At 45.0% G+C, this 128,284-nt stretch overlaps 30 protein-coding genes, 1 long non-coding RNA gene and 2 other non-coding genes across 47 annotated transcripts in view; 16 read left to right on the forward strand and 17 right to left on the reverse strand.

The window, feature by feature from the left end:
- Nucleotides 1-4,429: 4,429 nt before the first annotated feature.
- Nucleotides 4,430-7,678, reverse strand: LOC135340361 (uncharacterized). Of its 8 annotated transcripts, XR_010396329.1 has the most exons (6): nucleotides 7,539-7,678; nucleotides 7,274-7,436; nucleotides 6,989-7,078; nucleotides 5,757-6,873; nucleotides 5,615-5,658; nucleotides 4,430-5,279 (listed from the first exon to the last, which is right to left on the reverse strand). It is a non-coding gene; the product is annotated as an uncharacterized LOC135340361 (long non-coding RNA). The 8 variants fall into 8 exon arrangements; XR_010396327.1 differs by having other exon boundaries at nucleotides 4,430-5,658; XR_010396326.1 differs by having other exon boundaries at nucleotides 5,615-6,873.
- A 274-nt stretch (nucleotides 7,679-7,952) lies between these two features.
- LOC135340167 (uncharacterized) lies at nucleotides 7,953-15,391 on the forward strand. Its single transcript, XM_064536491.1, has 39 exons — nucleotides 7,953-8,097; nucleotides 8,159-8,208; nucleotides 8,262-8,310; nucleotides 8,362-8,476; nucleotides 8,531-8,582; nucleotides 8,636-8,727; nucleotides 8,789-8,951; nucleotides 8,998-9,089; nucleotides 9,202-9,255; nucleotides 9,306-9,381; nucleotides 9,436-9,603; nucleotides 9,657-9,685; nucleotides 9,736-9,832; nucleotides 9,884-9,938; nucleotides 9,992-10,048; nucleotides 10,097-10,166; nucleotides 10,210-10,272; nucleotides 10,329-10,376; nucleotides 10,430-10,575; nucleotides 11,505-11,526; nucleotides 11,604-11,752; nucleotides 11,866-11,995; nucleotides 12,053-12,298; nucleotides 12,346-12,478; nucleotides 12,530-12,601; nucleotides 12,692-12,850; nucleotides 12,903-13,012; nucleotides 13,063-13,127; nucleotides 13,632-13,730; nucleotides 13,778-13,904; nucleotides 13,969-14,024; nucleotides 14,102-14,174; nucleotides 14,232-14,348; nucleotides 14,393-14,525; nucleotides 14,577-14,728; nucleotides 14,779-14,857; nucleotides 14,915-15,024; nucleotides 15,074-15,140; nucleotides 15,190-15,391. The coding sequence occupies exons 1-39, from the start codon at nucleotides 8,066-8,068 to the stop codon at nucleotides 15,243-15,245; spliced, it is 3,663 nt and encodes a 1,220-aa protein (XP_064392561.1). The 5' UTR covers nucleotides 7,953-8,065; the 3' UTR covers nucleotides 15,246-15,391.
- On the reverse strand, nucleotides 10,592-11,427 carry LOC135339518 (protein yippee-like 3). The gene is made up of 4 exons (XM_064535648.1): nucleotides 11,201-11,427; nucleotides 11,101-11,144; nucleotides 10,935-11,043; nucleotides 10,592-10,858 (listed from the first exon to the last, which is right to left on the reverse strand). The coding sequence occupies exons 1-4, from the start codon at nucleotides 11,306-11,308 to the stop codon at nucleotides 10,769-10,771; spliced, it is 351 nt and encodes a 116-aa protein (XP_064391718.1). The 5' UTR covers nucleotides 11,309-11,427; the 3' UTR covers nucleotides 10,592-10,768.
- Nucleotides 15,392-15,466: 75 nt separating the features above from the next.
- Nucleotides 15,467-18,829, forward strand: LOC135339509 (serine/threonine-protein kinase 36-like). Its single transcript, XM_064535639.1, has 9 exons — nucleotides 15,467-15,666; nucleotides 15,747-15,887; nucleotides 15,939-16,147; nucleotides 16,614-16,814; nucleotides 16,872-17,099; nucleotides 17,171-17,328; nucleotides 17,391-17,485; nucleotides 17,543-17,681; nucleotides 18,626-18,829. The coding sequence occupies exons 1-9, from the start codon at nucleotides 15,583-15,585 to the stop codon at nucleotides 18,673-18,675; spliced, it is 1,305 nt and encodes a 434-aa protein (XP_064391709.1). The 5' UTR covers nucleotides 15,467-15,582; the 3' UTR covers nucleotides 18,676-18,829.
- Nucleotides 18,830-18,902: 73 nt separating this feature from the next.
- On the forward strand, nucleotides 18,903-23,056 carry LOC135339503 (E3 ubiquitin-protein ligase TRIM37-like). Its single transcript, XM_064535632.1, has 13 exons — nucleotides 18,903-19,089; nucleotides 19,469-19,570; nucleotides 19,672-19,712; nucleotides 19,781-19,838; nucleotides 19,887-20,201; nucleotides 20,252-20,336; nucleotides 20,386-20,587; nucleotides 20,640-20,772; nucleotides 20,913-21,063; nucleotides 21,119-21,272; nucleotides 21,479-21,588; nucleotides 21,751-22,747; nucleotides 22,800-23,056. Exons 1-13 carry the CDS (start codon nucleotides 19,027-19,029, stop codon nucleotides 22,894-22,896), a joined length of 2,508 nt encoding a protein of 835 aa, XP_064391702.1. The 5' UTR covers nucleotides 18,903-19,026; the 3' UTR covers nucleotides 22,897-23,056.
- Nucleotides 23,057-23,154: 98 nt separating this feature from the next.
- Nucleotides 23,155-24,886, forward strand: LOC135339516 (uncharacterized). The gene is made up of 5 exons (XM_064535646.1): nucleotides 23,155-23,325; nucleotides 23,403-23,488; nucleotides 24,094-24,277; nucleotides 24,340-24,534; nucleotides 24,601-24,886. Exons 1-5 carry the CDS (start codon nucleotides 23,296-23,298, stop codon nucleotides 24,757-24,759), a joined length of 654 nt encoding a protein of 217 aa, XP_064391716.1. The 5' UTR covers nucleotides 23,155-23,295; the 3' UTR covers nucleotides 24,760-24,886.
- LOC135339507 (mucin-2-like) lies at nucleotides 24,601-27,055 on the reverse strand. Its single transcript, XM_064535636.1, has 6 exons — nucleotides 26,976-27,055; nucleotides 26,519-26,925; nucleotides 26,237-26,470; nucleotides 25,395-26,115; nucleotides 25,107-25,224; nucleotides 24,601-25,053 (listed from the first exon to the last, which is right to left on the reverse strand). Exons 1-6 carry the CDS (start codon nucleotides 26,983-26,985, stop codon nucleotides 24,936-24,938), a joined length of 1,608 nt encoding a protein of 535 aa, XP_064391706.1. The 5' UTR covers nucleotides 26,986-27,055; the 3' UTR covers nucleotides 24,601-24,935.
- A 6-nt stretch (nucleotides 27,056-27,061) lies between these two features.
- On the forward strand, nucleotides 27,062-29,056 carry LOC135339514 (uncharacterized). Its single transcript, XM_064535645.1, has 6 exons — nucleotides 27,062-27,326; nucleotides 28,033-28,089; nucleotides 28,139-28,250; nucleotides 28,296-28,526; nucleotides 28,578-28,616; nucleotides 28,844-29,056. The coding sequence occupies exons 1-6, from the start codon at nucleotides 27,062-27,064 to the stop codon at nucleotides 28,977-28,979; spliced, it is 840 nt and encodes a 279-aa protein (XP_064391715.1). The 3' UTR covers nucleotides 28,980-29,056.
- LOC135339506 (soluble guanylate cyclase 88E-like) lies at nucleotides 28,985-31,966 on the reverse strand. Its single transcript, XM_064535635.1, has 8 exons — nucleotides 31,047-31,966; nucleotides 30,831-31,003; nucleotides 30,633-30,762; nucleotides 30,305-30,577; nucleotides 30,069-30,225; nucleotides 29,809-29,918; nucleotides 29,660-29,749; nucleotides 28,985-29,609 (listed from the first exon to the last, which is right to left on the reverse strand). The coding sequence occupies exons 1-8, from the start codon at nucleotides 31,824-31,826 to the stop codon at nucleotides 29,079-29,081; spliced, it is 2,244 nt and encodes a 747-aa protein (XP_064391705.1). The 5' UTR covers nucleotides 31,827-31,966; the 3' UTR covers nucleotides 28,985-29,078.
- A 62-nt stretch (nucleotides 31,967-32,028) lies between these two features.
- LOC135339508 (folliculin-like) lies at nucleotides 32,029-36,579 on the forward strand. The gene is made up of 11 exons (XM_064535637.1): nucleotides 32,029-32,195; nucleotides 33,142-33,258; nucleotides 33,320-33,576; nucleotides 33,628-33,815; nucleotides 35,051-35,208; nucleotides 35,400-35,499; nucleotides 35,564-35,607; nucleotides 35,664-35,777; nucleotides 35,830-36,079; nucleotides 36,132-36,234; nucleotides 36,315-36,579. Exons 1-11 carry the CDS (start codon nucleotides 32,127-32,129, stop codon nucleotides 36,499-36,501), a joined length of 1,587 nt encoding a protein of 528 aa, XP_064391707.1. The 5' UTR covers nucleotides 32,029-32,126; the 3' UTR covers nucleotides 36,502-36,579.
- Nucleotides 36,499-37,050, reverse strand: LOC135339519 (cyclin-dependent kinase 2-associated protein 1-like). Its single transcript, XM_064535650.1, has 3 exons — nucleotides 36,906-37,050; nucleotides 36,731-36,850; nucleotides 36,499-36,671 (listed from the first exon to the last, which is right to left on the reverse strand). The coding sequence occupies exons 1-3, from the start codon at nucleotides 36,973-36,975 to the stop codon at nucleotides 36,604-36,606; spliced, it is 258 nt and encodes an 85-aa protein (XP_064391720.1). The 5' UTR covers nucleotides 36,976-37,050; the 3' UTR covers nucleotides 36,499-36,603.
- Nucleotides 37,051-37,098: 48 nt separating this feature from the next.
- LOC135339511 (protein phosphatase 1E-like) lies at nucleotides 37,099-39,561 on the reverse strand. The gene is made up of 6 exons (XM_064535642.1): nucleotides 39,296-39,561; nucleotides 38,758-38,864; nucleotides 38,511-38,710; nucleotides 38,277-38,453; nucleotides 38,084-38,230; nucleotides 37,099-37,714 (listed from the first exon to the last, which is right to left on the reverse strand). The coding sequence occupies exons 1-6, from the start codon at nucleotides 39,451-39,453 to the stop codon at nucleotides 37,229-37,231; spliced, it is 1,275 nt and encodes a 424-aa protein (XP_064391712.1). The 5' UTR covers nucleotides 39,454-39,561; the 3' UTR covers nucleotides 37,099-37,228.
- Trnat-agu (transfer RNA threonine (anticodon AGU)) lies at nucleotides 38,943-39,015 on the reverse strand. Its single transcript has one exon. It is a non-coding gene; the product is annotated as a tRNA-Thr (tRNA).
- A 25-nt stretch (nucleotides 39,562-39,586) lies between the features above and the next one.
- LOC135339517 (V-type proton ATPase 21 kDa proteolipid subunit c''-like) lies at nucleotides 39,587-40,482 on the forward strand. Its single transcript, XM_064535647.1, has one exon. It carries the CDS (start codon nucleotides 39,697-39,699, stop codon nucleotides 40,321-40,323), a length of 627 nt encoding a protein of 208 aa, XP_064391717.1. The 5' UTR covers nucleotides 39,587-39,696; the 3' UTR covers nucleotides 40,324-40,482.
- Nucleotides 40,483-40,531: 49 nt separating this feature from the next.
- LOC135340168 (protein UXT-like) lies at nucleotides 40,532-40,990 on the reverse strand. The gene has a single exon (XM_064536492.1). The coding sequence runs from the start codon at nucleotides 40,988-40,990 to the stop codon at nucleotides 40,532-40,534; it is 459 nt and encodes a 152-aa protein (XP_064392562.1).
- Nucleotides 40,991-41,221: 231 nt separating this feature from the next.
- Nucleotides 41,222-42,781, forward strand: LOC135339512 (transforming growth factor beta-1 proprotein-like). The gene is made up of 2 exons (XM_064535643.1): nucleotides 41,222-41,639; nucleotides 41,752-42,781. The coding sequence occupies exons 1-2, from the start codon at nucleotides 41,300-41,302 to the stop codon at nucleotides 42,636-42,638; spliced, it is 1,227 nt and encodes a 408-aa protein (XP_064391713.1). The 5' UTR covers nucleotides 41,222-41,299; the 3' UTR covers nucleotides 42,639-42,781.
- Nucleotides 42,782-42,827: 46 nt separating this feature from the next.
- Nucleotides 42,828-47,319, reverse strand: LOC135339504 (proline-rich protein 36-like). Its single transcript, XM_064535633.1, has 16 exons — nucleotides 47,177-47,319; nucleotides 46,852-47,041; nucleotides 45,329-46,497; nucleotides 44,727-45,028; nucleotides 44,572-44,612; nucleotides 44,462-44,512; nucleotides 44,202-44,400; nucleotides 44,106-44,153; nucleotides 44,003-44,059; nucleotides 43,875-43,954; nucleotides 43,765-43,816; nucleotides 43,644-43,702; nucleotides 43,527-43,587; nucleotides 43,339-43,466; nucleotides 43,129-43,229; nucleotides 42,828-43,007 (listed from the first exon to the last, which is right to left on the reverse strand). Exons 2-16 carry the CDS (start codon nucleotides 46,932-46,934, stop codon nucleotides 42,958-42,960), a joined length of 2,481 nt encoding a protein of 826 aa, XP_064391703.1. The 5' UTR covers nucleotides 46,935-47,041; nucleotides 47,177-47,319; the 3' UTR covers nucleotides 42,828-42,957.
- LOC135339502 (armadillo repeat-containing protein 5-like) lies at nucleotides 47,214-51,386 on the forward strand. The gene is made up of 6 exons (XM_064535631.1): nucleotides 47,214-47,504; nucleotides 47,561-47,585; nucleotides 47,741-48,511; nucleotides 49,025-49,383; nucleotides 49,517-49,902; nucleotides 50,566-51,386. The coding sequence occupies exons 1-6, from the start codon at nucleotides 47,214-47,216 to the stop codon at nucleotides 51,371-51,373; spliced, it is 2,640 nt and encodes an 879-aa protein (XP_064391701.1). The 3' UTR covers nucleotides 51,374-51,386.
- A 137-nt stretch (nucleotides 51,387-51,523) lies between these two features.
- LOC135339510 (luc7-like protein 3) lies at nucleotides 51,524-54,863 on the reverse strand. 2 transcript variants are annotated; one of them, XM_064535641.1, is made up of 11 exons: nucleotides 54,695-54,863; nucleotides 54,596-54,635; nucleotides 54,328-54,538; nucleotides 54,148-54,267; nucleotides 53,826-53,999; nucleotides 53,547-53,605; nucleotides 52,789-53,479; nucleotides 52,591-52,733; nucleotides 52,122-52,365; nucleotides 51,986-52,070; nucleotides 51,524-51,779 (listed from the first exon to the last, which is right to left on the reverse strand). In XM_064535641.1, exons 1-7 carry the CDS (start codon nucleotides 54,861-54,863, stop codon nucleotides 53,035-53,037), a joined length of 1,218 nt encoding a protein of 405 aa, XP_064391711.1. In that variant the 3' UTR covers nucleotides 51,524-51,779; nucleotides 51,986-52,070; nucleotides 52,122-52,365; nucleotides 52,591-52,733; nucleotides 52,789-53,034. The 2 variants fall into 2 exon arrangements, with proteins under 2 accessions (XP_064391711.1, XP_064391710.1); XM_064535640.1 differs by having other exon boundaries at nucleotides 54,148-54,538.
- A 57-nt stretch (nucleotides 54,864-54,920) lies between these two features.
- Nucleotides 54,921-59,852, forward strand: LOC135339505 (speckle targeted PIP5K1A-regulated poly(A) polymerase-like). The gene is made up of 6 exons (XM_064535634.1): nucleotides 54,921-55,050; nucleotides 55,105-55,280; nucleotides 55,473-55,691; nucleotides 55,855-56,342; nucleotides 58,163-58,488; nucleotides 58,634-59,852. The coding sequence occupies exons 1-6, from the start codon at nucleotides 54,993-54,995 to the stop codon at nucleotides 59,653-59,655; spliced, it is 2,289 nt and encodes a 762-aa protein (XP_064391704.1). The 5' UTR covers nucleotides 54,921-54,992; the 3' UTR covers nucleotides 59,656-59,852.
- Nucleotides 59,769-62,327, reverse strand: LOC135339513 (isobutyryl-CoA dehydrogenase, mitochondrial-like). The gene is made up of 11 exons (XM_064535644.1): nucleotides 62,188-62,327; nucleotides 62,031-62,131; nucleotides 61,689-61,858; nucleotides 61,365-61,551; nucleotides 61,256-61,319; nucleotides 60,944-61,017; nucleotides 60,808-60,894; nucleotides 60,710-60,758; nucleotides 60,383-60,480; nucleotides 60,014-60,269; nucleotides 59,769-59,947 (listed from the first exon to the last, which is right to left on the reverse strand). Exons 1-11 carry the CDS (start codon nucleotides 62,258-62,260, stop codon nucleotides 59,898-59,900), a joined length of 1,209 nt encoding a protein of 402 aa, XP_064391714.1. The 5' UTR covers nucleotides 62,261-62,327; the 3' UTR covers nucleotides 59,769-59,897.
- A 5,265-nt stretch (nucleotides 62,328-67,592) lies between these two features.
- LOC135339279 (rabankyrin-5-like) lies at nucleotides 67,593-75,059 on the forward strand. The gene is made up of 21 exons (XM_064535348.1): nucleotides 67,593-67,643; nucleotides 67,769-67,958; nucleotides 68,011-68,268; nucleotides 68,328-68,451; nucleotides 68,508-68,657; nucleotides 68,999-69,277; nucleotides 69,354-69,547; nucleotides 69,604-70,063; nucleotides 70,122-70,281; nucleotides 70,331-70,483; nucleotides 70,538-70,717; nucleotides 70,850-71,096; nucleotides 71,837-72,005; nucleotides 72,408-72,671; nucleotides 72,726-72,926; nucleotides 73,031-73,207; nucleotides 73,257-73,404; nucleotides 73,467-73,557; nucleotides 73,614-73,738; nucleotides 74,503-74,740; nucleotides 74,795-75,059. The coding sequence occupies exons 1-21, from the start codon at nucleotides 67,628-67,630 to the stop codon at nucleotides 74,925-74,927; spliced, it is 3,957 nt and encodes a 1,318-aa protein (XP_064391418.1). The 5' UTR covers nucleotides 67,593-67,627; the 3' UTR covers nucleotides 74,928-75,059.
- A 38-nt stretch (nucleotides 75,060-75,097) lies between these two features.
- On the forward strand, nucleotides 75,098-76,284 carry LOC135339309 (growth arrest-specific protein 2-like). Of its 2 annotated transcripts, none has more exons than XM_064535388.1 (4): nucleotides 75,098-75,724; nucleotides 75,810-75,935; nucleotides 75,989-76,091; nucleotides 76,149-76,284. In XM_064535388.1, coding segments are annotated over exons 1-4 (780 nt in total). In that variant the 5' UTR covers nucleotides 75,098-75,175; the 3' UTR covers nucleotides 76,151-76,284. The 2 variants fall into 2 exon arrangements, with proteins under 2 accessions (XP_064391458.1, XP_064391457.1); XM_064535387.1 differs by having other exon boundaries at nucleotides 76,140-76,282.
- Nucleotides 76,239-81,299, reverse strand: LOC135339287 (S-adenosyl-L-methionine-dependent tRNA 4-demethylwyosine synthase TYW1-like). Its single transcript, XM_064535356.1, has 14 exons — nucleotides 81,159-81,299; nucleotides 80,652-80,879; nucleotides 80,059-80,356; nucleotides 79,678-79,850; nucleotides 79,304-79,456; nucleotides 79,014-79,095; nucleotides 78,654-78,825; nucleotides 78,343-78,452; nucleotides 78,044-78,221; nucleotides 77,367-77,502; nucleotides 77,164-77,274; nucleotides 76,870-77,037; nucleotides 76,708-76,764; nucleotides 76,239-76,568 (listed from the first exon to the last, which is right to left on the reverse strand). The coding sequence occupies exons 1-14, from the start codon at nucleotides 81,297-81,299 to the stop codon at nucleotides 76,404-76,406; spliced, it is 2,172 nt and encodes a 723-aa protein (XP_064391426.1). The 3' UTR covers nucleotides 76,239-76,403.
- LOC135339288 (NADPH--cytochrome P450 reductase-like) lies at nucleotides 81,275-86,664 on the forward strand. 2 transcript variants are annotated; one of them, XM_064535358.1, is made up of 14 exons: nucleotides 81,275-81,413; nucleotides 81,510-81,695; nucleotides 81,831-81,903; nucleotides 81,955-82,235; nucleotides 82,448-82,579; nucleotides 82,845-83,033; nucleotides 83,148-83,251; nucleotides 83,382-83,513; nucleotides 83,672-83,853; nucleotides 83,987-84,136; nucleotides 85,112-85,232; nucleotides 85,447-85,602; nucleotides 85,785-86,013; nucleotides 86,325-86,664. In XM_064535358.1, the coding sequence occupies exons 2-14, from the start codon at nucleotides 81,535-81,537 to the stop codon at nucleotides 86,467-86,469; spliced, it is 2,055 nt and encodes a 684-aa protein (XP_064391428.1). In that variant the 5' UTR covers nucleotides 81,275-81,413; nucleotides 81,510-81,534; the 3' UTR covers nucleotides 86,470-86,664. The 2 variants fall into 2 exon arrangements, with proteins under 2 accessions (XP_064391428.1, XP_064391427.1); XM_064535357.1 differs by lacking the exon at nucleotides 81,275-81,413 and having other exon boundaries at nucleotides 81,423-81,695.
- A 52-nt stretch (nucleotides 86,665-86,716) lies between these two features.
- On the reverse strand, nucleotides 86,717-88,019 carry LOC135339304 (adiponectin receptor protein 2-like). Its single transcript, XM_064535380.1, has one exon. It carries the CDS (start codon nucleotides 87,877-87,879, stop codon nucleotides 86,788-86,790), a length of 1,092 nt encoding a protein of 363 aa, XP_064391450.1. The 5' UTR covers nucleotides 87,880-88,019; the 3' UTR covers nucleotides 86,717-86,787.
- A 53-nt stretch (nucleotides 88,020-88,072) lies between these two features.
- LOC135339311 (actin-related protein 2/3 complex subunit 3-A-like) lies at nucleotides 88,073-90,156 on the forward strand. The gene is made up of 7 exons (XM_064535389.1): nucleotides 88,073-88,230; nucleotides 88,380-88,479; nucleotides 88,700-88,776; nucleotides 88,833-88,901; nucleotides 88,990-89,116; nucleotides 89,342-89,436; nucleotides 89,932-90,156. Exons 1-7 carry the CDS (start codon nucleotides 88,225-88,227, stop codon nucleotides 89,992-89,994), a joined length of 537 nt encoding a protein of 178 aa, XP_064391459.1. The 5' UTR covers nucleotides 88,073-88,224; the 3' UTR covers nucleotides 89,995-90,156.
- Nucleotides 90,157-90,234: 78 nt separating this feature from the next.
- LOC135339300 (uncharacterized) lies at nucleotides 90,235-99,848 on the forward strand. Of its 2 annotated transcripts, XM_064535377.1 has the most exons (9): nucleotides 90,370-90,385; nucleotides 93,780-93,855; nucleotides 94,221-94,432; nucleotides 95,556-95,704; nucleotides 97,042-97,209; nucleotides 97,995-98,197; nucleotides 98,429-98,517; nucleotides 98,807-98,899; nucleotides 99,115-99,848. In XM_064535377.1, exons 4-9 carry the CDS (start codon nucleotides 95,634-95,636, stop codon nucleotides 99,577-99,579), a joined length of 1,089 nt encoding a protein of 362 aa, XP_064391447.1. In that variant the 5' UTR covers nucleotides 90,370-90,385; nucleotides 93,780-93,855; nucleotides 94,221-94,432; nucleotides 95,556-95,633; the 3' UTR covers nucleotides 99,580-99,848. The 2 variants fall into 2 exon arrangements, with proteins under 2 accessions (XP_064391446.1, XP_064391447.1); XM_064535376.1 differs by lacking the exon at nucleotides 94,221-94,432 and having other exon boundaries at nucleotides 90,235-90,385.
- Nucleotides 99,849-100,014: 166 nt separating this feature from the next.
- On the reverse strand, nucleotides 100,015-117,044 carry LOC135339277 (unconventional myosin-XVIIIa-like). The gene is given in 31 exon segments (XM_064535345.1): nucleotides 100,015-101,083; nucleotides 101,337-101,573; nucleotides 101,673-101,750; nucleotides 102,018-102,218; nucleotides 102,332-102,628; nucleotides 102,770-102,959; nucleotides 103,237-103,415; nucleotides 103,558-103,681; nucleotides 103,869-104,023; nucleotides 104,428-104,505; nucleotides 104,507-104,668; nucleotides 105,154-105,273; nucleotides 105,505-105,594; nucleotides 105,765-105,818; nucleotides 105,994-106,131; nucleotides 106,379-106,620; nucleotides 107,009-107,219; nucleotides 107,417-107,612; nucleotides 107,825-108,129; nucleotides 108,309-108,502; nucleotides 108,954-109,029; nucleotides 109,223-109,524; nucleotides 109,753-109,897; nucleotides 109,999-110,172; nucleotides 110,522-110,664; nucleotides 110,878-111,088; nucleotides 111,663-111,839; nucleotides 111,993-112,067; nucleotides 112,845-113,003; nucleotides 115,611-115,645; nucleotides 115,984-117,044. Coding segments are annotated over 31 exon segments (6,666 nt in total). The 5' UTR covers nucleotides 116,960-117,044; the 3' UTR covers nucleotides 100,015-100,141.
- Trnaf-gaa (transfer RNA phenylalanine (anticodon GAA)) lies at nucleotides 101,856-101,928 on the reverse strand. The gene has a single exon. It is a non-coding gene; the product is annotated as a tRNA-Phe (tRNA).
- Nucleotides 117,045-117,781: 737 nt separating the features above from the next.
- Nucleotides 117,782-120,694, reverse strand: LOC135339286 (N-alpha-acetyltransferase 35, NatC auxiliary subunit-like). The gene is made up of 2 exons (XM_064535355.1): nucleotides 120,488-120,694; nucleotides 117,782-120,061 (listed from the first exon to the last, which is right to left on the reverse strand). The coding sequence occupies exons 1-2, from the start codon at nucleotides 120,609-120,611 to the stop codon at nucleotides 117,900-117,902; spliced, it is 2,286 nt and encodes a 761-aa protein (XP_064391425.1). The 5' UTR covers nucleotides 120,612-120,694; the 3' UTR covers nucleotides 117,782-117,899.
- Nucleotides 120,695-121,524: 830 nt separating this feature from the next.
- LOC135339301 (tRNA-splicing endonuclease subunit Sen2-like) lies at nucleotides 121,525-122,871 on the reverse strand. Its single transcript, XM_064535378.1, has one exon. It carries the CDS (start codon nucleotides 122,836-122,838, stop codon nucleotides 121,621-121,623), a length of 1,218 nt encoding a protein of 405 aa, XP_064391448.1. The 5' UTR covers nucleotides 122,839-122,871; the 3' UTR covers nucleotides 121,525-121,620.
- An 18-nt stretch (nucleotides 122,872-122,889) lies between these two features.
- LOC135339292 (anaphase-promoting complex subunit 7-like) overlaps nucleotides 122,890-128,284 on the forward strand; it is a 5,617-nt gene continuing 222 nt past the window's right edge. The window contains exons 1-20 of one of the 4 annotated variants that reach the window (XM_064535364.1): nucleotides 122,890-123,050; nucleotides 123,116-123,238; nucleotides 123,289-123,345; nucleotides 123,472-123,558; nucleotides 123,727-123,809; nucleotides 124,010-124,045; nucleotides 124,111-124,239; nucleotides 124,323-124,375; nucleotides 124,540-124,637; nucleotides 125,043-125,135; nucleotides 125,209-125,403; nucleotides 125,539-125,584; nucleotides 125,818-125,910; nucleotides 126,074-126,171; nucleotides 126,226-126,264; nucleotides 126,382-126,494; nucleotides 126,938-127,054; nucleotides 127,112-127,214; nucleotides 127,845-127,901; nucleotides 128,113-128,169. In XM_064535364.1, coding sequence (XP_064391434.1) covers nucleotides 122,919-123,050; nucleotides 123,116-123,238; nucleotides 123,289-123,345; nucleotides 123,472-123,558; nucleotides 123,727-123,809; nucleotides 124,010-124,045; nucleotides 124,111-124,239; nucleotides 124,323-124,375; nucleotides 124,540-124,637; nucleotides 125,043-125,135; nucleotides 125,209-125,403; nucleotides 125,539-125,584; nucleotides 125,818-125,910; nucleotides 126,074-126,171; nucleotides 126,226-126,264; nucleotides 126,382-126,494; nucleotides 126,938-127,054; nucleotides 127,112-127,214; nucleotides 127,845-127,901; nucleotides 128,113-128,127 — 1,767 coding nt within the window. In that variant the 5' untranslated portion in view covers nucleotides 122,890-122,918 and the 3' untranslated portion in view covers nucleotides 128,128-128,169. The remainder of the gene's footprint in view (nucleotides 123,051-123,115; nucleotides 123,239-123,288; nucleotides 123,346-123,471; nucleotides 123,559-123,726; nucleotides 123,810-124,009; nucleotides 124,046-124,110; nucleotides 124,240-124,322; nucleotides 124,376-124,539; nucleotides 124,638-125,042; nucleotides 125,136-125,208; nucleotides 125,404-125,538; nucleotides 125,585-125,817; nucleotides 125,911-126,073; nucleotides 126,172-126,225; nucleotides 126,265-126,381; nucleotides 126,495-126,937; nucleotides 127,055-127,111; nucleotides 127,215-127,844; nucleotides 127,902-128,112; nucleotides 128,170-128,284) is intronic. The other 3 variants (XM_064535366.1, XM_064535365.1, XM_064535367.1) reach the window with 3 other exon arrangements.

Consider the following 128,284-nt stretch of genomic DNA (forward strand, 5'->3'; position numbering starts at 1 on the left):
ACCAGCAAATACTGCACTAATAAAGCTAAGGGTTTTAAGTTTCATCATTAAGCACTACTTAAAGCTTATAAGCAAAACCACTTTTTTCTTTTCTTTTCATGTTTTACTGCACTAATTAAGCAATATCTTTTTTTTTTACTAAAACAAACATTGCACTAAGCAAAACCACAAATTTTTTTTCAATCAGGGCAGAAGCTGGTTAAACCAGCAAATGAAATATTGCACACTATTTGCTTAGATTAGGGCTCCCCGTCAGAAGCCGGCTAAACCAGCAAATGAAATATTGCACACTAGTTTCTCTCCCTTTTTGCCTAATTTTTTTTAGATTAGGGCGTGCAAGGCTCTCCGTCAGAAGCTGGCTAAACCAGCAAATGAATTATTGCACACTAGTTTCTCTCCCTTTTTGCCTAATTTTTTTTAGATTAGGGCGTGCAAGGCTCCCCGTCAGAAGCTGGCTAAACCAGCAAATGAATTATTGCACACTAGTTTCTCTCCCTTTTTGCCTAATTTTTTTTAGATTAGGGCGTGCAAGGCTCCCCGTCAGAAGCTGGCTAAACCAGCAAATGAATTATTGCACACTAGTTTCTCTCCCTTTTTGCCTAATTTTTTTTAGATTAGGGCGTGCAAGGCTCCCCGTCAGAAGCTGGCTAAACCAGCAAATGAATTATTGCACACTAGTTTCTCTCCCTTTTTGCCTAATTTTTTTTAGATTAGGGCGTGCAAGGCTCCCCGTCAGAAGCTGGCTAAACCAGCAAATGAATTATTGCACACTAGTTTCTCTCCCTTTTTGCCTAATTTTTTTTAGATTAGGGCGTGCAAGGCTCCCCGTCAGAAGCTGGCTAAACCAGCAAATGAATTATTGCACACTAGTTTCTCTCCCTTTTTGCCTAATTTTTTTTAGATTAGGGCGTGCAAGGCTCCCCGTCAGAAGCTGGCTAAACCAGCAAATGAATTATTGCACACTAGTTTCTCTCCCTTTTTGCCTAATTTTTTTTAGATTAGGGCGTGCAAGGCTCCCCGTCAGAAGCTGGCTAAACCAGCAAATGAAATATTGCACACTATTTGCTCTTCCTATTTGCCTAATTTTTTTTAGATTAGGGCGTGCATGGCTCCCTGTCAGAAGCTGGCTAAACCAGCAAATGAATATTGCACACTATTTAAACACGGGCTCTCCCTTTTTGCCTAATTTTTTTAGATAGCAGGCAAAACAGCAAATGAATTATTGCACACCTTAATTGTATGTACAGCATGATATGTTTTACCTCCTTCTTTTTTAATTGTCTCGAACGAGCAAAAACATAATCACACTATTTACGACTAACGTTTGGCCTGGAGTCTCCTTCTTGATACTTGGCCTTTCTTGATACTTGGCGTCTTTGATGTCTCTTGATATTCTGATGCTGTTGTCTGTAAGAAAAAAAAATACTGATTTAACTTAAGAATTTTATTTACCTAAAAAAAAGTGTTTAACTTTTTTTTGAGCTTAATACACGCGCCAGGAGAAGAATCGAGGCTAATTACTACCAGTTCAGGCCGCAAAATAAAAGCTGCTTACAGCCATAGCAGGTGGCTTACATACACACAAGCTACAAGCTAAAGCCAGCGCTCAGCTGCTAGACATTGGTAGGATTGAAGCTGGTAGGCAGCTATACCAACACTGACCTGACACAAGCTACTTCGATCAGGCAATTAAGCTAACACAAAGCCAGCTAGACATTGGTAGGTAGCTAACACAAAGCTCTACAAACCTTATAGCTTGGAGCAGTACTGGGTTAGGTAGAGGAGATCTGATGGACATAGAGGCTGCTGGGTTCGTCAGTAGAGTATTGAGAAGGTAGAAGAGAACTTGAGGTAGAGCAGAGGCTGAATAATGAGCTAGACTGCTGGGTTGCTAGTTAAACTAAAAGCGTTCTCACTAAGGTTTCTCCAGCATTACCTTACTTGGTAGTACATCACATTCCATATTACAGAGTCTTGGCAAGGTTTCTCCAGCATTACCTTATTTGGTAGTACATTACATTCCATATTACAAGAGTTTAAAGGTTCATAACTGTCAACACATTCAGATGACTAATAACGATTAATGTACTAAATTGCTGTATAAATCATTGAAATTGCGGCACAAGTTCATAATGAATTAGCATACACTCGCTTTGGTTGTACCACCCTAATTACTGTACACCCCTAGAGAGTACAGAACAAGGTAAACAGTGAACAGTAAGGTATCATGTCTCAGAACTAGAATCATAGAACCTGTGCCAGGACATGTGGCATGCTCGGTACAATCGGGTCATGACAATGTAGCTATTCTGCATCATTCCTGTCCAATCATCAGTAAGTGTCATTGCGCCCCCACTGGGCATCTGTTCCGATTTATAAATCCCATGCCTTCAGGGCTACCGATACCGCAACGCGATGGCAGGATCCCAAAAACAAGGAATCTAGAAATTGAACAGAGGCTATACTGTCAAGTTTTCCCAAAGGTAAGGATCGCTCAAGACGCTCGACTTGCTGATCGTCAACAGGGTCACAGCTAGTCCCTAAGGCAGGGCCTAGCACAGGCTCTACATCACCCTGAGGCATGATCCCAACTGTACAAAGCTCTAATCAGTACTAACCTAGATACAAAGATAATGGGTCACCTGCCATGCACACAAGCTCAAAGTTATTTTATAATTAACACACAGTAACTTACCCACTGGAATAGGTAGCACTCAATGGAGGTCTCCTCCTGTTCAAGATGATGGAGTGGTTGGTTGGTCCATTCTATGGTGGTACTCCCTCTGTTGCACATGAAGGAGAGGGATAGAATAGTCACCCATACACCACACAGCTACAACAGCATACACTCGTACCACCCTAATTACTGTACACCCCTAGAGAGTACAGAACAAGGTAAACAGTGAACAGTTAGGTATCATGTCTCAGAACAACATAGAACCTGTGCCAGGACCTGTGGCATGCTCGGTACGATCGGGTCATGACAACGTAGCTATTCTGCATCATTCCTGTCCAATCACCAGTAAGTGTCATTGCGCCCCCACTGGGCAGTATTGCTCTGTTTCGATTTATAAATCCCATGCCTTCAGGGCCGCAACGCGATGGCAGGACCCCAAATGCAAGGAATCTAGAAATCGAACAGAGGCTATACTGTCAAGTTTTCCCAAATGTAAGGATCGCTCAAGATGCTCGACTTGCTGATCATACAAAAGGTCAACAGGATCACAGCTAGTCCCTAAGGCAGGGCCTAGCACAGGCTCTACATCACCCTGAGGCATGATCCCAACTGTACAAAGCTCTAATCAGTACTAACCTAGATACAAAGATAATGGGCCACCTGCCATGCACACAAGCTCAAAGTTATTTTATAATTAACACACAGTAACTTACCCACTGGAATAGGTAGCACTCAATGGAGCCTGTTCAAGTGGCAGGAGGTTGGTTGGTCCATTGTATGGTGGTACTCCCTCCGTTGCACATGAAGAGAGAGAGAGGGATAAAATAGTCACCCATGCACCACACAGCTACAAGCATAAGCACAGCATACACTCGCCTTGGTTGTACCACCCTAATTACTGTACACCCCTAGAGAGTACAGAACAAGGTAAACAGTAAACAGTAAGGTATCATGTCTCAGAACAACATAGAACCTGTGCCAGGACATGTGGCATGCTCGGTACGATCGGGTCATGACAACGTAGCTATTCTGCATCATTCCTGTCCAATCACCAGTAAGTGTCATTGCGCCCCCACTGGGCAGTATTGCTCTGTTCCGATTTCTAAATCCCATGCCTTCAGGGCTACCGATACCGCAACGCGATGGCAGGATCCCAAAAGCAAGGAATTTAGAAATCGAACAGAGGCTATACTGTCAAGTTTTCCCAAAGGTAAGGATCGCTCAAGACGCTCGACTTGCTGATCATACAACAGGTCAACAGGGTCACAGCTAGTCCCTAAGGCAGGGCCTAGCACAGGCTCTACATCACCCTGAGGCATGATCCCAACTGTACAAAGCTCTAATCAGTACTAACTTAGATACAAAGATAATGGGCCACCTGCCATGCACACAAGCTCAAAGTTATTTTATAATTAACACACAGTAACTTACCCACTGGAATAGGTAGCACTCAATGGAGGTCTCCTCCTGTTCAAGTGGCAGAATGATGGAGTGGTTGGTTGGTCCATTGTATGGTGGTACTCCCTCGGTTGCACATGAAGAGAGAGAGAGGGATAGAATAGTCACAGAGTAGCCATACACGTACACAGCTACAAGCATATTTAAAGCCCAGCACTCATAGTAAGTGGGCGGGGCTATTCTTTGGGACAAAGGGCGACTCATTCATGAGACTACTATCGTGCTCATTCATGAGACTACTATCATGCAGGCATGCATGATTCCGCTATAATTAATGATTAATTTTAGATAAAATTAATGGCAAAAAATTAATACATTATTTTTATTATAATAATGGCAAAAATACAGTTAGGTGTCTATTATTGTGTGTCAGTCTCTTAGTTGTACTGCGAGTGTCCATAATTATTCAATCCATGGGCGAGGGAGGGCAGCAAATTGTATCATGATCGTAACACAAAGGCGTATTACATGGTATAGTAGAGTCTGTCCCGGGTGGTGTGCTGTCCTAGCTGGTAGTAGGTAGGTCTTGTAGTGTGTTGGTTAGTTGGTGATGCTGGCTCTTAGTAGAACTTGCTGCTCCCTCCGACTAGGTGTGGGGATAAAGACACGGATGATGTGTGCACTAGTACACACAAAAACACAGCATGTACGACACAATGCATGGGTTGGGGTGTGGTCAAGAGGGTTACCATGTATGGGGGTGTGACCACATATCAGTACAGTGAGTGGGGGTGTGGCCCCATATATACAGGATGTGCAGGTACAATGTGTGGATAGAGGTGGGGGTGTGGCCCCATATATACAGGATGTGCAGGTACAATGTGTGGATAGAGGTGTGGTCTGCACTGTATAAAAATTAATGAAGTGATTCCGTATGACCAGGTGAAAAACATAAAACAACCAAACCGACAATAATACTAGACTATAGAATGAACTAAGAATGAACTAATTAAGAATAAGCTTAGCCTGCGTAAGCAAGTTGGAGGAAGAAGCTGAGCAGAACAGAAACCGATCCAAACAGTGGCATACATTAATTTAGTGTAATAATTATACAGAATAACTTCTCCTGCATTGGTCCATCAGAGCAGTAGAGCCATATCATCAGATCATTGCCATACATTCATTGCCACCATGGGAGTCCTCTCTGTACAAACTTACAATACACTTCACACTTCATGTAATATAAATGGAAGACACTCCCATGCACCATGCAAAGCTATGGTTTCCTGGCATTGAAATGTGAACTACTATACAATATTTCTCGAGGGATCAAATAATGAACTTTCCCGCTACACGGTAGTAGAGGTCAATGCAAGTGGAGTTAACTACCTAATGCTGGTACAATACAATTTCTTAAGGCAAGAGTAGAAGAAATGTTTTAAACTGGCTAGTGATTCAAGGCAATTGTATCTGACCCAAAACAGAGAAGATCATCTAAGTACCGTACCATAATTATTAGACATAATTATTAGACTATACCTTGTGTGGCCGACTCCCTCCTGTCAGAAAATCACATACACTGCCTGCAGATTGAATGATGAAGAAAGGGGAGCTCAAGATGCTACTCTATAGTCAATTACTGATAATGTTACGAAATGTACAAGCAACAGAATATTCGTACATGATACAGTAACTGGCCCTTTGGTGTCTATTATTGTGTGTCAGTCTCTTAGTTGTCCTGCGAGTGTCCATAATCATTCAATCCATGGGCGAGGGAGGGCAGCAAATTGTATCATGATCGTAATACAAAGGCGTATTACATGGTATAGTAGAGTCTGTCCCGGGTGGTGTGCTGTCCTAGCTGGTAGTAGGTAGGTCTTGTAGTGTGTTGGTTAGTTGGTGATGCTGGCTCTTAGTAGAACTTGCTGTCCCTCCGACTAGGTGTGGGGATAAAGACACGGATGATGTGTGTACTGTACACAAAAACACAGCATGTACGACACAATGCATGGGATGGGGGTGTGGTCAAGAGGGTTACCATGTATGGGGGTGTGACCACATATGAGTACAGTGAGTGGGGGTGTGGCCCCATATATACAGGATGTGCAGATACAATGTGTGGATAGAGGTGCGGTCTGCACTGTATAAAAATTAATGAAGTGATTCCGTATGACCAGGTGAAAAACATAAAACAACCAAACCGACAATAATACTAGACTATAGAATGAACTAAGAATGAACTAATTAAGAATAAGCTTAGCCTGCGTAAGCAAGTTGGAGGAAGAAGCTGAGCAGAACAGAAACCGATCCAAACAGTGGCATACATTAATTTAGTGTGATAATTATACAGAATAACTTCTCCTGCATTGGTCCACCAGAGCAGTGGAGCCATCATCAGATCATTGCCACCATGGGAGTCCTCTCTGTACAAACTTACAACACACTTCACACTTCATGTAATATAAATGGAAGACACTCCCACGCACCATGCAAAGCTATTGGTTTCCTGGCATTGAAATGTGAACAACTATACAACATTTTTCGAGGGCTCAAATAACAAAATTTCCCACTACACGGTAGTAGAGGTCAATGCATAAGTGGAGTAAACTACCTAATGCTGGTACAATAATAAAATACAATTTCTTAAGCCAAGAGTAGAAGAAATGTTCTAGTGATTCAAGGCAATTGCATCTGACCCAAAACAGAGAAGATCATCTAGTACTGTACAATAATTATTAGACTATACCTTGTGTGGCCGACTCCCTCTGTTTAGAGTGTCAGAAAATCACATACACTGCCTGCAGATTGAGTGATGAAGAAAGGGGAGCTCAAGATGCTACTCTAGAGTCAATTACTGATAATGCTACAAAATGTACAAGCAACAGAATATTCATACATGATACAGTAACTGGCCTCAGAGGTAGATCCACTCCATCCCCGGCCAATAACAGATCATCTCCTCCTCGATCAGAAAGCCAGCATTCTATGTTGCGGCCTGGAAGGCTAAGAATCATAGCACCATCCATACATCCATATAAAGTCAGTACCCAATGAATTACAATATGAAATACAGCAGATAATTGCATAATTATAGTGATGTAACTAATGGCTTGGAGATCTATATAATCCTGTGCTCATTAAAGGGGCTGAATACCAGAAGATAGTACACTACATCACTTACATAATTATTATACTGACCCTTTCCTGTCGTATCTTGTAGTGCTCTTATATATACGTACGTCAGCAGCCATTCAGTGATAAAAATTAAGAGTGGGGCGTCCCCCATAAAAGATGAAATGACAATAAAATTATGAGAGTGATTGAATGCTGAATCCTGTGCTGTGCAGCGTTGAGTAGTTATCTGTGAGTAAGACATGAGAACTAAGGATATAATTATACACAGAGCTACCAAGGCTGTCAAAATAATGTCCAACTATACCACCTTGCTAGCTATAGCGCTCACCAAAAGGTGACTGACGTACGGTGACTGACGTACAAGGAGACAGCCGGCAGGGTAAACCTCGTCTTGCTCTCTCTTTGTCTAGTGGCTGCAAATGACATGTGCTCTATCATGACATGTGCTCTACCATGACATGCGTGACATGACAACTAAGTATACCTTACTGCAGGAGCAGCCCCACCCATCTTTAGAGACTGAGTGGGTGTTGAGACCTCCAGCTATACAATGTAGATGTGCAGTACTTGACCATGGTAGGCTGGCCAAGATTGTAAGGATATTGTATGGACATTATTATGAGTGAGTTCTGTATAATAATATATTCATAGAGTGTGAAGAATTATTCTCAAAATCTGCAAATATTAAAGGCGTGGCTTCCGGTAAGCAGTGATTGTGCGCGAACATTGTGCTACGAAATGCGAATAAGTGCCTCAAAAATTTCGCGCTTGGTACATGGGGCTGGTACAATTTGGGAAGTCGAAGGGCATCTTATAGAATCTAGGCTAGAGCTAGAGATCGACGTCGACTGAGACATGGGGAAAAAACAACATCAAAAGGACAAGATGTGAGTGCTAGTGTGGATCCGGAGTGTCTGGCTAGTACTAGTATGCAACTTAACTCCATAGGTATATTACAGCCTCGGAGTGGACTCAACTGTATGGGGGCAAGAAAGCAGGTACATATTCACGTTATAATAATACCATGATATCAGTACAAACACTCTTATAGAGTCTGGCAAAGCCTCATCCTTCAGAAAACTGCCATTCTACTGTTGCAGGTAAGCTTATGTGTATACATAAGGCATCTATAATATATAACACTACCTCAGTTTGTCTCTGCAACCATTTGAACATCCCCTGTGTACATTTGAGGGGGTAACCTTTGACCTTGTACACATCGTACCCTACCTTAAGAAGTACGGGACTAGCCCTGTCACCGGAGAGGTAAGTAATGATATCGTGTGTATCACGCCCACTCCACACGCCCACACTACACAGCCACTGTTGGCCAAGGACCTTGTCAGACTGCACTATCACAAGAATGCTGATGGTGTGTTCTATCACTACCGTTATTATCGATTAAAACACATGTGTTCCCTACAGGAAAATACCACTGTCCAGTCACATTCAGAATATTCAATGACAACACTTACATAGTGGCCATTCGTACTACTGGAAATGTCTTCTCTTATGAGGTACCACACACACACACACACACACACACACACACACTGTATAAGCCCCCCACACACATAGGCAGTTGAAAGACTTAATCTACGTACTAAGAACCTTCGCGAGCTCCTCACAGACGAACCGTTTACTAAAGCAGACATTATTACACTCCAAGATCCCGCTCATCCAGAGAGATACGACCTTTCAACCTTTCACTATGTCAAGAACAAGCTTGCTGCTGATGAGGGTAAGCTGCTTATTATTGACCTTGCACTAGCAACATGCAACCACAGATGATACTGAACCTACACAATACTTGCGAGGAATGAACCCAGAGACTAAAGCCACTCTCGAGGCCCTTGCCACGGAATACAAGGAACCGAAGGTAACAAGGCATAATGATTATAGCCTAGCATCTTTGAGAGCATAATCAAATTGTTCAATTTCTAACTAATCAATAGCTCTCAGAATCCTTTCCAATAGAATACTCCCTGCAGAGGTCAGAGTCCAAAGGTGAACCTTCAGAGGTCAAACTAACGACCAGGAATGTGGTGAGTGAGTCATTGTGTCGTTATTGCTTACCTCCTCTCTTCTTTGTCAGGCGCATTATTCGACTGGAGCAGTTGCTCATTCTTTCACCTCAACTGTGATCCAACCTGTCACTGAACACAAGGCTGGTATGTCAACACATTATGTGATATAGTTACATAGTAACATGATCTCCCTCCTAGCTGTAATTGAGAGGGACACACTACTCTACACTATGGTCAAGAAGAAAGGCTATGTCAGAATGCACACTAACTTCGGGGACCTGAACTTTGAACTCCACTGTGACCTAGCCCCTAAGACTTGTTGTAACTTTATAACACATTGCCGCAATGGCTACTACACTGACACAGGTGAGGGTTCAAGGTTCAAGGTTCATACTGCTAGTACTTATTGTTTGTTGCAGTGTTTCATCGCTCCATCAAAAACTTCATGGTATGTGTGTAGGGTGTGTGTGTGTGTGTGTGTGTGTGAGTGTCTCTCAGATACAGGGGGGTGATCCTACTGGCACTGGAACTGGTGGAAAGTCCATTTGGAAGAAGCCATTTCAAGATGAGATACGACTCAATCTCAAGCATGAAGGTTAGTGAGTGTGTGCAGTTGGTGTGTGTGTGTGACTCTGTACTCATGCAGGTCGTGGTGTGTTGAGCATGGCTAATAGTGGACCTAATACTAACACATCACAGTTGTAAGTGCTGTGTGGTGCTTGTGATTGTATAACACTGGAGTACACACATACAGCTTCATCACATATCGATCATGCCGTCATCTGGATGGGAAACATTCAGTGTTTGGCAGGTAGGTATCTGTTTGTGTGTGTGTGGGGTGTTATAGAGTTGCTCTCAGGCTGGTGGGAGGACTGGAAGTGTTGGCTGCTATGGAGGCAGTGGCTACTGACTCTCAGGATAGACCCAAGGTGAGACTAGAGTATGGTGGCTTTATAGTCACCACATATACAGGAGGAGGTGAAGCTATGTGGGTGTGATGTGTTTGTTGATCCTTATCAAGAAGCTGAAGCTCAGGTACTGTACACACCCCACACACATGTACACCTCTAGTCTCTGCCCCCTCTATATAGCTGTCATCAGAAGAGCGCCCTCATGACGAGGCCATTGCTACCAGCAAGGTGAGGGCTACCTGTATACACTATCACCATACATATAATTATAATTATTATAGACAGTTGCCGAGCAACCAGTCAAGGTATTTCGTGAGGGGGTCGGCAAGTACATCCCTAAGGCAGGGGTCAAACGGTCGCACTCTGATGATAGCACTCGTCAGGATACAAAGCTGGCAAAAACACAACTCTCTGATTTCAGTGCTTGGTAGTCTTAATATCAATTGAAATGTCATTGTAATTATTATGTTAATTATTATGTGAACACAATTATTGGAAGCATTGATGATGAATGGAACACAAATTGAAACTGATAAAACAAGTAATTATATTATAGTGAATGAAGACCATTACTGTGAGGGGCATGGTGATGAGTGGAGTGTATTATATACAAACAGTTTTTAGTTCCATCCATTTTCCTTGACCATGTGTGCCAGTTCGATAATGAACTTTCCTTCTTTGTACTTTTGACTAGCTTCAAACGCAACCTCCTACACACACACGAGAAGTAATAGAGTGAGAACAAGGAATAAACACAGTGTTTGGCTAATTGCCCATTTGGCTCACATATTTCCACCCCAGAGTTGTCTTGCAAGAGCTGCAGTAGATGTCTGCCACAGCATGAAGTCCAGTCAAGAGAAACCTTTCCTCTGGTCTACCACAGGCAATGTTCACACTAGTGTCAAGGGGAGGAAGTACATTAGCTGCTGCATTGAACATAATTATAGCTTACACTTTATTGAAGAGATAAGCCTTTCCCTGGCTGCCTTGAAAGGACTGCAAACAGAGGCTAATATTAGCAGACACAGTACAGACAACACGGCCTAGCCTACCTTAGATATAAGCTCGTCATGGCTGGCGAGGTGGGCCCGGCAGTGAACACAACTATAGCGACGGTGGCACTCGTCAGATATAAAGTCTTGAAACTTTCTCTTTCCCATAGCGCGCGTGTGTATCGGACAGCCGGCCAGTCGTGTACGTCGCGTCAGAGACAAGAGCTTTCTTGTTTACTTGATCAGCCGTCTCTAGCTCTTTGTTTACGTGCTAAGTAGTGACGTCATCATGCATTCCATCCATTATAAAAAACCACTTCCGGTCACTGATAAAACCCAATTACAGCCACGCCCCCTTCAATAGTGGGGAAATAGGTGTGAGATCAGTACTTCCTGTACTGTCTCGATCTCACAGAATATTAACAGGATATATCTAGGAGAAGACGCCTCTCGATCTCGCTAGCTAGCTATCCATAGAGCTATAGAGTCAGTGTACAGTATGTCAGTAGTTACAAGGCCATCTCCTGAGATGGTGAGGGGACAACCTTTCGATGTGGGCCCGCGCTATGTGAACCTCAACTACATTGGCGAGGGGGCCTATGGGATGGTGTGGTAAGTCTGTAGCTAGTTCCCTCCCACACGATACTCTCCCTCACTATGTGGGGTAAGAGATGCAATTTTAATCACCACACTGAATGTTAATGTTGGTATCGTCCTCCATGCAGCTCTGCTTGTGATAGTGCTAATTCAAACAAGAAGATTGCTATCAAGAAGATACGACCGTTTGAGCATCAGACATATTGCCAACGCACACTACGAGAGATCAAGATACTTGCACGATTCCGTCATGAGAATGTGAGTGTCCCCTAACCCTAGTAGGTGGTGTTGTTGCATTCCTGTTCACCCCTCCAGATCATAGACATCCTTGACATTCTGCGCCCTGACTCTTATGATGATATGAAGGATGTGTATATTGTGCAGACTCTCATGGAGACTGATCTACACAAGCTACTCAAGACACAGCGTGTGGGAAATGATCACGTGCGATACTTTGTGTACCAGATACTGCGTGCTCTCAAGTACATCCATTCTGCCAACGTGCTACACAGAGACCTCAAGCCAAGCAATATCCTACTCAACACTACTTGTGATCTAAAGGTATGTCCTTTCCCTGACCTGTACTCTGTGTAACTAATATCCTGTAGATCTGTGACTTTGGACTGGCCAGGATAGCAGACCCTACTCATGACCACAAGGGAGCTCTCACTGAGTATGTAGCTACACGCTGGTACAGGGCTCCAGAGATTATGCTCAACCCAAAATCATACTTCAAAGCTAGTAAGTGTGTTTGTGTCCAGTGTCTGACTGCTTACTAATAATACTGTGCAGTTGATGTGTGGTCAGTGGGCTGTATTCTAGCAGAGCTGCTCTCCAACAAACCAATCTTTCCTGGGAAGCATTGTATGTTGTGTGTGTGTGTGTGTGTGTGTGTGTGTGTGTGTGTGTGTGTGCATAGTTGTGTTGACTGGTTTTGTCTTAACCTGCTCTTAGATCTTGATCAGGTTCACATCATCTTGAACATTGTGGGTAGTCCGTCGGCTGAAGATTTGGACTCAGTAACAAGTGAGCAAGCCAAACGCTACCTTCAGAGCCTTCCATACCGACCCACTATCCCGTGGAGCAAGCTCTATACCAAGGCAGACTCCACTGGTAGGTAGTGACATCATTGTCCCCCCCACTCTCTCTACTCTTATCCCCTTAGCCCTTGACTTGCTGGACAAGATGTTGGCCTTCAACCCTCACAAGAGAATCACTGTAGAGCAGGCACTCACCCACCCTTATCTGGAGCAGTATTATGACCCTGATGATGAGGTTATAGTACACACTAGTAAACTACACTATCGCTATATACTCTCATACAGCCCACAGCTGATGAACCGTTCACCTTTGAGACAGAGTTGGATGATCTACCTAAAGAAAAGCTAAAGTGTAAGAATGCTCTCCCTATATGTGTGTGTGTTGTAATGTCTCCCTTTACTGCAGACATGATTTATGAAGAAGCCGTCAAATTTGTAAGTTAATTGGTTAACACTGCAATCACCATCTCTTTTAACTCCTATAGAACCCGTCTGGACCTCGCTCAACTACAGTGTGACCTACCAACTACTCTACTGCACAACAGATTCAGTCTAGAATAGACCCAAATTATTTTGTTCATCTATTAAATATGTTTTTATCTGTGTGCCAAATTAGATTTTACATGATTGTTATAATTACCATAAAACAATTATTTTCTAATTATTGCCACTCTTCGTTATTACTCTGATAATCGCGCTTTTGTGTGGAGGCAAGAAATAAGGAAAGAAGGTACAACTGTGGTAGAGGAAAGAAAGAAAGAAGATCCTTGCAGCTAATATTAAAATTACCTTGTAGTAAACATTCTTATTGCATGCATGGTAATTGAATAGCTAGCTATGGCCACGAGCTTAAGTCGCCCTCCTGCTGAGATAGTCAGGAGCCAAGCCTTCGATGTCGGCCCTCGTTATTCTGGCCTCAGCTATATAGGGGAGGGCGCTTATGGGATGGTATGGTAAGCCACGCCTACTAACACCACCTCCTCTTATCCCCTCTTTGCAGCTCTGCCTATGATAGAGACACCAACTGCAAAGTAGCCATCAAAAAGATTAGTCCATTTGAGCATCAGACATATTGTCAACGCACACTTCGAGAGATTAAGATACTCACAAGATTCCATCATGAAAATGTGAGTGATCGATCATGCACTCTGTACCTTAGCGGCCCTGTTAATTGATCTTTGACCTCCACAGATTATAGACATTCTGGATATTTTGAAGCCGTCTTCAGAAGACATAATGAAAGATGTGTATCCTCCATTTACCATACCCTGAGAGACGTGTGTGTGTGTGTTGTGGTTGTCCTTGACTAGACTGTGTGTTGCAGGTACATTGTCCAGACTCTCATGGAGACAGATTTGTATAAGCTCTTGAAAACACAACGATTAAGCAACGATCACGTGTGTTCCCCCCTGCTTGCTCTCCTTGCTATTATTACCCCACACACACGTACACAGATCTGCTACTTCCTCTATCAGATATTGAGAGGTCTCAAGTACATCCATTCTGCCAATGTGCTACACAGAGACCTCAAGCCAAGTAACCTTCTACTCAACACTACTTGTGATCTAAAGGTACACAATGTGTTGGTTGCTAACTCTCACTAAATCTTACCCAGATCTGTGACTTTGGACTGGCCAGGATAGCAGACCCTACTCATGACCATACCGGCTTCCTCACTGAGTATGTAGCTACACGCTGGTACAGGGCTCCAGAGATTATGCTCAACTCTAAAGGGTACACCAAAGCCAGTAAGTGGTTGTGTGTGTGTGTGTACACCGAAAGCTATCTCTTACCTTCAGTTGATATGTGGTCAGTGGGTTGTATTCTTGGAGAGATGCTCAATAATAAGCCCATATTCCCTGGGAAGCATTATCTGGACCAACTCAACCACATTCTGGGTGTTGTAGGCTCCCCAACACAAGATGATCTCACTTGCATTATGAATGAAAAGGTAAGTACTTTATTGCTGAAAGGTTTAGCTACATTGTACCTTGATTGCAGGCTCGGTGCTACTTGCAAGCCCTCCCTTACAAACCAACTATTCCCTGGATCAGATTATACCCAACTGCTGACCACAAAGGTGAGCCATCATTGTCCCCCCCCCCCCCCCCCACTCTCTCTACTCTTATCCCCTTAGCCCTTGACTTGCTGGACAAGATGTTGGCCTTCAACCCTCACAAGAGAATCACTGTAGAGCAGGCACTCACCCACCCTTATCTGGAGCAGTATTATGACCCTGATGATGAGGTATAGTACACACTAGTAAACTACACTGTCACTATATACTCTCATACAGCCCACAGCTGATCGACCTTTCACCTTTGAGACAGAATTCGATGACAAGCCGAAAGAGGAATTGAAATGTAAGGCCATTGCCGTGATTGTGTGCATGTGCTTACAGTGTGTGTACAGCTCTTATCTACCATGAAGCCATTAGCTTCCTAGCTCCTGGGAAGGTCATGATGTGAGCCCCAACCAACAAGAAAGAAATCAACATATTGAATGTTATACATGAAGACACGAATTTTTATTTTGTCTATACCTCACAATTACAATACACAGGCAATAATTATGTACTAGTTAGTAGGAAATTGCATTAATTTTTTTTACATGACCTGTAACCTAGACTGTGGTGACGGCACATAAATTAGTAACTTTTGGCTGCATGACGTCATAGGAAACCATTAGATTGAGGCGGGTATTCGAGACTACTAGCACCCCGTAAGTACTTTATACTTGTACATTCGCACGTACTTCGCAGGCGTTCCCGATCCTATCGGCACAGTACAGTGCAGTGCAGTGCAGATGGAGGATTATCATGTCCTGGAGTTGGTTGGTGAAGGTTCCTTTGGGCGAGTGTACAGAGGACGCAAGAAACATTCCAAGCAAGTAAGCCCCTCCCCCTCACTAACTAGTACAGTGTGCATGTAGTACGTGTACTGTACTACTATACTGTGTGTACTGTGTAGATGGTGGCACTTAAGTTCATCCCCAAGGTGGGCAAGAGTGAGTCAGAGCTTCGTTCACTAGAGCAGGAAATATCCATCATGGCTGCTCTTAGACACGACAACATTGTAGCACTACACGAGTGTCTAGAAACAGACGATGAGGTACATGACCTTTGACCCTCACCAGCTACCTTGATCCCACACCCCTCGTAGGTGTGTGTGGTGACGGAATTGGCTGAAGGAGATTTGTTCCAGATCCTTGAGGATGATGGTCCGCTATCAGTGGGTGTGGTTAGGGGTGTGGCCTCACAGTTAGTGTCTGCTCTGCACTACCTCCACTCACGACGTATTCTACACAGAGACATGAAGCCACAGAACATCCTCGTGGGGTCAAGAGGTCAAATCAAACTTTGTGATTTTGGGTGAGTATCATAATTACCGTATAGCGCGAAATTTTTGAGGCACTTATATTTCGTGGATTAGCCTCTAAAAGCTATTTCGTTGCACAATGTTCGCGGAATGACTGCTTACCGGAAGCCACGCCTTTAAATCTATGCATGCTATAGCAGGTAATTCAATTTTCGTGGACTTAATTTTCGTGTAGGATTCTAACCCACGAAATCCGCGAAAATTAAGCCCCTCGAAAATTTCGCGCTATACGGTATTGCGCAAATTTTCGAAGGGTTTTAAATTTTTTCGTGGGTTAGCAATTTTGTCGTAAAATTGTTCAGAATTATCTGCTATAACGTGCAGAGATTGAAGGCGTGGCCTGGGAGTGTTTCTGGTAAGCAGTCAACCTACGAAATGTATTCAACAAAATACTTTTAGAGTCCATTCCACAGAATTTAAGTGCCTGCGCTATACGGTATATAATTTATCTTGACTCAGGTTTGCTCGAGTGCTAGCTGGTGATTTGCTGACGTCCATTAAAGGCACTCCATTGTACATGGCTCCAGAGCTGGTTCAGGAGAGACCATATGATCACAATGCAGACCTATGGGCATTAGGGGCTATCCTGTATGAACTAACCACTGGACTACCTCCATTCTACACACAGTCCATCATTCAACTAGTCAAAATGATCACAAGGTGTGTGTGTGTGTGTGTAGTGTGTCGTGTTGGCTAATGTTAGCACATGTATACTAGGGATGAGGTTGTCTGGCCTGGACATATGAACTCTGACCTCTGTGAGCTCCTAAAGGGACTACTACACAAAGATCCTCTACACAGACTCTCCTGGCCTCTTCTACTCTCTCATCCTTTCATTACTCAACTCAACACTACTAGTGCAAGTATAGTGGTAGCAATGAGAGATGCCTCCACTCTCCAACTACCCCAGCTAGTAGATACTCTCACAACCCTCCTCTCCTCACAGTAAGTGGCTAGCTGGCTAACTCCAGTTTGTGTGTGTGTGCGTGCGTGCATGTGATAGTTGCTGTACACAGGCACACAGAGGACTTACAGATCATTATCAGTGAAATAGGTCTCCCACAGTGGCTATTGGAACATGCTCACAAGATCAGTCAACACTCGCATCTACTAGAGAAGCTATCATCTTTGCTAACCCTCACTACCTCTCACATTCTGGTCTCCATAAGCAAAGGCATGTACTCTCTATGTACATGTATGTGTGGGTGTGTGACTGACTGTTTCCTATGTATTTAGGTGATCAGTTCTTCTCCCCCCAACACACTCTCCTCATTGCTAGAGGAGTGACTAGCCTCATCTCCTCCACACAGTCTCCCCCAGCACTAGACAAGGTACCTACACTGCCTGTGTACATATGTGTGTGACCCTATTATATGTCATGTGTGTAGCTGGCCCATGTACTCGCTTGCCTACTGCTTGCTGCCACTAACTGGACTCATGAGTCTCACCTCACACTCTTGAGGGTCCTCAAGGAGAGCCTGGATGTTGATCATCTGGTGAAGTATTCAACCTCTAACCTATGTAATGGTGAGTAGCCCCACCATTAGCCTGTGTGTGTACCTACTGTTATCTCCCCTCTCCCCCATTAGCCTGTGTGTGTACCTACTGTTATCTCCCCTCTCCCCCATTAGCCTGTGTGTGTACCTACTGTTATCTCCCCTCTCCCCCATTAGCCTGTGTGTGTACCTACTGTTATCTCCCCTCTCCCCCATTAGCCTGTGTGTGTACCTACTGTTATCTCCCCTCTCCCCCATCAGCCTGTGTGTGTACCTACTGTTATCTCCCCTCTCCACCATTAGCCTGTGTGTGTACCTACTGTTATCTCCCCTCTCCACCATTAGCCTGTGTGTGTACCTACTGTTATCTCCCCTCTCCCCCATTAGCCTGTGTGTGTACCTACTGTTATCTCCCCTCTCCCCCATTAGCCTGTGTGTGTACCTACTGTTATCTCCCCTCTGCCCTATTAGCCTGTGTGTGTACCTACTGTTATCTCCCCTCTCCCCCATTAGCCTGTGTGTGTACCTACTGTTATCTCCCCTCTGCCCTATTAGCCTGTGTGTGTACCTACTGTTATCTCCCCTCTCCCCCATTAGCCTGTGTGTGTACCTACTGTTATCTCCCCTCTCCCCCATTAGCCTGTGTGTGTACCTACTGTTATCTCCCCTCTCCCCCATTAGCCTGTGTGTGTACCTACTGTTATCTCCCCTCTGCCCTATTAGCCTGTGTGTGTACCTACTGTTATCTCCCCTCTGCCCTATTAGCCTGTGTGTGTACCTACTGTTATCTCCCCTCTGCCCTATTAGCCTGTGTGTGTACCTACTGTTATCTCCCCTCTCCCCCATCAGCCTGTGTGTGTACCTACTGTTATCTCCCCTCTCCCCCATTAGCCTGTGTGTGTACCTACTGTTATCTCCCCTCTCCCCCATTAGCCTGTGTGTGTACCTACTGTTATCTCCCCTCTCCCCCATCAGCCTGTGTGTGTCATCTTGCTCTCCTGGGGACACCTCAACCCACTAGCTGACAACATGTGACATGTGTGCACCTTCTCGATGCACATGTGGTCAGTGTGTGTGTGTGTGTGTGTGCAGATGAACTGCTGCAAGACAAGAGACTCCTTACAACATTCTAGCAAAGTTTTCTCATGCATAATGAATTATTCTGTCACCCAACAAAAATGTGTACTATCGCCTCGTAATGGCCGCCCTCAATTATTTGTTTACTGCGCATGTGCCGCAAAAAGCTTTATTGATGCTGCTCCTCCCACACATGGCATATTATCGCAGATAGGAGAGATTTCTGTGGAGACTGCAATGCAGCACTAAAGTCAATAGACTAGTAGTGGACCTCTCCTCTCTCTCTGCTCTTGAGCTATATGGAGGTCAGTAGCGAGTCCCAGCAGGGCGGTGCGAGCCCGTGCAGTATTGGAGGTCTAGAGGTAACAGTCGTTTTTTATGCGTTATTAAATTAGCGTAGCTTGTATGGGTTCCCAGCCACAGCACTTGTGATCCCACACAATGTGCGCTTGGCTGTGTGTGTGTGTGTGCGCTTGGCTGTGTGTATGTGTATGTGTGTGTGTGTGTGTGTAGCCAGTGTATGGTGTGTAGCCAGTGTATTCATGATGAGGGTGTTTGTGTCATTGCTTGCATCATTAGCTTCTCCTCAGCAGATGTGCATTACATACATAGTTGCTCAAGCATATTCATGGGTGTAGTGTTATGGGAGTGGTGCTGGAATGGTGTGGGTAATGAAAACCATCAGTGGGAGCATTGTTTCAGAGAGCAGCATGTCAACACACCGGCCCTTCATTTCTGCAGGGAATAGCAGAGTTGCTGCGATGCTACATCTGCATGGAAGGTCTCAAGGACACCACACTCTGTCCTCACTGCTGTAAACTGGTTTGCTTTAATTGCGTTACAGTGAGTTATTCTATACCTCGTGTTTGTGAGACTCTATGTTGTGATATCATGTGTTTGTATGTTGGGCAACAATGGACATTGCAAACGTACCTCCTACACAGAAATGGATCAATGAGAATCGTGCAGACTGTCCACACTGCAGGTAGGCACACCATTATATATAGGAAACCACTATATAACTTGTTTTTTCCTCCTATTACAAATGCACAGAATGGCTCTGACAGTGCGGGAGCTGGTGAAAATGCCTTTATTTGATACCCTTGTCACTGTAAGTTAGCTACAATAATGTTTCTCTGATTATAGGGCATTGTTGTAGGTGGTTGAAGATCTTCGCTCCAAGCAAGACGATGTGAGTCGGTTGCCTAGCAATGAGGCTCAGATATGCCCCACCCACTCGCGTGCTCTGAGTGTGTATTGTGAGACGTGTCGTACTGCCATCTGTTACGAGTGTGCTCTGTTCAGTGGACAACATAAAGAGCACTCATTTCAGCCATTGGACAAACTACACAAAAAGCACAAACTAGCAGTAGAGAATGAGCTGCATAAGTTGAGGGACCGCATGAGAGACATACTGAGCTTTGTGTTGCAAGTGGAGAAGAGAGTAGATGGTGTTAGAATGAGCAAGTCTAAGGTGAGACTATACACCAGCTCCTGTGGTACCATGACCTTTGGTACATGCAGACAAAGAGAGAGATTCAACAGCTAGTGGAGAAGATGTATACTAAAGTGGACGGTCGCACCAAAGATAAGCTGATCAGACTGGAAGGTTTGTGTACCAATTAGAATGCTGCAATATTTGATGTTTACTTTTATAGAGTGTCGCCACTTTCTTCGCTCACAAGCCCTCAAAGTAATGAAAGCAGCACATGATTTGGAGAAGAAGATAGCGAGTGGTTCTTATTGGTCCCTTATGAACCAAGAGGGAGGACTCAAGAAGGAGGTACGAGAATCACTGGACAAACTCTACAATCATCCTCTCAAAATGGAGGCTCTCTCTGAACCTCGGGAGCTAACAAAGTGAGTACTGCCCCTGTCTCATTATGTGCCCTTGTCATTGTGCTGTGTGCAGTGAGTTGGTGCCTAACTATACAACAGGACTGTTCAAGATCCAGCCATTCAAAGAGCTTCAGAGGAAGGGAGAAGAGGTCTATAGTGAGAACCTGAGGATGGATGGACTCACTTGGAGACTGAAAGTGTATCCAGTAAGTGCTAGTCTATTGTGGGCACCCATAATGTATTATACCTCCATATATGTACAGCCAGCCCACATTCATAGACCTGTATATGTTGACAAGCCATCTCTTTATAGTTGATCTCAGACATTGATTGTGTGTGTGTGCAGAATGGTCACCATGAAGATGTTGGCCGCTATCTGGCAGTGTTTATGGAGCTGAGTGAAGGCTATGAGAAGGTGACTAGCTACCAGTACTGCATTGAGATGCTTTATAGCTGCACTGACAAGCACCCACAGAGGAACTACAGCAGGGACTATGGTATGCATATAGCTACCACTAATACCAGCTCTAGATATAAATGATTGTATTTCAGTGTCAGACTTTGGGGATGGTGAATGTTGGGGATACAAGAAATACTACCAACTCTCCAAGCTTTCTTCAGAAGGGTTCCTGAAAGGTGATGCTCTCTTACTCCGGTTCAGTGTGCGCCATGTCACCTATCACGACAAATGTGCTGACTTGGCAATGTGAGTGGGAACAACTAAAAAGTAAAGGGTGTGTTTTGTGTTATTGAATGGTTTGCTTAAATGTTTAATCAAAAGCATGGGCTATATTTTCTCACGGGCCATACTTTGAAAACTGATACTTTATCACGTCACTTCATGGGCTAACTTTGAGTGCCCATAACGTACTCTACAGTTGGTCATAAGATGGTATCTTGATTCTCTCTCAGCTATACCAACACTGTGCGTCAAGAGCGCAACACTCTCAAGGAGCAGCTCAAAGAGTCTCAAAGTCAACTATCCTCTCTCAAAGCTGAGAACAAGAAGCTGGCCTCCTCTGGTGAGCACACTAACCCACATCCGTTTAATCAAATTCTCTATCGAAGCTTTCATCAAAATTAATGTTGACGTTGGATCAACTGCACTATAATATTACATTCAACTACAACCACACACACACACACACACACACACACACACACACACACACACACACACACAGTTCGCCCACGCTCGAGCCCCTCTACTACTCGAAGAGCTGATACTAAACCAGCTACTCGACGGATCTCTCCACGCTCGTCTTCACGTCATCACCTGGCCGCCCCCTCATTCCATCACCACTCACACTCACACGAGAGCACACGCTATCAACTGTCCACCTCACAACAAGCACTCCATCAGAGCAGTCCCAAGAGATCCTCCTACCTACCAAGTGATGACACACCTCCACGACACATGTTGGTTAGTCGAAGAAGATCACATGACATTGGTCTCAATCAGCGCTCCATAATTGAGCATCGTAGGCGTTCTGCAGACCCTGCTGTGACCTATGATCCCGACGGTGACCCTGATCACTACCACTACCCAGCTGCACGGGCCTACTATAGTCAAGCAGAGCGTCCATTGTTTGAGGATAGTAACAGCGATCACGGTGGATCTCAAAGTCTAGTCACTGAAGATATGACAGACGAGATAGCTCCCAATGCTTCTACTATCACCGTCAAGCTATCACAAGCAGACTTCAATGAATACAATCATCCTGACATCACCATTGATGCACCACCTCCTATGGAGTACCTGTCCCAGCCATCCAGTCCTCCCAAGAGTCGTGTGGGGAAGTCCCTCACTGACATTCCTACTCTCTCCCACTCTCAACAATACCTCTCCCAATCAGGGCAGGAGTTCCCCCATTACCCCAGTCAATGGGAGGGAGGCTACTACACTGTGCATGACAGACCAGATGCAAGGTGGTTCCATGATGGACGATTCAGGAGACCAGTGGCTAAACCAAATATTCCAACCTCTCAAGGACAGATACGTCGAATGCGTAGTGACCCTCATCTCAGTAGTGAGCCATTAGCCGTCAAAAGCAGCGCTCTCAAGCAAGTAGCAGAGGAAGAGGAGGAGGGAAGAGAGAGCCAGCGTAAGGTCAAAGGTCAACAGCTCGGCAAGAAGCATCTCCAAGCTACAGTAGTGACTAGCGGCCCTAAAGCTGAAAGGTAGGACTCCCAGTGTGTGTGTGTGTTCATGTGTTGACCCTGACCCCTTCAGTGTGAGACCTGCAGAGAGTAAGAGTGGACTAGGGAGTTGTGTCACTACAGGGAAGAGTAGTAGCACCTCCTCTCTCAATCTCAGCCAGATACTCTGAGCCCACATAATTAATTAATTAATACGTGTTATAGCGTGTATTATTTTATATACAGTCATTTTTTATCCCAAACCAATTTTTATCCCCTAATTGACTTAACTTTTACTCTATATAATTTTTATTTGCTGCTCAAACTCACTTATTAGAGTTATTTTGTAGAGGTGGTGCAAATTTTACTTTAGACATTCCGTTGAATTGGATATTAATTAATTTTATAATGAGTTCTGTTGCGCATGAGCTGATGAGACCCACCCACTTTTTGCAGCATTAACTGAGACCCGCCCATCTTTTGAAAGCAGTCGATCTCCTCGATTTGAAAAGCTTCCATCGCCAGCTAGCTGTCATAAATTGTGTGTCTATATATATATATATATATATATATACGAAGGGAAAGAGAAAATGCAGCTAATCCCAGGAATTGCTCGGAAGGTAAGAGCAGTTAGAGAGATGCGTTTACATCATTATCATTATCTAATATTAATTTTTTTTTATATTCCCGTGTGTAGGTATCAGTGCCATTGGTTGGGCTGTCTCTGTTGGGATGGATACTCTACATTATTGGCTTTGGAGCAGTCAACAATGGACTGAACTAGTGAGCTGTGTGTGTGGGTGGGGGTGGGCGTGTGTGTGGGTGTGTAGGTGTGTTGGTTGAATCATAGATTGAAGAGAGAGGGATAGGAAACGGAGTGGTGCACGTGATAATTTTACATTGAATCTGCAGTGGAGCCTCGAAAATTATCCGCGGTACGCCCTATGAACGAGGCTATTAAGCACACTTTTGCCGGGTAACTCCCAAAGCTGTGTTTCCTCGAGACATAATCTCTTTCAGCAACTTAAAACACGCCTAGTCCATGAGCCACGTGTAGTACTTGCTAATGACTGACCACACCCAGTAAAAAGAGACTTTCCAATAAAGTTATATGTTCCCAAGGCTGTTTTAGAGCTATTGGAACATGTAACGTGTAAGCGTGCTGGTTATGACTACTACAATAGGTATAGACCTTGAAATATAAGTGAGTTGCACGGACTAAGCACAGTTACTTGTAGTTTATTATGCACTGAGTGTAGAAATAGATATTGTTGTGATGGCCTCGATTAAACCGCACCGTAGCGCGGATGTTACTCGAGATACAAACCGTTTCCTATCCCTCTAACTCTTCAATCTATGGTTGAATGCATTCACTGTTTCCTATACAGCAAGACTGGACTGCAGTATCCTCCTCCGTTCCCTGACTGTCCCAACATCTCCTATCTGGCCATTTCCCCTCAGAGAGCTAGTCTCTATTGGTTCCCTCACTGGGTGGTGGTCATTGCAGGACCTTTCCTCTACACCATCACCATACTAAACCTTGTCTTTGCCAAGTGGTTCACTGGACTACCAGTAAGTGCCACCGACACACCTGTATAGTAAACTGTGTAACTATGGCTACCACTGCACTACAGACACTGATCATGACGTCCCTGTATCTCGTGTGTGGAGGAGCTGTTGTCTACACTTGGGCAGTTGAACTGTTTGACACAAGTGCTCTAATAGCAGTCTCTCGTTATTGTCCCCCCTCTGGTTGGCTGACTAATATCCAGTGGGGACTGTGGCCACTTATTGAGTGGGTGGGAGCTCTTTTATCTGTCGTCTTCTTTGTAAGTCCTCTGTGTACTTTATAATTATACAAGGTACTATTATCCCACTCCCTGGCTGCATTACAGACATGCTACATGATCATGTGGTCCTGGTACACTTCTCCTGAGCCAGTCTACTATGAGGAGTATGCAGATGAGGAAGCTGAGTATGAGGAGGAACAAGGTGAAGGAGAATATGAGGAGGAGGGGGACAAGGAGGTGGAGCCAGAGACAACAGTAGAATAGAATAATAGACACAAACATAACTATGGGCTTCTCTATAGATACAGACTCTTTACACACATCCTTTATTTATCTTTTTATGGCATGCACTATAATTAAACTTTTGTGAGATCTTTTGTGAGATCATAAATTGGACAAAGTAGTAAACAAGCATGAAAACATTATAGTAATGAATATGCTCATTGTGTGGGCGGTCTAAACTCAACACTGTAGAGTCTGTCAATGCAAGAGCTACAAACAGTCTCAACTTGAGCAGCTACACACTCCACCAAGTCCATCAGCACTTCATCAGATATCCTGCACATATACAATCATAGTGAATGGACACACAAGATGTTGTGTTAGGGTACCTCTCAGCCATAGCCCAAGGATCAAAGCCTCCTTTAGTGGATGTTCCAGTCAGCTCTAGATAGTGAGAGTAGCGTTGTACACCAGCCAAAAGACTGGCAGGATTCAGTATACATGGGGCTGAGAATAAAAATAGGTGAATAATTATATAACAATCCACACACACACACACACACACACACACACACACACACACACACACACACACACACACACACACACACACACACACACACACACTCACACACTCACACACACACACACACACACACACACACACACACACGTACCTGCAGTAACTGTATGAGGAGGAGCTGGTAGAGTCAGTGTGGGTAGGTGGTCATCAAAGGTCACAGACCTCCATTTGTCTCTGATGACCTCTGTCTCAGCCTCTAGCTCACACAAACGCTCCAAGAGACCATCAACACATGGTGGTGGTGTGGGGGGAGCCTGTGATGGTGTGGGAAGATGGTTGACAGCCTGTGAGGGTGTGGGGGGAGCCTGTAATGGTGTGGGCAGATGGTTGACAGCCTGTGAGGGTGTGAGGGGAGCCTGTGATGGTGTGGGCAGATGGTTGACAGCCTGTGAGGGTGTGAGGGGAGCCTGTGATGGTGTGGGCAGATGGTTGACAGCCTGTGAGGGTGTGGGGGGAGCCTGTGGATGTATGGGCAAATGGTTGACAGCATGTGAGGGTGTGGGGGGAGCCTGTGATTGTGTGGGCAGGCGTTTGACAGTCTGTGGTGGTGTGGGAGAGTGGTTGACAACATGTGATGGTGTGGGCGGGCGTTTGACAGTCTGTGAGGGTGTAGGGGAGTGGTTGACAACATGTGATGGTGTGGGCGGGCGTTTCAGTCTGGTATTTGGAGCACTTTTAGATAAAGTTTGACAATGAATAGGAGCAGGTGTACTTCTGTGCAATGGACGATTAGGTACTTTGACTTTCTTCCTACTCCGCTTCTTGCTAGAGTTTTTATTCCGCACAGGTTTCTGAACACAGTGTCTATCCACATTCTGCACAGACAAACACATAATTATTTGCATGAGGAAATAGGCTATAGCTGGATTTTGAACAAAACATACAAGTATCTCTAAGAGTTACACAATGCACTATTTAGCAATCCATATTTATCACCTTCAACTGGTGATGCTGCCTGGACAGGAGTAGTGCTAGTTCAGGAGGTAGCTCTCTCCTCTGTGAGTGGGGGGAGGCTTTGTGGGCAACTGTGCACAGTGAGTGGGGGGAGGCTTTGTGGGCAACTGTGCACAGTGAGTGGGGGGAGGCCTTGTGGGCACCTGTGCACAGTGAGTGGGGGGAGGCCTTGTGGGCACCTGTGCACACATGTAATTCATTCTGCAAACACTTCACCTGCACAGGACAGGACAGAATTGAATGGTTGAAATAAGTATATCATACTTGTTTCTGTAGTTCTGTGAGTGTGTGTAAGTTGTGTGCCTCTTGTTGAGTTCTCGACAGTCTCTCCTCTGATGATCGCCCTCCTCTCATTAGAGGACTAACAGTGTCCACACATAGTGGAGTTGGTGGAGTAGCTATTGTCGTTGGTGTGGCTGGCCGGACACTAGTGCATTCAGAGGTAGCATTGTGCCTCTTGTGTACTTGTAGGTCAGCCACATATCTCCTGGCTAGTCTGCTAGCCAGAGTGAGTCGATCCAATGGTTTGCTCATGACCACAGGAGATGGTTGGATAGGGAACACTTGAGGATAGGGTAATGGCCTCAGAGATAGCTGTAGGTGAGTGTGTCTATTGGTGGCTCCATGAGGAGAGCAATGCAGCAGCCTTCCCTCAGATACGACCTCACACTCTATAATATAATATATATGCATGGTACTTCTTTATAGAGTAACCACTTACCAAGAGCCATTCAGGCTAGCTAGCTATGGGGGTACCCGGTATATAATTTTCTAAATGATGCCCACCTGTTACTATAACGACATACAATGGCCGCACAAGATGAGCTGCTGAGTTGTCTAGAGTTGACAGGAAAATGGCGTCCTTCATGGAGGAGGCCTGGTTTGGCTCATAAGACCACTCTTAGGGGGACACTGTCTCGAGACCTTCCAGCATATGATAGTATGCATAACGAGGCTACTCAGAGAACACTACTTCACTTGGAGAAGAATATGTTGTTCATGCGAGAGCAGCACAAGGAAACTCTGAGCCAACTGCACAGAGAGATAGAGAGACTCAAGAATGAGAATAGAGGTATTGTGTGTGTGTGTGTGTGTGTGTGTGTTTGTGTGTACATGTATAACAGGAACCAGATCTACCGCACGGCTGTTCTGCCTAAGTTAGACTATTGCGGTGCAGTCTGGGACCCTCATCACCACACAGATATAAAAAAACTGGAAAGCGTCCAAAAATTTGCAGGGAAAATTGTAACGAAGCAGTGGAGGGCAGAATACCCTGACCTGCTTGCCTCCTTAAACTGGAAACCTCTGTCATCTCGAAGGAAAAACCAAAAACTGAAAGTCTGCTTTAATATACTTAATAATTTATCTATAATATCTCCCAATGTTTTCACCCTCCATCCTCGCCCTTCCCCCCGTCACCCTCATAATCAAATTATTTTTAAACCATATGTTAAAACCCTAGCCCATAGACATTCCTTTTTTGTAAGCGTAATCCCCATTTGGAACTCCCTTCCCCTAAATGTTATCAGTAGCCCTAGCCCATCTGCTTTTAAATTATCCCTGTCAAAATTATAGCAATAAGTTAAAAATTTTTTTTTTCCTTTTTTCTTTTTTTCACTTAAGTACACCTGCACCTGCACCTTTACTTTTTGGTTATGGACTGACTTCATTATTAGCTTCATTTAGCTACCTTGTCATATCCTGTATGCTTCCTCTGCATCAAACATTATAAAGAAAAAAAAAAAAAAAAAAAAAAAAAAATGACTAACCAATGACAGAGCTTCACTTCAACCTGGTCATGTGTAGAGGCAGTCCTAGTCAACCTTCTGGCGGAGGTGAGTCCTGATATATAGAGAGTGGGTTGTGTAGTGAGTGAGTGTACAGACAGCGAGGGAGAGGAGGTCCACTCTCTGAGGACCAGTCTAGCACAAGAGAAGACACGTAATCGTCAGCTCAAAGCTCTCATTGAGAGGAAAGTGTTAGAGGAACAGAAGAGGTGAGCCACTGATTATAATCCACTCCTCCTAGCACTTCCTGACAGTTGTGATAGTGACTGTGTTATTGGACCTTGTACCTCTGTAATGGACTCTCAACCTCCGACCCTTGCCGAGGCTGAGAGAATGATCACACACTTACAACAGACCAACGACCAACAGAGTCATGAGCTCCAACAGATTAAGACAGACCTCCGTGATGTCCTTTACTCTCACAAGTGGACTCCTGATGCATTCCTATTAGCCAGGGCTTATGTGAATGAGGATGAGGCTACTAAGTGAGCTGTGTACGTATGCAGCAGCTAACACTAACCTCCCTCAAACTGCAGGTCAAAGCTTCCTAGAATACCAACAGAGACCAACAACATGTAAGCAACCCCCCCTGTGTGTGTGTGTTCCTATGTCTTGTAAGCAACCCCCCCCCCCCCCTGTGTGTGTGTGTGTTCCTATGTCTTGTAAGCAACCCCCCCTGTGTGTGTGTTCCTATGTCTTGTAAGCAACCCCCCCCCCCGTGTGTGTGTGTTCCTATGTCTTGTAAGCAACCCCCCCCCCCCCCCCCCGTGTGTGTGTTCCTATGTCTTGTACTGCACTGCAGGTTTGAGCGAGCTTATCGTAGGGTACGAGAAGAGGTCACCTTACCAGCGCTCACACCACATGTCAGCACATCATTCCCTCGCAGACAAAAGAAAACTGCAGCTTTGCGCAACAAACTTGAACGATCCCTACAATAAGTCAATGTCTTTATCTTCATTTAATATCTTGTAATAAAACTAATGATTGCCAAACAATTAAATAAATATAAAAATGATTCAATGACTGTACCCAAGGTTCTATAAGATATTGCAGGACTGAGGTTGTTCACTAGGTGGTGGTGGTGGTGGTACATGTCTCATCATGTCTGCTGCCATGTCAGCAACAACTCGAGCATGTCCAGCGCTCTCCTCTGCCATGGCAACAAGGCCTCTTAAATCATCCACTCCCCACAGAGTGGGAGGGGCTACAGGCACACACCCCACAGAGGGACACCCCACAGTGGGACCCTCTACTGGGATAGATAGGCTCTCACGAATTCTCAACAGGTTCAGCTCAGACAATTGCATGGTGGGGGGTGTATTGGGCATGGTGGGGGGTCTATTGCTGACTGTGTCGACAGTATGTCTCCTTCGAGTGAGTTGATCAGCTAGTGGCCATTCATGTGGTTCTGGTGATACTCTTTTGAGGCTGGGGGGTTCGCGAACTCTAGGAGCGGGGGGCAGATGGGTCACTGAGGTAGGGGGTGGTTGACCTCTAGGAGCAGGAAGCAGAGGGGTCACTGAATCTTTTTTGCCCTCCACCCAATATGTTGTCATGAGCCCTTTTCCCTGAGAGGACACACTAACATGAATAAGAGCGTGTGTGTGTGTGTCTATACCTTGACTTCCACACGCCCTCTCTGCTCTAGAATAAACTGAGATTCCTTGAGCAATGTGGCAGTGGCCTGACTCACATGTATACGCATGGGCTGCACGAGTGTGTGTGTGTAAGGGCCTGGGGAGCTAGGGGATACAGGGAACAAGGTACCTGTCCAGTTGCCTCCATTCTTGCTGCCACATTCACAGTGTCTCCAAACACATCATAGCGGAGGATAGAAGCACCCACCACACCTCCCACTACCGGCCCACTGTGGATACCTGTGTGTGTGTGTGTGTGTGTGTGTGTGTGTGTGTGTGTGTGTGGACTCAAACATGATATCTGCTGATAAAAAGTTGTTACACAATCTGACCTATTATATATCTCCATTCACAGGTAAGGCTATTTATTGGGTTACAGACAACACTCACCCACTCTTATTTCTAGCGGCTGGTTTGTGGATGGATCATTGATTTTGGATGTGGCATCGATTATAGAGCATGCAAAGTCAGTAATGAAGAGAGCATGTCTCGGCTGTGCTTCAGGAGCTCCACATATGACCATGTACCCATCACCAATCATCTCCACCTACACCAATAGAGGGGGGGTCTATAATGAGTGGGGGGGGTCTACAATGAGTGGGGGGGGTCTATAATGAGTGGCTTACCTTGTACACACCATGTGTATCACAAAGACCATCAAATGCCACACACATGGCATTCAACACACACACCACCTCCATTGGTCTGAGTCTAGAGCACATTGGAGTGAAGGAGACAATGTCACTGAACAACACAGATACATGTTCAAACTCTCTACATGTGTTGAGTGGAGTCTCTCCACTGCGCAGCTGATCTGCGATTGGCTTGGGTATCATCTGAAACAGCAGTTGATCTGTTTTACGAGAGCTCTCCTCTAGTTGATGACTACGTATCTTTTCCTGTGAGGGTGTGAGAGATGTGAGGTGTGGGTGGGTGTGGGTGTGTGGGGTGTACCTGGTGGAGTGCTAGATTGAGTTCTGGGTTTTGTCGAGATCCAGCCAGAACATAGTCTCGACTAGAGTCATGTTTCGAGAGATCGTTGATAAAGATGCCACTCTGATAAAGATCCTCTGGACTCTCAAGCCTACACACACACACACACACACACACACACACAGTGTAGTGAGGGGACACACACACGGCTTGTCTTACACAGGAGAGCAGAGGAAGGCAATGGATTGTGTTTCTTTGAGCAACAGCATCTCTCCCTTAAGTGTGAGTAATGGAGGGTTGGAGGGTTCTAGCTCAATGCTGTCCAGAGCATGGGCTCTAGTCACTGGCTCTGTGGATACTAGCTCAAACACAGTGTTGCAACGGGAGCATATCTGTATAGACAGTAAAGCATTATATGGCATCATGGTGATATACCTGACTCCATGAGGGAGAGTAAAAGTGTGGCTTCTGCAGTGTGAATGCTTGAGCCAACCTTCTACCAGCCAGTCCTGGTAGCACCAGCTCAAGCTTCCTGCCTACCCACTGTATAACAAGCTCCTTATCATACACAAAACAGAATGGAAACGCTGTCAGAAATGTCTCAGAATCAACGGAAAAGGTCTGCAGTTTGGAAATTGTGGGTTGATTGTGATAGAGCAATTCTCTATTGTCAAAGCGCAGCTCTAACACATAGTGCAACTCATTCCCAGTTTCCTCTAGTGACTTCTGGACCACCTCCAACTGCTTGCCATAGATCTGACCCACACGTATCAACTGACCAATCACATACTCTATAAATCCTTTCCTAGAAGTGGTGTAGTGAAGAAGCATCCCATGCTCTGTCTCCTGCTCACAATAGAACGATGGTGGCTTCATCTTGGGATAAGAGACTCGAAGATATTCGTGTAAATCATCCAATCCATTCAGGAAATCCCTCAAATCTCGTCCCAACACTCGCAATAGTCGAGCATAACCGTACTGTCCAACACTCTGAACAAAGTACTCTCCAAACAGTCTCATGATAATGGCTGGCTCCTGCCCTAGCTCCACAGATACTGCCGCTACAAGGTCTCTCATCACTTGGTCAGAATAGACCTCGTGTGTCACAAACCAGCGATTCTTGAGACCCACTTTCTGACGCACAGTCTCCCAACAACGCTCTCCATAGTTCTCAGTTATAAACTTCTGGATAGAGTCGAGCAACAAGCCATACATTCTCTTAGGGGCTGAGAGGACACACAGTAGCAATATGAGTGTGGTAGCTAGTTCTATATATCGAGTTACTGGCTATTATGGTTCAGTAGACTAGTGGAGATGGTATCCTGTTAGTCCTGTTATCCACACATGGCAGTGTAGTAAAATAATGGTTTTGGGTGGGTGGGTGGATGTGGCAATGACCAGCCACTCCCACCTTTCCTGCGCAGTCAGCACATAACAATAGTAGTATCTATGCTATCGCTATAAGCGCTAAGAGGTATTATCTGATCAGAAACTTTAATATAGGAGAGGTCGATCATGAATGCTGTAGTTGCACTGTGCCACTTCTGTGAGGTCCACGGCCCTTGTATACTGTTCTGTACTCAGGTACACTGTGTGTGTGTGTGTGTGTGTGTGTGTGTGTGTGTGTGTGTGTGTGTGTGTGTGTGTGTGTGTGTGTGTGTGTGTGTGTGTGTGTGTGTGTGTGTGTGTGTGTGTGTGTGTGTGTGTGTGTGTGTGTGTGTGTGTGTGTGTGTGTGTGTGTGTGTGTGTGTGTGTGTGTGTGTGTGTGTGTGTGTGTGTGTGTGTGTGTGTGTGTGTGTGTGTGTGTGTGTGTGTGTGTGTGTGTGTGTGTGTGTGTGTGTGTGTGTGTGTGTGTGTGTGTGTGTGTGTGTGTGTGTGTGTGTGTGTGTGTGTGTGTGTGTGTGTGTGTGTGTGTGTGTGTGTGTGTGTGTGTGTGTGTGTGTGTGTGTGTGTGTGTGTGTGTGTGTGTGTGTGTGTGTGTGTGTGTGTGTGTGTGTGTGTGTGTGTGTGTGTGTGTGTGTGTGTGTGTGTGTGTGTGTGTGTGTGTGTGTGTGTGTGTGTGTGTGTGTGTGTGTGTGTGTGTGTGTGTGTGTGTGTGTGTGTGTGTGTGTGTGTGTGTGTGTGTGTGTGTGTGTGTGTGTGTGTGTGTGTGTGTGTGTGTGTGTGTGTGTGTGTGTGTGTGTGTGTGTGTGTGTGTGTGTGTGTGTGTGTGTGTGTGTGTGTGTGTGTGTGTGTGTGTGTGTGTGTGTGTGTGTGTGTGTGTGTGTGTGTGTGTGTGTGTGTGTGTGTGTGTGTGTGTGTGTGTGTGTGTGTGTGTGTGTGTGTGTGTGTGTGTGTGTGTGTGTGTGTGTGTGTGTGTGTGTGTGTGTGTGTGTGTGTGTGTGTGTGTGTGTGTGTGTGTGTGTGTGTGGTGTGTGTGTGTGTGTGTGGTGTGTGTGTGTGTGTGTGTGTGTGGTGTGTGTGTGTGTGTGTGTGTGTGGTGTGTGTGTGTGTGTGTGCGCGCGCGCTAACTCTTCATTGTTTGCTTCAGGCATTTCACAGTGCTCATGATGCCCAGTTGATGATGGATGCATTGCCTCCTGACAAGAGGCTACCTCACAATGATGTAGATACTCTCCCGTCAAGACCTCCTACTGATCAGTGTGAGGTAAGCTAACAACACGCACACCACACAAACACACCACACACACACACATGTACACATGCAGGGCTGCCGCTCTGTAACCAGTGATCATCCTGGCTTCATCTCTTATGATGACAAGGCCATCATCACTTACATCAGTGGACAATATCCAGAGCAGCCTCAGTTATACAGTGTGGTGCGTCAAGCGTGTGTGCGTAGTCTCAACTGTGAGGTGTGTCCTGGAAGAGAGGGTCCTATAGCATTTGGAGAGGATGGAGGATCTCATGTCCTCTCACACACCTTCAACCTCAAGGATGCCCAAGCTAGGGGATTCAGACGATTGTAGGTCTCATCCCCCCCCCCCACTGACTCCCTCTCATGTCTTATCCACAGATACAGCTTTATTGTAGTGATGATGGATCGTGTGTTCCTCATCAATTCATGGCCATTCCTAGTCAAGCATTTCAGAGCTCTTATTGATGACATGCAAGCCAAGGCTGACGGTGTGTTTGCTAGTGAGTCAGGCGATATCAAAGGATCTCGATCACTGCGCTCCAGTCTCTCCAGTCTCTCTGGTCCTGGTAAGCAACTACAATATTAGTAGCTCTGTCATTGTATATGGTGTAGTTAGATCCAGTGATTTATTTCGGACCCTTTTTAGGGGAGTAAGCGTGGGCGTTTAATCAATGGTTTGGGGACTACTCTTTCGGCTGCCATAACTTGAATTCTGTGGATCCAATGTCAAAATCGGATTTTCTGAAAGCTTAGATCAAATGGTGTCATCAAAAATCATATTTGAGAGATAAAGTATTTGCCAATTTGGCGATACCATGGATAATAGCCCATGGTCCGAGGCCGAAAAATGACAAATTAGGGTCCTGAAAAAATTTTGAATTGCAACGCATCATTTGAAAGGTCTCTTTCTAAGCTTTCAGAAAATCCTGAAATGTTTGACATTGGATCAATGATACTCAAGTTAAGGCTGTTGAAAGATGTTCAACTACACTCCGTTCAATTCAATAGTTCGGCGATTCTTTCGGCTGCCATAACTTGAATTCTGTAGATCCAATGTCAAAAATTTTCGGATTTTCTGAAAGCTTAGAAAAAAATAGGTCAAATGGTGTCATCAAAAATCATAATTTATTTGAGAAATAAAGTATTTGCCAATTTGGCGATACCATGAATAATAGCCCATGGTCCGAGGCCGAAAAATGACAAATTAGGGTCCTGAAAAAATTTTGAATTGCAACACATCATTTGAAAGGTCTCTTTCTAAGCTTTCAGAAAATCGTGAAATTTTTGACATTGGATCAATGATACTCAAGTTAAGGCTGTTGAAAGATGTTCAACTACACTCCGTTCAATTCAATAGTTCGGCGATTCTTTCGGCTGCCATAACTTGAATTCTGTAGATCCAATGTCAAAAATTTTCGGATTTTCTGAAAGCTTAGAAAAAATAGTTCAAATGGTGTCATCAAAAATCATATTTGAGATATAAAAAGTATTTGCCAATTTGGCGATACCATGGTCCAAGGCCAAAAAATGACAAATTAGGGCCCCGAAACAATTTTGGATTGCAACACATCATTTGAAAGGTCTCTTTCTAAGCTTTCAGAAAAGCAAAAAAATTTTAACTTTGTGTACTGAAGTTATGGCTGTTGAAAAATTAGAATAAAGCCTGCGTTCGTAGCTAAGTTTGAGAGGCCATAACTTGCGTTGCGAATGTTGCATTTAGTGATAGTGCTACAACATGGTGTATCTAGTGCATCACACACACTCACCAATAACCGCCCACTCCACACACACACTTGTGTAGATCACCTGAGGCGTATCAGAACAGCACACACTGGACGCTCCCTCGTGGAACTGACAGGAGATTCTGATATATTCAACTATTTACACAAATACTTTGTGTTCCTCTTGAAGGCAGGTGGTCAGAGAGTCACAGAGAGCGTTCTCGAGGGACCTCCTCAGGTGTGTAGTGTGGTGGCTAACAAGCATTTCAGTAGCTACGTTTAGGTAGCCATAACTTTATTATGGAAGGTCCAGTTCTCAAACTGAGTAGTGCATTGTATAGCTCTTGGAGAGACTTTTTCATATGATATCTGTTTTGTAGATCTTTCATAATAAAAATGTGTATGTGATGTGCTGACATATCCCCCTAGGTGATGGCGTGTGTTAGCGAGGGAGAACCGTTGTCTAGAGAGGAGCTGTTGAATAGTTTGGACAAACCACTCACCTCCCGAGAGTTCACTCTCATCAAAGGTGACCCTTGTGTTGTGTTTGTGTGGGTGGGTGGGTGTGTGTAGACACTATCTCTCCTTCTCAGAACACGACCAACCATCATTCCAGAGCCTACGCCATATCTTCAAGGTGAGTACATTCCGTGGCTTCGGTACATACAGACTTACATGTTGCTGTTTGTGTAGGTTATTGGCAAGTCAGATTTCCTGGAGCTGGCCTATCATGTAGTGCGTGGTGATCAGGTGATTGTACGAGGCAGTGATGTAACTACTGTCACCTCTATTCTCAACATACTCAAGGTAAGTCAGCCCCTTTAATTAATGTATCTATATGACATCATTTACAATACAGAATTTGGTGCCTGAAGCTTGTTGCCGCATTGTCCCCTTCAGTAGTGTATATCAGGAATCCTTCTCTTGCAACTTCCTTGGTCTAAGTGTGGGGGTTGAGTTACCAGCTCATGTGGTGGCCTCAGAACACCACATTCTATTAGATATTTTACCTCCGCTGAGTAGGCAAGCGTCCCCTGGTAAAGAAGACCCTCTAGGGACATACAAGCTCATGGTATACTCAGCACTACCTAGAGTACCTGAACCTAAGTGTGAGTGTGTGTGTTCCCCTCTACACATGACCATATACTCTTATCAATACAGACCCTCAGTATCTTCAGCGATTGCTAGGGCTGCTCTCTGGAGAGGTGTTATCTGAGGCAGTCACTAGCAGAGCTCTAACTAACCTCAAGGAAGAATGGATGAAGTGAGTAGCTGACAATAGAGTGCTCTTAGTTTTCACACACACACACACCCCTCCCCCACACACTTATAACCCTGTTGCAGTAAGGTGAAGGTGCTGTACAAGTTCTCACAAATGGGCTTCCTTGACGTGCCTCAAAAGAATGAACATTTGTCTAAATTACTGAACGAGATACTTGTAGTGAGTCAGGAGGAGTTGTGTGTACTGCAGTACTGGAGGTCTGCACTGTCCAGGGACTATAAGGAACACTTGAAAAATAACAATAAGTGATATTAATTTTATGTTCATCGTTTTAACTCATCATCAATGTGATATCTGTATAATTGATAAGAAATTGTGAAATTAAAATGATAGATGATGGTTGATAGAGTTTTAAGAGCTGGCTAGTTTGTCGAGGTCTGAGAGACAGTCTCTGAGCACTGCTCTGGCCAACATTATATCTATAGACAGGAAGAGGTGATAATGTCACTGCATGGCTATAACAACAGTGTAGGCTTACTCTTCTTGAGTCGGTCAGTGGAGGACTTGCTGTTGGTGTAGGATGGTTTAACATCTCTCCCTATCTCTTCAATCATACGAAGTAGTTCATTATAATGAGTCTCTAATAATGATTCACTCTCTGGACAATAGGGACAATATCTGATACTGTAATACACATACACACATTGTCTCACTCTTGGGGAGGTTGTCTGTAGCTTGCAGCACTCCATTCACTGCCATCGCCGCTGTCTGTGTAGTAGCCATTTTAGTATTGCAAACCACACCCGTTTACTGGGAATAGGCGTGGTTTGCCAGGCTTGTCGCTGCATGTACTTTAACCCAGCCATTAATATTTTAAATAGAGAACGCCTTGTGTAGTTTCATAAATTCAATATTACTGCAAAATCTTTCGTTTTCAATAAAAGGGGTGCGGTGCATAAACTCTGTGATAAAATTATTATGTAAAAATCAAACCTGGCAATACGCACAAAAAGTGATAACGTCTACTATAGCAACACTAATTGCTAGGGGTTTCCCCCTCTTGACCACTAGTGTCCACTTTCTCAGCACTAGGCTTTTCTTCAGACAATTGTGTATCCACTGAAGCATCTGTAGATGCTGGTGGGGGGTCTTGGATTGGTAGGATGAAGGTGCTAAAGAACGACACAATGACTGTCATATTGTCTCCAGAACCTTCACTCTTGGCTAGCTGGATAATCGCCTTGGCAACGGTTTGTTTAGACCCCCCAGGGCTTGTTAGATGAGCTTGTACACACGTCACAATCTCTTCCATACTCAACACATCCCAGATACCATCACACGCTAGCATCAGGTAATCCTCTGTTCCTTCAATGTCAGCCACACTTACATCACCCACTCCAATTACAAACTTCTTATCAGGAGCGTCCCCAATAGCACGAGATACAGATAGGTTTCCATTCACTCTCCAAGCACCATTCCACAGCACCACACCGCCGGCCGCTTCAATACGCTGCTGCTCATCCTGTACACAATGGTGGGTGTGTCAAGTCTTATCACACACAATGGTGGGTGTGTCAAGTCTTATCACACACATAATAGATACAACCCACTTAAGCCTGACTAGAAGCTACAGTGTACACTGTGGGACCACACTATAGGCTCTGTACACTAGTCTACACACTGCAGGCATTCTGCTGCTTGCTTATAACGAGTGAGGTCAAGTCCTGCTACATGTTGATATGCAGAAGTCTCTGCACTTAGCAATAATTATGATACATTGAATATGATTGTTTTGACCAAGCAGGTACACACACACACATTCATTAGACGGATGTGCACCAATTTTATTTCCAATCTCCCAAACACACATAATTATACAGACAGTGCTTACGTCTTGATCTGGTTTGTGTGGCTTGACTAGTTGAGTGGGGACACTATTCCTGACAATCATAGCTTGTGAGTCGCCCACCCAGCCAGTGTACACCTTATTCCCTCTCTGTAGACAAGCCACAGCCGTGGTGCCACTGCGAGGCAGGTTCTGAGGAGGTCATGATGGTGTTAGGCTATACACTGGAGTGGCTCACCTTGCTACAAACGTTGTCATCAGTGACTTTAATGGCGCCCTTGAGAGCGCCTTCTGGGTCATCTTTAAACAGCTCATGTCTCACAAGGTTAGTAAGTAGAGTTATTGCAGCGTAAGAGGCAGCCTCCACTCCGATGTGCCCATCGAATATAGAGTAGTAGGCTTGGTGAGGATAGTCCTATAAAGAGGGAGAGAGAGTGAGTACAATATACACAGCAGTTGTATGGGTCCATACCTTTAATCCAAAGAGGGCATTCACGTCCACACACAGCGCATGTCGATCCTCCATTTTCCTGCGAGTGTTCTTGATAGCAAAGATACTGAGATCCACCTTATCCACTGGGGCAGTCATTAGCGGTAGACTGGCTGCCCACTCTTCACACACACTGTGCAGCTCTATCAGGAGATCACTCAGCACACCATCACTGTTATACACTAAGTGAAAGAGTATCAATATCTATGAGATCAGTAAATCAACTCACTTGGTCTGGACTCTTCTTCACTTGGGAGGAGGTACTTGTCAAGAGAAGTGGACAATCTCTTAAATGCCTCACATGATATGTAGTACGACAGGATACCAGGGCACGATCTAGAGGCATAAAAAATAAAAGCAATGAAGTGGACAATCTAAAGACAAAACAAAATTTCTAAATTTGAAGAACAAAAAAGGCCCTGACCGGATTCGAACCGGTGATCTCCTGTTTACTAGACAGGCGCTTTAACCGCTAAGCCACAGGGCCTGCTGAGAGAATTTGACCAACTAATTGTTTATTACATGTAACTACAGTACAGATCGGTAAGTAGAAAATAGCAATGGACAAACAACCCTTGGTTTATGTACAAAAGACAAAAGTTGGCTGTGCACAGTCCCACAACCATTTATATAATAAATGTACGAACTTTATACAAGACATACCACACGTACACACGTACACACACTACACACCACCACACACCACACACACCACACACACTACACATACACACACACACACTACACATACACACATGTTATCTCACAGTTTAGCGAGGTAGTTTTTTGCCTGGTCTAGGCACTCTGCCTCCACCTCAGCCAAGCACAGTTGTGGGTAGTGTGGGGCCAGTGAGGGCCTCTCTTTGCTGGCCACCTCCTCCAGAAACTTGAGAGCATTCGCTTTAGCTGTCTCAGAGAACTCCATAGCTAGCTAGCTCACCACTGGTCCTAGTATAGTAAAGTGTTCAATCCTCCAGAGAGCTGAGTGATTGATTGTTTGGGGCTGTTGATGGGTGTGGAGACAAGGGGGAGGGGCTGGTCAGTCACAAGACCTTTACCTTATCATGTGATAAGGAGCTCACAAAATATGCAGTGAGGATTTCATCAGTAAAGAAGCTGTTTTTTGAATTGATCACTAGATATATACGATCACCTTCTACTAACCAAGATGCTGTGTGGAGCTCACCACCAGATACTCTACTACCTTCTCATATTCACACTTGTGTCTGTGGCCCTCTACTACAATCTCACTGGACTAGGCAGCAGAATCGACTTTGGGGAGTTCCTAGGAGGTACCTCGCCTTACCTGTGGTCTGGCCTGGGAGCGGGACTAGCTGTATCACTGTCTATAGTGGGAGCAGCATGGGGCATATTTCTGACTGGATCTAGTATTTTGGGTGCTGGAGTCAAGGCTCCAAGAATCAAGACTCGTAATCTCATATCAATCATATTCTGTGAAGCTGTGGCCATCTATGGTATTATTATAGCCATTATTATGGTGCAAAAGATCTCTCAAGTATCGGATGAGAAGCTGTATGATGGAAACGGTAGCTACTCTAGTTCTGCTGTGTTCTCTGGGTTCAGTCTGTTCGGAGCAGGTCTCACTGTAGGCCTCACTAACATCGCATGTGGTCTGTCTGTTGGGCTGGTGGGTAGTGGTGCTGCTCTGGCTGATGCTCAAGATGGTGCTCTCTTTGTCAAGATTCTTATTATTGAGATCTTTGCAAGTGCCATTGGATTGTTTGGAGTCATTATTGGAATTATTCAAGCCACTAAAGCGTCATTTGACCAGTGATATATAATTAATTATGTGTGTAACTATGTGAACAGTCGTTTGTGTACTAGGTCTTATTGTATGTTGTTCTTAAGTGGCTCTCATTGTTTATCACCTTTGTCTGTGTGATAGAAATATGTGCTGTGAATGGTCTTTGCCATTATGACACCTTAAAATGAATTTATGAGAATAAATGATTAGCATGAACAATTAGGAATTGCATGAACCATCACCATACATGTCTATGAGGCTGCTCTAAAGTGTCACTACTAAATTGCAGTTCATTGAGTGCTTGAAGCACCATCTTGATTCTAGCATTTATAAGAGATGCTTGATGGGTCAACTCTAAAGCTCTTTCTGTCAGTTCTGTTACCCTCTTGTCCACGTACACACTTGCTTCCCCTAGCTCCATCTCCAGGAAGAACCCCATTCCTACAGCTACACACAATGTGGAGACATCCTCCACTCTAGCCTGTGTATACACGTTGCAGCCAATGTCTACCATAGTCTTGAGAGGAGGGGGTACACTCTGCATGTGTTGTATGGTCTGCTTTAGTTGAGTCAGCTCTCCTATGTCACTGTACAACTGGTCTCGCTGATTCAACACCATCTTCAGATCTGTCCTCAATCGCTCGTTGAGGAAATCTTCATACTTTTCCACCTTTGCAGGTAACTGAAGGGAGTCCATTTACTGAGTATACCCTGTAAAATGTAATAATTATTAGAGTTATCAAAAAAACACTTCTAATATCTGTTAGGGCAATACCTCCTAGATGAGAGCAGACATGATCCCAGGCCGAGTTTTCGGTTTTATAACGGTTAGGCAAACCGTTATAAAAGCGAAAACTAGGCCTGGGATCGAGGCTAGTGCTAGAGCTAGCTATGAGCCACTCCCACCTTAATTCCTTCACACAGGTATTATTATAGGAAGTAGATCTAATATTCATTGTCATAGCTGGAGAAATCAGTGCATTCTGCCAAGTCTCAAGCCTGCAAAATGGTTCAGTATCTCCCCTTTATTCTCCTAGCTGTGTTGTGCAGCTCTCCCACTAGCTGCAGGGCTGAGGGCAGTGGCTGTGGAAGTGTCGACCAAGACCACCTCGCAAAGCAACGGCTAAACAACGTGCTGGGGAGTATACAAGCCCAGCTTGCACCACTGATGCAAGACAATGAAACTGAAGCAACAGTTGAGGATACTGCCTCAGTTAACAATGACTCCGTACGGCTCATGTATGAGGCCCTAGTCAACTCTACAGAGCGTGTGGATGATGGCTCTTGCAAGGATGGGGACTTCTTTGCACAGCCAGTTACATCCTTCAATGTGTCAATGAACATTGGTGAGTGTTGCATGAGAGAGAGGGCATTGAACAACTGATTATATAATAATTGGCAGTCCATTGTATTGTCATTCAGCTCACAGATTAGCCTCTATTGTTTATTCTGCTACAGATAAGGAAGCCACTGCTAGGAGGAGGCGCTCTGCCCCCACCACTGCCACGAGAGGTGTACTGGTGAGATACACTGCCGAGTTAGAGTTCCATCTCAATGACAGCCTAAAGCTCATCTCTCGAGCTGATCTACTGCTCTACCAACTGCCCACACGTACAAGCCCATCTATACAGTCAAGAGACAACAGACAATATATTGAGATTAGCACTGTGATTAATGACAAGGAGAGACGTGTTATTGAGGGCAAATACATCGACACATTCGGAGATGGTTATATTGTGTTTGAGATAACAAAAGCAGTCGAGATGTGGATACAGCAAAACATTGAAGGGCAAGTGTTGTTGGAGGTGGTGGTGTATTGCTACAGCTCCCCTAGCTGTGCTGAGGTGGACAGTCAAGGAATACACCCGGCTATAGTCAAGTTCCTTACAGCCTCACAAGATTTGAGCAAACTTCCTCGAGTGATAGTCAACTCGCACAAACCACGAGAGAGTGTTAGTCGACTGAACAAACGCTCCACACACAATGAAGAAATAATGTTCTGTACTTCTGATGCTGACTTATGCTGTCTCAAACCACTTGTTATCAACTTCAGGACAGATCTCAAACTACAATCCATTGTATATCCTGAAACCTTTGAGGCCAATTACTGCCAAGGGCCGTGTCCAACCATCTCAGGCAGTACAGTACTCAGCTCTGAACGGTTTGATTTCCTGAGCCGGTTGGGTAGTAACCACCCTGCTGCCAGCATCGAGCCTTGCTGCTCAGGAGAGGAATATGATCATCTTGATGTGATAATGAGAGTCTACAATAGAGAAACAAAACGCTTGGAGACGCAGATCATTAAACTAAATCAAGTCAAAGTCGTTGGCTGTAGATGTGCCTAAACAATCATATCCCATAAAACCATGAAAATATTTGTGTAATGTACTCCTAAAAACTGCTTTCTTAAAAACCAATGTGGTTTCACTATTCTGTGCTTACAACTGTTTCTATTTATATGTACATGATGAGGTTTTCTTGATGTGTGTGCTATGAAGACTTTTGTCCAGCCAGTAATTACACACTAGACAGTGTGACATAACAGATGTCTCTTTTGCATGGTTTACAGATAATTGAACAAAAATGATTGATGAGTAAGGATAATTATAGTTAGTTTATAAAATTCCTAATAGTTATAATTATATGTGTTCACAGTGTTCTAGCTCAAGGCTTGGTGGATTGTGCAGCTCCATTGGCTTCTTGAGCAAAGTAGCCTGTAGCGGAAGTAACCATAGTGATAATGGGTGGTATACATTACACATAATTAGATCAAATAAATTAATGATGCCTAACATTCTGAACTCCTACAATGGCTACAGGTGCCACCACACACACCTTGCACTGATTTCATGAAGGTCTTCATTTTATCCACCATAAACTGAGGCACTCGGAACTGCTGCAGCTTTGCTACTGAGGCAACCACATCTGGCACATCCCTAATAGTGTGTGTGTGTGTGTGTGTGTGTGTGTGTGTGTGTGTGTGTGTATGTGTGTGTGTGTGTGTGTGGGGGGGGCGTGTGTATGGGTGTGAGGGGAGGGACTCACTTGTAGAGGGACTCAGTGGTGACTAGAGTGGACACCTCCTGGAAGATCATCAGGAATGCCTTTCCTCCGTGTACTGGCAGGAACTTGTTCTCATATAGCCATGTCTTGTCATCACCATCACAGGCATACTGTACAGAGTCAGTGTGCAGTGTAGTGTGTGTGTGGTGTGTGTGTGGTGTGTGATCTACCTTGAATAGCTCAGGGTGGAGATAGTACACCTTTCCTCTGTTGGCTGAGTGGCCCAAAGCTCTGAGGGTAACCATGGTTACCATGGTGACTACACTAGTAATAAAGGGGGCACTTACTTGTTGACATTGACTCCCAGACAAAACACAGTATCAGAAGTCATCTTCTCTGGCTCCCACTAAACACACACAAATAGCAGTTAGTGACAATACACACACACACACACACACACACACACACCTTCCCAGGGTCCAGTCGCCTCTTGTCCATCCCCCACTTCCACACAGCGGACCTACACACACACACACATCACACACATCACACACTCATGAGACTGTGGGGGGTCTCACTTGTCAGCCCCTCTCTCTGCAGGGGGTTTACGTATCCTTTTAGGGGGTCCATAACGAGACTCCACCCTCTCAGCCTTCAACTGTGGGGGTATACAGTGGGGGGTATATACAGTGTGGGGGGTAGGTACCTTCTTAGTGGACATTGGAGAGCCTGTAGGGGTCACGACCTTGTTACTCCGAGGTAGCTGTGTAAGCAATCAGTTATAAAGACATAATTATGAGCAAACAAACCTTTCCATAGGGAAACTCCCACTTGCCCTGTATATATCCTTGCTGAGCCTGTAGAGAGAGAGAGTAACACACACCCACACACACACCCACACACACCTCTTCAATCATCTTGCACACTAACAGGCGTATGGTGGCCTCAGGGACACTGTCTCCAGTATTGTCACGTACATTAGAGGCAGCTTGACTGAAGATGTGCATGTAATCGTCACATAACCTCTTGACCTCCATGTTGAAGGATGATTGCAGTACAGCCTTGAGTAGGTCCAGAGTCTTGGCAACACTAGCACCACCACCTCTGTGAGTGTGTAGTGTGGTGTGGGTGTGTGGATGTGGTGTGGGCGTGTGTGTGTACATACCTTGTCCTGTTGTAGGGATGCATGGCAGAGATAGCAGCTCTGTGGGCATATCTGTGAACACATACATATTAGGGGTTGGGGGTTGGGGGTTGGGGGTTAGGGGGACTCACTTGCTCCTCTTGGGGAAGTTTCGTGAGGTCATGTCCAGAGACTGCAAAGAAAGAATTGAATAACTTATAGAACCATGAAAACCACAACTTTGTGGATGTGGCATTCCTGTCAAAGATTATCTACATTAAGTGCACTGTACATGCTAGTGACTCACTGCATTGACAGAGCCCTCTGGTAGTTGAACAGGAGCAGGAGGACAAGAGGCAGTCACTCCAAACCTGCTCAGTCCTTGTCCAGCTTGTAGACGTGAGGTGATGTCAGCCAGTGATGGTGTGGGGGAGCGTGAGCTAGAGGACCCTCTCCTCTCTAGTGCACTCTCATGAACCTCTCTAGCCAGGAAGTCAGCAAATGAGTCATCATCATCAGCATAAGGTGAATCACTGCGTGATGAGCTGGGCCCTTCACTAGCTACCACTGTCACTCCTGGTACTGGTGCTGGGATGATGTGGTTGTCTCCTGTACACAAGCAGCATGATATCAAATGTACAAAACACAACACAAGGTATACATGGCCTTACACACATAAGGGTACATATCCTACACACATAAGGGTACATATCCTACACACATAAGGGTACATATCCTACACACATAAAGGTGCATATCCTACACACATAAGGGTACATATCCACACACATAAAGGTACTATTCTACACACATAAAGGTACATATCCTACACACATAAGGGTACATGTACCTATAGCCTACACACATGAGGGTACACACACACACATATAAGGCACATATAAAGGTTACCTGTTGCTGGTGGTGGTGGTGGTTGAGTGTCCATCTCCTCGTCTGACTCATCATCAGAGAGCAGTTGCTCATGTGCCTGCAATGCTGGTGTGCCCACTCGTGTAGCGCGTGCTTCATTGTGGCCAGTCACACTGGCTAGGATCTCACCAGCGCTCACACGTGCCTGAGGGGGCGTTGTCTTGGTAACAGGGGGCTTGAAGTGTGTGAGTATCTCAGCTGTAACTTGACCAGGAAATGGCCTCGAATTAGAGGAGGCCACTATCTGAGGTATAGTGGGTGCCGCGGAGGAGGGGGGTATTAGAAGAGCCTTCACTGGCTTGGGTACGTGTGGAGGTCGTACAGTGTTGGTAAGCAGAGGACTGACAACAGAAGGAGGGGATTTGACAGACATCACAGGAGAAGGTCTAATAATAGCCTGAGGAATAATGGAGACTACCCTAGGAGGACCTGCGCTAGTCACTGGCTGTACAATTGGGGGGGCCATTGTCTGTGGGGGGGCCATTGATTGTGGGAGGGGCATTGTCTGTGAGGGGGCCATCGCTTGTGGGGGGGCCATTGACTGTGAGGGGGCCATCACCTGTGGGGGGGCCATTGTCTGTGAGGGGGCCATCGCCTGTGGGGGGGGCATTGACTGTGAGGGGGCCATCACCTGCGGGGGGGCCATTGATTGTGGGGGAGCTAGCGGCAGTGGGGGGGCCATAATAGCATTGACACTAGGAGTAGTCACATTCACAGGTATGGTAGAAGTCACTGTGGGTTGGTTTACTGATGGCAACAGGTTTAGCAAAGAGGTGAACACGGAAATGTCCATTGCAGATACTCTTGGTTGACTTGAAGTGACTGGTATAGTGTTAGAGGCGGCTACAAGCTGAGAGGCAGCAGCTATCATTGATGATAAATGTGTGTCTTGCTCTACGCTCGTAACAGGAATGTTAGTAGATACTGACGATTGGTTGTTGCTTGCAGCGGACGGTGTTAGCATCGATTGATCAAATGTTTCATTCATGAGTGTGTCCAGTGGTTGAATGGAGGACAGACTAGAGAGAGCAGCATTCACTAGGAGCATGTTGTTGGGCAATATTGGGAGCTCTGAGAGTTTAGATAGTTGTCCAGTGGAGGCTCCCAGGTTAGCCAGCAGAGAGTTGAGGCTATCAGTGGAGGGGTCAGACCTGTACATGGGGACAGTGAATACACTGACAACACATTAACAGGCCGAAAAATATACTTTGGATTTAACACATCATCTGAAAGGCCTCTCTCAAAGCTTTCAGAAAATCTTAAAATTAACGTTATTGGACCAACAGAACTAACCGTTCAAAGATGCTCAATATTTAATGCTGGGTCCCCTTCGTTTTGAAAGTAGCTCTGTAACTAACTTCCTGCACACACATCGCAGGAAGTATGTGCTTTCACTATGCATCCATTTACACATGCTAGCTGCATATTATCGGGTACGTACATATAAAGCATATTTATTGCTTGTGTGGTGGTGCATATCAATGAATGATGTTAGTCAAACTCACATATCATTAGATTTCAATTCCTCCATCAGAGATATTGTTTCAGTATCTTCAGTGGCCATATTTGCTGCTCCAGTAGATGTCATGGCTAAGGCTGTGAGCTAGCTCAAGCTTGTGGTTACAAGCTCCTTTATATCTCTCCTCTTGATAGTTGCTTCAGGCTCTCCTTTAGCTGCGTGAGGTAGGTGCGCGTCTGCAGGAGGTACAGAAGCAACCGAAAAATAGTCTCAAAGCTTGCAAGTTATCTCCTACACTATAAAGCTAGCTAGCACACACACACACTATAAACCACAACAAGGATACACGTGAGACATTAGCTAAGCTTTACCTTTGACCCCAAGCTTGCAAGCTTTGCACAGTGGCTAATGGCGTCTGGGGCCTCTCAAACAACTCTCCAGGAAGCTGTGGATGGGCTTAATGTCCTCTGTGCGTGTCACACTGGGTCCACGCTAACTGAAGATATTAGGAAGATTGTCTCTGAGCTCAAGACCTCATTGCTACGTCATACGAGCCCCTCCCACGCATTTAATAGCTGTGCAGGACCACAACTACTCTTGCAACTACTTTCCCAGTGCGCATGCGCAGGAAAAGATACAGTTCTGTTGCTGGGTGTTCTTGGAAACATCTGTGCTTTGGATGAGAGCTGCAGAGACACTGTAGGTGGTTGTGTGAGTGTGTTAATAACTGTATCATCCTATTTCTGCCCGCACAGGTGATGGCAGACCACCAGATGATTGGTGAATACATTCTAATGAATAATTAGGCAGATTTTACAATAACGCACACACTATAATTACACAATTAGTATCTGAGCTATTAATACAAGTCCTTGTGCATTAATAGCTGACGTGTGTGTACACCTCGATGTATCAATTGATTATATCCCCTACAGTTGATATTCTGAGGAGAACTGAAGAATGTGACGTGCTCAATACAGCCGCTAGATTGGTAGCCAACCTTTCATTGGACCCTCACAACATACCCACCCTACTAGCTGATGGAGCAGTCTCTCTATTAGTACTGTCACTAGCCAGAGGATCCAACGCTTGCAAGAGAAGTTTGTTGAGAGCTTTGAGAATATTAGCCGGGAACAGTAACTGCCGGGATGAGATTACAAGTGTAGAGGGAATACAAGCTGTGGCCGATTGTCTAGTGTCAGCTGATAGTCATGTGATAGGGGCAGCTATGCAGACACTAGTAGCAGTGACTATAGACAATGATGCAGTGCCCTCTCTCCACAACAACAGTTATCTGCAAGTGGTGGTCCGACACTGTCACCACATAGAGACTCATATTAGAGAGGCTGCTATTAGACTGTTACTAAAGACAACCAAGTGTTCAGATGGTAGAGTGGCTTTGAGCAGTGCAGGAGGTGTAGAGACCTTGGTGGGTCTAATGGAGAGCAGCTCTGATACACAGGGTTTGTTGAGTGATATTGTGAGGTCTGTTTGCTTGTGCTGTAGGGAAGTCACTAGTAGACAACGGTTGAGAGATTGCGGTGGACTGGGTACATTGATAACCATGCTTCAAGAGGAGACTCAGCTGGTCATACATGGAGCTATAGTATCAGCACTAGTCTGCTATTATTTTGATGAGACCACTCTCAAGAGAATGGTGCAAGCTATGGGCCTCCTACCAGCACTAGTATACCATCTCAATAAAGGTATGTATACATGTATTGATTGTAACTGTTACAATAAATAATGTGTGTTGATTGGTTTTGGGCCCAAATTGTCCATTTTCTGAAAAAAGCGTGGGCTATATTATAAGCCGACCTGTTTTCGTAACTAACTTTTATGGTGTAACTTGTGTTAGGAATTTTTCCAATCTAAAAGAAGAATTTTAGTGTATACTGCACAACAGGGGGGTGGTTGTGTTGAACATCTTTCAACAGCCTTAACTTGATCCAATGTAAAAAAATTTTAGGATTTTCTGAAAGCTTAGAAAGATACCTTTCAAATGATGTGTTTCAATCCAACATTTAATCGGAGCTATAATTTGTCATTTTTCGGCCTTGGACTATGTATCGCCAAATTAATACTTTTATCTCTCAAATGAAGTTTGATGACACCATTTAAAAGGTATTTTTCTAAGCTTTCAGAAAATCCACAAATTCAAGTTATGGCAGCTGAAAGAGTCCCCAAACCATTGATTACAGCAGCCCTCCCCATGCTAGGGTGTTCACCTTTGACCTCACCCGAGGAGGGTTGTACTGACTCCGATGAGATTACTGCTATTGACCGGGAAATTTCACCTCTTGAGATTGACTTTGATTGTAACCACGGTAACACTACACTCATGCCTCCGAAGCCCCTCCAGCCAATCGGAATGGATTCTGAACCTTCTCCAATCTCATTGGACGATTTTCCGTCCATCGGCCCACCCCCTAGCAAGAGACCATTATTGGAAGTGGATCCCTCTACACATGTACCTCCTAATATTCTAGACTCTATTCTCTCCTCGTCATGTTCTTACTCTACAGTAGAGCAACGCCCACACACAGCGTCACTGCCCAACCCATCACTACACTATCAGGTGACGGACACGTTATTTGCATATTTGACTGCGTAATGCTTTACGTATTCTGAGCTGTAAGAATATTAAATTTGAACCAACGAAAATCAGTATAATTATGTTGTTGTTGTTGGCCTATGCTCATGTACTGCAGGTAGTGCTGCTCTTGTCTCGTGTGTCTCACCTCCGGGACTGCCTACCACTCCTCTCTCAACCATCCACTCTCTCACTCATTCTCAAGGCTTTCATTTCATCCAATCCCACCAACCTACACCTCTGTAAGATCCTTGCTCGAGTGCTTATGAGTCCCCACTGCTTTCAGAATGTTCTCCAGACATTAGCGCCCTCCAGTCTCCTACAGTGTACAGTAACAGGGACAGGAGAGGGATCGTTGAGTGGACATTGTGTGGAGTTATTAGGCCGACTGAGCAAGATAGGGGAATCCCCTTATGGACAAGGGGTCCTAGCACACATGCTATTGAGGGGAGAGGATGATGACAAACACGCCAGCTCTTTAGCTGTACCACTACTATGCACCAAGTAAGCTACACTACAGTCGCCTGTAGTACAGTGGATTGCAAGTGCACTTGCGAACAGAGAATTGCCTAACAGCAAAACCACAATAATATTTTATTACATGTAGATAATAGCCTAAAACCCTAAACCTGTATCTGTATCTGTATCTGTATAGGATGTCTGGGAGCGTGACTTAGTGGTTAGGGTGTGGCATAGTGGTTAGGGTGGTGGCTTCGTAGATCATATGATAGATAAGGCGTGGGTTCGATTCCCTCTTGGGGGACTTTTCTTAATTTCTTTACAAATCAATAAGTACTTTTGAATGCATCATACTCCTGTCAAGTACATAATCAAGTTGGGGCGTCGCCCGGTTTCTGTGAAACTTCAAACCGGGTGACGACCCAACTTTCCCTTTTTGGTAGATAAGGTTCTGTTTTTTTTTCTTCGCTAGAATTATTCACTTTGTAGAATCAGAAATGACCGAAATAACTATGCTAAATATAATTTCACCTTTCAGTTTTGGCCCTAATTAATTATTCTTAATTGTGGTTTTGCTGTTTGGCAATTCTCTGTTGCAAAGTGCACTACAATCCACTGTACTCACTGTTGTCACACCATTACATGTGTTAGGCTGATTGTTAGCCTTCCTTATAATAACATATCCACTCTTGTCTCCTTGCTCTGTAGGTCCGTGCGGGTGTGTAAGAAGTTGATGCTCTCGTACGGTGGCTATCAAGATCTGTGTAGCCTAGCAACCGTTGAGGGTTCACTACAATCCATGGCACTGGACTCACTATTGGAACTAGCTGCACACCTCCCACACTTTACACACCATAACCCCCCGCCCACACAACCTCCACCAACCAAACACTGTCGCTATATGGACTCTGACCTTTTCCCCTTTGACCTCACACTGGTGATTATTGGAGGGGGGACTGCACGAATTCCTGTACACCGCCGAATCATGAGTGAATCTTCTGATGTGTTTCGTGTGATGCTTGAGGGTCCGTATAGAGAGGGGCAGAGTAACGAGGTGACACTACAAGGGACATCCCCCTCAACATTCATAGCATTGGTACATCACTTGTATGGATGTAGCTGGCAATGCCCCCATTGTCCCCCACATGGATCACACACACCAATACAGTCATATGGTACTCATGAACTGATAGAGGCTATAGCTAGAGTCTCCTCTGATCCATTGCCTGCTGCTCATTGCTTGAGTGTCATGGTGTGTGCTGGACAATATCTGCTCAACCAACTATCCACTCTCTGTCAACATGCAGCAGTGCAGTACGTGTTGCCTAGCAACGTTGTGGAGATGTTCTGTTTATCAAGAATGCACGAATGCTATTGTTTGAGTGAGAGTTGTCTACGCGTTGTCATGGCAATGGGAGAGTTACGTAGGGACGTGTTTAGAAACTTAATCACATCTTATGTAGGAAATGATGTCTTAAACATGTTTAAAATGTTTTTAAACATTTCAATTGCATAATTTATGATTTTCAGATTCTGTTCATGACAATAATGATGGCATTTCATAAAAAGATGACATGTACATGTAACAAGTTCACACACACACACACACACAAGACATGTAGCTATCAGTAGTGCTAGTGCTGGCATTTCATAGCTTTCAATTGCATAATAAAATCACAAATTATAATGTTTATTTATGATGACATGTACATAATAGCGCGTTAACATAATACACCGACACATAAGCTATCTAGTAGGGGCAGTAGGTCCTCTTCTGTTGAGAGTTTGTTTGAGTCTGGCTAATATGTATTGAGCTAGGGAGGTCAGTTCAGCTTTCATTCTCTGTAGCTTGTTCTCTAAAGGCTCTGAATTATTAGGCTTGTGCTGATCCAAGACCAGGGGCAGCAAAAGCAGAGTACTCACTGCATGCGGGGGAGAAGGTTAGGCCAACACAGAGTACTCACAACACATGGGGGAGAAGGTTAGGCCAACACAGAGTACTCACAACACATGGGGGAGAAGGTTAGGCCAACACAGAGTACTCACAACACACGGGGGAGAAGGTTAGGCCAACACAGAGCATTGTACTAAGACAGTGAATGTTTAGCACATGTACTTTAAATAATACCTATGATATGAAAGCAGATTGGTGTGGAGAGCCACTGCCCGAGATGGTAGAAGAGGAATGAGAGGATAATTCCAACACCATAGAACTAGAGGGAGGGAGCATGTTATAATGGTCCCTATGTGATGTCCCTACCCACCATCTTAGGATTAGAGTGCCTGCTTTGTAGGGTCTTAGTGAGTGAGGCCCACACCACATGTGAGCTAATGGCCACCAGAGCACAGATCTCTTTAAACCGACCGCCACTCCCTGTATTTGATGAAGGCCCTGATGTCAGGTTGCCATAGCGAAGGCCTAACTGCAGCAGGGCATAGAGTATAGCAGCCATAACAAGGAGATTGCCCCATCCCTCTAGAACACTGCCACTCAGCTCAAACAAGGACCTAGTGTGCGTGTGTGTGTGTGGTGTGTGTGTGTGTGTGTGTGTGTGTGTGTGTGTGTGTGTGTGTGTGTGTGTGTGGTGCGTGTGTGTGTGTGTGTGTGTGTGTGTGTGTGTGTGTGGTGTGTGTGTGTGCGTGTGTGTGTGTGTGTGGTGTGTGTGTGTGGTGTGTGCGCGTGTGTAGGGGGGACGATACTATCAGTATATTATACAGACACGGTTATCTCACCACAGTAGCAGGTGTACTAGTGTCCAGAGTGCTGCTCCTGGTATTATAGAGTGGTCGAATGTGAGGGCACTCCATATAAACACTACACTGGTTTGATAAGGGAGAAGCCGTGACTCCCACCAAGCAGTGCTGTCAGGACCACACTAGAGGGCCGCGGGGGTAACACACACACACACACACGCCATTACACTAGCTCACCTGAGGAGCGGCCACTTGTCTTGCTGCTCCAGACCGTCTCCTCATTTCTTAAACATCAACTCACAAAGAGAAAGCATAAAAACTGTATTTTCAGTGAATTGGTAAAGGAGGGCAGTTTAGCCACGCCCACTCCAAAGTAAAATCTGCTGAGTTGACAATTAATTCTGTTAGCCACGCCCACTGTAGAAATTTGAAAAGGATAATAATAATTATGCTGACGTCAGCAATGCATGTATAATCAATCTCTCATTGTTCCATTGTTCCATTCTCTGCAGTCATACTCTTTTTTGGACTTTCAGATCTTTTTCTTGGACTCCTTGATTTTTTTCTTGGACTCTTTGATCTTTTCCGTGGACTCCTTGATCTCTTTCTTGGACTTTTAGATCTCTTTCTTGGGCTTTTAGATCTTTTCCGTGGACTTTTAGATCTTTTCCGTGGACTTTTAGACCTTTTTCTTGGACTTATGGATGAGCGTGATTTCCTATCAGATCTTCTGGGACTACGTGACCTCCTTGACCTTCTGTGGGGAGTCCTGGAGCGATGGGACCTTCGTCGACCTCTTGACCCCTTGGGGCTACGAGACCTCCTGCGAGGACTTCGAGAACGTGATCGTTTGCGAGGACTTCTTGATCTTTTACGAGGGCTTCTTGATCTTGAGACCACCTTGGCTCTACTGGGACTAGAGGAGGTCCTACAAGAGAAGGAAGGATGAGGCAATGTACGTCACTACCACACACACACACACACACACTCTATACCTGCTCAACCTCTTGAGCCTCTCCTCTCTTCGTGAAGCATCATACTGCTCCTGGAAGGACTAAAACCACACACACACACACGTTATCAGACATTGCATAGAGTATAGGCAATGTACATATGCATGAGTGGACTAACCTGAGGGCCTAACCTGCATGTGTGGGTTACATATGAGTGGACTAACCTGAAGGCCTAACCTGCATGTGAGGTGCTACACAAACAGAGCTCTCACTGTAAGTACAAGTACACATGAGCCTCACCACACACTCCAGGGAGCTAACCTTGAGCTGGGTGATGGTGGCCCTAATACGAGCATAACCAATATGTTGTTTCCCTAGTAGATGAGCGTCCACACGTCCTTGTGTGTCACCTATCACCAGGAAGGACCCACACACATCACACATCTCCATCTTCTCATGGAAGTCGTTGCTGTCTAACTCATAGCCAGCCACCATCTGAGTATAATCAATACGCTCTGGTATAATGAGGTGATAAGTGAATATTGTAGCACAACCAAACAGCTACTAAATGCATCTTATAGCTTTGAAGTCGGACGTTCCTAAACACAAGTTATGGACCATCATTAGCTGTGTATATGCACACCTTGGGTCCCCAACAAAGCAGTGATCGTCTCTCAGTGTCCCTCTCTTTCTCTAGTTTCTCTAGAGTAGCCATGACATCACGAGCTTCATCCACACGTCCATCAGCACCCAACACCTCTAACTGCAGGGTAGAGGCACACACTCCACACACACACACCCCACACACCCCACACACACTTACGTCTACCAGTATGCTATGGATCCGTGCGTTGAGGCGTATCAGACGTTCACTGGACACCTCCTCATCTCCCTGTATCTTAGCAGTCACACTGCGGTCCAGGCGAGCACGCCCACGACATATTCGCTTGTCCAAATCTCGAATAATATCCTCCAGATGATGCTGAAACTTTGACTCATATCCGTAGTCACCTTTACGCCCACTCGAGTCATAGCTGCAAGCACATGGCACATGGTACACATGTAGTCCGATAAATTAATACGTAACTTACTCGTTTTTCAGTTTCTGATCATGGATATCTGGACATGTGCCTGTAGAGAGCAGTGCAATGCCTACAGTGTACTAGCAAGGATGCATGATACTGACTTACCCATGTCTGCTCTGGTGTTAGTGAAGAGGTCACATGGGCAGAACCCGCACAGGTAGTACTTGCACACCTCCTGATCTGTGTACTGCAATGGCTTGACATTATCTCCAGGTACTGCATTGCGATGAGCGCCCATTAATTGGTCCAATAAACTAGCCGCTTCATTCGCCATTCCTTCGTGTTTGGGAGTGCTTATTGAGAGGGTAAAGATCGCCACTAGCAGCACTTTGATTACAAAGCGAGAACTTATTGATTTGGTAAAGATCGTCGCTATCAAAGTGAGTATTGAAGCAGTGTGATAATGGCTGCCATTGTGTCCTCCTTGTCTTGCTCTGTGTGTCAACTAACTTGCTCCTCAGGTGAATAGCCTCTTATACACATGACACACCATATAAGGTATTCCCCTCCTCCAGAGAGGAGCCTTGCAGAGCACACGAGAGGTCGAGGTCATCAGATCAACTTGGACCGTCAACGAGCTGCAGCACGTAATGTGTTTGTGAGGGGATTCCCCGCACACACCACCTTGACCTCTGACCTCTTGACGGACCTGTTCAAACAGTTCGGAGAAATCACTAAAGTGTTTATTAAGGTTAGCAATTAATAATTACGCTGCGTGTAATAATTAATAGATGCAACCAACCAAAATAATTATCTCAATGGGTATCAAATACATTTTGTACTTGTGTGATATATAGGCCTCCCCTAAAGCCAAGCCTACTCGTGTTGTCCCACATGCTCTAGTTCACTGTGTGTACTCTACCCCCTGTGTGTGTGTGTGTAGGATACGTATGCTATTGTCACCTTCAAGACTGAGCCCAGTGCTACAGCAGCGTTGGGGGAACCCCCTCTACTGGAGGGGAAGCCCCTAGTCGTTAAACCCAGAGATTACAAACCTCCCAACAAGTCTAAACCATTGGCTATGGACGTGCAGAAAAGCACTTCTAGGAGTTGTCTCCCAGTGCCTGGACAAGGATTGGACCTCATTAAGACTGCTACTACAGTAAGCTAGTCTCCTACCACACTGCCATGTTCTACACAATGTACACAAGGACGAGCTAGTCTCCTACCACACTGCCCATGTTCTACACAATGTACACAAGGACGAGCTAGTCTCCTACAACACTGCCATGTTCTACACAATGTACACACTAACTCCCCTACAGTTGAGTGGTCAGCTGGAGCTAGTCTCCTACCACACTGCCATGACCCAGGACACTATTAGAGGGATCCTCTCTCTCTCCTCGTACCTGGGGGCGCGACTAAAGGCACTCTTCCCTCATTCTCTATTACTACCATTTGGTTCTCTAGTCACGGGACTAGGAACACTCACCTCGGATGCTGACCTGTGTCTACTCATGGAGCCACAGTACACACACTTGTTAGCTCCAGATGCTTACTACCCTCCCAACGTCCTCGCGTTGTCACAGCAACCATTGTCTGAACCACCCTCTCCCACTGACTCTATTGGCTCCACCCACTCGACTCCTGAGCGTCCAATCAAATCGCAGGATGCCCTCAAGGTGATGGCTAGTTTGGTTCGGAGTACAGCAGGCTGTGAAAGAGTATTTACTATCAGAAGTGCACGTTGTCCCATTGTCAGGTTCTACCATCGCCCCTCCTCCCTTCATGTTGACCTCTCTCTAGACAACGGGTGAGCAACTGTACTAGCATCTAACAGAATAATAGTGGCCATTGTAATGGCTGCAGCTACTGAAGGTATCAATGGTTTGGGGACTCTTTCGGCTGCCCTAACTTGAATTCTGGATCCAATTTTATGATTTTCTGAAAGCCTAGAAAAATACCTTTCAAATGGTGTCATCAAAAATCATATTTGAGAGATAAAAGTATTTGCTAATTTGGTGGACATTGGATCAACGATATCAAGTTAAGGCTGTTGAAAGATTTTCCACACACTCCGTTCATTTTCAATAGTTAGGGGATTCTTTCAATAACTTGAATTCCGTGGATCCAATGTCAACTTTTGGGGATTTTCTGAAAGCTCAGAAAAAAATAGTTCAAATGGTGTCAGCAAAAATCATATTTGAGAAGTAAAAGCATTTGCCAATTTGGCGATACCATGAATAATAACCCATGGTCCGAGGCCGAAAAATGACAAATTAGGGTCCTGAAAAAATTTTGAATTGCAACACATCATTTGAAAGGTCTCTTTCTAAGCTTTTAGAAAATCCTGAAATTTTTGACATTGAATCAATGATACTCAAGTTAAGGCTGTTGAAAGATGTTCAACTACACTCCGTTCAATTCAATAGTTCGGCGATTCTTTCGGCTGCCATAACTTGAAGTCTGTGGATCCAATGTCAAAAATTTTTGGATTTTCTGAAAGCTTAGAAAAAAATAGGTCAAATGGTGTCATCAAAAATCATATTTGAGAGATAAAGTATTTGCCAATTTGGCGATACCATGAAATAGGGTAGTCCGAGGCCGAAAAATGACAAATTAGGGTCCTGAAAAAAATTTGAATTGCAACACATCATTTGAAAGGTCTCTTTCTAAGCTTTCAGAAAATCCTGAAATTTTTGACATTGAATCAATGATACTCAAGTTAAGGCTGTTGAAAGATGTTCAACTACACTCCGTTCAATTCAATAGTTCGGCGATTCTTTCGGCTGCCATAACTTGAAGTCTGTGTATCCAATGTCAAAAATTTTCGGATCTTCTGAAAGCTTAGAAAAAAATAGGTCAAAATTAATGGTGTCATCAAAAATCATATTTGAGAGATAAAGTATTTGCCAATTTGGCGATACCATGAATAATAGCCCATGGTCCGAGGCCGAAAAATGACAAATTAGAGTCCTGAAAAAATTTTGAATTGCAACACATCATTTGAAAGGTCTCTTTCTAAGCTTTCAGAAAATCCTGAAATTTTTGACATTGGATCAATCATACTCAAGTTAAGGCTGTTGAAAGATGTTCAACTACATTCCGTTCAATTCAATAGTTTGGCGATTCTTTCGGCTGCCATAACTTGAAGTCTGTGGATCCAATGTCAAAAATTTTCGGATTTTCTGAAAGCTTAGAAAAAAATAGGTCAAATGGTGTCATCAAAAGAGAAATAAAGTATTTGCCAATTTGGCGATACCATGAATAATAATAGCCCATGGTCCGAAAAATGACAAATTAGGGTCCTGAAAAAATATTAGATTGCAATACATCATTTGAAAGGTCTCTTTCTAAGCTTTCAGAAAATCCTAAAATTTTTGACATTGGATCAATGATACTCAAGTTAAGGCTGTTGAAAGACAATCATTGTACCCCCCCCCCCGCGTTTAATATGGTTTGATAGCAAGCTTTGAGCGCCTGTACTTTGTATTCAGATCAAGTCTATTCAATGTTTTCAATATAAATAAATATAGCTCTTTTAATTGCCTTTCCAATGGTGTGCTTTGATATAAGTTGGAGAGCATCACACAAAAAATTCAATTTTACATTATACTCATCTCTCCCTCATAGGCTAGGAGTCCACAACTCACGTCTCCTAGCAGCGTACTGTCGGTTTGACCTCCGTGTGACCCCTCTAATCCGAGCCACGAAGCTGTGGATGAGAGAGGCGGGACAGAGGAGGGTCAACTCTTACGCTACTTCTCTGATGGTGATCCATGCTCTACAACACACAAGCCCTCCGGTACTACCCTGTCTACAAGAGCTGGGACCATGGCAACGGAATATGGAGTGGTTTAAACAGCACACCCCATCTGATCATGTGACTATCGAGCCGTGGTCATGTGACTTCACACCCATAGAATCTCTGAAGCCATCCAACAACACAGACAGTCTAGGTGAGTAATTACTGCGTACTATTAAAACCATTAAATTTTATTGTTGTAGATATTTTTGAGCCCATAATATTAATTGATGCATTCAATAGCTCCAATGGTGTGCTTAGAAAAAACATTAATTCCTGTCCTGTGTGTCTGTGTTCAGGTGCTCTGTTTGCCCACTTCTTCCGCTACTATTCCACGTTCCAGTTCCAATCTCAAGTGGTGGCAGTTCATACCAATACACCCCTAAGCCACGCCCAGGCTAACGAAGGTCTCCAGCGACCAATGGGAATAAGCTCTGCTCTTGTAGTACAAGATCCATTTGATCGCTCGCACAATATCTGCAAGAATGTGAGCAAACAAATCTTCTCTGAACTGACTGCTCTACTAGCTGGGGCATTGCAGTGCCTCTCTGGGGAATCCCCCACTCTATTGGAACTATACACCGTCCAACCATTACCGCCCACTCACTCCTCGAGCAAGTACGTGTCCTTACATCTCAAGACTATAGCTAGATTATTAGAGGAGACTGGACTGGTGCCCACAGACCTCGATCTGACCAATCAAATCACTCAACAATCTCTGCATCGATTCATTGCCCACCAAATCGTTTCGTTAATGAAGAACAAGTTTGGCTTTCATTGTGAACCTGTGCTAGATCATGTGATACCACCAACAGATCATGTGATACCACCAACAGATCATGTGACACCACCAACAGACCATGTGACTCACTCGGACAATCCTGTTGAAGATATGACTATTGAACATTCTGAAGATGATGATGATAGTAACGAGTCTGTTACCATGGACACTGTTGCTAGGAAACGTCATCTAACGGACAGCCCACCTCCTGCTGAGAGTAAACGTGTTAAGAGCGCTTCTCCGAGTGTGTCTCCACTGAACACACTCCACACAATAGTCGCCTCCCTCCCACACACAAGCACCTACACTTGTATTGCCTATGAGAACACTTGGATCGGCTGTAGACAGAAGAGACGTGACGGTAGTATGGCCACCAGCTTACCTGTACCTGATACGCCTTTATTAGAGGTATCACTGAGTGTGTGTGGGGGCGGACGTGAGGGCTTAGGGAGGGTGTGTGTGAGTGCCCCCCGCCCACACCACAAAGCACACGCTGATAACTGGTTCGCAGTGTTCAAGCCTCTAGTCATTAACTACTGAGAACCATGATTACATATCGATGACAGTATACTGTACGAATTGAAACTGAATATGAACAAATATATTATTATATAATGTGCTAAATTATAGCATTCATTTTATTGTGGCATGTATTCTTCTTATAATTATTTTATTGATAACTTGTTTTTCATACATTATCATGTACATCATTATATCATAATTATTATACAAAAAGAGAGTTCTCAGAACATACACAAATTAAGTACACAAAGCTCTAGTGTTCACTGTAGAATGTTCCTGGACACTATGAGTCTCATGATTTCATTAGTACCTGCACACAACACAAGGGAAGGGGATATCATTATAGGTCATCACTAGATCACAGCTAGTTACAGACCTTCCAATATCTGGTGTACTCGAGTATCCCTCATGAACTGCTGCACTGCATAGTCCTTGAGGTAACCATAGCCACCGTGGAGTTGCAACGCTTCATTAGTAATATTGAAGCAATGATCAGTTGCAAACAGTTTAGCCATAGCACACAGCTCAGCAGTGGCATTGTCACCATCATCCAGTGCAGCGGCAGCATGGCGGACCATGAGGCGAGAGGCTGTCAGGGAGGTGCCAAGGTCCGCCATCTTGAACTGGAGGTACTGCAATGAATGGGTAATCAACAGATCATGTGTTTAGCACGGAACTATGAGCTGCCTGAGGATACAAATTATGTAATGTTGCTAGCTCCAGTGAAAAGTGGGATCTTAACTACCTGAAAGTTAGCGAGTGTTTGTCCGAATGCTTGTCTTTGCTTGAGATGTTCTGTAGCTAGTGCAATAGATTGCCAGGCACCACCCAAACTGCATGAGGCTGTGTGTGTGTGTGGGGGGGAGGGGGTACATTGTGTGTGTGTGTGTGTGTGGGGGGGGGAGGGGGGTACATTGTGTGTGTGTGTGTGTGTGGGGGGGGAGGGGAGTGGAGGGTACATTGTGTGTGTGTGTGTGTGGGGAGGGGGGGAGGGTACATTGTGTGTGTGTGTGTGTGTGGGGGGGGGTGGAGGGTACATTGTGTGTGTGTGTGTGTGTGTGTGCTGACTCACCAATGTTGATTCGTCCTCCATTGAGTCCGGCCATGGCAATACTGAATCCCTACAAGGACATGGCCATACCCATAACCACACCCACCAGTTACACCCACCTGTCCCTCAGCTCCTAATAGTTGTTCCCTGTGTACTGGACAATCCTCTAGCACCACTTCACGTGTTGGCTGGCTATTCCAGCCGACCTATTAGTGGGTGTGGTCAGTACATCACATGACTACATTGTGTATATACCTTATTCTCTCTCTTCCCAAAGGAAAGTCCAGGAGTATCTTTATCCACAATGAAGCAGGAGATGCCTTTGGGACCTACACACACACACACACACACACACACACACACACACACACACACACACACACACACACACACACACACACACTTGTATCTAAGCACACCATTAGAAAGGTAATTCTGAGAGCTATTGAATGCATCAATTAGTTTTGAAATTAGACATTCTGAACACAAATTACGGGCTCCCAAAGATTGCTACCAAATCGGTTGAATTCTAGAAAACATGCAAATAGTTCACATACATAGACTTGCCTGGCTCTCCTGTCCGTGCCATGACTAGGTACACATCAGCCACACCCCCTCCGCTAATAAATGCCTATCCGAGGTTAAAGGTTAACTATTATACACTAGAGAGGCTCACCTTTGACCCTGTGAGGCGATAAGTGTCTCCCTCTAGTACAGCCCTTGTTTGCAGGTTAGCAGCATCACTCCCTGCCCCAGGTTCAGTGAGACAATAAGAGGAGAGTCTGGTCATGGTGGTGAGGTCAGGGAGGTAGCTCTCACGCTGACTCAGGCTGCCATACTCATCTATCATCCAAGCACACATACTGCACACACGTAGGGGACACAAATGAACATGTTAAAGCAATGACATCGAAAGATTCACTGAATCAACACCACATGAAAGGCTAGAGCTACACAACTCATTACATATGTCCCAGTAGTTATTGACACATTAGCATACTTGTGTATGGAGAGGTAAGCGGTGGTACTGACACAGCCAGTGGAGAGAGCCTCAAATATAACAGAAGTGTCTAGTCGTGACAGCCCAGACCCTCCAACATCCTCACGCACATAGATAGCAGCAAACCCAAGAGATGCCGCTTTACGCAACACCTCAACAGGTAACTCTTCCTGTGAGTGCGTAGTGTGTGTGAGTGTGAGGGGTGTACATGTGTGTGTGTGTGAGTGTGAGGGGGTGGTGTGTGTGAGTGTGAGGGTGTATGTGTGTGTGTGAGGAGGTGGTGTGTACATGTGTGTGTGAGGAGGTGGTGTACGTGTGTGTGAGGAGGTGGTGTGTGTGTACTTTGAGGTCCCAGTCTTTCATATGAGGGCTCATCTCGTTACTGGCAAACCTCAGAGCCTCTGCTTGTAACTGCATCTGCTCACTGGTTAGCCCGCGACTAGCTGAGGGAGTATGTACATGCAGTGACAGGATCAGAGGTGTTGCTACACTAACTCACGGTCCAGACATGAGGTGGAGGCAGCGCGTGTCCGCATACCTAGTCCTACAATGCTCCTCACAGCTCGTAACATTGTAACTTTCTTGTTAATTTTACCAGTAGGTAATGATCATCACATGGGTAAGCTCAAATAGAACATAATTAAGGATTGATAGCCTCGATTCCAAGCCGCTGAGAAAGGCTGCATGGTATACACTGTTTACTCTTCAAGGGGCTGGAGCGAGGCTAATGGTTTGGTAAAGGTGGTCAACAGCAGTTCTCCTCTCACCGAAAATATGAACCTCGATATTAATCTTTTTCCGAACAATTTCATTTATACAGAGTTTGAAATTGGGAGTACGAGATGATTTTTAATCAAAAATTAATTATAATAAGCAGTTGCATTTAATTCTGTGTCTAGTCAGATTGTTGGGGCTGTATGGCTGAGTGTAGTCAGATGGTCGAGGCTGTGTGGCCCTGCTGGGAGTCTAGTCAGATGGTTGAGGTTGTATGGCAGAGCCTAGTCAGATGCATAGATGGTTGAGGCTGTATGGCAGAGTCTAGTCAGATGCTCTTGCTCCTGTATAAAATGGAAGTGAAATAGATACAAACAAATGAAAACCACCATTATTAAAGAGATGAATCAGCATTTTCTGTGACCTCAGTTGTGGTATTATTATTGTGCAGAAGTACTGGCTGAAAGAGAGCAATAGGTGAGTTAAGTAACAAGTGCCTGTGTGTGTGCATTGCAACCATTGACTGAGCAATAGGTCGACTATAACCAGTGCCTGTGTGTGTGCATTGTAAGTATAACCAGTGCCTGTGTGTGTGTGTGCATTGCAAGTATAACCAGTGCCTGTGTGTGTGTGTGCATTGCAAGTATAACCAGTGCCTGTGTGTGTGTGTGCATTGCAAGTATAACCAGTGCCTGTGTGTGCATTGCAAGTATAACCAGTGCCTGTGTGTGTGCATTGCAAGTATAACCAGTGCCTGTGTGCATTGCAAGTATAACCAGTGCCTGTGTGTGTGCATTGCAAGTATAACCAGTGCCTGTGTGTGTGCATTGCAAGTATAACCAGTGCCTGTGTGCATTGCAAGTATAACCAGTGCCTGTGTGTGTGCATTGCAAGTATAACCAGTGCCTGTGTGTGTGCATTGCAAGTATAACCAGTGCCTGTGTGTGTGTGCATTGCAACCATTGACTGAGCAATAGGTCGACTATAACCAGTGCCTGTGTGTGTGCATTGCAAGTATAACCAGTGCCTGTGTGTGTGCATTGCAAGTATAACCAGTGCCTGTGTGTGTGCATTGCAAGTATAACCAGTGCCTGTGTGTGCATTGCAAGTATAACTAGTGCCTGTGTGTGTGTGTGCATTGCAAGTATAACCAGTGCCTGTGTGTGTGCATTGCAAGTATAACCAGTGCCTGTGTGTGTGCATTGCAACCATTGACTGAGCAATAGGCGAGTATAACAAGTGCCTGTGTGTGTGCCATCGACTGGTTAGACAACAATTTCCAGCCTTGAGACAACACACATTCCAACAACCACAACAATTGCATCCACTGAAACACAACACAAAAACTGAAGATCCAAACAACTGAAGATTTCGAAACCACCAAACACTTCAAACCATATTTATTATATCACCGACAAATCACCATGAGAGGTCAAAGGTTGTACCACCCAATCACCTTATCTATTTATTGTACACCCCTAGAGAGTACAGAACAAGGTAACTGAATTGAGTGAATGGATCAGTGAACAGTAAAGTGAATGGTATCATGTTTCAGAGCAACATAGAACCTGTGCCAGGATCTGTGGCATGCTCGGTACGATCGAGTCATGACAACGTAGCTATCCTGCATCATTCCTGATCCAATCACCAGCAAGCGTCCTCACGCCCCCACTGGGCAGTATTGCTCTGTTCAGATTTCCAAATCCCATGCCTTCAGGGCTACCAGTACCGCAACGCGATGGCAGAATCCCAAAAACAAGGAATCTAGAAAAATGAACGGAGCAATACTGTTGAGTTTTCCCGAAAGGCAAGGATCACTCAAGACGCTCGACTTACTGGTCGTAACACCAGGTCAACAGGGTTACAGCTAGTCCCGAAGGCAGGGCCTAGCACAGGCTCTACATCACTCTGAGGCATGATCCCACCACTCAACTGTACAAAGCTCTAGTCATTCAATGTAACTAACTAGTTCTGCACTACGAACCTAGATACCAGCCACACAAAGATAATGGGCCACCTGCCATGCACACAAGATCAATAAACCTTTGCTTCTGTGCATGGAAACAACCTGACCTCTCTAACACAACCAATGAAGATCTGAATACAACACAACAACAACTGAAGAATTCAATCCACCAAACACCACAAATCAAGTTATAATCTCACCAGACAGATTACCATGAGAGGTCAAAGGTTGTACCACCCAATCATCTATTGTCCCCTAGAGAGTACAGAACAAGGTAACTGAATTGAGTGAATGGATCAGTGAACAGTAAAATGAATGGTATCACGTCTCAGAGCAACATAGAACCTGTGCCAGGACCTGTGGCATGCTCGGTACGATCAAGTCATGACAACGTAGCTATCCTGCATCATTCCTGATCCAATCACCAGCAAGTGTCCTCACGTCCCCATTGGGCAGTATTGTCTGTTCAGATTTCTAAATCCCATGCCTTCAGGGCTACCAGTACCGCAACGCGATGGCAGAATCCCAAAAACAAGGAATCTAGAAAAATGAACGGAGCAATACTGTTGAGTTTTCCCGAAAGGCAAGGATCACTCAAGACGCTCGACTTACTGGTCGTAACACCAGGTCAACAGGGTTACAGCTAGTCCTGAAGGCAGGGCCTAGCACAGGCTCTACATCACTCTGAGGCATGATCCCACCACTCAACTGTACAAAGCTCTAGTCATTCAATGCAACTAACTAGTTCTGCACTACGAACCTAGATACCAGCCACACAAAGATAATGGGCCACCTGCCATGCACACAAGCTCAAATAAATGTGTTCCTAGAGGAAGTTTTGGCCTAACCTTTGCCTCTGTGCATGGAAAACAACCTGACCTCTCTATCGTATCTCGAGATATTTGTTGCAATAAACTTAACAATCAGACACACAGTAACTTACCCACTGGAATGGGTAGCAGGTCTCCTCCTGCAGTCTCTGCGCGCACAGCTCTAAGTGTTTAAGTGGCAGGATGATGGAGTGGAGGTCTCCTCCTGCAGTCTCTGCGCGCACAGCTCCAAGTGTTCAAGTGGCAGGATGATGGAGTGGCAGTCCCTCCGTTTCACATACAGAGAGAGAGAGAGAGAGAGTAGTGACAAGAGTAGAGCCATACACACACAAGCGCAGCACATCACTTGCCTTAGGGGTAGGTAGCAAAATAATGGCATTCTGCCACGAGGTCTGGCCTTTATTCCTTCTCGATCCACCAATCAGATTCAGAGAAAGTAAACTTAAGAGCATACTCTAGAACATTCTTCACGAATTTTTACCAATAACTACGGTACACACTTGAGGTTAATTATGGTTTTGTAGTACTGTACTGTTACAATCAATTAAGTAATTTAATTAAGACACAATAAAGGATCCCCTCCTAGCTATAAAGCGCTAAACCATACACACCACTGGACACACACACACACACACTGGGTACAGTGAGTTGATGGATAACTCAACTCAGTGGAGGAGATGTGGGTTAGGTATGTGATGTGTTGGGCAGCCTCACACAGTGGCAGCAGCAATCCTTGGGTACAGCTAGGTGTGTGTTGGGCAGCCTCACACAGTGGCAGCAGCAATCCTGGGGTACAGCTAGGTGTGTGTTGGGCAGCCTCACACAGTGGCAGCAGCAATCCTGGGGTACAGCTAGGTGTGTGTTGGGCAGCCTCACACAGTGGCAGCAGCAATCCTTGGGTACAGCTAGGTGTGTGTTGGGCAGCCTCACACAGTGGCAGCAGCAATCCTGGGGTACAGCTAGGTGTGTGTTGGGCAGCCTCACACAGTGGCAGCAGCAATCCTGGGGTACAGCTAGGTGTGTGTTGGGCAGCCTCACACAGTGGCAGCAGCAATCCTGGGGTACAGCTAGGTGTGTGTTGGGCAGCCTCACACAGTGGCAGCAGCAATCCTGGGGTACAGCTAGGTGTGTGTTGGGCAGCCTCACACAGTGGCAGCAGCAATCCTGGGGTACAGCTAGGTGTGTGTTGGGCAGCCTCACACAGTGGCAGCAGCAATCCTTGGGTACAGCTAGGTGTGTGTTGGGCAGCCTCACACAGTGGCAGCAGCAATCCTGGGGTACAGCTAGGTGTGTGTTGGGCAGCCTCACACAGTGGCAGCAGCAATCCTGGGGTACAGCTAGGTGTGTGTTGGGCAGCCTCACACAGTGGCAGCAGCAATCCTGGGGTACAGCTAGGTGTGTGTTGGGCAGCCTCACACAGTGGCAGCAGCAATCCTTGGGTACAGCTAGGTGTGTGTTGGGCAGCCTCACACAGTGGCAGCAGCAATCCTGGGGTACAGCTAGGTGTGTGTTGGGCAGCCTCACACAGTGGCAGCAGCAATCCTGAAGGTAAGTCCTGTAGAGTGGGTAGACATTACATCTGAATTCAGGGTACTGTTATAGAAATGGAAAGGGTACAATGACACTAATATACATGTAATGGCTACAGGTGAATGTTGCCTTACATGTAGTCATTACGGTCCACTTGCTACAAGTTGGTTGTAAAGGATGTGACCACATGGAGTAATTAGAGGAGACAGTGGGCACTTATTATCAGCCAGCTAGAGCATTAGCACCACCCTGTCTACAGCACTGTGATCATCTTCTTGCAATCTTCTATGGGGGGGGGGGGGGGGGGGGGTCAACAACAGGGCAACCTGCACAGATGAGAATACAGTACCCTATAATAAAGAGGTTGACTCTCTAAAGCTCTCCACTGTTAGGCCTGGGGTAGCAATATTATCATTATCTGAGCATGCATGTTGAGTGAGAATTATGCTGGCTATAAATGGGCACTGAGAGGCTTTGGAATGCAGGTCATATGACTCATACTGATCTCTTTACTTTACATACTGATCTCTTTACTTTATATATGTGATACGTTGTGTTATGCTCGTGGTTTACACTGAATGAGGAATAAATAGGCTGTTATTTGGCAATGACTCTTGCATAAATACCGGTACATTATCTACATAAAGCAGTGCACTTGCAACAGAGTAAAACCACAATTTAAAATTGCCATCCCTAGCCTCGATCCCAGCTCCTTCGCGTCTTCTCAACTGAGAGCGGCCTGGAATCGAGGCTATGCCATCCCATTCTTGCTAAGAAACGTGGGTGGCTGGTTTAGTACAGAGGGGGTGGGGCTACTCATAGTAACCACGCCCCCGCATCCCAAACATATTAAATTGTGTTTGAATGGTGGGCGTGGTCGTTATCTACCTTGGAAAGAAATGGCTGCCTCTTCTAGTAAGTAGTACAGTAGTATAGTGTTGCCTGCACTACAGATAGTGAGTAGCTAGGGCTAATGCTGTGTGGATAGCTACAAGTGCTACTATTAGAGGTTAAAAGACTGTGTGTGTTTATCCTTGCAGACGAAGCAGCCAAGCTACAGCAACATCTGGACCTTCTCAGGGCCCAGTATGTGAAGCTACAGCAACGTCATGCAGAGCTCGAACAGAAGTATTCCCGTGTCTTAGCCACGTCTGGTAGTGTAGGACCTGACCACTTTGTGTCAAGGCTGCTCAAGGTGGTGTCAGACCTGTATGACAAATCCCTGTACAGGTATGTATGCCTTGTATATACAGTATGAGTGTGACTGTATCCATGCACACAGTGACATGGAGGTGGTGCTGGCTGATCGGAGGATACCAGCTCATAAGTTCATCCTAGTGGCGAGGAGTCGACATTGGACACAAGACGAGACCTTATCATCGACCAATCAGCTTGACTTGAGTCACATGACACCTTTTGTAGCTGGGAGCATGATTCGCTGGGTCTACACTGACAGTATCATCCTACCCTCTGACCAAACAGCCATGATAGAGTTACTAGCAGCAGCTAACAAGTATCATCTAGGCCAACTCAAGGAGAAGTGAGTGGGCAGTGTGTGGTGTGTGTGATATGTGTGTGTGTGTGTGTGTGTGTGTGTAGATGTGAGGGGTCGCTGGTGTCTAGTGTGACTGTAAGGAATTGTATCAAGCTCTACCAAGCATCAGAGGAGCACTCGGCTGATAATCTCAAGAAATACTGCCTCCAAATGATCTCTAGTCATTGGGTAAGTCCCCCACCACTGAACAATACTGTGATCTGATTGGTTGCGTCCACACACAGAGCAATCTAAACACGAGTGACTTTGCTGAGATGACTGCTCCATTGTTATATGAGATATTTAAGGCTCACACAAACCATCCCCTCCACCTCGCCATCCTGCATTGTAGGGAAGACATTGTCTTCTTGTTCCTCATAGAGTTCAACTCACAGGTACTAGTGTATATTGACGTTGTTATTGGCCACTCATGTGTGTAACAGGATGCAGTAGATTCCTTACACGTTCACTCACCCCCACACTCACCCCCACCCCCACACTCACCCTCACTCCCACCCTCACCCCCACACTCACCCCCACCCCCACACTCACCCCCACACTCACCCTCACCCCCACACTCACCCCCACCCCCACACTCACCCTCACTCCCACCCTCACCCCCACACTCACCCCCACCCCCACACTCACCCCCACACTCACCCTCACCCTCACTCCCACCCTCACCCCCACACTCACCCTCACCCCCACCCTCACCCTCACCCTCTCCTCACTGTAGCTGCCTGGCAAGCTGAATGAGTGTGACAGTGATGGCAACCTTCCTCTCAACCTTGCCCTCTTACATCGCCATGACAGCATTGCCAGCACACTGGTGGGTAATAACTGTGATGTGGATGTTCTGGACAGTGATGGGAACAGTCTCTTACACCTGGCTATCCTGAGAGGGGACACCTTTGCAGCCTCCTTCCTCATCAAGAATGGAGCTAATACTATTCTACCTCGACGCAGTACCCAGGAGACTCCACTTCACCTGGCAGCTGCTTATAATCCCTCACAGGTATATTAGAGTGTGGTCCAGCTGTGATCATTCCTAATAACAACTTATTGTGATGGTCACCATGTGCTGTGTGTAGGCCCTGGCCCACGTGTCTAGTGTGGCTGTTAAGGATGCTCCCTGGCCAACTGAGTCCATGGCTCAGATAGCCAGCCTCTTGCTGGAGTATCATGCCAACCCTGACTCTCAAGACAGTACTGGAGCTACTCCACTTCAACGTGCTATTACAGCAGGCAATGAAGATGTCTTCACTATCTTACTGACCAACCCAGTGTAAGCACACCCTCTCATTCATTGTACTAGCCTATACCTCACTACTGTGTGTACAGGTTGAACCTTGAGCTGCGTAACAATAGCTCTGAGACTGCATTATGGTTGGCCCTGTTAGACCTGGACACTGGCTACCTACACAGCACTGACCTCTCAGAGCATGACCACACCTTTGCTGCACGCCTTATACTCAGAGGAGCTAATATTGATGCAGTGGATACTCGCAGTGGCAACTCTGCACTTCATAGCGCTATACTGGAGAGTAAGGAAGCAGCTGCTGTGTTCCTAGTACACAAGGGGGCTCTTCCTAATAACAAGAACAGCAAAGGGGAAGCCCCTATTCATTTAGCTGCCATGAATGGGCTGGAGACTCTTGTAGGTGTATTGCTAGAGTGTGGAGCAGATCCCAACCAACAGACTGCCCTCAAGCCACGCCCACTTGTCAAGACCCCGCCCACTACCCGACAAGACTCTCTGACCACACCCACTCCACTCGAGGCTCTCTCTTACACTGTACAGGTAGGTACATATGTAAGTGTAGTGTGGTGTGTGTAATGTGTGTATTGTGTGTGTGTAGGCGGGCAGTGGTTACTCGTCCTCACAGAGCTCACACCCGCCCACTCCACCCTCACAACCCTCACACTACAATCCTCCCGATATGGCAGAGACATTGCAAATGATCAGTGGAGGGATTACCATGGCAACCTTCCCTAAGGAGAGTCCGTCAATGAGCAGAGGTAAGGTCTACTAATTACCCAGGATTAATGACAGGGACTTCCCCTCCAGTTGCTGTGAATCCATTCAACACAAACCCATTTGGCTCGGACAGTGAGGAGGAAGAGGACACGCCCCCTCCACTACCATCAGGGTATCATGTGATCAGTGCCCCTCCCACTAAGTCAGGCCACACCCACTCATCTCTTAGATCCAGTGCTACAGGTACAACAATTCATAATTTGTATCATAATTATGTCATTTAATCTCACTCCCTAGGTACCCCAGCATCACAGCATGGTGCCACGCCCCCATTTGCCCCACCCACTAATGAGAGAGAGTTCATTGAATCAGCCGAGCAGTTTGATGTGACCTTTGACCCTGGCCTGCGGACTGCCCTCCACTTGGCCATTGCTTATAATCACCCACCAGTGGTCAGAGTGTTGCTACACCACAAAGGTAATAGATGCTCAATTGAAAAAGGCCATAATTTCCCATTTTTAGGAAAATATAGCCATGGGTATTTTGTCAAAAACAGGCCCAAAATGAACTAAAGTTTATGGCCATTCAAATAATTACGTTATCCTGTAGGTACTAGCAGCTCTGGTAAACTGGAAGTGGGTCTCAATGTGAACCTGAGAGATGGATCAGAAGAGACACCACTGAGTCTAGCACTGTGGACCAACCTATTCATGGTGGCACAGGAACTGCTTGATGCTGGGGCTGACATTGAGAGCACAGACAGTGATGCTCCGGGCATGTTGTATGTTGCCATAGTGAGGGAGAAGGCTAAGGCAGCACGCTACCTCCTGGACAATGGAGCTAACTTCAAGAAGAAGTATGTATAAATTATATACCTACATGAGGCGGCATGTGTGTAGAAGCCAGTGTGTTGTGTGTGTTGTGTGTAGGAGCCAGTGTGTTGTGTGTGTTGTGTGTAGGAGCCAGTGTGTTGTGTGTGTTGTGTGTAGGAGCCAGTGTGTTGTGTGTGTTGTGTGTAGGAGCCAGTGTGTGTTGTGTGTTGGAGCCAGTGTGTTGTGTGTGTTGTGTGTAGGAGCCAGTGTGTTGTGTGTGTTGTGTGTAGGAGCCAGTGTGTTGTGTGTGTTGTGTGTAGGAGCCAGTGTGTTGTGTGTGTTGTGTGTAGGAGCCAGTGTGTTGTGTGTGTTGTGTGTTGGAGCCAGTGTGTTGTGTGTGTTGTGTGTAGGAGCCAGTGTGTGTTGTGTGTAGGAGCCAGTGTGTTGTGTGTGTTGTGTGTAGGAGCCAGTGTGTTGTGTGTGTTGTGTGTTGGAGCCAGTGTGTTGTGTGTGTTGTGTGTAGGAGCCTGTGTGTTGTGTGTGTTGTGTGTAGGAGCCAGTGTGTTGTGTGTGTTGTGTGTAGGAGCCAGTGTGTTGTGTGTGTTGTGTGTAGGAGCCAGTGTGTTGTGTGTGTTGTGTGTAGGAGCCAGTGTGTTGTGTGTGTTGTGTGTAGGAGCCAGTGTGTTGTGTGTAGGAGCCAGTGTGTTGTGTGTGTTGTGAAGTACATGTACTGTAGTTGTTGTTTTTGTCTATTATAAATGATAACGAAGTGTTTGTTTCCTAGAACTCCTCAGAATGAGAGCTTGCTGATCCTTGCATTGCGTCATCAACTAGAGGACGTGGCAGATCGACTGTGTGAGTTGGGAGTGGATGTGAACCAGGCTGACAGTGAGGGGAACTCCCCTCTCTGGGTGGCACTACGCAGCAAACAAGAGGCAGTCGCTGCTAAACTGGTACACTACTAGCTCATATACTTGTCCAGTGTTAGCAAGAGGCAGTCGCTGCTAAACTGGTACACCACTAGCTCATATACTTGTCCAGTGTTAGCAAGAGGCAGTCGCTGCTAAACTGGTACACCACTAGCTCATATACTTGTCCAGTGTTAGCAAGAGGCAGTCGCTGCTAAACTGGTACACTACTAGCTCATATACCTTGTCTAGTGTTAGCAGAATCAGGCCTGTTTCAGAGATATAACTTTAAAAGGCCATAACTTGTGTCAATTTCAAACCTAAAAGATGCATCTGTTTGGTAGTGCTACAATACATGTACTGTATGTACCTCCCCTCATGTATCTCTACCCCTCATCATATCAGTATCTCTACCCCTCATCATATCAGTATCTCTACCCCCCTCAGATAGTGCACGGCTGTGATCCTAACTCCTGGCATCGCTCCACTGATGGGACCACCATCACTCTACTGCACAGAGCTATCCTACTACATGATACTACCTCGGCTTGTTTCCTCATTCGTAAAGGAGCAGATATCAACAGTCCATCTCGTCCAGCTCCTGGGGGCTTGGAGGGAGTGTTTGCCCCACCCCTTCATATGGCCGCCATGAGAGGTCTCCAGGAAGTGGTGCGCTGTCTAGTGGAACATCAGGCTGACATCAACGCTAAGGTGTGTGTGGTCATGTCCTGTGCCCTACACACACACACACGCCCACACACACAGGACTCTGATGGACGCTGTGCTATCCATGTCTCCATCTCTTGTAAGCAACCACGCTGCTCGGACATACTGCTGACTCAGGCGAACCTTGACCTCACCGTACGAGACAAAAACAACCAAACACCGTTTGCTGTAGCCATGGCAACCAAAGACAACCAAATCGGACTGTCTATCCTCAACAGAGAACCTAGTGCTGCCGAGCAGGTGACTGTCCCTATATAATCTGTTGCTATGTAACCCGTCCCTATATAATCTGTTGCTATGTAACTAGTCCCTATATAACCAACCCACCACTGTGGTGTATACAGGTTGACTCTCGGGGACAGAACTTCCTCCACCTGGCTGTTCTACACGAGGACACTGAGGGGGTCATCTTCCTGCTCAGTGTGAGGGCAGATGTTAACTCAAAGGTCACGAACCCCACACTCAATACGTCCCTACACTATGCCGTCAAAGGAGGATCAGAGATACTCGTGAGACATCTGGTAAGCATTTAATGACCTATACTGAGCCTTGACCCCTGACCTCCTACAGTTGTTAGCGGGCGCGCGTGTGACTGACATTGACAACCACCAGAGGGGGGTGCTCCATATGGCAGTGGAGGGGGATTTCCCCTCTATCCTCTCTATCCTATTAGAGAACAGTGCGGACCCTGACCTTGCTGATGAGGCAGGAAATAACGGTTAGAAGAGTGTGCAATCATTATAATTATAACTGACAACGTGTCATGTGATGTGTGTACAGCTCTCCATGTGGCAATGCAGCTGGGTCACATGATCTGCTCCAAGATCCTACTAGAAGAAAGTGTTGTGAACCTACTCTCCATCAACCTTCGGTAAGCCCCTCCCATTTTCCCTAAGCCCCTCCCACTTCACCTAACCCCCTATCTAGTGGTCAGATGTGTCTCCATCTACTGGCTAAGCACGGGCGTGAGAATGCAGCTGCCATATTCAGTATGCTCTTGAGCACTGCACCGAGGTTCCCTCTAGACAAGCAGGACGAGGACGGACACACTCGTGAGTGCCCCTCCCCCTACCTCGTTACCGTGTGTGTACACTTGTCCTCCATCTTAGAAGAGAAAGCATGGGCTATATAATTATAGCTTTGTGTTTTCTCACAAATAAACCTGTCTTTCAGGACTCTTTCAGCTGCCATAACTTGAATTCCGTATATCCAATGTCAACAATTTTATGATTTTCTGAAAGCTTAGAAAAATACCTTTCAAATGGTGTCATCAAAGTTCATATTTAAGAGAAAAAAGTATTTGCCAATTTGGCGATACCATGAATAATAAATAGCCCATGGTCCAAGGCCAAAAAATGACAAATTAGGGCCCCGAAAAAAATTTGGATTGCAACACATCATTTAAAAGGTCTCTTTCTAAGCTTTCAGAAAATCCTAAAATTTTTGACATTGGATCAATGATACTCAAGTTAATGCTGTTGAAAGATGTTCAACTACACTCCGTTCAATTCAATAGTTCGGCGATTCTTTCGGCTGCCATAACTTGAATTCTGTGGATCCAATGTCAAATTTTTGGGGATTTTCTGAAAGCTTAGAAAAAAATAGTTCAAATGGTGTCATACTTGAGAGATAAAAATATTTGCCAATTTGGCGATACCAAATGAATAATAACAGCCCATGGTCCAAGGCCGAAAAATGACAAATTAGGGCCCCGACAAAATTTTGGATTGCAACACATCATTTCAGAAAATCCTAAAATTGTTTACATTGGTACTCAATATGCTCAACTCTACACCCTCCCCCCCCCCACTTACAGCGCTACTTCTGGCCTATCTCAATGGTGCCACTGCACTGTGTGACACACTGGTACTAGCCGGGGCACATCCCAGCATCCCTAACAAACAAGGACTGAGCATCTTCAACTCTCCAGTGGCCACCAAACAGCTACTGTTCAGAATACTAGAGCAAATCACCTCTGAACCACAATGGCTGGAGGGAAACTTCTGTCAGCATTGCAACCTCAAGTTCAACATATCGCATCGTAAACACCACTGGTAAGCATGACCTCTGCCAGTATTCCATTTACCCCCACTCTTTGTTACCTCTAGCCGACACTGTGGTCGCCTCCTGTGCAAGCAATGCACAAGCCATCAGATGCCCATTCTCAAGTTTGATCTAAGCAAGCCAGTGCGGGTGTGTGAGGTGTGCTCTGACCTCTTCAAGCTCGGATCATCACGTTAGATATGTAGCGGACATTTTTAAGCAAACTCTTAGACTTAGCTGTACACTGTATGTGATTATTAGTTTCTGTGAATTGTTGTTAGTATGTTCTCTGATGTGTGTGCACACTGTATGTAATGCTTGCTGCTTGAATTTTAATCAACAAATGAGGGGGTGTGTCATCTAGTAGTAGTGCTTGCTATGGCTTTAGCAGAGGGGGCGTGTTGACACCAGCTAGCCAGGCTCAGGAGGTGTGAAGCTGAGTAGTGATGGATGAATGTGATGCTCCAACATCCCCTGAGATAGCTCTCAAGGAAATGGAAGCACTAGAAGCAATCAAAGAAGATATTTGCCAATGGCTAACAAGAATCATGCATATTGCAATAACACCAAGCTCCTTCATGGATCACCTTGACAATGGAGTGGTGCTCTGCCAGTTGGCAAGGCTGACCCAAGAAGCAGCTAACAAAAGTCAAGAGCTACCAGCTAGTGTACCTATCAAGTGCAACGATAAAGCTGTATCTGGTTCATTTCAAGCAAGAGACAATGCATCAAACTTTATTAGCTGGTGTCGTGATTTTGGAGTGGAGGAGGCGGTTGTGTTTGAGTCAAATGGGCTAGTGGATCACAGTGATGAGAAGAGAGTAGTACTGTGCCTACTGGACGTGGCCAGGTTTGCTGATCGTGTCGGCATCTCACCACCAGAGCTGGTGAGAATGGAGAGAGAGATCGAGGAACTTGACTCTGCAAGCCCTCTACTGACTAGCAATGGTGATCAGAGACAAGGACATTTAAAGCAGTCGCAACTTTCAAGGAAGGTACTGGCTATGCAGCTCTAATGATGATGATGTGTCTCCATGCATGTGTAGTGATGATGATGTGTCTCCATGCATGTGTGTACAGGTGCTGGCCATGCTGAGTGATTGCAAGTGTCCTCCCCTGCAAGGTATGGTGGTGAGGGATTGCGGTAGTGGCAAGTTTATTGTCAGTGGAGGTCGGATCAGAGCACACAAGACCCTCTATGCTAGAGTGAGTACCGCATGCTATATACCCCTGAGCTGGTATACCTCCTCCTCATGCAGTTGCTTAGTGATCGTATCATGGTGCGTGTGGGGGGAGGCTGGGACACACTGGACCACTTCCTACTAGTACACGATCCATGCAGAATCAAACAGTTTATTCTATGTAAGTGATCGTATTTTATAGTTATTATGTACAATTTTATGTTTGCAGTGAAAAAAGGACCCAACGATGAACTTGTGAAAGCTCACATGAAAATGCAATGAATCCGAACTATATTAATGTGTTTATATTTATTTTTTCTTTACTACGTGTATATACATATCAGTAATTTTTTGAGAAGTAACAATTGTCGTACAGTACGTCATGACAACAGTGCTTGGGTGTATTATTACATCATTACACATTGCATGATTCAGCTTAGAGTAAAATTGATACGAGTTTCCAATGCTTAGTATAGTCAATATCCCAGCTAGGCTAGCATCCTCCGATGTCCTTGTTCTTGTTCTTGCGGTGCCAGCGAGTCTCTAGTGGGTCAAATCCCCTCTGCTTGTGACCAATCACAGCCCACTCTGGGGAGGGGGCCACATAGTCCAGGGCCGTGAACGTCTGCTGCCCATTGGACGCCTCGTACGCCCCAATCTGGTGCGTGTGTGTGTGGGTGGGTATTGACAAGCAATAATAGACTTGACACATAAGTTCTAACAATTTACATGCAGAGCTACTAAGTTGGTCGAGGCTACAAGTGTCAGAGTAGTTGGCATGGTTACTGCTATCTTACTAGTTCGTGGAACTTGGTGTAGTCAATCCAAGTGTGCCACTTGCCATCAATGAAAAACTGAAAACCAAAAATAACGTACATAATAAAAGTGCACGGACACTGTAACGTGGTGGGCTATCTGAACACACAGCAGTACAGTATGAGGTACTAAACCACACCCACTTTCTTGTGCGCTATGAGGACACAGTTTGAGTGCTCATGTTCACAAGCCACAGCATAGTCAGGGAGTAAGGCAGCAAAGGTCTGCACGAAGTTCAGCACTTCCTCATGCCAGGGAACGTTGACGAGCGTGAGGGTGGAGGTCTTAGAGTCACCACAATAGGTCACACCCTAAGAGAGGGGGGGGGGGGTTATAATCAACCATGCTGTAATCTCTAGTTTAGTTTGTTATTTGCAACACAACTAAAGATGGTGGCAGTATAAAGCTTGAGAGAATAATCTGTCAAGTTTACTCACTTTAACTTCAATGAAGTCCGGGTTACCCTTGGTAACTAGACTGGCATAGCTCTCTAGCTCATCTGTGTTCCATTGCTTGACAAGAGTGAGTCGATACACAGTCCGCTGACCCTACACAGCGGGGAACCATGGTAACCGACAATGCTCAGAGAGATAATATTATTGATAGTAACAACTGAAATAGTAGCACTACTTGCAGCAACCTTCTCAGAGAGTGCCTCGAGGCTTGAGATGAAGCGTGGCCAGAAGTCCCTGAAGAGAGGTCGGTCTATCTTCTTGAGAGTGTCCTTAGTGCTAGCGTCCACACTCACATACAGCTGGGTGACTGGTAGGAGGGATCTGGGTGTGTGTGTGGTGTGGGAGGGATATGGGTGTGTGGGGTGGGGTGGGTGGAGGTATGTATACATGTGTGGTTTTCTTAAAAATGAGAAAATTATGGCCTGTTTTAAATAGAGATTTGAGCAAGTGATCCAAAAGAGCTCCTTCTTAGCTTTCAAAAATCTGCCATTCAAATTTATGGCTGTTGCAAGGTATAGAACCTTTTTGCAGTTGCCTTACCTTACTGGGAAACTTAGCATATTTGAACGGCCATAATTTTAGTTACGATGGTCCAATAGCGTAAATTTTATGATTTTCTGAAAGCTTAGAGAGAGGCCTTTCAGATGGTGTGTTAAAATCCAAAGTCTATTTTTTGGACCTGATTTTGACAAAATACCATGGGCTATAGCCCATGGTATTCTTCCAAAAATGAGAAATTATGGCCCGTTTTAAATATGAAATTTGAGCAAGCGATCTGAACGGGCTACTTCTAAGCTTTCAGAAAATCAAAAAATCTTTGAATTTAATTAACTCTAGTTACAGAGCGAACTCTAGTACACACCTGATAGCCTCAGGGAACTGTGCATTAGTGACGAGGAATGTGGAGATCTCCTTATTGTGTAGTAGTCTGACTAGAGTGTTGATCTCAGGGTACATGATGGGCTCTCCTACCAGGGACAGGGCACAGTGCTTGGGCTCCTTCCCTTCAGCCAGTCGCCGTGGCAACACACCAGGTACACCTGCAGGGCAAGGTCAATCACACTTGTAAGAGTATGCAGCACTTGTTGCGGCACATTTAGCTACTTAACAAGACTCTTGTATGTATATAATTGTGGTGTATACAGTAAGTGTTAATTTGACCTTTGAACTGCTTGACCATCTGATAGTGACTATCCAGAGCTCCTTTTAGAATGGTTTCCGCATCGTCCATCTTCCATCGCCATTCTGTGCCTACTGGGTTGGTGTGGTGCCTGTGTGCGGGGTGGAGTGGGCGTGTGCGTGGGTGGGAGTTGTTATGGAACTACATGTACGTAGTATTGCACGACCACCATGCAAGTCAACAATATACTGTACACACAAAGGAAACGCAGGTTGATGCATTTATCAGGTTGATGCATTATCAGGTTGATAATTGAGAGGCTATTTCGAATACACACACACACGAGTCTCACCTCCAACAGAAGACGCACTTGTTGGCACAGGCTAGACTGGGTGTGGTCTCCATGCAGCGATGACTCTCAATACCATAAAAGGTATGCTTGTAACAACCTCCCCTGCCCCTGAGCATAGACTTGGTCCATCGACACATCTTCACTCCGGAGTGGGATCCAACCACACGATACCCTATAGACACAGTGACTGAGCTAGTAACTCTGGGTGGACAGATCTTTATATAAGCAGAACATTCTAATAGCTACTGGTTATGGTCTCAGAATTAGAGACAGTCTACACAGAACAATGCTCTCAGACCGCCCGTCTCGTGAATATCATCACTGACCACACACGCCCACTCTACCCACACACACACACACCTTGCTTGGTGAGGGACTGCCTCAGGGCAGGGGTCACCATTTCCCTGGGCTCTTTTAGTCCTTTCCTTACTTGATCCTCTTCCTGTGTGTGTGTGTGTGTGTGTGTGTGTGTGTGTGTGTGTGTGTGGGTGTGGTGATCATTGAGACTGCTGGTCTAACCATGCTATCAAACCATTGCATTGATTCTGCAGGAACACAATAATAGTAGCCAGTACAAACATTGCACATCAGAGGACGACTTATTAAACAGGAAACATTCCTAGCAGTTCCTCTAGCTCCGCCTACTGTACCTCTCTCCGCTGACTCTTGGCACTCTTCATCTTGCCCATCACATGACCCATATCCTCCACGTCCACAAGTCCTACTGATGAGCGGGGGCTCCCCCCTTCGGCCTCCTCCTCCGCCCCACTGGCCTCATCCTCACTAGAGCTCTCATACAATACCTGCAGTAAAACACAAGCTCAACTCACAGTGACCTTTAACACAACATGCCACTTGAAGTATTGTATCGTCTTTCCATTAATGACTTTAAAATGATCATCACAACAAACTATGGCTACTCAAAGAGTGGAAGCTCCATAATCAATAATCTATAATATAATTATAGGAAATGATGAAATGACTTATCAGCAATGGAAATGATGCAACACCCGACAACCCTCACCTCTTCCTTGCTCGACTTGCAGCAGTTGCCCTCGGACTTGCCGCCCCCACACTCACAAGGGGTGTGGCCACCATCACAGGGGGTGAGGTCTTGGAGAGCTCTCTCACCCACTAACACAGGGAACACCTCACGAACAAAGTCATCCAGCCAAACTTTGAAATCTTCTTCCAGTCCTACAAAGCGATATAGCACAATCAGGATCTGAGTACAGCATTAAAATGTCAAACGCAAGGATTAAGCCTTTGAAGTAGGGGATTTGGACTAATCACAAAACCATTGGAAAGGTAATTCTGAGAGATATTGAATGCATTAATTAGTTTAAATTACGGGCTCTCAAAGATTGTTGTTAATAGTGCTGAACCTCACTTGCTAAACGCTTACCGCCATGATCACTCTGAGCCACATTCTGATCACCCAGTCTCAACGGGTATACAGGTTTCGCTGACAACTTTCTTAACCAGTCAAACAGGTTTTTCCCCGCCAGGCAATAATTTGTATCATATAGAGAGTGGCCGAGAGCAAACACGGTGAACTTGACTCCTGCTAGAAGTGATTTCTGAACTCTGCAGTCATCACTCGCTTCGTGTATCCATCTACAGAACCACTCGGCCGTGTCAGGGGGTGCTCCACCAGTGTACGTGGAGAGCAGGAACACACACACAACATGGGGGTCACAGCACTGCAACATGCAAGAAATAGTACTCTCAAAAATACAAATTTCCATTCCAGCGTTAAATAAAGTATCTTTGAATGGTCATAGCTTAACTGTTAGTCCAAAAACGTTACATGTAATTGTTTTTTGAAAGCTTAAAATGAGCTCGTTAAGAAGTGTCTTAAAATGGGCCTGTTTTTATTTTTCCAGGCTCGTTCCAAATTTGAGAAATGAGTATACCATCTGATAAAGACCAATAATTGTGTGATACACATTACACAATATGATAGGCGCTCGCATTAATAGCATTAGTTGGTATGACCTCGTGTGTGAGTGTGTCGTCAGGGTCACAGTCCTTCAGGTCGGCAATAGTCACGCTAACCCCTCTAGAGCTAGCTTTCTCCACTAGCTGCTCGGCAAAGCTTTTAGAGGTGCCTGCTTGTGTTCCATAGAACACCTTCAGTGTGTGAGGGTGTGGTGGGAGGGGGTCAGATGCAGTGGAGGAGTGTGGTGGGCGGGCAGTGGAGGAGTGGAGGGTCTCTGCTCTGACCTGTAGTGAGAATGATATAATGGTTAGGTTGGGAGATGAGAGGCTACTCACTCATCTCATAGTTCAATGCTCCTAGTATATATTCTGGTAGGCTCACATGTGTCATGTGGAGACAGTGCGTAATGTTGGTTACAATAGTTACAGTGTGTATCAGCAATGTAGTCAAGGCTATGAGAATACGCAAATTACTCTTTCGACCTGTGTAAGTATACAATACGATATTAATTGAATATGCTGTCACTGCACTGGTGTTGTCCACAGTCTAGCCACTGGCTTCACCTTATCCTTGCCCTGCTGGTTGCTACTCTTGGTGCTGTTGTAGGTGAGGTAGACCAGCACCGTGGCAGCCACCACCAGCAAGAGCGTCAGTCCTAGAGAGAGAGGACTGCCCAGAGCGTACTGCAGTATGGAAGACTCCATGCTAGCTAGCTAGCTGTAGTGTTGACTAGACCACATGGCCGTGAGATAATGACGACATCTTTAATCAAGGAACTGAGGTCAAGAAGATCAAAGAGAAAGGGTATTTATAAACAGGTAAATAAGCTGATGCAAGCCTAGTGACGTAGACTCTACAAGTATACAAAACCTTCTTCTGACTTTCATATTTCATATTTTCATTTTTTATTCTAGAACTAGAAGGAGAGAGCTGATAGCAATGGCAGATAGTGAGGTGGAGACTGGAGGTGTGGCAGCTGTGGGGGCTCTAGATATTGCCCTCATTGCTGGCTTGGTGGTGGTGGTTGTGGCCATCATCATGCGGTGTAGGAGCAAGAAGACTGATGACAGCGCTAGGCTTAAAGACCTCAAGATTAATTCGTGAGTACTTTACATGTGCGTACACGTATTACGTACTAAATTAATATTCTTATAATTAATTATTATTTATATATTATTTATATAATTAGGCCACCTATAATTACATCGCTCGTGAACCGTTAATAATCTCTGTAGTGTGATTGGTCGACCGGTTGCTATGGGAGATGACCCCCTGGGTGGAAACTTTCTGTCCAAGATGAAGAGCAGAGTAAGTGTGTGGGCGTGTGTGTTACCCAGTCACATGACACTGTACACACAGAACAAGAAGGTCGTGGTGTTCTATGGATCTCAGACCGGGACTGCTGAAGAGTTTGCATCTCGTCTTGCAAAGGACGCCACAAGACACGGCTTGCCCGCTATGACCTTTGACCCTGAGGATTGCACGGACTGGGCGGACCTCCAGAAAGTGGGCACTGACATAGAGAACTCTCTAGTCATATTCTGTGTAGCCACATACGGAGAAGGGGACCCAACGGATAATGCTCAGGAACTCTTTAACTGGGTCAAGGATGATAATGATACTGACCTCACTGGACTCAAGTAAGTTGGTGTATGGTACTACACTGACTACACTGTATAATGATACACTGTATAAGTCGCTGCTTTTTCTGAATAGGCCTTTTTAAGTTGTGTTGGGAATCTCCAATCAATTGTAAAGCTTGAACATGCATTTAGTAGTACTACAATATCAAGGTTTCATTGTATTCTGTCAACTTTGCTAACTGTAACTGTACTTGGTGTGTGCTCCTCAGCTACACTGTGTTTGGGCTTGGCAACAAGACGTACGAACACTACAATTCCATGGGACGTCTGGTGGATAAGAGGCTGGCGGAGATGGGGGCCAACAGACTCTACAAGAGAGGGGAGGGAGATGATGATGGAAGGTGAGACTATGTTCTGTGGGTGGGAGGGAGATGATGATGGAAGGTGAGACTATGTTCTGTGGGTGGGAGGGAGATGACGTGGATGGTGGGGCTATTCTAGTCAGGGCAATTTGTATTCCTAAAACCCAACATCTGACACAAGTACACACTGAACCATTCATTGTAGATAATGAAAGTAGATGTGGAGTGGGTGTAGAATGGAGTGGGTGTAGAAGGCACGATTATACCGTCTCTTATTAACACACTACCTCCCATCCATTGCCAGTATTGAGGAAGACTTTGTCACATGGTCTGAGGACTTATGGCCGACGGTGTGTGGAGAGTTTGGAGTAGACAACTCCCAACAAGTGAACGTGTCACGAGAGTACAAGATGACTGTGCACTCTGACCTCCCACCAGAGAGGGTGTTCGTGGGAGAGCCTCATAGACTCGGATCATATCAGAACCAAAAACCGTGAGAGAGTTTATAGAGTGTAGTCACTGAACATGTACAGTGTACATTTATGCTATAATTATGCACAGTGCTGTGTACTGTACTTGCATGGCTTGTTATTATGTTTCCTTGCAGTCCCTTCAATGCTAAGAACCCGTACCTTGCTACCATGAGTGTCAACAGAGAGCTGCATGATGGAGGGGACAGGTCATGCATGCATGTGGAGATGGATATAGCAGGTACAGGTCTCCTGCTATTGCATGCAGTGCAGCCTGATCTACTGTATTGCCTGCATGTAATCATCAATACACTGTGACATAATTATTGTTAAGCAACCACTGATTGCCATTCTGTACATTGTCCGTGCAGACAGTCGACTGAGTTATGTGACAGGAGACCATGTGGCCATCTACCCAGTCAATGATGAGGAGCGAGTGGCAAGGATAGGAGAGCTACTGGACACAGACCTCGACACTGTCATCACTCTCACCAATGTGGATGGTGAGGGTACTAGCTACTGCATGTATACACACATCAATATAAGTGGTAGCACTGTACCTGGTATAGACTGCATGTATGAACATTTGTCAGTGGCATTTGGTATTGGAGTTGTAACTGGTAAAGGTCATTTGACCCACATGTCACTACCTCCTACACAGACGCGTCCTCTAAGAAGCATCCATTCCCGTGTCCCACTTCGTATCGTACTGCCCTCTCTCACTATGTGGACATCACCTCTTGTCCTCGTACCAACGTACTCAGGGAACTGGCCGACTTTGCATCTGACTCCACCCACAAGGACTTTCTGTTACGCATCACCTCTCCCACAGACGAAGGAAAGGTGAGGGTTCGGAGTGGGCGGAGTGCTGTGTGTGGCTTTACTTGCAGTCAGTGATGTGCCAGCATGTATTACACTGTGTTTGTAGAATGGCTGATTATTTTCCCTCCCCTCACCCCCTCCCCCCATCCTCTAGCGTGAGTACAGTGAATGGATAGTGAAGGACAAGAGGACTATAGTGTCTGTGCTGGAGGACCTGCCTTCCTTCAAGCCACCATTAGACTACCTCCTGGAGCTACTGCCTAAACTACAGGCCAGGTACTACTCCATCTCTTCATCACCCAAGGTGAGTGTGTGTGTGTGTCCAATGCAAGGTCAGGTGAGTAGTGGGTACATGTACAGTACATGCTGGCTGGGTTTAGAGCTTGAACTTCACTGTGTGGTTGATAACTTTTGGATAATTCTCTTGTGTTTAGCATTTCTCCTTTATGTACTAAGGCAGTATAGTGGTGCATGGTGTCATCAGTGCCCCCCCCCCTCTCCTAGGGCAGTATAGTGGTGCATGGTATCATCAGTGCCCCCCCCTCTCCTAGGGCAGTATAGTGGTGCATGGTATCATCAGTGCCCCCCCCCCTCTCCTAGGGCAGTATAGTGGTGCATGGTGTCATCAGTGCCCCCCCCCCTTCTCCTAGGGCAGTATAGTGGTGCATGGTGTCATCAGTGCCCCCCCCTCTCCTAGGGCAGTATAGTGGTGCATGGTGTCATCAGTTCCCCCCCCTCTCCTAGGGCAGTATAGTGGTGCATGGTGTCATCAGTGCCCCCCCCCCTCTCCTAGGGCAGTATAGTGGTGCATGGTGTCATCAGTGCCCCCCCCCTCTCCTAGGGCAGTATAGTGGTGCATGGTGTCATCAGTGCCCCCCCCCCTCTCCTAGGGCAGTATAGTGGTGCATGGTGTCATCAGTGCCCCCCCCCCTCTCCTAGGGCAGTATAGTGGTGCATGGTGTCATCAGTGCCCCCCCCCTCTCCTAGGGAAGTATAGTGGTGCATGGTGTCATCAGTGCCCCCCCCCCTCTCCTAGGGCAGTATAGTGGTGCATGGTGTCATCAGTGCCCCCCCCCCTCTCCTAGGGCAGTATAGTGGTGCATGGTGTCATCAGTGCCCCCCCCCTCTCCTAGGGAAGTATAGTGGTGCATGGTGTCATCAGTGCCCCCCCCCCTCTCCTAGGGCAGTATAGTGGTGCATGGTGTCATCAGTGCCCCCCCCCTCTCCTAGGGCAGTATAGTGGTGCATGGTGTCATCAGTGCCCCCCCCTTCTCCTCAGGTGCACTCCACATCCATCCACATAACAGCAGTACTGGTGGAGTATATCACTAGGACTGGCCGCACCAACAGAGGAGTCACCACCTCATGGCTCAAGAGACTACAGACACAGCGAGAGAATGGTGGGTGGCTTCATGACGAGTCTAGCTTCCTAGAGACTCAACTGTTGAAGGAGTAATCCAATGCTTAGAAAGTACACCTACACTTGTCAATGCAATGATTATAAGTACATGTTTGGTGGCAACTAGGCCTCACATTGGCTCACATTATATTCCTTATCGTATTACTAGTGATAATCTACTTGTGTGTTGTATGTATCTACTGTGTTGGATGCAGGTGGTCCAGAGGTGGTGAGGATCCCTATATTTGTCCGTCACTCTAGTCTACGCCTCCCGTATCGAGCTATCTGCCCAGTGATGATGGTGGGGCCGGGTACTGGGGTGGCTCCATTCAGAGGGTTCATTCAAGAGAGGAGCGTCATCAAGAGCAATGGTGTGTTTATATGAAAGCCTACAAATACTGTGTAACAGGTATATAGTACATACTGCTGTGTGTACACTGGTTGCCCCCACATCCTTGCCACAATTACCTGGAAGCCTTCTTCCTCAACCACAAACCTAGCTTCTACACTTCATTATATATAACAATGTGCCTATTGTGGACTCTCCCCTCAGGCAAGCAACTGGGTCAGACTGTGCTCTACTTTGGTTGTCGTAGTAGCACGGAGGACTATATATACAGGGATGAGTTAGAGGGATACAGAGACTCTGGTGTGTTGAGTGACCTCCAGGTGGCCTACTCCAGGGACACACCTCAGAAGGTGTATGTGCAACACAAGCTCATGGAGACTGGGGCAGCTGTGTGGAGTCTGCTGGAAAAGCAAGGCTACTTCTATGTGTGTGGGTAAGTATCTGTATAATAGCTAGTGGTGTTCCAGTATGGCCGGATAGCCTGAACTATGTGAGATTATTGTTGGCACGTAAAGATATGATCTGTATTTGATATCTATATTGAGTGTTTTTGGTTTCCATGGCATTGAATTGATTACTTACTATAACAAAGGCAATTCCTTGTTGCTGCTGTCTACTCTATACTGACAGTTTGCAATTCCTAAGTCATCAGATTGTTAGTGATACTATAACAAAACAAGCCCAACAGTTTGCTCAATAGTGCCTGTCTTTGAACTCATTGTCGCATGTCTTTGTCACATGCAGTGATGCTCGTAACATGGCCAGAGATGTACAGAACACACTCATCCAGATAGTGGCAGTACATGGACAAATGGACACTTCAGCTGCTACAGAATATGTCAAGAAACTGCAAAAGAGAGGACGCTATATTCAAGACGTCTGGTCTTGATTGAAACTGTTTATTATTAGGGGAACTTTGAGTTTTATTTATATAATTATAGTATGTGTGCGTGTATATAGTGTATATAGTGGAGAACTGTTCCTGGTTTTAAATTGAACAGAGTTTGTATAATTTATTGAAGGTATAATTATTATTTTCTTGCTCTACATGTATTTCATGATCAATTGCTATGGCAACTAGTAATGCGGCCCTGATTAAGTGTTATAAACTGGCATACTCTAATCTTTATTTAAAATTAATAATAATTATCACAATTCATGATTTGTGTATGATATAATTATGCAGCAAAATAAGAAATAATAATAATTATATAGCAAGCATATCAAATGGAAGACTCTCAATGCAACTACCAACGTTGAGACGGTATGTGATCATGTTCAACAGTGCATTGTAGTGAACCAATGCAGCCGTGACCACACACACATGAAACAGTTGGTGACTGCTGGCCCAGATATCGAATTTACCCGGAAAGAATCGCTCAGGAATCCTCATAACGTATAGAGAAGCTCCAAATATGTACACAGCCCCCATCAATACAAAGCCCCACAACGAGTATGCATGAGTCGACACTGTGTAGCCATCCCTGAGGAATATGTGCATGAAAGGAATTGCAGCGTACAGTCCAAACAGCACAAAGACAGTGAATCGAAGTGCTCGAAATCTAGGAGTTGCAAACTTGTTCCACATGCTGACACACACACACAGAGTGCAGAGACACAGAGAGACGACTATGTAGGCATACTTGGCATAGGTGGTGCAGTAGAAGCCATAGTAGTAGGCAGGTACCGAGGAGCCGGTTATGAGGAATGATATACCAGTATAGTCAAGTCTGCTCAGAACACCGTACACTCCCTTCGAATGGTTAGAAAACGTGTGAAATATCGCAGAACAGGCCAAGCACAATACAGCACCACCGAAGAAGCACAACAGAGTGGCCTGCTCCTGCCACGGTAAATCGTGTATCTGGATGTCCTCGAAAAGAAACGTTATGTAATCTCCAAAGATGTACACACCAGCGACTAGCATGATGAAGAATAGGGCACCAAGGAGATGGGTCCAGATATTGAATGTTTCTGTGTGAAGACGAAACATGCTTTTAGCACATCCACGGAATGAGTACATTGGAGGACGGTGGTTGTGTTGGAGGAACTCGTTGTCTCTCAGCCAATCAGGAAGGGAGTCAAATGGAATAGAATGCCATGCCCAGCTCACAATCTTGTTGATTTTCGAGCTAATCTTCTTTTCCAGGTCTGGTATTGAGATGGTAGGAAACAAAGAAGGGGAAGATGAACGGTTCTCGATCTCCTGTGTTGTTGGTAGCTTGGACTGACTCTCAGGACTTGGGGTTTTCTTTGAGGACTTCGAGTGCTGTCTTCGTCTTCCTTTGGAGGCAGGCATTGCAATGGGTCAATCAGAGATGTCAGATCTTGAGGTTCTACGAGATATTATAGCTTTCTGATGGCTTTCTCATGCGCATATGCCTTCTAGTTCTAGCTTCTGCATCGAATGATCGATCCCATGATGGCGTGTTGCCACGCCCATGCATTTTTTGTTTACGAGCCACACCTTCTTTCGTTGTTAACTTTCTCCCGTATTTTCTCTATGACAAGGCTTGAGAGACTACCCTCTTTTCTGCACGTGAGTCTCAAGCCCAAACTTGGTCATCTGAGCTCAGTGTTCAACAACAGTTAATTGTGGAAGAAATATAACTTTGACTGGGATTGGAAGAAGTGGACATTGACAATGCCTGTAAGCGTGTACAGTATAAGCACTACTACTACCACACATATGGCAGTGCCTCTGCTGTTAACTGCAACAGTCTGTGACAGCCTTGATCCGCGTGCATGTCTGTACATTACTTCATCGTTTCATGTGTACTGTGATGTTCTTGATCCCAGGCCTACCACTCATCACTGACCGCTCCTAAGAGTATAGCCAAGATGGGAGTCATGCCACTCAAGACAAAGTTCAAGGGCCCTGCTCCCACTATCAGTGATGGTACGTCACAATCATAATTATGTACACACAGTAGAACCCCAGACCACCTCCAGGGTGGGTATTAATGGTTTGGCCCTTATACAAAGGTGGCCTTAGAGACTTGGATATGGCCTTAATATTGAAGTTGTTCATGCAGGGGGTAGCCATTTATATTGAAGAGTGGTTTCACTGTATAACTGTAATAGCGCATGTTCTGATCTCCTCCTTCCTCTCATTGCAGTGGAGGAGCAGGATATCATTGATGAAGCTATCTACTACTTCAAGGCTAACGTGTTTTTCAAGAGCTTTGAAGTCAAGGTGTGTGTTGAGTAGTACTCTATTTATAAGTATTGATCTTTCAATATTACCCACAGTCTGATGCAGATAGAACGCTCATCTACTTGACTTTGTATGTTTCAGAATGCCTCAAGAAAGTACAAAGGGTATGTCCCACCCACACACACACTCACTACACAGTACCCACCCCCTCCCACACGTATGTACATCACCATGACTACGCTTCCCACACAGTCCCCGTCCAAGGGAGAAGCCAAGAAGAGCATAGCAACTCTGGCTGTGACACAGTTTGACATCCCTGGTGACACAAAGTATCCACTCAACTCATTCATGGGAAAACCAGTCAATAGACAAGAAGCGGGTATGGATCATGCAACTAATGCATGCATACTCGTGATTGTATCTATACGCAACTGTATGTACTGTATACATACAGTGTGGCACATGTACGGCTGTTAGGTTTCTTGGTCAATTCGTATACTTACATTCACATGTCAGCTTAAACCCCCCTCCCACACCACACACACACACACACACACACACACACACACACACACACACACACACACACCACCTTGTGATACAGACCAGCTACGTCAGTACATGACTCAGCTTCGTCAGGAGCTAGGTCAGAGACTAGTGGATAAAGTGTTTGAATCAGACACTGCAAAACCAAGCAAAGTAAGTTATCTCTTTCCAAAGCCTATTCTTCTAGGTCAATCATGTGTGAGGTCTTAGGTGTTGGTTGTATTTCAATGCTTGGTTGTTAATTCTCAACCTTCCTTGTTTGCCTATTAAGTTAGTGTGTGCAATTAGTGAACATGTTTGATGTTGTTAATATAAACTTCTATTGAGTATTTTTAACCTTGTCAGCTGTAAAAAGTGTTTCATGGTTCATAATTAACAAACACCCACACACACACACACACACACACACACACACACACACACCACACACACACACACACACACACACACCACACACACACACACACACACACACACACACACACACACACACACACACACACACCCACACCCACACACACACACACACACACACACACACACACACACACACACACACACACACAACTCACTCACCCACACACACACACCCACACACACACCACTCACCCACACACCACTCACCCACACACACGCCCACACACACAGTGGTGGCTCTGTTTCGTGAAGAGGCGCTTCATGGACAAGAGTCTCTCAGGACCTGGAGCATAAACATACTCACAAACATTTTATTTTATTTGTGTAGTTGGTTTTGAGTAGCTGAATTTTGAACTACAATAATTATATTATAGTGTAGCAAATTAAGTTATAATTAGCCTCCTTCCCAGGCCCATGGTTGTGCAGTTCTGATTGTATTTCTGGTTATAAACCACACCCACATACAATTATACCCACATACAAGCTGTTCGAGGGCGGTCTGGAATCGAGACTTGCTATGATTTAGTGGGAGTGTCAGTTGTGTTTACTTCCGGAGTTGATTTGTTATCTATAAACATCCATCCATGCAGAGTTGAGTCAATGGTGAATGAAGCACATATCAAAGCTCGTCTGAACTAGCTATTGTGATCAAGAGAAGATTCTCGTGGTGTTCCTGATAGCCTTGGTGAGTGTGTGTATGTGTTAATATACTCTTAGTGGTCCTACACACTTTACACTGTGTCTTGTATAATGCACAAAACACTCATTGATAAATGAGTATGGCAGTTTGCAGTGTACTATGTTCTAGCTCTGGCCTGTTATAAGTATTGTAGCTACTCCAATGGCATTCATGTACCAAGCAATTAGCATGCAGCTCAATGAAGGCTAGTAGGCATTCTCTTACTGCCAGCTCAATGAAGGCTAGTAGGCATTCTCTTACTGCCAGCTCAATGAAGGCTAGTAGGGCATTCTCTTACTGCCAGCTCAATGAAGGCTAGTAGGGCATTCTCTTACTGCCAGCTCAATGAAGGCTAGTAGGGTATTCTCTTACTGCCAGCTCAATGAAGGCTAGTAGGGCATTCTCTTACTGCTTTTGATATCTGAACAATTGAAGTGTCTAATAGTTTTGCTATTAAACTAACTGTGCTATCTATCATGCTGTGAGGAGGTACTTGCACTGGCTGTGTGTGTGCATGGTCTAGTGTGTTGGCAGAGCCGTGGCTAGGTCATAAGACAGCTGTAGCTAGGGCCTTCCTGAATGTACTTATATGTCCCTGTGTTTGGCGCAACTGTGTAGTGCATTTGGGCTCACCTCTGAAGTCAGAGATTAGAGGAAGATCCCTCATGTGTTTATATTCCATGATACTGCAACGCTTTCACAAAATGATGTTTTAGGTATTTATTTCCAAGGTGTGTGTTTGATCATGTCCCCTCAGTAGCTAATAGTAGCTGTGCCTAGATAAGAGCTGTTGGGTTGTCTCTGTGGTGATGGCCAGTGTGTGGTGAGAAGGGTGATTATGTTGTGTGTGCAAGTTATCCCCAAAACACCACACACTGCTGATAGGGTATGGGGACGGAACATGAGGGAACATTGTGACCATGAGGGAACATTGTGACCATCAGAGCTTGTGCTGGTCATTATTACAATGCTCATGTCCTGTTGTTCATTAACTCAAATATCTCACAGTTTTTATGGGGCATTTACTAAACTGTCTTTGATGTACGTGCGAATATAAGGTACTGTGTTGTGACTGCCTAATGTGAACTTGAGTACTTGGTTGTCCATGTTTTTACATTCCATCATGCTCTGTGGGGGTTATCAATCTCTGTGGGGGTTCTCAGGTTGAGAACAGCTCCTATAGTGTCAGAAGACGTTAAGCGAAGGAATTTTCTCTGTAAAGTTATGCTTATAGAGATATTTCCCCGATGCTATCACTTATTTATTTAACAGTTAGACCTCCAGTTGGACTTGTTCATAGCATAAAGAAGTGACATACAATAGCAATCACTGGTTGTGAGTGTGTGGTGATGTTGAAGATGGTAGTGATGAGGTGATCCTCACTATCTCTTTATCTCCTTTGTGCCATGATTTATTGTCAAAACTAACTTACTCTGATCTGTGGAATAACTTACTCTGTGGCTGTAATGAAGAAGTGGCCTAGCACATGCTGTGGAGCTTGTATAGCCTGGCTGCATTATAGAGGGTGGCCTATATTTACTAGCACATGCTGTGGAGCTTGTATAGCCTGGCTGCATTATAGAGGGTGGCCTATATATACTAGCACATGCTGTGGAGCTTGTATAGCCTGGCTGCATTATAGAGGGTGGCCTATATATACTAGCACGTACTGTGGAGCTTGTATAGCTAGCCTGGGAGGGTGGCCTATATATACTAGCACGTGCTGTGGAGCTTGTATAGCTAGCCTGTGAGGGTGGCCTGCTTATACGTAACCACATTAGACTAGAGTACCCAAAATATGCAATTGTTAGCATAAACCATTTACTAGGTCCAATCTTGTTATGACTTTGCTTAGCATGGCTTGTTTGGAATTTAACTATCGCCATATGTGGGAAGAAGCCATTTGCCCGGTCCGCCAGTAGCCCTGTCGAGACATGTGTGTGGAGTGGGTGAGGGGTAGTGTGTGGAGTGGGGTGGTGTGTGGAGTGGGGTGGGTGGGTGTGGGGTAGTGTGATGTGTGTAGAGCGTCAGAGTTAGCTCTTTCTCGTATTGCGTGTCCAGTAAAATAGTGGACATAATTCATTGTCCATAAGCACATTCATTGTGTACTTTTGTGTCTATTGTACTGCACACAATATATTGTTGTTAATTAAATTCACAACTCCTAATAGATCAGTTGTATAGAGTCAGACTACAGGCTCGATGTTACCATAGTTACCTACATGAATGCCATCTGTTACCATGGTTACCTACATGAATTCCATCGGCACTTACTAAAGTGCAATATAGTGTCGAGGTGACATGATGCCTCGAAAACAAAACGCCCAAACTAATGTATGTAAAAAAAAAGAGTTTAATATGAATAATTATGTTTCCTAGTACATGTACTGTCATTTTGTGGCAGCTATAGTCACGGTGATGGCTGTAGTCACGGTAATGCTATAGTCACGGTGATGGCTATAGTCACGGTGATGGCTGTAGTCACGGTGATGCTATAGTCGCGGTGATGACAGTGTGACCATACACTTACGTGGAACTAGAGTAGGGATCGTGCTAATGGTTGAAACCTGAGGCCGTAACTTTGAAAGGTTTGCTTCTCAATCATCTCTCTGATTTGGACCACAAGTTGATGGTCATGCAGAGACAGTGTCTGTGTATGGGCTCAGATAATTGAGAATCAAAGGATGACAGCTACACGAATGTGTTCACACTATGCGTGACTTAGAAACCTCTCAATCTCTTTGTGACACGACACTATGTGGTTATAAAGATACCCTCTTAGTTTAAGTGTGGGGCTATAGAAGAGCAGCTGGTCGTTCAACAGGAACACACAATATGTTATAATGAAAGTGCTGACACTGCATTCCTGTCTAATGACCACTTCACTGACTGCTGAATAGTTGCAAGACTTGTGTGGTCTATTTCAATGACCTCTGCACTTGCGATAATTATCATAACCTTAACATAACATCCCCTAGCTCTATATATACACACGTAGCAATCCACACACAGTTATAGCCACGTATCTGTGATAGTACTCTGTGTGTCTGTGTGTCTGTGTGTGGGTGTGTGGGTGTGGGTGTGTGTGTGTGTGGGTGTGGGTGTGCAGCTAGTACATAACTTCTTATGGTTACTGTACATATACTTTGCCAGAAATGTCGCCTTTCAATTAGCGACCTTTCAATTAGTGACTTTTCAATTAGCGTTTACTCTCTGTAATTTAAAGCAATTATAGTAGCTGCCATTAGCGCTATTGTCTCAGTGGTGTAGTGTGTGTATTGTGTGTATTGTGTGTATTGTGTGGCAGGTGGTGTTATTGTTGACTGTGTGTGAGAATGGTGCTGTTTGTACAGACTCACTTGTTTTGTAAACTTATACTGAAACTAAGTCTCTTGTACAGGACAGTGTATCAAAGTCTGGTCGTCATGGAGATTGCAGTCAGTCATCATCAGCCACTATTTTGTGGACCTGTACAGGTGAGCTTGGTGTGTGATGTGTGAGGTGTGAGGGGTGTGTGATATGGATAGGTCAGAAGTGCTTGTACCTGGGCTGGCCTGCATGTTCTGGGAATGAACAATTGCAGTACCTAATAAACTGAACTAGCTATACATGTTGCCAAGAGTTCATTAACCCTAACCCTAATAAACGCTTGATGTTGCTATAGTGATGCATGCTAACTGCATGTGTGTTGTGTGACAGATATGATATCTTCTCTAGGATAATTATAGGAAATTATGATTATTGCTTTTCAATGACACTGAGGTCATAGTTGTACACATGTGTGCACCTGTTTGGATGATCAACCAGTCCCTCTCAATAGCTGTTGTGTGTATCTATGCAGGGCTATGCAGGGCTATTGTTTCTCATGTGTAGGCAGTTTATATTGTATGGACAGTGTATTGGATTACAGCCCTTGTGTCAGATATACTGCAATTGATGGCCTATTTGAATACAAGGTCATAATGGACACTAACTCTCAAAATTAAACGGAATATGTTCTTGAGAAGTGTAGGATCCTCACTATGGCCATCCTCTGCATAGTCTCATAACAAGGTCTAATGGACTGTTAATTACCTCAACATTTCAGAGTGTTCTTAGCTATTTGTACCTTCTACATTAAAGCACTTCCTTTATGAGCACAATATAGCAGTTGTGCAATCACACGCCTAGGTGACCTTGTAACTACCGGCCACAGTAATGGAGTGTGCCTCGACTGTCATGTACATGCAGTCATGTGATATATACACACAGAGGGAGCCTGTGTAGAGTTTCAGGTTGAGCATTTTAGGAGTCCTTCTATCTGTACGTGTGAGAAGCTACTATATTTCCTTGTATGTGGTATGTGATGTTTTGTACACGTAGGTTGACAAGAATACAATAATATGGTTGAAATAGCAAACACATGTACAGTGAGTGTACTTCCCATGCTCTATAGGCGATAACATCATCTGTGTACTTGTGTAACACGCCCACACACACACACACACACGCCCACACAACAATATCTCAACACTTACAGTGGATTATGAGAACGTGCTAAGAATGTATTAATAGCTTCGATAATCATCTCAGGTTTATAGTCTTGGTATCGATTAGTCCGTCCTATATCATGTTGCTTTTCATATCTTCACGCTATTTAGTTTGCTGTATTTGTACATGCACACTGGAGATGAGAGTGCCTACACTTGTACACTGGAGATGAGAGTGCCTACACTTGTACACTGGAGATGAGAGTGCCTACACTTGTACATGTATAATATATGTATAGCTATAGACAGAAGCCCCTGGACACTTGCATGGTTTCATCTCTCCCTGGCCACTGTGGTGGAGATGTCTGGTGTCAGATAACATTTCCCTAACCTTGTGTGGTGCTGACTCAGCAGTAGCTAGAGTGGCGGACCATTAGCGGTGTGCATGAATGGCTTCTACTGTGGCCACCTGGCTTTGTGTGGCCTTGGGGTTTCGTTGCAATAAAGATCAACCGTATTGCTCTGCCCTTGAGGTAAATGTGCGTTTTTCAAAATTAGATTTTTTAGTGCCGTAAAACCATGACCCATTATCATCTAGCTATGTACGATACAGTTGTCTATAGAGCTCTGTGTAGTTCTGACAGCTAACCCACCCACACACACACACACACACACACACACACACACACACACACACACACACACAGCACCCGCTGTTACAAGGAGCAGTCATCTACCCTGGCAAGGGCAGTGCTTGGCAACCAGTAGTGACTGCCATTCCTGCCATGACAGAAGTGCCCAAGGAATCTATCATTGCCAACACAGACTTCACCATAACAAGTGGACTAGCAAAAAGGTGATCAACCGTGAATTCAAATAATCCATGTATTAAAAATCAATAAAGAAACAACTGCCAATAGTTTATACATGTATGGCTTCTCCTTCGGGCAGGAGATAAGATCTGCCCTAGCTATAGCTAATTGTAATCACGTAATTATGAAGGCAAGGGCTGTACAGATGTCCTCTCTGTAGCCTAGCTAAACATGGCGATATCATTCATACATTCCTAGCAGTTGTGTGTACTCTCCTAGCAGCTATGTGCAGTACAGGGTGGTACAGGGCTAATGCTGAGTCAGCATACAGGGTAGCTAGAGGGCTAATGCTGAGTCAGTATACAGGGTAGAGGGCTAAATGCTGAGTCAGTGTCACTGTGTATTGTATAGATAGCTTCCTTACTTGGTATGATTCACTAGTTTGTGGGCATTAGCTGTCTCCTAGAGTCATGGCTGCCAACCCTGTGTATTGTGTGGGCTGCCACCATCACTATTCCATGCATGTGCATGCTACTAGAGTGTTATTGTGCCCTCCCGCACATTTGTATTATCAATGGGGGTAAGTTCTATTGAGGGCTGAGATTTCCACACACCTTAACCATATCTCTATAGGCTGCATAAGCTTTCATATCATTCACCAGTCTTGTGTCTATACCATTAGCATTTAGTGCTTCTGTTTGTAGGTTTTCTATCTATCGGAATGTTGTCACTAATCATGAGCATTAGTAGTCTAGCCTTGCATCTGCGTATCATGTGACCACCTGCGTATCATGTGACTGCCTGCCTGTGTATCGTGTGGCTGTTGTCGGATGATGGGAAACCTGATGCCAGATTCTCAAACCTTGCACTCAAATATTATGCTTTTAATCAGTTCTTGTGATGAGGTTACTGTGTGTACTGAAGTCAGGAAGCTATAGAATACGTAGTTCACATGAAGCCAAATGTTTTACTGGCGTAGGTTTTTAAATGGTTTTTGGTCAAGGGGAGTCCTATGGCTGAGCTGGTAGAGTATCATATTATTTTGTGTAATTGTCCTTGAAATCTCATTCTTATCATTACGATGTAACCAGAGTTCTGATAATCCAAATTCAATGATTTTTTATTTTTTGGCAGTTTAAAAGTAGCCCGTTCAGATGGTATGCTCAGCCATAATTTCCCATTTTCAGGAAAAAACCATGGTATTTTGTCAAAAACAGGCCCAAAATAACTTTTGATTTTTTAACACATCATCTGAAAGGCTTCTCTCTAAGCTTTCATTGTATAACATTATTGGACCAACGGAACTAAAGTTATGGCCGTTCAAAGATACTCTTTATAACGCTGTCCTCCCCCCCCTCCACACACACACACACACACACAGACGACTGTCTAGTAAGAAGCGTAAGAAGCAGCTTGAGGCACACAGACACAGTGGGTGTGGTGACTCCGCCCACTCTGATAGATCTCACAGTCCTAGTGACTCAGCGTACGGCAGCTGTCAGTCAGTGTCATCCCACCCACTCACCTCCCCACCACACGACAGAACTACGTGAGTGCCACTAACATGTGTACTGTACGTAGGATAATTATTAGTATGTATGCGACTTTATTAGACCTATAGTTACAATGCACATCAATGTGATATAATTATTGTTAGTGTTTGTACGTCATGAGCACATAACTTGAATTGCTTTTTTATTATTTTTTATTACTCACTCGCTTGATGACATTTTGCGATCTGACTCGATTAATTATTGCTAAATTATTCCTTTGCCCAGTGTAACAGTATACCACACCATACTGACCTGACTAACTAGATCAAAGCATCTTTTAATTTACTATGTATAGCTGCGTAGGCTCTAGACTTAAACGTGGGTACAGAATATCTAGCTTTAAGCACGAGGAATTTTTGTTGAAATTCATATAGTTAATAACACATTTGATATTGTTAGCTATGCTGTCACTAGGTGGGCCGGGTGCTGTTGGCGTAGTTTGGGTTCTCAATTCAATTGTCTTGACATGGGCAGTAGTATAAGCACACACAGTACACCATGCAACTACAGGGCTAGGGCTTTGATGTGTATGATTGTCTGACTACTGTGTTTGTTGTTGACTGGCCCTATTTTGGCTTGTTGAATGAATTATGGCATTTCTAAGAATGTTCTAGTGTCTCTGTCATGTATATATAGCTGGGTGTCACTGTTTCATACTCTTAAGTCATATCTGCAAAATGATACGAATGATAGCTCCTAATTAAAGGCTAAGGCAGTATGTCAACTATACTAATTCCTTAATTTGAACTGACACTGTATTACATTTTTCCCACGCATGCAGTGATACGGGACAGCAGTTAACCTCCACATCTCACACTCTCTCACGCTCCACCATCCTCTCCCATACTTCCTCCTCGTCCTTCCACCCGCCCACACACTCACAACCCGCCCCCTCATCTCACACCACTGAGCTGAGGAACCCCGGCAACTGCCCACCACACGCAACCATGCCTGCCCTTGCTCAAAACCAGTACTCAAATCCAGGTAATAATAAAATGGGTAATTTAAAACTTTTGTTAGGCTCAATCAGCCCATATATGATCTTTAGTAGTCTATCATTGTAATTGCGGGGAACTTCGCTGGCCAAAACAAGTAGCAATAGCTATGCATGACTGAATGCCATCGTTCTGGGAAGTAGTCATAGGATATGAGTGTGTGAACGTCCTGTTGAGACTGTGTGGTGTGAGTGTTGACATACTTGTGTCTCTACCCTAGTAATGCTGAGTCAGCTGCAGCAGGAGCTCAACTATCGGTTCCTGTCAAATGGAGGGAAACCGCAACCAGAGCAAACCCTACCAGATCAGGTGCACTAACACAGCTCTGGCTTTATATACTTCATACAAGCTTGCTTATTAGGAGTGATACATTACTCTCTCTATTGTGGCCAGTATAGTCAGCCAGGTTAATGGGCCCCAAAGTCTCTCCATAGCATGTGTTTATAGACCTGTGCTAGCAGGCCACCTCTTTATTACAGCCACTGTTAGTCTGCCAGAGCTTCTATTATTGATAGGTTTGCCGGTTCACTATAATTATGTTATTATGTATTGATCATTCTCTGCTAGTAACTATTCCACACATCATTACCTTGCTCAGGAGGCGTACAGTAGGAAGCCCATCAAGTGGTGCAATGCTCACGTCTCAGTGGCCAAGATGATCCAACAACACCAGCTAGAGGCTCAGATCCAGGTATGTGTGGGCGTGTGTGTGTTTTTATTAAATTCCTACGTGCAGTTCTTAGTTACAGTGTGAGTTGATTGGCCAGCCCTATGTGTTACTATTAGATACAGCATCATGATGCATTCTCTGACTTGAGTGATTATAGACTACATAATGCTATGTACAAATGTTGTCCCCCCTCACACCACCCACTTCCCCTCACCACCCACACCACCTCCTCACAGGCCCATCCCCAACCACAGAGCCTCCCCACGTCCATGGAGCACACCTCCTACAACACTACACAGACCGGGGCTACTCTATCAGCAGCACAGCAACAACAACTGGCTGTATTACAGATGTACGGAGTTCAGCCTGGTGGATACATGGCTCTACCATACTCAACCATGCATGAAGTGCCATTAGTTCAGTTTGCTACTCTGCCTCAAGTGAACACATCCAACAATGCAGCCATATTGAAACCTGGAGAACAAGCTATACTAGGCCTGCCCTCACACCCCATGCAGATTGCAGCCTCAGGGGCTGGACATATGCAACACTATGCACCTGCCCAGATGGCAGTCAGCAATGCAGGGGGTCTGCTCATGCAAGGTGGGGGGTCTTGGATGACTCCTGTGCCCATGGTTGGAGGGAATTGTGTTGTTAACCCTCTACAAGCTGGAATTCTGGCAGCTCCGTGGGTGAAATGAACAATTGATTCCTGACTCAGTGTAATAGACGATGCAACGATGCAACTGTTCAAGACAAATCGCATAATTATACTAACTTGTGTTGTGTTTGTGAAATTATTTTTCTATTGTAGAAGACGTTGTATAATCACATGCCGTGTGCTTTAGAGTTACTGAAATCATTGTAGTTCAGTTTTATGTACCCCAACTCATCGTATGTCACTGCAATATTGTACCACTGAAGTACACACATTTTTAAATGAAGATCATTATTTTTTTCGGGTATATAATTATATTCAAATTTAAGGTTCAATTAAATAGAGCATAGTTACATACAATTGTAGTATCGTACACCGCCCCACCCCCCGGCCCGTGGCCTTCGTATCAAAGGCTATGGCCTATATCAATCTGTTAATGTGCAAGTAAACTCCGGCCATGCATGACTGGATCTCGTAATTAGTAAAACCTTGACAAATTAATTATTAATAGTGCATGAAAATCACTAATTTATTGTAACAAAATTTACACACAGCCTGTAACACAAGTACGAGTAAAGATAGTTTGTGTGGCTTGCTAGCTATAGCTATGAAGCGCCACCACTAGCCTTGGCTGCCAGATGCTCTGGTGATGTCAATTGCTCAATAGTTCTCCGTCTTTGCTTCTTCCTCCTCAGAGCGCGAGCACTTTCTGACTTTCCTTCTCCTATAGAAGCTCCTGAATCATCACGACTGAGACTCTTGTCTCCACCATTAGGTTTACTGTCTTCCTCGTGAGATGGGGACTTTGATTGTCTGGAAACTACCACTGAGATTGGCTCAAAGTTGTCTCCTTCAGTTTGAAGCTTTCTAGTTCGCTCTCTTTGTTTCAGCAGAAACTCTTCCAAATCATCATCATTATCGTCATCGTCGTCATAGAGATTAGGTTTGTCTCGTCGCAGACTAGACGTTTTATCTTTAACTACACTGAACCGATCAGGTGAGCGAGACTTTCTTGGGCTCTCGTTTAGTTTACTGTTAGAAATCTTTCTCTTTGGTGTAATCTCTCCATCAGAATCTCTCCTGTTTCGACTCCGCCCACTAAACTCATCATCGCTGTCTTTTCTATCGTATTTGGTTAGTTTCACATCTCCAGAATCAGCTGAAAACTTCCTCTCCTTCCTAGAATAGGTACGATCCTCATCTTCCTCTTCTTCGATCCTCGGGGTTAAGTCACGATTCCGCCTATCCCATGTGCGTGTGCGTGCTACTAGAGGGCTCTGCTCTAACCCACTACTCTCAGTGTCTGACATGTCATCAACATTCATACTCATGTCATCAATCTCTCCAACTTTGTAGCTGCTAGCATTGGAGCTCAAGTCATCATCTTCGTAATCTCCAGTGACGTCTTCCTGAGGGTCTTCTTCGTCGTCGCTATAAGTCTCATGACCTTTGAGGGCACCGTGGAGTGTGTCGATCCTCTTCTGAGCATTCTTCAAGTCCGCTCGCACGCTTTGAAGTTGCGCCTCCAGCTCTTCAATTTGCGCCTCCTGTTTGTGTGTGTGCAGTGTGTGTGTGCAGTGTGTGTGTGTGTGCAGTGTGTGTGTGCAGTGTGTGTGCGTGCAGTGTGTGTGTGTGCAGTGTGTGTGTGCAGTGTGTGTGCAGTGTGTGTGTGTGTGCAGTGTGTGTGTGCAGTGTGTGTGCGTGTGTGTTAATCAATTATAATCTCAATACTGTTATGATGAATATTTATAATGAAAACCACACAACCAAAATCCTTTGATTTGCTGATACAGCACTTACAGCCCCTCTCTTCTTCTTGCTCATCTCTTGTTCCTTTCTCTCTGCCTCTTGCATTTCTTGCCGGAGGTCCCTGTTCTGTTTCTGGAGCCTCTTAAGAGCGTCAGAGCTCTGATGGGAGACAGTCTCAGTCTTCTCCTCCTGGGCACGCTCCAGTTGGTTACGCAGACGCTGGATTTGTGAGTCATGACGTCTTGCACTGGACTTTTCAAGCTCTAGCTTTTGTTCCAGTTCTCTAACCTGCAACCACAAGTAATAATAGTCACTAGTATACTCACCAGCTCTACTATTACACAAAATAACGGCTTTTGCTATTACATAAGATAGCAAGGTTATTACCTTGGTTTCGCTGGCTTCGTACTGATGCTTGTTGACACCAGTTTCCAACTCAGATACCTTTGAGGTAAGCTCGTGAACCTTAGTGAAGAGGAAAAAAGAATTACAGCCTAGAACATGCACAGTAAAGAGTATTAAAAATTGCTGTTTTTTATTATGTCACAATAGAAAAAAAGGAAAAAATCATGCCGCAACCCGGGATCGAACCAGGGACCTTTAGATCTTCAGTCTAACGCTCTCCCAACTGAGCTATTGCGGCTTACATATAATATACTTGCTAGACATGGTATAGTGTTCAAAGAAACCACAACCTAGCAATCATTACACACGTAAATTATTTTAACATACCTTAGCTTCTAGAGTTTGTTTGGTATCCTCTAAATCGTCCACCTGCACGTTCGCTTCTGTCAGCTGTGTTTGGAGGGAGGTGGTTTGTGAGATATGGCTTCTCTGCTTCTCTAGAAGCTCTTCAATTTCATCTTGGTCTTCCTCCATGCGACTTTCAAGGTCATTCTTCTCTCTGCTCAATTCAGCCACTTTGGCCTCCATCTGTGGGGATATATAGCGACAGCGATAGGAAGAACTTTACGCACGTTACAGAGTTTCTATTTTAAGCTAATACAAGTAACCCCCTGCACACACACACACACACACGTACACACCTCGATCTTGGTTCTAGCCAGTTCATCGCATTGGACCTGCAGGTCGTCCAGCTCTCCTTGCAACCTCTTCCCTGCCTTTGAAGCAGCTGTCTCACTAGCCTGAAGGTCCTCCAGCTGATTCCTTAGTGACTTCACCATAGCAGAGTTGCCTCTCATTTCCCTCTCGTGCTCTAACTGCTCCACAGTGTCTTGGTAGAGTGCACGTACTTTCTTGAGTTGCTTACGTAACTTCTTCTCCGCCTCAGGGTCAATCTTTCCCTGGTGCTCCAGCATCTCTCGCTCCAAGTCTCTACGCGCCTGCATGGAGGTGTGTCACACATCACAGGATATGGTTGAATACTAACAATAGCTTGAATAGAATTAACCTAGCGTTCAATGAAGAATCTTTAAACAGCCATAACTTTAGTGACGTTATAACGCGGACCCCCACCCACTCACCTTGACAGCGGCGTGCTTGTCCTCGTGCAGTTCCTCTAACTGTTGGTTGAGGGCGTTTAGTTTCTTGCTCATGGTGTTCTTGACCTGCTCTAGTTCTTGCTCCCTCCCCTCCAGCTCCTGGACGTGGCTTTGTTTGAGTGTCTGATTGGACAACTCTAGACGAGCCTTTGTCTGTTGTAGAGTGTCCAATCTGCGAGAATGAATGCGACAATCAATTCTGTACATCACCACTTCAGTGGGTCCTATCACTAGAAATACAACAGCTACACGTTCGCAACACAAATTTATGGCTTAGCTACGAAAACAACAATTTTCCAGGCCTTATTTTGAAAAAACACTCACTTACAATAGCCCACACTTTTTGTCAGAAATATACATTTAAATAACTTACTAATTAATCGCACTGCACTACACTTGTTAAGTAGTATATAAGAAGGCTATAATTACGAGTGAGTGCGAGGACATACTTGACGTTGGCCTCGTCCAGTTCATCCTCTAGCTCCTCTATCTTTGTGTCCATGTCCCTCTTCATTCTCTTGAGAGAGGTCATCTCTGACTCAGTGGAGGCACTCGTGGTGGAGCTCAGCACTTCTGATTCCAGGTCTTCCTTCTCCTGTACCACACGTTTGTGCTCCTCCTCCAGCTCCTATCAGGGGGTGGGGTGGTAGGGGGTGTGGTTACTGTTGCTAAACTAATACACTGTGTACATACACAATGACCTACAAAGAGAGCTCTCTAGAAACCAGGAAGGAGGTTGATTGTACATGTGCCCACAGTATATTACACACCTTCAGTTTAGTCTTGAGGTCCTCGAAGTCAGTGTGTAGTTGGTCCTTCTCCCTGGCTAGCTGTTCCTTGGCCTGGACCTCACTACTGGCATCTTCCTTACAAGCACTTAAGTCAGAGTCAAACCTGCATGGCAACACAACGTTACAGATATTCTTATATACATGTACGTACATGCATCTATACCTACAGGTTATTGTAACTGCACTTTAGTACACACGATGCTTGTGCCTACTACATGAATATTGTATATAATGATTCAGACTATCTTCTGCCACTGTTCAACTAGTACATTGCTACAGCCATGACTCACCTCCTCTGCCTCTTCTCTAGCTCAGCATTGCGAGCTTGCTGCTGTTCCAAGAGTAGCTTGAGGTCATTCATCTCTGAGCCATACTTGGCTGCCTTCTTCCTGACCTGACCTAGTGTCTTGTGGAGGTCCGCCTGCTCACTCTCAGAGTCAGCCAACTGTCGGTGGGAGGAGGTGGGGTCAAACACACACACACACACACACACACACACACACACACACACACACACACACACACACACACACACACACACACACACACACACACACACACACACACACACACACACACACACACACACACACACACACACACACACACACACACACACACACACACACACACACACACACACACACACACACACACACACACACACACACACACACACACACACACACACACACACACACACACACACACACACACACACACACACACACACACACACACACACACACACACACACACACACACACAATCCTAGCTAATGAAAACACGTAAAGAAGCATCTCCAGCACACACACACACACCACACACACACCCATTTCACCCACACACCCTCTTCTCCAGGGTCCTCTTGGCTGACTCCAATCTCTCCACCTCATCCTCGTACTCTGAGCTCACTCTTTGACGCAGTTTGACGCAGTGTATCTAACTCACGACGTGTCTCCAGATACTTCTCCATCACAGTCTCACTATTGTCACTCGTGTAGTCACTCTTGATTCGTGCCAGTATGCTCATCTCTGCTATCTGTAGCTTCAACTGTTCGTTCTCTTGTGCTAGTTCCTTCTCATGAGCCTGCAAGGAGACCAACACACAGAATATAATGATAAGAATTAATGCTCGTTGTTGACATTGGATCCACAGACTTCAAGTTATGGCAGCCGAAAGAATCCTTGAACTATTGAATGAACAGAGTGTAGTTGAACATCTTTCAACAGCCTTAACTTGAGTATCATTGATCCAATGTCAAAAATTTTAGGATTTTCTGAAAGCTTAGAAAGAGACCTTTCAAGTGATGTATTGCAATCCAACATTTTTTCGGGGCCCTAATTTGTCATTTTTCGGCCTCGGACCATGGGCTATTATCCACGGTATCGCCAAATACTTTTTTGTCTCAAATATGATTTTTTATGACACCATTTGAAAGGTATTTTTCTAGGCTTTCAGAAAATCATAAAGTTGTTGACATTGGATCCACGGAATTCAAGCTACGGCCACTGAAAGAGTATACAAACAGCAAATCCTTTATGCCCACCCCCATGGTCACACCCACTACCCACCATGGACTCTGCCAGTTGGTCCTCCATCTCCCTCTTCTCCAGCTGTTCACTCTCAATGAGATCTGTGGCATCATTGGCAGAGGACTCGGTATCCTCCAGCTGGGCACTTATCTTGGTCACCTGAGAAGGGAGGACTCAATAACTATCATACACAATATGGGCATAGATTGTAGTCTTCCTATAAGCAGGCCACCCTCTATAATACAGCCAGGTTAATGGGCCCCAAAGTCTCTCCCCATAGCATGTGTTAGGACCTGTGCTGGCAGGCCACCTCTTTATTACAGCCACTGCCTGGCCACCACTATAGACAGGCATCACTGTATCCATGAAGCAACATTTACACTGCGTTACCTTCTCCTCCATTAGTCTCTCTGACTCCTTGAAGACATCTCTCTCGTGTTCCAGTGACTCCACTTTGGCCTTGAGCTTATCAATCTTGCTCTGTAGCAGGAGCAGCCATTACAAACATTGCCACAACTGCACTATAGTCATTATTATGTACGGACAGAGTTGTTCCTTTGATATCTATGGCATCCATATGCTACAAAGAACACCTACATGTACTCAGTATGTGTGAGCACGGACTCTGTCTAGCTGCCACTACAACTCACATCCTTGTCTTTAATGACTCCCTCTGCCCTCCATATAGCCAGCATAGGCTTGATCTGTATAGAGGTCAATAGGTCAACTGCAAACAATGAGTGTTTTGGCAACTAACTTTAACTGCGCCCACAAATATAGACTAAGTACCAACAGACAGTATGCATTTCAATAGCTTTTAAGGAGCTCCATTTGTTGTAGAATGATATACAACACGATGCAATACACCCGCCCACTCACCTTGAGGAAAAGCTGCCACCATCGCCATTCTCTGAGCTCTTGGTACGCCGCCATGTTTTGCTGGATCACCAGAGCTGCAGAATCTTGCACTTGCAACTGTTCAAACTTTTGTCGACCCAGCCAGCCACGACACCGTGCCTACGTAGGGCGTGGGAGAGGTCAGAGGTCACCCTGGTAGCTACCAACACGTACAGTATGCAATGTCTAGAGATCTTATCAGCAACTAGTTCTAGGCTAACATTATCTAACTATTGTGAATTGCATGCTCACTCTTTGTGTGTCTTTGGATTGCGATTTATATGAAAACTTGCCGCAATCGAAAGATTTAACATCGCATTCGTACGTATTATTTTCCCGCCCCCTCTGTCCATACACGTACACGTACCTGGAATAAGACCATAGTGCCGTGGGAGGTGTCCTCCACTTGTCTGTCCAATCGTGCTAGTGTCCCCACTCTGAAGAATGCTTGACTCCGCCCCACCTTGAATGAGTGTGACTCCACCCCTTGTGATGACAGGATGCTCTCAACCAACTGCTTGTCACTACGAGAACCATCAATCTGATCTCCAGCTACTATCCCGACATAGCGTCGTCTGAACTCAGAGAAGGTCATGTGCTCAGGGTAACCTGTGTGGAGTGGGTGTGTGTGTGTGTGTGTGTGTGTGTGTGTGTGTGTGTGTGTGGATGAGTGTGCAAACTGATCAAGGGGATTGGAATCTAAATTTGCCATTGAAGTTGACAGCTTTAAAGTACAAGGAACTATACATGTAAACTGTTAATGTATGTACTGGGAGCTTGGACCTTTAGTCAAGTCAAGCCCACTCACCAGGCCAGAATGTATGTACTGGGAGCTTGGACCTTTAGTCAAGTCAAGCCCACTCACCAGGCCAGAATGTATGTACTGGGAGCTTGGACCTTTAGTCAAGTCAAGCCCACTCACCAGGCCAGAATCAAACACATTCACTACAGGCCCACTCACTAGTATGGCAACAGCAGTAGAGTATGGTGGACTTACCTTGTTTGTATATCCTGGCTGCTTTAACGAGCTCTGCTCTGCGTATCTGAGACCTCACTAGAGGCACATCGATCTCTCCGTGTGCCACGCCCCCTTCTTGTGCCGGGTGTGACTCGTGTGGGAGTGCCCCGGGTAACTTGTGGGGTAATTGAGGGAGGATGCATCGAATGAACCACTGGTGGGTTTTGCGCAGTGTGTCCATCAGAAAATCCTGTTAGTTGTGTGTGTGTGTGTAAGTGTACAAGGAACTCTATAGAATTATTACACACACACACACACACACACACACACACACACACACACACACACACACACACACACACACACACACACACACACACACACACACACACACACACACACACACGCCCACACCACACCCACACCCACATCCACACATACACACACCAGTTGAAACTTGGTCTGCAGACAGACGGATGACTTCTTGATGCCAGAGGAGGGGCTACTATAGTGGACTCCACCCACATTAGTGGAGGTGGTGCGGGAGAGGGAGCGATGAGTGTCAGCCTTGAGCTGTGAGTTACCCAGGGTTGTCATGGAGGCTGCCACACCTCTACCCTGGAAGATGGACCCTATACCAATCCTGTATGAACAGATCAACAAAATAAACAAATGCAGTAATAATTTTAAGTAGGAGCAATTTCACAACGTAGAGCCAGGTACATATACAAACATGTACGTATAGTTAACGCTTTATATTGCAGATCTAGAAAATATTGACATTGCGGATAGGAGTCACTATATAAGTGACCACACCCACCTCTTTGGAGTCACTATATAAGTGACCACACCCACCTCTTTGACTCGGCCATGACCTGGACCACCACCCTGAATGAAGGATGCTCTCGTGCGCGCTTGACCCAGCCATTAGCATCATAGAACACGCTCAGTGTGCGCTGACAATGGAAGATGCTGAACTGATTGTCTTCCTTGATAACCTTAACGAGGGGGGCGTCCCCTAATGTGGTGGGGTCACCGTGGTACATTTGCAAGCGGTCCAGGAAGCTACCGTCAGTAGCACCGGGGAAGACAGACTCTTCATCCAGGATCCATAGTAGCCCTCGACGATCAGTGTGCACATCAATAGTGCCTCCACGCCTCTGCGTGTGTGTGCGTGCGTGGGTGTGGGTGTGCGTGCGTGGGTGTGGGTGTGCGTGTGTGTGTGTGTGTGTGTGTGTGTGTGTGCGTGCGTGGGTGTGGGTGTGCGTGGGAGTGCTAGAGATTAAAATACAGTAACCCACCCACTCAACCAGGGCACATATCACACCCACCCACTCACCTGGGGCACATGTCTGTCGATGGTGTCAATGACTGGCAGTGGACTAACAGCCACCTCTGAGAACAACCAGTTGATCTCCTCCTGAAGGTAGCGATCTTGCTCTGAGGTGAACGTCCAATCATGGAAGAGCATCTGTAGTCTCTCCTGGGCATAGTTCATGCAGAGGTCATCCAGCGAGGCTCCATCTCTGGCACCTGGGGCAATGAGGGGGCGGGGTGTGAGGTGTGCCAATGAGTGTGTGGGGGTGTGTGTGGGGGTGTGTGTGGTGAAGTAGCATTTTGAAGGAGTATTTTCAATATATGTAACAAAGTACAATGTATATACATGTACACACACACTGATCACCTGCTAGCTCCCTATGCACACACACACACACACACTGATCACCTGCTAGCTCCCTATGCACACACACACACACACACACACTGATCACCTGCTAGCTCCCTATGCACACACACACACACACACACTGATCACCTGCTAGCTCCCTATGCACACACACACACACACACACACTGATCACCTGCTAGCTCCCTATGCACACACACACACACACACTGATCACCTGCTAGCTCCCTATGCACACACACACACACACACTGATCACCTGCTAGCTCCCTATGCACACACACACACACTGATCACCTGCTAGCTCCCTATGCTGGAATCCTGGCATGTCCACCACATGGATGCTGGAGATACGCTTGGTCGCAGTCGTGCTCTGTGGGAGTTACATACACTTACAAACTGTCAACACTGTGTAGCTATCAGCTTGCTATTACAATGCACACAGGAACACCTACTGGAAGCTTTACTGTGTTGGAATCAGTATTATGCTAGTTTCTGTGTCTTACCTTTAGCCCACTAGCTACCACCCTCTGCCCTTAACACTAGCAACTAGCTCACTGGCTTACCTGTAGAGCCCTGTTGATGAGCATCACCAGAGCATTGACAGCCTGATCGTACAGTCCCATCACAAAGGCGTCTAGAAACAGAGACCTATTGCCTCCCATGTTAGCCAGGAAGAGGGAGCTAGTCATGGAGATGGTATCAGTGGCATTGGGGGAGATGGAGAGGGGAGTGTGATGCAGGCTGGTCTGGCCTCGAGGGGGGCTGAAGATATGGTGACCCAGCACCTCGTGGTTGATGCCCAACACAAAGGCTGCTCTCTGGGCAGCTGCTGGGTTCTGGAAGCAGTCACTCCCACGCATTTGCCCTGAGGGAGAGAGAAGGCATAACATGCTGTGATGTAATGTAATGGCCAGTAAGATAAAATTAGAGGCCAATAATTATTATTAGCTTATAATTTTGACTACTGCTGTAGGTTAAAAGCTGCCAACTAGGCATGTACTAAAAAAACTGTCAAAAGACCACCAAGAAATGTCGTGATTACGGCCACTCAAAGAGCCACATGCAATGAGGAAGGAAGGTAGAGTGGACTCACCTTTCTTGACTCCAGCATAACCCAGATGGTAGATGGCAGCCAGCAGAGACCACAGTCCCAGTGACTCCTCTTCAGAAATGTTGAGTATCTCCAGACAGTTCTGGATGAGGTCCCACACGTACGCAGCACTCTCGTTGCGTTGGGGCTGTGTAGGGACACAGGACGTAATGAGGGGGTGGGGGTGGTATATTCTTCATAACAGTAATCCAGTTCATGTATACCAGCTACTACTGACAATATACTCACATCGTCCAGTGGCTCATAATAGAGGTTGGGTTCCTCTGCCTCATCGTCCGCCACATCCAACATGAGGTCAGAGCGCAACTGCTCGTCAGCCCCGGCTATCATCTGGTAGAGGATGTTGAAGTTGCCCTCTCCTTTAGGACGCTGGGCTACACGGAACTTCTCCAGTAGGTACGTCTATACAAGAAGGGGGAGTGGCTTAGGTATGTCTATACAAGAAGGGGGAGTGGCTTAGGTATGTCTATACAGGAAGTGGGAGCAGCTTAGGTATGTCTATACAGGAAGGGGGAGTGGCTTAGGTATGTCTATACAGGAAGTGGGAGCAGCTTAGGTATGTCTATATAGAAAAGGGGAGTGGCTTAGGTATGTCTATATAGGAAAGGGGAGTGGCTTAGGTATGTCTATACAGGAAGTGGGAGTGGCTTAGGTATGTCTATATAGGAAAGGGGAGTGGCTTAGGTATGTCTATACAACAATGTTGGTCAATCTTCTGGCAATTATCTCCTAACGAAAGGGGGGTGCTCACTTTAACGGATGCTGAAACGATGGTACCGCTAGGGTCAAAGTCCAACGTATAGAGGCAAGAGCAACGAGTGGCCTGAGGGTTGAGGAATGTGGCAGCACTACCAAACGAGTGGAGAAGCAGCTCAACAGCATCCAGTCGTGCATCTTTGAGAGGGGAGGGGTGTACAATATATAGACTACTATGAACATGTCATGCAAACTCGTAATAGTAGCTGTTTGCATTAGAGAGATCAAAGAAGCACAGCGTGTACACTATGAATAATTATTATACAGAAATAGAGAATATTTATCCTCTGAAATTACATTAGTCATTAATAATTTTAGCTTTCCATGAGTATAAATGACAGCTGTACTCACTGGAGACTGGTCCCTGCTCTGGCTGCCCCACAGTGGTGAGGTAGCGAAGGAGGTAACGAGCATTGAAGGTCTTGCCAGAGCCAGACAGGCCCATCAAGATGAGAGACTGGTCCTGACGTGTGACCATCATGTCTCTATACGCCTGCTGTCCCATGGCAAATATGTGAGGGGGCATGTCGGCACGACGACAACCTCGGAACATGTCTATGACCTGAAGGAACAACGAGGCTGGGTTATGTGCTAGTGAGGTACACTTCTATAGGAGCACACCATGGGAAGGAACAACGAGGCTGGGTTATGTGCTAGTGAGGTACACTTCTATAGGAGCACACAGTGGGGAAGTGTGAGAATGACAAGAACTAGTTTGGCAAGTATTGTATACACAAGTTAGTAATCTATGAAGGGCCATAACTTTAGTTCCATTGGTCCAATAACGGAGTTTTTGAAAGCTTACAATGAGCTCGTTAAGATAGTGTCTTAACTCAAAAGTATATTTTTACCATGTCCCAATAATTTCCAATTATGTCCCGTTCTAAATTTGAGAATTGAGCATACCATCTGAAAGAGCTCTTTTTAAACTTTCATAAAATCATAAAATCATTGAATTTGGACCATCAGAACTCTAGTTACAGAGCCAACTCTAGTGCTCTCAACATTCAAAATACGAATGCAGCGTTACAAGTCATTCCATAGCTCCACACAACACCCACTCCCTCCACACTACACACACCTCCACACTACACACACACACACACACACACACACACCACCTCACGCCCACTCACCCTGTCTACATATGAGGAGAGAGCACGCAGAGGGTTGAGGACAATGAGGTGACTCCCGGCAAAGGTGTGAATGAGGCTGCTCCCATAGCGTTGCCTCAGGACATGGAGTGTGGAGGACTCGTTGAGGTGAATCAGGTCAACCAAGTCCTCCACCTTGTCCAGGGAGGAGGGGTTAGCCTGGAGACAAGAGAGGGTTACTACTACTAGGTACAAGAGAGAGGGGGGCATGTATAAGAGAGGGGGGCATGTGTTGCAGCATACATAGGAGAGGTGTGTGTAATAAAGCATGAGCTAAAGTAAGTGAAAATGTCCAGCCCTCAGATAAAAAACCTTTTCAATGTCTTCATCCTCCACTTGGATGACATTATCAGTCCGGGCCAGTTTCACTGCCACCTTGTCCCGGCCCTGGAGGCAACAAACAACAACAGGCTAATGTGTGTTTATTTGAATGGCAGACATGTGTCTACATGTACAAGCAGTTCCTGGAATTATCCATAAAAGATGACATACAAAGATAGATAAGGATACCACCACAGTGAAGACCGAAGCCATCACACAAACACATCTTGAAATGAGAGTAATAATTCTATACCGCAGATATATAGTCAGAGTATACAGTGGTTATATAAGGCTTCTGGAATGATTACACAGAATCACTAGTTCCTCTCACTAGTGGACACTAGACACACAATATTCCAGATATGCAGTCACTGACCATACCACTTGAGCACTGTAATTGTAGATTCTGTGTATAAGCACAATACTGCATAGTTATGTCTCAACAAGCTGATAGGGTGACCATGGCGACAGTGTACAATATGTGGTACATAAGTTTTGATAACATATTATCTTTAGTTTCACATATCAAATTACCCATGAAAATGTCACTCTGAATCCAGATACTCCTGTGCTATATAGATAATAGAGCCTACACAAACATCAACCATCTTCACTATCCGTGTATCAATACTGTTACTGTTATGGTAACCAATTAACGAGAAACACATGTACTGTCGGTATAATGATACTTGTAGGACTACGCTACATTGTACTATTCAAAAGTTAGAAGCCTGGGGTCCATTTGAACGTTGTTAAATAAAGTCCTATCCAGAGCCACAATTCAAGTGTATATACAGTACATGCAATAGTCCTAGCTACAGTTGTTCTGACAACGGCTCTTACTTGCAGTCTGCTGAGATTGGTGTAATGGCTGCCTGGTTGTGCCTTGTGGGAGGGGCTCTGATGCACAGTTCCCAGTGTGAACCCTGAACTGTGTACCACCCAAACCTTCTCTTGTTCTAGCCCCTCCTTCTCAGAGAGCACCTCCTCCTCCGTCTTAGCCTGCAGGGGGGAATATGAGGTTGGTTGGTTTGTGGATAATGAGCTACGTATAGAGTATAATTATACATAGCAAGGACAGCTGTTCCAGGGCCCACCAAACAGTTAGAACATCATCAGAAATGTTGCAAGCTGCACCTGCTAATAATGCCTTAACAAGGACAAGTGATTACTGGTTGGAATCTGATACCAAATAAAACCATACACTTGAGGCCATATATGTACAGAGTGACAAAAGACTATACTACACATTGTATGTCCTGCCATAACCAGTGGAATGTTCCACCATGACTATCACCATTCACCATGTTAGCACCTCAGGCTGTATAAGGTACTAGACAATAGGGCTGCTGTCACACTGGCATACAGTGTACACTGACAGACTAGCATGCAGTGTGTAGTGTACACTGGGGAATACCAGAGGGAAATCAGAGCATTAGGTAACATTGGACTGATGGAGATATTAAGTAACTAGGGAACAGTAGCAATTATATGGCTGTGTATGTAGTTGGGTGTTGGCTGGAATAGTGTATCTACCAGCAGTTAGTGTGGCACGTACTGCAATGCAATGTTGTGTTATTACTCACTTTATACCTAATATCCTATTTCAATAAAGCCATGATCTCAACACTCATCAGTACACACACCTATTTCCTGCTATGTACAGGTATGTACTTTAATGGGTGTGTGTGTGAGGCATCTTGCAGACTACACAACACACTGTGTGGTGACATATCACATGACGCAACACACTGTGTGGTGACATATCACATGATGCAACACACTGTGTGGTGACATATCACATGATGCAACACACTGTGTGGTGACATATCACATGATGCAACACACAGTTATCACATACATTGCTCAATTAATTGCTCTTATATTTCCACACCTAATTACACACAGTCAGTATTAGTCTGGAATATTCCCATCCTCTAATGGCCCCATCACAGTACACACACACACACACACACACACACACACACACACAGTACACACACATGCTCTAGGTTAACAACAAAGTGTGTTTACTGAACTGCAGTGGAGGCCACACAAACTTTGTGGGTTCATTGACAGGTTTAGATTACCTCATATCCACACACCTACACACACACACACTGTAAGTACTAGAGTTCTTTATAGCACAGCACAACCTTACACACAGACACAGACAGACACACACAGACACACACAGACAGAGAGGTGTGCAGTATGTGCCCACACCTAGGGATGGCTTGGATATAGTGTATCGCTATGGTCACCCAGTCCAACCAGTCCATAGTTTAATACACAGGATACAGCGAATCTTAAACACATATCAATTTAGCGATTATAAGATTTAAAATCAACAGACACAGTATATACAGATTGTTATCAAAATAAACAGAGCTTTGTGAACAGCTATCACTTATCCTACTGGTACATGTACAGCTTGTTTTGCATGAGGTTACCTGTTCAAGAATGCAATAATACTGACACTCAGTATGGTGGTGCCCCAGGCAATGGCTGTGATAAAGAGGTCCAAACACATGCTATGGAGACTTGGGGGCTGGCTGTATTATAGAGGGTGGCCTATTATAGAGGGTGGCCTATGCCTCAGTGTTTCACACTCCTTAACTTAATTGCTAAAAATATTGAATTATGTTGGCAGTACAAACAGTTGGTGCACTAAAAATGATTTCTACAGCAGATACTCTACCAGGAGTCCCTACTACTATTGTAACAGAATTAGCAGCTAGCCATAGTGAAACAATAGTCTATCCTACAACACTGTGTGCCCTGGGTGTACACACAGTGGCCTACAACACTGTGTGCCCTGGGTGTACACACAGTGGCCTACAACACTGTGTGCCCTGGGTGTACACACAGTGGCCTACAACACTGTGTGCCCTGGGTGTACACACAGTGGCCTACAACACTGTGTGCCCTGGGTGTCCATAATGGCCTACAACACTGTGTGCCCTGGGTGTACACGCAGTGGCCTACAACACTGTGTGCCCTGGGTGTACACACAGTGGCCTACAACACTGTGTGCCCTGGGTGTACACACAGTGGCCTACAACACTGTGTGCCCTGGGTGTACACACAGTGGCCTACAACACTGTGTGCCCTGGGTGTACACACAGTGGCCTACAACACTGTGTGCCCTGGGTGTACACACAGTGGCCTACAACACTGTGTGCCCTGGGTGTACACACAGTGGCCTACAACACTGTGTGCCCTGGGTGTACACACAGTGGCCTACAACACTGTGTGCCCTGGGTGTACACACAGTGGCCTACAACACTGTGTGCCCTGGGTGTACACACAGTGGCCTACAACACTGTGTGCCCTGGGTGTACACACAGTGGCCTACAACACTATGTGCCCTGGGTGTACACACAGTGGCCTACAACACTATGTGCCCTGGGTGTACACACAGTGGCCTACAACACTATGTGCCCTGGGTGTACACACAGTGGTACTAGTAGTTTCCTTGAAAAGGAGCCATCATATTTAGTTTCTGTGGATTCTACTAATGGCCTACACATTAATGGGGGGGGGAGGGATCTATATGATATTTCAAGAAGTTGAAACTTGACTAAGAAGCGTACAGTCTGCACTTACCTTGAACTTGGCTTTGTTTTGTCTCCTCAGAGTTCCTGGACACAATAGAGCACATCACACCACAACACAAGGGAAGGAAGGAGGACATTAGGAGGACTAAACTTTAGAGCATTTTGAGGGTACAACTTCACTCATCAGACCTTATATAGCTAGAGTATACACTTGCTCACAGCACACACACAAAGTGTTTCTATGCACTTACACTTATCACTAAAAGGATAATGTCATATTAAGTTTGTACAAGTTTGATTAATAACACGCACACACCACTCCATCCGCACACACACACACACACCACCCCCTCCACACACACACACACACACACACACACCACCCCCTCCACACACACACACACACACACACGCACACTCACCTGTGTTGTGTTTTGCCTTCCCTCGTCCTGACTTCCTAAACTGATTGCTTCTAGTGAGGGTCTCGTCCAGCGCCCCTCGAGCATTCAGCTCCAGCAACTCAGGCATGGAGGCCACTCTAAGATACACTCCATCACCAGAAGACTTTATCATCTCCACCACATTCTCGTGAGGCTCATCTTCAACATTCTGTCCATTCACTTCGATAATCCGGTCCCCCGTCATTAGTGGCCCGAGATAGTCTTTACGAGGCTCAACCAGATGAACCAATTGTGTCTTATCAGGATATTCCGGCACTGGGAGGTAGGATTTCCTCAGAATGAATCCAAATCCACCGCCAACAGAGTTTTTTGTGGCTTCAACGTCACGTAGACGCACGTTAGTTGTCTGTAACGGTGGTAGAGGTAGATTAAGTCCATCAAAGCTTTTCTCTCGGCCATGATCAGAGGTGAGATCCATGAGACTTTCTAGAAATGAGCTTCGCTTGTTTGTGGGTGTGTAGTTCCCCCCATGGGACGTGGGTGTGGGTGACATTGAACTTTGACCCGACGAGTGCCCTGAGGTCGTTTGATGTAGTCGTGTTTCAGCACTGCCTGTTGGACTTGTAACCAGCACAGACACGGAGATACGACCAGTGCCTGAGGACGTGCCATTAGCTCGTTTCTCTGGAGAGGATTTCTCTGAATGTAGCCCTGATCCTGGGCGTGAGGTGGAGGGAGGTGACTGGGTCTTTCTTGTTAGTGTCTCAAAGTATTCTCTCTTTTCTCTGACTAAGGTATTAGAATCTGTTCGAGACATAGAGGCAGCTCCTGTGATTTCAACAACAGAGCTGCTAGGGGAAGGTGTGTTACTAGGCTCATCTTTGGAGGAATGTTTTTGTCCATGAGTAGGAGATGGAATTGACCCTTTTTTCGCCTCTTTTGCCTCTTTTGAATGTTTAGAAACTTTCTTGTCCTTTTTGCCGAAGCCAAACGGCATTTTTGATCAAGCTATCAAGCTTTAGACATCAATTAAACAGCAAAAAAGCTAGCTAGCTACAAAGGCCAATAATTATTATGATGGGCGTGGCTGTATATCACTGATAGAGTGGGAGGGGCTGCAGGATATAGTATTGGGTACGAATCGTTCCTAGGCAGTTGTTCTAGATGGGCGTGGCCCCTCCACTAAAAGAAGCCCACTGCACTGCACTGAGAAAAGCTCAGAAGTCCACTTCTGTATAGTGTCATGGTGCTGGTGGATTATCTACAATGCCTAAGAGATACTTCTGTGATTACTGCAACAAGTCCTTCCAAGACAACCGCAGGAACAGGTCGAAACACATGAGAGGATTTTATCACTTGAGGAACAAGGAAATGCACTTCAACAATGGTAGAGCGCGCATGTATGATGAGTACTGTTGTATAGTGTATGAGTCTTGTCCTGCAGTGCAGAGGTCACCCCCGACCCCTGAGGAGCAGCAGAGACTGATGGTGTTTCATACCTCATACAGTGGAGAGGAGTTATTCCAGCAATGGCTGAAACATCACCCTGCAGTAGTGAAGAGATACGAGGGACTCAGATCATCACCTAGCCCTGGCCCTAAGAGCACTGTCAAGGAGGAACAGGCTGTAGATAGCATGCATGATCAGAACTCAACAACTGCCATTGACTCTCAACTATCATAGCATGTTAATACACTTCTTTGTCATCATAATATTATTATCAGCATCATATGTGTATCAGCAAATAAAAAGGTTCAAAATCACTTTATCGAAATATCAATGAAGTCTGAATAACTATACTATACTATATTGAACAATATATAATCATATATCTGTATAAAAACACAAACACGAGCTTACGTAAGACCAATTACAATAAAATAAAAAGACATTATTAAGAGCAAAACGGACAAATTACTCGGTACTCTAGGCATACATTAGTTCATTCTAATAATAGGAAAATGTTTATGTACAGAAAAGTCGAAGGTTGGCGGTACAGTGGAATCTCTCTTGTGCCCTTTGGCTGCCAAATTCATGATGACCAAATTTGTCTTAACAACTTTCAGCAATGATTCCAGCTCCTCATTTCGATACGATATTCCTTCAATCGCCATCTTGGCTGCAGTGAGATGCTTGGCAGATGAATCGTACAGATTGATGGTCTTCCCTCTATAGTTCTCAACACTAGCCAGGCGCATATAATCAGAGAAGGCCAATGGTTGGGGGGTAGAGATGACGCCAAACGTGAGGAATCGATGATGGAAAATATTCTGTGGGCCTCCAAATTCGTACGACGGTTGTGGGATTTTGTCGTCCAATAACAGAGCTTCGAGTGCACGCATGACACCGAGACAGAGCAGCCTCTTGGAGTGCATGATGGCCGCCTCCTTTTCCCTCTCTCTAACAGACACGTTCTTTGTCGCTTTTTTTCCAGCTTTTCTCTTTCCTTTAGTCATAGGGGGTGGCTCAGAAGATATCAAACGATCGGCAGACTTCTTAGTTGTAAAGTACCACCCGTAGACATACTCCAAATACCAGTACACATAGTGGAGCTCAAAGGGACTGTACAGATTGTACTCAAATCCGATATTAATGAACTCCATCATGAGGTGTGTAATGTAGTACAGTGTCCAGGCCATGAAGCATGCTAAGTGCTGTCGCTGGGGATCAATCTTCAAACACAGAGAGTGTAGAACAAGGTCAACTCTCTCGGCTTCTTGTTGCAGCTCCCCCATCATATCCAGACAGCGTATGATGCTTTGCTTCTGTTGAGCTCTGTGCTGGCAAAATGTACGCAAGAAGTCGGTCATGATCATCACTACACGCCCAAAAAATCGATCAATGCCTTCTTTCGCTTGAGGGGAGGAGAAAACTGGAGAACGAGGTATTAAAGATGGAGCAGCTACCATATGTCTAGCGTCATCTTTGAGTAGGTCTCCTATAGACGGGGTACCAAACAACTGACTGCGATCACCTTGCAAGATAATGAGGATTATCAACGATCTGACAAGCACATTCGGACTGTCGGGCATACAGCAGAAATCTTTGATGACTAAATACAGCTCCCGAAACGTATCAATCTTTCCAAATCCAAGAATGGTTTGAATATGAGCAATGATAGTGTGGAGAAACTTCATGGAATCCAACCGTGAAACAATCCCATATGGTCTATAGCTGGGTGGCAGTAGATGCTGGTTGACAATAGGGTGGAAGCCTAGTGACATCGGATTATTGGGATCTAGTTGCGTTCCTTGGTCTAGGGTCTGCTTCATCAGTTCAAGAAGCTTGCCACATTGTGTTAACTTCAGTAGGCCTTCTTCAATACCCTTGGCAGTGTTCTTGCCAATCGAGACTACAAACGCAACAAGACTACGAGTGAATTTCAATCGAATACTCAACGCTTGCCATGCCTTCAAATTCTCCTCACTGAGGCCATTCTCAATATCTGGGTTCTCCTCTGCACTAGAGTTGAGGGACGATGCCAGTTGCTTGCAAATTGAATTCAGCTTCTCTTCCGACTCCTTCAAAGAGGCAGAAACTGATGCTTCGGATAAATGGATGAGCATGTCGAACCCAAAACACACTCCTTGCTGATCATCCTCAGAAAATACCCTTCCCAGACAAATGCACGCCCGCATGTATTCCACCGTTTTGATGAGACCTAGTGCAAACGCTCGCAAATGAATGTTCTCAATTCGTTCTATGTCCAGGAGGTACATGCTGGTGAAGACGGTCTGTGCTAGGGTGTGGCCTTGCAGCCAGGTGGCAACACAGGCAAACACTTCATCAATGATTCCAACCAGTTCCTGAGGGGAGTGGTTGTCATACTTGAGTATCCCTTTTGAGACGGCTTCTTCGAGAGATCGTGGGTAGTCGTTGAAAGAGGCCCATTGAACGGTGGGGTCCATTTGGGAATCCATAAGCTCAATTGCAGACATAGCGTCAAACAGGTTAAACATACGGCCGTGAATTAATTCCCCGTGATCCAATTCTTGGGTAGCCGCTATGAACTCATTCGTGACATCTGTCCATTCAATCTTGAGCGATTTTTTGAGCGGAGGTGAAGCAGACGCAATCTGATCGCACGTAGGTTTCGTTTCTGAAAAGGTGTGTGTGTGTGTGTGTGTGTGTGTGTGTGTGTGTGTGTGTGTGTGTGTGTGTGTGTGTGTGTGTGTGGGGGAGGAGTTACATGTTGTACGCATTATGCGTGTGTGTGTATACATCTACACAGTGACGTCTTATGCTACGGGTACCGGGTAGTAGGGACACAGTGACGTCTTATGCTACGGGTACCGGGTAGTAGGGACACAGTGACGTCTTATGCTACGGGTACCGGGTAGTAGGGACACTATATCAATTATAAGCTTTCATAAAACGTGTTCATAAAATCATAAGATCACCAGAATTCTAGTTACAGAGCCGACTCTAGTTGGATACTAGACCAAGTGTGCTTTAGATCTATAATTATTGTGATTCTTCCATGTATGTTTGATATGGAATTCAATTTTAATTTCAATTATCATACCTTCTTCATGTTGTGAGATGAGGAGAGACTCCAGGCCAGTGGCTACCAGGGCATCTTCTAGAGCTTGCTGGATTCTAGCGCTCGCATCAGTCGCCTCACTGGATGGCTCATTATGCTCCTCCATGGTGGTGTCAGGAGAACAATAGCTGGCTAGTAGTACAGTAGAGGTAAAGCTTACCCACGTGTAGTGCTCTTCATATAAAGTTTGAAAACAGTCCCAGAGAAAGCTGAGAGTCTGTTATCCAGTGCAGTAAGTGTGTGTGTGCTGTGAATGAATCAATGTGCATGTGTGTGAGCCCTGTAATATGCAGATACAAAATGAATGCTTCAAGTCAAAATCAAGATGCACTGTCACAACTGGAAATCGAAATGATGACGGATCTGTACAACAGGTTCGTATGTTTGGATAATGGTTGAGTTTATAGACAAACGTGAGATGGCCACTCAAACTCCAACTGTGGCAATCCTTTGTAATGGCCTAAACCCTTGTGTGGGAAATCCCCTTAGCTCTTAGCTGAGCTGTAAAATCCCTAACTGGAACACCGTGTTTGTAGCTTTGCAACCTTGCATATGGTAAATGCTCCAGCTCATAGTTATGCATCTACCCATACACACATATCCTCAGGTTATCCAAGTGCTGCCACAAGAAGTGCATCCCTCCCAAGTACCACGAGGCAGAGCTGAGCAAGGGAGAGGCAGTGTGCCTGGACAGATGTGTCGCCAAGTTCCTTGATGTCCACGACAGAATAGGCAAGAAACTCACCTCGATGTATATGCAAGACGAAGCAGTTACAAAGCAAATGCAAGGACAGAAATAGTGACTGTGTAGATGCTCTAGGTGTGTGTACTTGTGTGTTCATCAAGTGCTGTCTCATGCAGTCACCATGCAATCAATAAATAAATCATCATAAATAATATTGCACTGTGTGTTTAATCATTATTTCTTTCTTATATAATATATTTATACCCTAATTTCATTAATAGCAATACTTTCACTATAGTAACCGCTGCAACGGCTTCTTCCTATAGACTTCCAGTAAAAATTAACAATATAATAATACAATATAATTATTAGATTATTATACATACGACAACATGTACATGTGGAACATACAAACACATTGTAATTATGTTTATCTGTTCTTGTCAGGATCCCAACGTTTTACTAGCACTTCGACAATCTTGAGCTTTTCTAAACATTCTGGAAACAGTTTCTCTAGTTCTTGACCTTCTAAACTGTCGTCCATTATCACATGACACAGAATGAGATCTTTAGTCACTGACGAGCAGACGCGATCGAATGCTACCACATCTCGCCAAGTTAGAACATCCGTAGAGGAATCTTGAGAGCTGCTAGCATAACAAGGAGGTGGTCTCTTTGCTTCAGTCTCTGTCAGCAGTCTCACAATTATGCCATATTTGGAATGGTACTCAACAGGCCCGTGCTTGTACAGGACAAAGTCCACACCATACTTGATTCCAGACTTGGGGACCCAGCCCTTCTGGCGGTAGTAGCGATAGGCAGCATATTTTCCAAGGAATTTCTTTATTTTGTAGAATTTCTCCCATAGTTCAATTGGACTCATCATGTTCCCCGTATTGTCAGTAATAATGTTGAGTAAGTTCAACTCGTGGGAGAGGTACAGTGCTTCTTCACTGCTGAGCTGTAGGTACTCGTCCATTTTGTACTGGTCAGTTGTTTCAAGATGCTCCCACTTTTCTTGTAATTGTTTTTTGTGTTCAGTAAAGCTTGGATTGGCAACTTCAGAAGTTTTCTCTTGACCTGATGTTTTCTCTTCAGCTGAGCCACTCTCAACGTCAACAGACATGGTACTACTTGATGCAGAGTCCACAGCTGATAATATGTTAGACTCTTTCTTCCACTTTTCGTGCAGAGCAACTCTTTTTTCTTTGCAATCCACACATTTAGAAATCTTCCTAACCATCTCCTGTTCACTTCTTGACAATCCTCGACTTGCATCAGCTGAAGAAGGATCGACTTTTGTTGTTCGCTCTCGTTTTGGAGGTAGTGAAAACGAGGGCATTAGACCATGACAAGGCACACTTCGAGAGAACACTCCTTTACCATAGCTACCCAGCTTAATGAGGGACACAATGTCAGGTCTTGAGGTTACCATCACTCCCTCTCCTTGCAGTACACCAGTGCACTTGGAAATACTGAGGTCAGTGGCTTCTTCAGACAAGAACGTTTGATGCTCGCTGAATTTATGAGCTCCTGCCTTCTGCTGAAACTTTAGAGAGCTTGCAGGAGATGATACTTCTGTCTTCTTAGCTTGTTCAGCCATCAGGGGAAGGGAGAAGGACTTGAACTGATGCTTGTAGTGCCACATGGGTATGATTGGTATGAATCGTTACAATAAAATAATAGTAAAATGCATGCAAATAACTCATCTGGTAAGGTATCATCCAAATGACATTTGCACTACAGTCTACATGTGTGAGATTGAAGATGGCAGGTAAATCAGAGGACCTTGTGGGGAATGTGCTGCGTCATTTCTTCTCTCTGGAGCAAGAGGGACAGTGTGGGAGTGTCAGGATGTTGGTGAGGGACTGTGCGTTTGTGTATGATTACTTCTTCACGATTTTATATTAAATCGCTGCTTACAGGGAGATCTCCTGATTGCAAACTCTCGGCCGCTTGAGCTATGTAGCCATGGAAACCAATTCTCCAAAGTCCTGCTATCCTATGCCGACTCCTTGTACTCTGACCTCCAGTTCAGAAGAGCTCTTGTCAGTTCTATACATTTTACTCAAATTTAATATTTATTTTTCTTGTGCAGCATTTCTACAAGGAAGCTTTGCAGGTGGCACAGACAGGGCAAGATAACACAACTGAGGTATGTAGGTAGATGCTGAGGGTATTATGCAAACTATTGATTGCTTACAAGAACGGTATTGCCCTTTGAAAGTCTTGTACATGTATGGTAGTACAATCATACAATGTATTGTGAACTGCCTTGCAGTGTGCTCCTCCTAGTGTGTGTGAGGTCAGGTGGAGAATGTACCAGTGCCACATGAAACTCAAGGAGAAACAGGAAGCACTAGATATGGTGAGGGAGGGGCGAGTGATAATGGCAGGCATTTATACATTGGACAGTAAGTACCAGGAATACATAAAGATGCTTTATTTGGTAGTTAGTGAGCTGGTTTCCTAAACTCGAGCCACGTATACCTACCAAATGTTAGTCTACACTGTGGTTGTCCTTCTCTTGACACAGCTGACCAGTATTCCCTTGAAGCAAAGGGACTCCAAGGTAGCACTGGGTCTGGGGAAACTCTACCACCACTTCAAAAATGAAAGGTGATTTTCAACATCCCACAACTCTACTAGACATCACCAAGATAAGAATTACCCTTGTCAAATAATGCACAAGTCACCTATCCCTACATGTACATGTACGACACCTGAGTCTACATGTACGACACCTATCCCTACATGTACATGTACGACACCTGAGTCTACATGCATTTGGATCAATTTATATTTTTCTCTCACTGCAGCCGTGAAGCAAAGATTTGCTACAAGCAGGCTCTCAGGTATGGGGGTCACCTGATATATGGATATTTAGTCACAGTTGCTATGGGTATATGTACATACATAGCATGTCTCCGCTGGCGTTGGAGGCAGCTATTGGTTTATTGAGTCTGGGTGTGGCTCTATCAGAGGTGGTGTTCATATCTCGCTCCCTACACTGTGAGGAGGAGGGTGGTATACTCACACCTGGTACATGGTGAGTACAAGCATGCCCATCCTCCGTTATAGGCCGCCCTCGATTGCAATGATCTCTAAGTGATATGCCATATTGTCTTGCAGGCTTTACTCGTGGCTGGAGGTGCAAGCTTACATCGCCAGACATGAATACAGTGGTGTGTGTGTCCAGGGTAGCTTCATCACTCATACAGTATGACATGTATTATTAGTGAAAGCACATAATAATTATGTCATTGTCTAGTCACTGAATGTCTGAAACCCCAATTACCATAGAAACCAACAATATTAAACTGTGTTCTGTCTGTGTGATGACTTTCAGCTTACCTAGACAATACTAGGTGTTTCCATGGCTGCCCTCATTCCCACACACAATCATTATCAGGTGCAGTTTCCAAGATGAACTTTATTGCACAACAAGTGAGATTTGTCAATACACAGCTGACTAGTAATACCCTTACACATGTGTTGGGGTGTTCCCATGGTGACATGTGTTGGGGTGTTCCCATGGTGACGTTTAGATGGCTTGCAATATAACGTTTGTAGTTTCACAAAATGCTATTTTCTTTAATTTATTGTTTACGAATTGTCATGTTATCTGGTTCGTATTTCATGTATTGCTCGAGCTTCATCATGATTGATAAAGTGCGCTATAATTATAATTTGCTGCATATTTTATAGATCTAATTTAGAAACAATTTATCTTCAGTCACGTATTCATATGGTCAGTGTTAGATGATCACTGCAACTACTGCACATACTTGCATGTCTATAATGTTCATACGTATAACATGTTTCATGTAAATGCTCTCTGACTTTTTGCAGGGTTTTTTAGCAAGTGCTGAGATGAATTGTCAGCTTGCGTGGTGTCTGACCAAGCTGGGACGCACGGACACTGCCAAGGATCTGTTTGCTTCTGTTAGTGAAGATTATGATTATTAAATATTGTACAACACCCACCCCTCACACTCACACACACACACACACACAGGCTCACGCCCACGACCCGTACACTCTCACACACATGGACACATACTCCAGATTGCTTAACCACGCCTCCTTGCTTAAGTTAACCCCTCGCCTACTATACGCCAGCCCCGATCATCACCAGCCCTGGGTTGCCAAGGCCTGGGAAGCAACCAAAGAGGAACCCTTCAACACAAGGAACCGTGTCTTCCTGCACAAGGTTAAGCACGTACAAAGAATATAATATTATTGCTGATTCACGTAATACGATACTAAATTTGATGAAATGTTCAGCCTCAGGGTAGTAAGTGTTAGTCATGTTATGTGTTGATGTTGTATGGCTTAATTCCCACAGGCTAACTCGATTGAACCCAGGAATGCTGAGATGACCTTTCTACAAGGTCAGTTTCCATGACTGCACAGCTCATAAAGGTGTTCCCACCATTGATGCTGTAATCATTATATCATACCGTCTTGTTAGAAGCAGAGAAGTGTTTGTCAGTATGTTATACACACCTAGTTCTTCTTTCAAATATAAGAGTATAAAATTATCGGCTTAGAAGATACTTTTGTTTTAGGAAAAGAGGTGATGCTATTATAGATAAGTAATCTCTCCTCGTGTGTATCCCCTCAGGCTTTATACTGAAGGCCAAACGCGAGTCAGGATGGCTTATGCATTTCAAGAAAACTATTCACCTTGACCCAACCTTTTTTGAAGCATTCGAAAGTAAGCACAGACTACAACGTATGTAATGACTACGTCCTGAGGCATATAATGACGTCTACACGTATGACCAATTAATGGCTTATAAGTACTCCACCACTTGCATGTAGCTAGCTGGGGAGGGCTACTCTAGCCTCACTGTATCTATGGCCTGATTCCTGTGCAGGTGTGATAGAGATGTATAGGGACCAGTCACAGGAAAGAGTGGCGCTCACTCTCATCAGGACGTTGGCTAAGAAGCTACCACTATCTCGACAATACTACGTACGTGCGTACAATACACATACTATCAAAATAATATGTTTCACATCTTTACAGCTGGAGGGACTAGCGCTATCAAAGCAGAATAAAACCAAGGTACTGTTGTAGAGACTATTGCATGGGGAAGTGTGCCATAACCCGAGTATAGATAGATGCAAGTTCTAAGAAACTTCTATTATGACTGTGACATCTTACATATTCATATCTGTGCAGGCTCGACTAGCTCTGGAGCGCTCCATCGAGTCAGAGGGACACTTTGAGAAGGCAGTTGTTGAGTTAGCAAAACTCTATATTTCAGAGAAGAACATCGCGAAGGCTATAGAAACGTGCGTGGGTATGATGTGCAATTGTATACTGAGCTCTGGTGATCCAATACTGAGCTCTGGTGATCCAAATTTAATGATTTTCTGATTTTCTGAAAGCTTAGAAATAGCCCATTCAGATGTATTCTCAAATTTGGAACGGCCATAATTTCCCTTTTTCAGAAAAAGATCATGGGCTATTATTAGCCCACGATATTTGTCAACCACAAAATAGACTTTGATTTTAAGACGCGAGCTCATTGTAAGCTTCCAAAAAATCGTAAAATTAACATTATTGGACGAACAGAACTAAAGTTATGGCCCTTCAAAGATACTTTATTTTGTTTTATTTAACACCTGCATGGTTTTAATTCCCCATACAATCAACTGAGGATAAACGGCCACAAATTGAATGTGTACACATCCAGTGCCTACACATGTCCCACGTACATTATCCCCCCCTACAGTTTAACGAGTCAGCTGGAGGTGCGGACAAGTGCCAACCTCCACTGTGAGCTAGGGGACTGTCTGGTCAAACTGAGCAGACTGCCTGAGGCAGAGGAGCAGTTCAGACTGGCTTTAGGGTTCGTTACACTGAAAACTATATTGGCTTCAGCTTTATTTTATTTCTTTATCCTTAGACTGGAGAAAGACCACAAGAGAGCTCGAAAGAATCTTGATACAACAAACCAACTGGTTTCAGGGCATCCAGCATTTTCCAACTTCAGTGACGATGGAGAATATGTGAGTATAAGTGAGACTATACTATTGAACACTGTATGGAATATTTAGTCGTAGTATAGACCCATACATTGTATACCTCATGTAGGCATTTGTCCTAATGGTTTTAAAATATGGATTATTAAATAGTTGGTAAGTGTTTATTTGACTGCTGTATACAACATCAAACAGTACCATGTATTCAGATGCTTATTTGTTTGTAATAAAACTGGCCAATCTAATTAATATATGAAATATAATATGGGAGCTATTTCTTACTGTACGGTCTTGCAATCTTCCAATAAGGAGAGAGGGTCAAGTGATTCTCCATTATTATATTGGAATTTATGTTGTATATACATTTACCGGGTGTTTGTTATATTAAGTACTGCCTGTGTACGTTTAGTGTGCCAGTTCTCGGAAGCACAATGTGAAAGGAAACATGCGCTGATATTTAGTAAACCCTAGCATATTTTATCCACTGGCGCTTGAGCTGTATATCAGAAATAGGAATATAACTGTGGCCCTGAGGTGACGTTGTGATACTATGTACTTGTCTGGGATCCAATTGCTAACACTATAATTATTGTGTATGTCCTGTGTGTGTGTTATATATGTGTACATGTGTGACCCACTGCATGCTCTACTGCACAGGGTGGGGGGAGTGATGAGAGCATACCAGACCTGTCTGGGGAACACTACGACCAAGAGGTAACATTGCAGCCTAGCTTAGTGTGTGTGGACACTGTGTAAAGGGCTAAGCAGCCATTAAACCTTATAGAACATTTTTAAAACAGTAATTATGCATTTTTTTATGGCAATGAAATTTTCTATAATGCCTTTTAGTTTTGACGTCAGTGTTGTTCTGACGAGTGCTTACACAATACGGTATTGCACTAATAAGGTGTTTTCAAACGTGCAGATGCTTGGATACTAGGCAATTAGCAATTTAATTGTTGTCTCTTTGAGCTTCAATCAGGTGATTTTCCCACACACACATGTATCACCGTACAACAGGTGATTTTCCCACACACACATGTATCACCGTACAAGCTGTGTAACTGATGCATGCAATACTTGCTTGTGTGATTTTG

Source organism: Halichondria panicea, chromosome 8, assembly GCF_963675165.1.
Source record: "Halichondria panicea chromosome 8, odHalPani1.1, whole genome shotgun sequence".
Lineage (NCBI taxonomy): Eukaryota > Metazoa > Porifera > Demospongiae > Suberitida > Halichondriidae > Halichondria > Halichondria panicea.

Excerpts from the sequence above, each read along its gene's own strand:
- LOC135340167 (XM_064536491.1), top strand. The coding sequence starts at position 8,066 with ATGGGGAAAAAACAACATCAAAAGGACAAGAT. Across the intron at positions 13,905-13,968 it reads CAAGATTCCATCATGAAAAT|ATTATAGACATTCTGGATAT; the intron begins GTGAGTGATCGA and ends TGACCTCCACAG. Across the intron at positions 15,141-15,189 it reads GCCGAAAGAGGAATTGAAAT|CTCTTATCTACCATGAAGCC; the intron begins GTAAGGCCATTG and ends GTGTGTGTACAG.
- LOC135339518 (XM_064535648.1), bottom strand. The coding sequence starts at position 11,308 with ATGGGAAAGAGAAAGTTTCAAGACTTTATATCTGACGAGTGCCACCGT. Across the intron at positions 11,145-11,200 it reads ATGACGAGCTTATATCTAAG|TCCTTTCAAGGCAGCCAGGG; the intron begins GTAGGCTAGGCC and ends CTCTGTTTGCAG. Across the intron at positions 10,859-10,934 it reads CAACTCTGGGGTGGAAATAT|GAGGTTGCGTTTGAAGCTAG; the intron begins GTGAGCCAAATG and ends GTGTGTGTGTAG.
- LOC135339509 (XM_064535639.1), top strand. The coding sequence starts at position 15,583 with ATGGAGGATTATCATGTCCTGGAGTTGGTTGGTGAAGGTTCCTTTGGG. Across the intron at positions 16,148-16,613 it reads ATCAAACTTTGTGATTTTGG|GTTTGCTCGAGTGCTAGCTG; the intron begins GTGAGTATCATA and ends ATCTTGACTCAG. Across the intron at positions 17,100-17,170 it reads ACAACCCTCCTCTCCTCACA|GCACACAGAGGACTTACAGA; the intron begins GTAAGTGGCTAG and ends TGCTGTACACAG.
- LOC135339503 (XM_064535632.1), top strand. The coding sequence starts at position 19,027 with ATGGAGGTCAGTAGCGAGTCCCAGCAGGGCGGTGCGAGCCCGTGCAGT. Across the intron at positions 20,588-20,639 it reads GAACCTCGGGAGCTAACAAA|TGAGTTGGTGCCTAACTATA; the intron begins GTGAGTACTGCC and ends TGCTGTGTGCAG. Across the intron at positions 20,773-20,912 it reads GGAGACTGAAAGTGTATCCA|AATGGTCACCATGAAGATGT; the intron begins GTAAGTGCTAGT and ends GTGTGTGTGCAG.
- LOC135339516 (XM_064535646.1), top strand. The coding sequence starts at position 23,296 with ATGCAGCTAATCCCAGGAATTGCTCGGAAG. Across the intron at positions 23,326-23,402 it reads TCCCAGGAATTGCTCGGAAG|GTATCAGTGCCATTGGTTGG; the intron begins GTAAGAGCAGTT and ends TCCCGTGTGTAG. Across the intron at positions 24,278-24,339 it reads AGTGGTTCACTGGACTACCA|ACACTGATCATGACGTCCCT; the intron begins GTAAGTGCCACC and ends ACTGCACTACAG.
- LOC135339507 (XM_064535636.1), bottom strand. Across the intron at positions 26,471-26,518 it reads TCACAGAACTACAGAAACAA|GTGAAGTGTTTGCAGAATGA; the intron begins GTATGATATACT and ends TGTCCTGTGCAG. Across the intron at positions 25,054-25,106 it reads CCTTGGGCTATGGCTGAGAG|GATATCTGATGAAGTGCTGA; the intron begins GTACCCTAACAC and ends GTATATGTGCAG.
- LOC135339514 (XM_064535645.1), top strand. The coding sequence starts at position 27,062 with ATGGCCGCACAAGATGAGCTGCTGAGTTGTCTAGAGTTGACAGGAAAA. Across the intron at positions 27,327-28,032 it reads ACTCAAGAATGAGAATAGAG|AGCTTCACTTCAACCTGGTC; the intron begins GTATTGTGTGTG and ends AACCAATGACAG. Across the intron at positions 28,090-28,138 it reads TAGTCAACCTTCTGGCGGAG|ACAGCGAGGGAGAGGAGGTC; the intron begins GTGAGTCCTGAT and ends GTGAGTGTACAG.
- LOC135339506 (XM_064535635.1), bottom strand. The coding sequence starts at position 31,826 with ATGTATGGCTTGTTGCTCGACTCTATCCAGAAGTTTATAACTGAGAAC. Across the intron at positions 31,004-31,046 it reads ACTCTCCCTCATGGAGTCAG|ATATGCTCCCGTTGCAACAC; the intron begins GTATATCACCAT and ends CTGTCTATACAG. Across the intron at positions 30,226-30,304 it reads ATACACATGGTGTGTACAAG|GTGGAGATGATTGGTGATGG; the intron begins GTAAGCCACTCA and ends CTATTGGTGTAG.
- LOC135339508 (XM_064535637.1), top strand. The coding sequence starts at position 32,127 with ATGAATGCTGTAGTTGCACTGTGCCACTTCTGTGAGGTCCACGGCCCT. Across the intron at positions 33,259-33,319 it reads CTCCTACTGATCAGTGTGAG|GGCTGCCGCTCTGTAACCAG; the intron begins GTAAGCTAACAA and ends GTACACATGCAG. Across the intron at positions 36,080-36,131 it reads TAGAGTACCTGAACCTAAGT|ACCCTCAGTATCTTCAGCGA; the intron begins GTGAGTGTGTGT and ends TTATCAATACAG.
- LOC135339519 (XM_064535650.1), bottom strand. The coding sequence starts at position 36,975 with ATGGCTACTACACAGACAGCGGCGATGGCAGTGAATGGAGTGCTGCAA. Across the intron at positions 36,851-36,905 it reads TACAGACAACCTCCCCAAGA|AGAGTGAATCATTATTAGAG; the intron begins GTGAGACAATGT and ends CCTATTGTCCAG. Across the intron at positions 36,672-36,730 it reads CACTGACCGACTCAAGAAGA|ATATAATGTTGGCCAGAGCA; the intron begins GTAAGCCTACAC and ends TCCTGTCTATAG.
- LOC135339511 (XM_064535642.1), bottom strand. The coding sequence starts at position 39,453 with ATGGAGTTCTCTGAGACAGCTAAAGCGAATGCTCTCAAGTTTCTGGAG. Across the intron at positions 38,865-39,295 it reads AAAAACTACCTCGCTAAACT|ATCGTGCCCTGGTATCCTGT; the intron begins GTGAGATAACAT and ends TTATGCCTCTAG. Across the intron at positions 38,231-38,276 it reads ATGACAACGTTTGTAGCAAG|AACCTGCCTCGCAGTGGCAC; the intron begins GTGAGCCACTCC and ends TGACCTCCTCAG.
- LOC135339517 (XM_064535647.1), top strand. The coding sequence starts at position 39,697 with ATGCTGTGTGGAGCTCACCACCAGATACTCTACTACCTTCTCATATTC.
- LOC135340168 (XM_064536492.1), bottom strand. The coding sequence starts at position 40,990 with ATGGACTCCCTTCAGTTACCTGCAAAGGTGGAAAAGTATGAAGATTTC.
- LOC135339512 (XM_064535643.1), top strand. The coding sequence starts at position 41,300 with ATGGTTCAGTATCTCCCCTTTATTCTCCTAGCTGTGTTGTGCAGCTCT. Across the intron at positions 41,640-41,751 it reads CAATGTGTCAATGAACATTG|ATAAGGAAGCCACTGCTAGG; the intron begins GTGAGTGTTGCA and ends ATTCTGCTACAG.
- LOC135339504 (XM_064535633.1), bottom strand. The coding sequence starts at position 46,934 with ATGACATCTACTGGAGCAGCAAATATGGCCACTGAAGATACTGAAACA. Across the intron at positions 44,513-44,571 it reads AACTTCCCCAAGAGGAGCAA|ATATGCCCACAGAGCTGCTA; the intron begins GTGAGTCCCCCT and ends ATGTGTTCACAG. Across the intron at positions 43,008-43,128 it reads CTTCATGAAATCAGTGCAAG|GCTACTTTGCTCAAGAAGCC; the intron begins GTGTGTGTGGTG and ends CTTCCGCTACAG.
- LOC135339502 (XM_064535631.1), top strand. The coding sequence starts at position 47,214 with ATGGCGTCTGGGGCCTCTCAAACAACTCTCCAGGAAGCTGTGGATGGG. Across the intron at positions 47,586-47,740 it reads GGCAGACCACCAGATGATTG|TTGATATTCTGAGGAGAACT; the intron begins GTGAATACATTC and ends TATCCCCTACAG. Across the intron at positions 48,512-49,024 it reads AGTATACCATCTCAATAAAG|GGTGTTCACCTTTGACCTCA; the intron begins GTATGTATACAT and ends TCCCCATGCTAG.
- LOC135339510 (XM_064535640.1), bottom strand. The coding sequence starts at position 54,863 with ATGGCGAATGAAGCGGCTAGTTTATTGGACCAATTAATGGGCGCTCAT. Across the intron at positions 54,000-54,147 it reads TGCTTTGTTGGGGACCCAAG|ATGGTGGCTGGCTATGAGTT; the intron begins GTGTGCATATAC and ends GATTATACTCAG. Across the intron at positions 53,606-53,825 it reads CCACCATCACCCAGCTCAAG|TCCTTCCAGGAGCAGTATGA; the intron begins GTTAGCTCCCTG and ends GTGTGGTTTTAG.
- LOC135339505 (XM_064535634.1), top strand. The coding sequence starts at position 54,993 with ATGGCTGCCATTGTGTCCTCCTTGTCTTGCTCTGTGTGTCAACTAACT. Across the intron at positions 55,281-55,472 it reads TCACTAAAGTGTTTATTAAG|GATACGTATGCTATTGTCAC; the intron begins GTTAGCAATTAA and ends GTGTGTGTGTAG. Across the intron at positions 58,489-58,633 it reads CAACAACACAGACAGTCTAG|GTGCTCTGTTTGCCCACTTC; the intron begins GTGAGTAATTAC and ends GTCTGTGTTCAG.
- LOC135339513 (XM_064535644.1), bottom strand. The coding sequence starts at position 62,260 with ATGTTACGAGCTGTGAGGAGCATTGTAGGACTAGGTATGCGGACACGC. Across the intron at positions 62,132-62,187 it reads CTCCACCTCATGTCTGGACC|CTAGTCGCGGGCTAACCAGT; the intron begins GTGAGTTAGTGT and ends ATACTCCCTCAG. Across the intron at positions 60,759-60,807 it reads TATTAGGAGCTGAGGGACAG|GGATTCAGTATTGCCATGGC; the intron begins GTGGGTGTAACT and ends ATGTCCTTGTAG.
- LOC135339279 (XM_064535348.1), top strand. Across the intron at positions 68,658-68,998 it reads TCATAGAGTTCAACTCACAG|CTGCCTGGCAAGCTGAATGA; the intron begins GTACTAGTGTAT and ends TCCTCACTGTAG. Across the intron at positions 73,739-74,502 it reads GGACGAGGACGGACACACTC|CGCTACTTCTGGCCTATCTC; the intron begins GTGAGTGCCCCT and ends CCCCACTTACAG.
- LOC135339309 (XM_064535387.1), top strand. The coding sequence starts at position 75,176 with ATGGATGAATGTGATGCTCCAACATCCCCTGAGATAGCTCTCAAGGAA. Across the intron at positions 75,936-75,988 it reads ACAAGACCCTCTATGCTAGA|TTGCTTAGTGATCGTATCAT; the intron begins GTGAGTACCGCA and ends CTCCTCATGCAG. Across the intron at positions 76,092-76,139 it reads AATCAAACAGTTTATTCTAT|TGAAAAAAGGACCCAACGAT; the intron begins GTAAGTGATCGT and ends TTATGTTTGCAG.
- LOC135339287 (XM_064535356.1), bottom strand. The coding sequence starts at position 81,299 with ATGGAGTCTTCCATACTGCAGTACGCTCTGGGCAGTCCTCTCTCTCTA. Across the intron at positions 77,503-78,043 it reads CAGTTCCCTGAGGCTATCAG|ATCCCTCCTACCAGTCACCC; the intron begins GTGTGTACTAGA and ends ACACACACCCAG. Across the intron at positions 77,275-77,366 it reads TCGAGGCACTCTCTGAGAAG|GGTCAGCGGACTGTGTATCG; the intron begins GTTGCTGCAAGT and ends CCCGCTGTGTAG.
- LOC135339288 (XM_064535358.1), top strand. The coding sequence starts at position 81,535 with ATGGCAGATAGTGAGGTGGAGACTGGAGGTGTGGCAGCTGTGGGGGCT. Across the intron at positions 85,233-85,446 it reads ACAGACACAGCGAGAGAATG|GTGGTCCAGAGGTGGTGAGG; the intron begins GTGGGTGGCTTC and ends TGTTGGATGCAG. Across the intron at positions 85,603-85,784 it reads GAGCGTCATCAAGAGCAATG|GCAAGCAACTGGGTCAGACT; the intron begins GTGTGTTTATAT and ends CTCTCCCCTCAG.
- LOC135339304 (XM_064535380.1), bottom strand. The coding sequence starts at position 87,879 with ATGCCTGCCTCCAAAGGAAGACGAAGACAGCACTCGAAGTCCTCAAAG.
- LOC135339311 (XM_064535389.1), top strand. Across the intron at positions 88,480-88,699 it reads TGCTCCCACTATCAGTGATG|TGGAGGAGCAGGATATCATT; the intron begins GTACGTCACAAT and ends CTCTCATTGCAG. Across the intron at positions 89,117-89,341 it reads AGTCAATAGACAAGAAGCGG|ACCAGCTACGTCAGTACATG; the intron begins GTATGGATCATG and ends CTTGTGATACAG.
- LOC135339300 (XM_064535376.1), top strand. The coding sequence starts at position 93,805 with ATGGAGATTGCAGTCAGTCATCATCAGCCACTATTTTGTGGACCTGTA. Across the intron at positions 95,705-97,041 it reads ACAAGTGGACTAGCAAAAAG|ACGACTGTCTAGTAAGAAGC; the intron begins GTGATCAACCGT and ends ACACACACACAG. Across the intron at positions 98,518-98,806 it reads AGCAAACCCTACCAGATCAG|GAGGCGTACAGTAGGAAGCC; the intron begins GTGCACTAACAC and ends TACCTTGCTCAG.
- LOC135339286 (XM_064535355.1), bottom strand. The coding sequence starts at position 120,611 with ATGGAGGAGCATAATGAGCCATCCAGTGAGGCGACTGATGCGAGCGCT. Across the intron at positions 120,062-120,487 it reads CATCTCACAACATGAAGAAG|AAACGAAACCTACGTGCGAT; the intron begins GTATGATAATTG and ends ACACCTTTTCAG.
- LOC135339301 (XM_064535378.1), bottom strand. The coding sequence starts at position 122,838 with ATGTGGCACTACAAGCATCAGTTCAAGTCCTTCTCCCTTCCCCTGATG.